The sequence below is a fragment of the Toxotes jaculatrix genome, chromosome 14 (assembly GCF_017976425.1).
Source record: "Toxotes jaculatrix isolate fToxJac2 chromosome 14, fToxJac2.pri, whole genome shotgun sequence".
Lineage (NCBI taxonomy): Eukaryota > Metazoa > Chordata > Actinopteri > Toxotidae > Toxotes > Toxotes jaculatrix.
This window is the reverse complement of record NC_054407.1, coordinates 2,664,053-2,807,800: the sequence shown is the minus strand read 5'-3', so window position 1 is coordinate 2,807,800 and position 143,748 is coordinate 2,664,053. Positions and strand designations below refer to the sequence as shown.

The window sequence follows — 143,748 nt, the reverse complement described above, 5'->3', positions numbered from 1 at the left end:
TTTACCAATTTCATCTCAGAGTGAGTGGGTTTTTTTTTTACTGTCATATTTCAATAGCAGTAGTGGACATTGGGCTATTCATAACATTTGTGCTGCTTTTTCCCTTTAAAACATGGAAACTGCATTTCTTTTCAATGCGCTTTTAAAATGCCCAACTAAATGAACAAAACAAGAAAAATATCACAGAGAAAGCCTGCCCTCGGTGTGAGCCAAACACTGAGAACCAACCTTGAAAAGGTCAGTTTTTGTTCTCACAAAGAAGAAAAAGTACAGTTTGAGGAAGTTTTACCTCTTGCACTTTGTCAAAGCATTTATATTCATATCTGAATTTAATCTAGATAAGGTTCTGCGAAAATGCAGCATTTAATGTGCAGAGTTTGATCCTTGTCCCTAACAGAACTTGTCTGCTCAGCTCACTAAGGAATGCATTGTGTTTGAATCCAGTAACCTCAGGTAAAAAAATAACATCACAGCAGCTTTTAAAACAGTGTATTCATTAAACTATAAGATATGCAAATGCATTTCATATCATATGACATGAAAAGTGATTGAAAGTCACTGTCTATTATAACACAACAAAAAGAATCTCTTCAGATGCAAATGCATTCAATTCATTTCACAGCAAAACTGTAACAAAATAAAGACAGACTAACAATAATGAGTTACAGGAGAGTGGCGATTATGACCTTTTGTTAATTATATTTGGTGACTGAAAATGATTCTGTGCCTTAATCTCCTCTCAGGGGTCTTCTTCCTTTTCATTGCTCCTCTTTCGTTGTTTTTCTTTTTTCACATTTTATTTCATATGTTTATTTTTCTGTTAATGTATTGTATTTTACTTGGTTGGGTTCAGGAGTAGATCATGGTTTGGGTTAAAGTAAATACTTCCCCAAGGTTAAAGGACCCTCGTCGTCATGGTTTCCATCCATGAAAATAGGCCTGCAAAACACAATAGGCCTGCAAGAACAGACTTCTCTCTGAGGCTACAGGCACATCTCTCACACACACACACACACACACACACACACACACACACACACACACACACACTTCTCTTGAAGGAAACCCAACAAGACACCCTGAGGGACATGGTCGTGGGCCTTCACCAAGTCTACAGAGCACATGCAGACTGGATGGACACATTTCTTTAGCATAGGTTTTCCAGGGAGCCTACCACAGTGACTTCAGGGATGGCAGTGTCAATCAGTTGGTCAGCATGCCCTGTTGGTTCAGACTGATATATTTCGTAAACTGTTGAATAGATTGCCATGAAATTTGGTGCAGATGTCTGTGGTGGTCAGAGGAGCTGACGGTCTCTCCCCCCTCCTTGTGTTTCTGGTGTTCTCCCCTCCATACTGTTTCTCGTTTGTCCCCTGTTTGTCTGTTTTCTTGTCTGTGTGTGTCTAGGCCTGGGCGTGGTCAAGACTTTTAATTTCCCGCCAGAGCTCCTGCTCACCTGTCTCCAATTACCTCATCAGCCACACCCTCAGCTTACAGTATTTATACACTTGTTCTCCAGTCCACTATTCCCCAGATTATCCTGCTGACTATTGTGATAAATGTGCAGACAACTCTTATGTGTTATTTTCCAGTGTTATCTTTCCCTCATGCTCATGCTTGTTTCTGATGTGCTCCAGGATCACCAGTGCCTGTGCTTCTGCCTTCTCACCACGCTCAGTGCTGCCTCCAGTGGACTTCTGTCTTCTTGGCTCACCAGTTTTAACCCTCCATCTTACCTGGACACAAGCCCCACCTGTTCAAGTCCACCTACAATCTAATCCAGTCTGTCCTGCTCCAGCACTCCAGAACTTTATTCACTTTATGCAGGGAAACTGCATAATGTGGATTGGCACACAATTTTGTGCACACTCATGGTTCCCAGAGGATGAATCCTAGTGACTTTGCAAATGTCCTGATTTATTTTCCAGAGCCATCGTGATCTTCATCTTGCATTTTAGGTTCCTAGTCAAATGTCTGTGTATTATATTTTCTTTTAGTGTCATCATTGGATTCAACTTTTCGAACTGTCCAATACAATTGACAGTACTTTTGAAGAATTGCATAAATAACTGCATTCCCATCAGCCTCAGCAGTATATTGCATTGGGTGCTTATCAGCAAACGTTAGCATACAAGAACCTAAGCTATAACATTGACCTTGGTAAACATTACCTGCTAAACATCAGTTTGTTCACACTGTCATTATGAGAGATTGTTAGCATAGTGACGTTTACGATAGCATTTAGCTCAGAGTACCGATGTGTACAGTACAGACTCACAGAGTATCTTAGTTGTCTTAGCTCATAGTTCTGTCCAATTTATTGATAAAATGTGGCAATAATTGCAAAAAAACCCCCCAAACTTTTATATATTTTAAGGATGTATACAAATTGTAACCATACACTTAAAGTTTGTTAATTAGCTTAGTTTTTAGGTTGTTGGATTTGGTTTCATTTCATATTTATAAATCAAAATACTTTTGACAACTTGAGATGAGGGATCAATACAGAGGCAGTGGCTCCTTACCTGCACATTTGAAATTTCATCTGAATGTAGCTTCAACCTCATTAACATTGTACTGAAGTTGCAGCAGTAGCATGGAGTCACAATCCTCTGTGTCACTGTCTGAATGATGATGGAGCTGCCAGCAGCACAGCAAAATGACTATGGATTTATATCAGCTAATAAACACAGGCAGGATAATAGTATTGATTTATGACCGGCTTAATGACACAATGGAACAGAGCCTACAGGCTTGTGGAGGATTTGGCAGTGACCTGTGTTTGTTGCTGTGTTACAATAATTTGTTGTGTTTTCATGCTGTCAGACAGGTCCTCTGCCATTAAGACACTGAGCCGAAGACAACTGATTAATGAGGACTGAAGCCGATAAAACTACCAGTGTCTCTAAGAAAAACAAGAGGTGGAGGAAGACGGGTCGCTTCAATTCTCTGAGAGCGTCTGCCTGTGTGTGTGTTGTCCAGTGTTCCCACAAAAGAAGTTCATTAACTCGTAATCCACTTTGTGTTGTGTGTCCTGTGTGTGTGTGTGTGTGTGTGTGTGAGATTATTTTTGTGTCACTCCTATTGTGGACCTGCAGGAGCTCTAAGACATCAATAGACCCAGTCAATAGACCTAACCCGTCAATAGAATGACTTAACCGGAATGGCTTAGTAAATAGTTATATAAGACTGTTTGTGTGTGCGTGTGTATTTGTGTGTACATCTTGCTCTGTGTGAATGTGTCCTTTTTTTTTTTTTTTTTCAATCAGCAAAAACTAGAGCAACTCTCCCCTCCATCCCAGATGGCAGCGGTGGGGTAGCATGTTATATAAAATCCTGCTTTCTCTGACAAAAGCAACTTTTAATAGCCTCAGAAAATCATCACATCTTCAGAAACTTCCTACTTACTAACCTTTCAACTGGAGCAGAGCAAGGCATTTGAAAGTGATGATGATATACCTTCAATTTGCAGTGTATTTGACAGTGTGAAGTCTTTAAAAACTTTGCAGAAACACTGAACTCCCTCCACCTAAATTCACAGGCAAAGAGACTGATCACATCTTTAAACTATTTGCAGAACCCTCCGAAGAAATTAAGCCTTGACTCAAAGCTTAATCAAATCTTGGTGTCCCAGCAGCTTAATAGTTAAAGCAAATACTGCACAACCGCAGCGTTCACAGTTCTACTCCTGGCTGGGGGGGGGGCCTATGTTGCTTGTCATGCCCGTTTCTCTCCCTCCACACTTCCTGTCATATTCCACTACCACTTAATATAAAATCAAATAAAGAGGAACTTCAACCCAATTCTAGACCTGAATTAACTTAATCTGGTTCTTCTTTTTTTTTTATTTTCAATTTCATTTTACGAAATTGTCACAATGTGCCAGATTTCTCATTCAGAAAGATAATTATAATAACTAAGACATTTTTAGTTGTTTAGATCAAGTAAAATTTTTCTCACCAAAGTTATTGCTGACATCTAGCTAGGATGGCAACGTTGCTACAGTAAAGAACATTGTCAATGAAACTGAAAGTGAGTGCACCTGAACTGTGGGAACTGCACAGGAAATCTATGTGCACACAGAGCAAGTCAGAGTTGAAGCAGGAAGTATCTGTAAACTGTGATGGGTGTTTGCACCTAACAGTTTGGGGACACGTGCTTTTCAAAGAAGTTTGTCTAACCTGGGGGTTTGTTTCAAACCTGTCCTGCGTGCAATGATATTATAGGACAGGATAGATACAAAGTCCAAAAACTATAAAGATAAGTTACAAAAAACACCATTAACCTTTAAAGTGATCTAAACCCAAATTCTAATATTAACCCTTTGAACCCTGAACAAATCCTTATACCAATTGCCTTAAATGTTAATCTGATTCTAAGATTAATCTTAATCTAATTTAACCTTAAGCCTCATCTTGGGTACAAAGTACATCTCCAGCATGCGTGATCACTAAAAGAAACTGTTTTCAGAAAATGTGATCACTGATTTGATGCCTCTTCCTGCCTTTGTACTAACCTGAAGATGTGCCTCATTCAGCAGCAGTCAGGCTCAGTCTCTGGGCATGCTGAGGCATGATGGTCATCAGTGATTATGAATGCTAACAAAGCAAAGTGGCTACAGTCAGTGTGACTTTGAACATCCTTTAGGCTGCATTCCAGCAAGTAACACCAAGTGGATTTCTTTTTTTTTTTTTTTTTGGATTGGATTCAGATCTGTTAAACTCATTGGCAGGTGCCCCGGCTCATATTTTAGTCTGAAGTACAACCATCATAAATCCACTCATTTACAAAATTAACTTCTGCATAACGGAGGAGATGCTGTCACTGTGGGACGAACAAGTGGTTCACTTTCAGTTCTTACCTTCATTTGACACATAGGAGTGGTTTCACTGATGCATTCCCTCTTATGTACAGAAAAATGGCAAATGTAGACATTTATCAACATCTTTTTAGGGAATGACTCGCTGCTGGCGGCTTAGCACTTCCTGCAGCTGCTTCACAATAAAAGCTTGGACAGCAGTTTCCATGCAAATCAAATGAAATCAAAATTGACTGCTGATTTTTAGAGATGTAATCCAAGCTTCTAATTGATTTCATATTTGACTCCCAAGTATGGATGCTTCGCTTAAAAAAAAAAAAAAAAAAAAAAAATCTATTTGCAGAATTTGCTTGTTTGGGGTTGTTTTGGGGTTGGCTGAGTAACTGAGAACAGAATCATCACTAATTTGTCATGGTACTCCATTCCTTGATGAAGAATGAGGGCGGTCTGAAATGTCTTCATGCTAAGGGTCTAAAGATCAAACTGGTTTTCAAAAGAAGGATGAGATCACACACATTCAGACACATATTCTCTATTGTCTGACTCCTTCTCAATCTTTTCTATCTAAGGCCCAGAGTTCATTTGTGTCTCTGAGCAGAAACGAGAGGGATTTGTAGCTGCCAGTCAGTAACAGCCATTTGCATTGTCTCTGGCTGTTAGACGAATAGAGAGAAGCTGTGGGAGTCTTAGTTTCTCCTCAGCTGCTCATCCAGCACCACTGACCTCTCTCGTCTCAACTCCTCACATTCACCCCATTCCAATTTTCACCCTTCCCAACAGACTAACACACAGGCTGTGAGCTGAATGAGCAACGGCGGTCGGGCGAGGGGAGGGGGATTAAACCTACGAGTGGGAGGACAACAGAGAAAGAAATACAAAAAAGGGGCAGCGAGGCAGGAGAACGAGACTGGATCTGTGTTTCCTGGCTTCCAGTGACTTGGCTAACAAGCCGTCTTCAAAGCCAAGCGAGCCAACAATGCTGACCGACTTCAGCTGATGCTAATTGTGCTGAACACATAAAAAGAACACATTTTCAAGTCAGCACACTTTCAGGGTGTGAAACAGCCAGATGAGAGACAAACAATTAAGTAAAAATGCCAATAAAATAGGCTAATTAATGTCTCTAGCTAGCTCTAACATTACAGTTAATATACATTTACCAGGGCCTGACAACAAGAAAAGACTAATACAAAATAAATATAATTCAAACAACATAGTATAGAAAATATAGAAAATAACATGATTTGACCTCAGCAGAAAACCAGGGAACTCAAAAAGAAACTTCAGCTGGGCTGATTAGCTTAGCTAATTTAACCAGGTGAGCACAAAGCAGTACTGAGGTGACTCAGCCGTCCTCTGGCAGATAGGCTTTTGTACAAGTTAAACAAACTGAATCTAACATATTAAGTGCCTGATTTTGTTACTTTCAAACTGTCGGTCCATTTCCAGCCTTCGTGCTAAACTAAGCTAACCAGCTACTGGCTGTAGCCTCAGATTTTGTGGACAGCTAGGACGGTGGTTTCTTATTTTTCTGCCAGAAAACAAGTACAAGCACAGTTCCTTTAATGTTGACGGACGATGGAACATGTTGTGGGTATTATTCCAAGAGGCATTTGATCCAGAGATTTGATTTGATTACTCTAAAGTGCTTATATCCATGTAGGAGTCAAGCATGGATTTCTATGAAGGGAGTTTTGCTAGTCATCAGGGAGAGAAAAAAGAGGGATTTTCTTTTAATGAATACTTAATTTTTTATTTTTATATATTTTTTGACAGGTGCCAACAAAAAAGAACACTGAATTTCACTGGACCTTTATGGATTGTTTCACCATCCTGTCACGACTAGCCCCTAAGGGGGCTGCTTTCTGAACCATTTTGTTTTGTTTTGCTATTTTCTGGACATTTGGACCTTTTTGGACACTTGTTTAGTCTGTCAAGTTTTGTTAGTAGTTCTGTCCTGTTTTATTTTAAAATCATAGCCCTTGTGTATCTTGTCTTGTACTATTTCCTGTCTTTGTCTAGTTTCCCGTCATTTGTGATTGTCTGCCCCGCCCTAATTGGTGTCACCTGTTGCCCATTGTCTTGTGTTTTTAAGTCTCGTTGTTTCCCTGTGTCCTTGTCCGTTCTTCTTTGTCAATACTTGAGTCTGCCTGTGTCTTTATCTGTATTGTTTCCTGTGCCTGTGTTCATGTGCCGTTTTCCCCTTCATGGACTTACTTTGATTGCCTTTTGATTTCTAGTAAGGACTTTTGGAATTTGCTTTGTGTTTTATGTTTCCAGCCTTTTTCCCTCCTTCATGGATGATTTTTAGTTATTTAAGTTTTGTTCTCTTGCCCTGGACTATTCTGGTGATTTTGAGTTAATTAAAAGACTTTCAATTTACTCATCGCATGTCTTGGGGTTTTTGCATTTGGGTCCTCTCTTCCCTTGTGTTCCCTGTTGCCTCGGTCGTGACTTTGCGACACATCCAAGGTTAATCAAAGACACAAATAATGCAGTTTCATGCCACAGTTACAGGGACTGGAAACTTAATTTCTTCAGCCTTTTCATGATGCTTCAGAACAGACGGACCTCATAGCACCCTCATAGCCACCCTAAATGCTGACATTACAGCTAAAACACATCACAAAACACCAGTCAAAGTGTAAACGGTCACTCGCAACCCCAAAATATCACACTTGGTTCGCTCTGCTTTGTGAGGCTCTGTCATTGTACAGAGTACGTCCTGCACTGTACAGTACAGTACAGGACGTCCTGTACTGTGCTTTTGGTGTTGTACTCCTGAAGCACTGTAATGATGTTTGTGGTGTGACAGAAGGAGAACTGGTGTGGTCAGGCACAGCTCAGGTTGGGTTTGCCTCAAATAAAAAATGATAATGTAGTGGTTCATCACCACCTGAGAAAAACTGTTGCTGTTAGAGTGGTACTAATAAAGTGTTGATACAGTGCTCTTTAGTGTACATCTAATGATTAATACACTGGGAATAATAAACCCGCTCAGGGGAAATGAAAAGGAAGTGATGAAATTAGATAGAGACAGAGAATTAGAGAGAGAAAGAGAGAGAGAGAGCAGGTGGAGGTGGAGATGGTGTTGCTATCAATCGGTACTATCAGGATATTAATACTGAGTTTTAATTACAGCTCAGTACGCGCTTCAATATATTAACAAAACAAAGAGAAGCATAGCTGCAAGTCATTGGTGTTTGCATTACAGTCACCAGATGTTGTGTTCATTAATAACAGCCTGAGTGCTTTTTTATTTAACCATTCTAAAGGAGAACTAAACTTCACTGAGCTATGTTTTGTATTGGAACACCGAGCAGCCAGAGTGACATGAGGACGGGTCAAGGGCCCGAGGAAAGAGACGAAACTTAACATGTTGTTTGCAGGTGACAAGAACTCTGAACTCTTCTGCTGCAACCTCAACACTCAGCACACACTGGGTAACACTGGCTGAGTGCCCCAGTCACAGCGCAATGACGCCGGAGGGCTGGCAACAAACAGAGAACCCCTGCTGCTAATGAACCTGCTTTGCTGTGAGAACTAGTTTAGCACATTGAGATGTAAGACCTGCTGATGAGAAGAGAAAGTGAAGGATGAGAGGCAAATAAAGTGAGAGAAAATACAGAAGATGCTATACATACATACTCACACACACACACACACACACACACACACACACACACACACACACACACACACACAGTCAGGGACAATGAGCCAATGAGTCCTGTGGTCTGGTTAATGAGAGCAGATAAGTTGGTGTGGAGGGATTCAGTAATTACAGCACGGCTCTCTGTCCCTGTCTAACCTGATAACTCACAGACATTCTGTTACCTGCAATTAAATATCAGGAAACAGCAGTGCAGTTCATTTACAGCACGTATCCACAAGACACTTCCAGTGTGTCTCAGTTTGGCTGTAGCTATACTGTATAACATGATGTGACAATAACATTTCCTGTGAACACATGAGGATCTTATGTTTTTCACATAAGATCCTCACTCTTATCATTAAAAACAGATGAGTGGAAAATTAAAGAAGTCTGGTGATATTTCTACATTTTTCTTCCTGAGTTGACCCACACCAACAGTGACCGTATCCTGCTAACACGTACTGTGTATATCTGAAGCCTGTCTAGCTAATTGTTGCTGGGGTGAGGGACTCCCAGACCACATTGCTCAGGCTGCTTAACCCGACTCCAGATAAGCAGTAGAAAATGGATGGATGGATGTTGTCCAAAAATAATTAAAAACACATCAGTGAGCCGCACTGTTGCACTGGGTGGCGTGTTCTGTCATTACAATGAGCGCGCGCAAGCACACACACATACACCAGTTTTTTTTTTTGACTCAATCCCACATACACCATCCTGCTGTCCACGTTACTCACTGGAGCACGGGTTCTCAACCTTTTCGGATGTGGGACAGAGGGAGTCTGCTTTGAAAGATCCTCTCCAGACATGTTTTAAAACGTATAAAAATAAATCAATCTTAGATTAACATTTTCTTCTTGATAAGGGTTTTTTCCACATTGTTCTCCTTCATTCAAAGATCCAGAATCTTGGAATTCACAAATGTCTTGGACACAAGATGTCTCCACAGTGAAGCTAAGAGATCACAATGAAGGGGCAGTGAAACGAGGTCTTTGGCTGGAGAAAGACTTTAGCCAAAAAAATGAAAATGCATAAAATAAAGTCAATTTATTTAGTCGCCTTTCAAAAGTATGCTGGTTCCTTTGTTAGCTCAGTGAGCAACACCAAGTGCACTGGTGAGCATGAGCAAGAGTTTGAGAGCGTACTTATATATTCAACTAATCACTGAGAGTAAATACAGTTTGAAGGAACTGTAATGTCAGTTGGGTTACGTTTTCAATTACAACCCTGTCTTCTAGAATTAATGTTTAAATGGGCAATTACTTTCCCATTCAACTAAATGGGAACAACACAACATTTAGTATTCCATATTCAATGTATAATAATATGAACATATATATGAACAAGCAGATACAGAATATCCAGGATGTGCTTTACTCTGATGTGTTTTGTTTTTTTTTCACTGCCATCCAATGTAAATATTGGAGGTAATTTTCATAATTTGGGTGGACTGACCCTTCAAGACTTTAATTAAATAGACAAGTGATGATTCTTTTTTTCTCAGACCAGCAACCACCACACTAATTACATTGCTTAATAAAGGCTGTAAAAGCTGTGGAGCAGAGCAGAGGGAAATATTTCACTGTAAATAGTAAAGGGAGAATTTGCTCGTACGATTGCGGAGAAAAGTGCTCACAATATACTTTGAACACCCCAAAGAAAGATTCACCCCAAAATGAAAAATTGGTTAATAACTATTTGCCAACACCAGCTCATTACAGTTTATATTCTATGACCTTGGACAAATTTGTGAGGCTTTCTGTGTGTTTTGTGGTTCATGTTTCAAAGACAGGAGGATTTTTGGAATTCTAAGCTGCATTTATATTTTTATATGAGCAGTGGTTAAAATCAGTAATTGTAATGCAACCTGCAGCTTTACTGTTTTGATTGACCTGGTGTCAGCAGGCTTTTTTATGTCAAAAAGCTCCGATGAACCCTGCGTGCTCTGCCTGCTCAGTACCAAACAGCAGACAGAGTTAGATGGTGAACATTAGTGGTTATATTTAGCCGCTAAATAGCCATATATTTCTCTCAGGACATGATGGAGACCAAACCAGAGCTAAAAGGAGAGTGGACATTGGACTTACTTCAACAGGTGGTCACCAACAGGACTCTGAATAATGCATGTGGTTGCACTTGTTTGTTTGCATGATTCCGACTCACACCACCCTCTCACAGCTGGTCAGTGGCGTGCAGTGACTGTGAATGTGACGGTCTTACAGTTACAGAAATGTTCAGATACAAACACCACCAATCGGACATCAGAAATGTGGAGGTGGGGACCTTTAAAATAGGGAACCATGCAGTATAATTCAGCCTAATACTTCAACAATAATTCAATAATTAGGTCCAGTTACTACAATCTTAGATGTTGGGTTCAAAAACCTCTCAGACAGTAGTAAAATGGATATTATCATTGCAAAGCTGTTGTATTGCATTGCACTGGCTTGTATAGGTGTATTCATTGAAATGTATGAGTCCTCCTTCAGTGACCTCTCCAGCTCAATATAAAAGCAAAGGTTTTCAGGGTTGAAAACCTGCTAAACCCTTATACTAACAAAAGCAGACAGCTGCTTAGTGATTCTGTTGTGAAATTCCACCTTTACCAGCTCTTTTTCTTAACATCCACGCACACTGACCTTTTCTGATATTTGAAGGGAACTTTGAGGGCATCTGACCAAACCAAGCCAAGGCTTTTACCTTTATTATGACAGGTTATCTTATTCTGTCCAAGTGGTTTTCTAATTCTGTACAACAGGAACCGAACTGTGATGTATCCAGCCATGCGAATCCCAAAAAAAAAGACTGGTTCATTTATACTTTAAAGCTGCCATATGCAGCACACAATATGTCAGTTTGTGCAAGTTACAATTAAGCAACTAAAACACTAGGTTAAGGCTGGAGAGAAATTATGGTTACAGTTTCAGAAAACCGAATCATAAACTGTTGGATTGGGATGGGACACAAACTCCAGTCTCCTGCATGAAGGTGAAGGGCCAATGCGCCAGAAGCCTGGGGGTAGGGACAAGCTAACTGCTAACACACTTGCCAGCAATTAACAGCTTAGTGGTAGTCAGTCAGAGTAGCTCTCCATCAGGCCACACAGTTTATTCTAGAGAGATACTGAATTTGCACCACTGATTCCTGTCTCATGATCTTCTATAAACCATGTAGAACATGGACATGTAAGAACGAGGAGAGGAGGTTGAATAAAAGACGATGTTTCATATAGGTGAAAATCATAAAAGGTAAGTGGTGGTATCACTGTTCAAAGGCTCTTCAGTATATGCAACAGTAAGTGGACGCATCACCATTCAGACAGCCTGGTGTTCACTGCCTACACAAGCACTGTACATAAGGTTAAGTGCTCAGTATTTATGACTGAGTTATCAGTGTTTCTGTGGCTTTTGCTGTCTTAAAATATGCTTTATCCAAGTTTATACCAGTTAATTAGTGGTGACTGACTGCATATTCTGTCAGTGACAAAGTCAAATAGAAATGTTTGACCATGTAATAACTGTGAAAACAAATCATCAGATAATTAGCTGTGAGAGCTTCCTCTGTTAGACTCAGGCTTTCTGTTACCTGAAAGTATTTTCTGTTGGTTAACAGCACAATTTTTTGGTGGTGACTTCACAAATTTTGCCATTTCAGTCCAGTACTTAAAAACTGAAATTTTGCAGTTTGCTTCCTGTATTAGCAACTGAGCAATATGAACAGAACCCAATACAATCAAGGATTAGCAACATTAAAATTATTAAATTAAATTAAACATTAATACTGGATTGGATCTTTTCTGTTACTGCACCATTTTTTGGTTTGAGATGAGCAAACAGCTGGATTTTGGCTTTATTCTGACCTCCAGGTTTTACATAGAAAGCCACAATTTCTTAAGTTTTGGAAGCTTCTTTTTATTTATTTTAATTTTAGTCCCCCAAGAAGAAGACCCTTGACTGCATCAGCAGTTTTGTCATCCACACATTTGGAGAGGCTTGGCTTTTCATGGGAGACGAGAGTTGTTTGCAAAAGATTAGGAAAATATTAATGGATTGAAAGAGCTTGGAGAAGCCGGGGGAAAAGCATATTTGCATTATTACCTTTGACTGTTTGACTGAGGCATGGAAAAGATGATTTGTGTGGCATGAATGCTCATTTGTTCAACCGCCGCTCTCTCTCCTGTTGTGCAGTAGCCTAAATCACATCTGGACTCCTTCAGCTGTATTTTCAGGCCTTTTTTTTCTGGTTATACAGTGCTTTGTGGTCATTTGAACACATGATGTAAACATTTACTAATACATAACAGATAATACCTGCTTCAAATAGAAGTGAAACCATGCTGCTATTAATTCAAGAAGCAGGGAGAGCCAGCACTGTTCAGCTCAAATAGACAAGAGTGGAAGTAAAACGGAGTCATGATTGTTCAGTGGAAGCAGAACAACAGGCTAAAATCGAACCAGTGGTTCTTGGTTCATATGTTAATCTTTGTTACCAGCACGTGTTGCACTCTGGTGTTCGTGGATGGGCACATGGCTACCTTTCCCACTTACTAATACATCCATGTAGCCTGTGATTTTAGTAATAATGTGTTACTTGGCAATTGTATCAGTTCCTGGATATTGCCTAAAGCTTCATGTGTATGGCATTTATGTGAAATGATACAATGATAAAATGATACTGTCAAATGATACAATAACTCCAGTTTATTACAATTTAGGTTTTATTTTCATAGATTTTTCTTAGTTTTGCCCTTTATTTCTATCAGTTCTGATAACACTGAGCTCACTACAGCACTTGGTAAGACTTAGTAAAACAGTTACATACAGTAAGTTTAAACAGGAAGTTGGTCTGTGAACTAAGACCACTCTTGTTTTTGGGCCATTAGACTGTTTTTTGATGATGTTCCCACAAATTTCAACAGTTGGTCCATCTTGGTGGCCTAGGTTTTTGAGGCCCCAAATACAATGTATTCACAATGGCCCTTCGCCAAGATGATCTGTCCCAACATGAAACCCCAACCAATTGCTGCTTGTGGATTTCAGGACTTGCAGAAGGAACCAGAGACTGACTTCAGGGATCACAAAAACAAAGAAAAATAAATAAATGCCTTGTAGGGCATCCTAGATTTAGATTTGATGAATAATTGATGATGAATCCTCATACGGGATAAAATGAGAAATTGTTGATCCATTCCATTGTTACCATATTTCTGGCAGAGTTTTTGTGTGCCTCAGTGGCATTGACAAACCAGTAGATGATGCAGAAGGCTAAGACACTTTCAGTAAAAGCACAGTAAAAAAAATCCAAAGCATTTTATTGTGGGCATTAAAGAGTAACAGTTTCTTTTAAAAGAACATTCTTTGTCATGTCTTAGTACGTATGAAGTCAGCCCACAGGACCCAGTTGAGCTTATGGTCAATCACCATGCCAAATACTTAGTGCATAGTCATTTTTAACAGGTTTTATGAGCTCCCCATTGAAGAAAGTAGGGTGTGAGGCTTGCAACTTTCTAAAGTCAACGAACACCTTTGGTTCAACAAGGCAGTGTCATCTGCATATTTAGTAAGTTACAGTAGTGACAAAAAAGTAGTGTTTAATCTGTTTGTACTCTCCAGATCCTCACTACCATGTGAGGCAAGCAGGGGTTTCTACCCTTTCTATCCTCTGCCCTTGTGTGGAACATTATTGATGGTTTTAATTCACTGTCATGCCTCTCTGGGATTTCCTGATAACAGAGTGGCCTGTCTTTTGTTTGTAGCTGTACTTGTCCTGTGTTTGTTTTTAATCTGTCTCTGTATATGTCTTCAACTTGTCTCATCTTGGTTCCTTCAAGCTTTTTTTCTGAATTATAAGATTTGTTAATTTGATGGACATTCAAATAGATGTCACACAGTCTACACAGATATTGATGTATTCAGACCTGATCATTACTATAAGGGCTATTAAAGACCTCTCATAATGTGCAATGGAAACGTCCTTGTCGAGTTATCATTCTGTTGTTCTGTCTTTGGTGATTCTTGTCACTCTCTAGTCGCCCCTGATGGACAGGGTGGCAATACTGTGGTCAAATGCCCCCAGTAGGTATCTTTGACAGTTCCATAACACGTCCATACTCTTCCTGAGGGGACAGTATCTAGAGATACTGGACATGTGCTTTGAATCAAGCACAGCTCTAAACTTTCTCTCATCCAGCAAAACACTTGATCTCTTGCTTTTCTTATGCTATTTCTGTTTTGTTTTTTGTGTTGTTGTTTTTGTTGCATCATCATATATATTACCATATAACCTGAATATATATGTGTCTGTGGTTTAGTGTGAGCATGTGCAAATATGAATCTGTTTGATAAAGCATTTACTTATATTAAAGAACTACACAGAAGTATTTTAAATTGTATTGTTTTAACCCTGTTAAACCGACGGGAGCGCCGGCGATCTCTTTTGCATATCAATTTTTAAATGCCGGTAAAACTGCAACCACATAAGATAGAGCAATAATTCTTTTTGCATATTAAACCGGAGGAGTAACACTTACATATCAAACTTTAAACATGTCTCAGAGAGCTGTTCTCTTCCATGAGTGGGTGTGCAGAAAACCAGTAAAAAGTCGCAAAAATCCATAAACAGCGCACACAATAAAACTAGTATAATCCAGATAGCGGGTGTTCATTTTGTTTTTGTCTTAGTTTATAATTTTGAGTGTCTCAAAAACTAGCCAATGAATACACTCAAAATCATTGTGGTTTAAAATTATTTTGTGCAACTTTTTTATATTTCTAATTTTGAGGGATACAGCTAAGACATCTCTGTATTTAGAAAAATATGTGGCACCACAGCAGGTAAAAATGTAAAATATGTTCTGGCGAGTTTGGTTCTATGGCAGGTTTAAAAGGGTTAATCCATCATTACATCTACTACTTATTTACATTACTGCTGATTTTCTTCAAAAGCATATGATGATAATGAAGAATTCCCTTCTACAGAGGGAGAATCAGCTTATTTATATAAAGGGTAACAAAGTGTGATTGGTGAAAGTACGGAGGCACTGCTGCCAACACGTGGTCTACCACATGGGATCAGCCCTTCTCTCCACCAGTCATGCCCTCAGATCGACCCAGAACCTGCCTTGCAGGTGAGAGGGGGATGGTGACGGGGCTGTGCTCTGAATGCTGGAAATGTTGAATGAGCTTAGCCACTAGTGACTGAAGAAGCTTTAAGGGGAGAACTGAACCTCGGCAACTAATATATTATTCTGCTGCCTTGGGCAGATAAACATGAACATCAGCGAACATGATCTTTAGGAAAATATCAGAAGCGTGGAAGACTCTACAGGCTGGCATCAACAGTGGATCTGTAAGATGTTGGATGTCGAATGTTGAAAGTGGACAGCAGAATGTGGAGATGAATGAGGAGAGAACATTAAACGCTGTGAAACTGCTCTACTACTAAAGCAAAAATTTCATGAATGTTAACAGGACATATCTCTTGAGATTTTTAGCCATGCTAATGGTGTGGCTCTAGAGACAGCAATGTTGGTCTGTTAGCTCATGACTGTCCACAGCACAAGAAATACAACAGCATCCAGGAGAAGGTGAGGTGACAAGTACATGGACTGGGTTTATATAGCGCTTTTCTAGTCTTTTCCACCACTCAAAGCTCTTTTACAAGTCACATTAACCCATTCACACACATTCATACAGTGCTTTTACTTAAGCATACAGAGCTTTTAACAAAACACACATACACATTCACATCAGGGGCAACTTGGGGTTGAGTATCTTACCCAAGGACACTTTGACACGCGAACCAGAGGAGCTGGGGAATTGATCCCCGGCCTTCAGAATCTTGCCTTCATCCCACAGAAAATGAATAGGGATGACTGCCACATCACATTCAGTAGGACTTCAAAGTGACAGATGAGGTGAGAAACTCAGAGTTGAGCCACTACTCTTTCACCTTGAAAGGAACCAGTTGAGGTCGTTCATGTGTCTGATAATGATGCCTCCAGAAAAACTTCCTTCAGAGGTATCAGGGCACATCCTGTGGCAGACACAGAACACCCAGGAGGGATTACACTTCACATCTGTCCTGGGAACATCTTGGGATGTCCCTGGAGGAGCTGGAGAATGTGGTTGCGAAGAGGGACGTCTGGGTCACATTGCATAGCCTGCAGTAACCATGATCTGGACCCTGAAAAGGGTGAACTCTGGCTGTGAACTCTTAGTCTAATTCAAGTGTTTGAAAATAATCAGCATCTAGTGGGCACTCTACCTTAGACCCCTAAATCACCACAAAAACCTCAAGACCTCAGAATGTGAAAACTCTCCACAAATGATAAATAAAAATAATTGGAAAGACCTTGGAGGGACCGAACCATAGAGACTGTACATAGATTGTACCATGGTGACTGAGCAGGCTGAGGTTCATGTTTTAGAATTCTTGCTTTGAAGCATTTTTGTGTGTGTGTGTGTGTGTGTGTGTGTGTGTGTGTGTGTGTGTGTGTGTGTATAAAACCCTGTTCCACTGTAAATCTGTTATCACCACAGATGGTTCCTGATGAGCAATAGGCAACACAGATTTTCCAACACAAGCCAAAATAAGTCAAGGGCATCCACACACACACACACACACACACACACACACACACACACACACACGGAAGATCTCGACAGCACACACACACACTCCTTTTATTAGTGTTAATGTGAGCATACTGTCTTTTATTAAGTAAGTAGGTGTTTTTAATTTTTACTCCACCTACAGATGATTTGAGTTCAACCACTTGCAGCCATTTTTTATAAAAGGTTTTATGAAATCACTCTATTAATGAAAAATATACAGTTTATTATTGCTTTATACATCAGCTATGAGCCATTCACATGATTAACTTCTTGGTGGCCAGGTTGTGAAAAATATTAAGTTGAACAGAGACAAGACCGATCTTAGGTTCCTGTACGCAGGTCAAAGTACAGCATGCCCACGCCAAGACCTGTCCATCATCATGGACAATTTTTGGTAAACTCTGACAGTGAGAAACCTGGAGGTGACCCTGGATGATGAAGTGCTGTTGTCATTAAAAATGGCAGCTGTAACCTGCTCCTGTAGATTCCTCTTGTGCAACGCTAGGTGAGTTCACGCCTTCCTCACTAGGGAAGAGGTCTACTGCAACACCTTACTCTACAGCTAGGATTTGCTTCCTGTTGCGGCTCAGATCCAGTCCAAAACTCTGGTGCTCCTGCACAACTGTGTTCTTCAGGTCCCTCATCCCAAAGTTCTTCTCTGTTCTGTCTACACAGTGATGGAATGAGCTCCCCACTAAAGTCAGACAGCAGAGCAGCAATCTTCCACCACCACCAGTTAAAAAAAAAACTCTAAGCATGTCCAGCAGCAATAAATATGCTCTTTGTTGTTGTTAGATGGAGATTGAGTCCTTTTAACTATATCTGTATATATTGACTATATATAGTATATTGTTGGTAAACCTTTCACACTAACATAATATCAGTATTGCTCTGGAAAAACTATCAATCCTGAGGATAAATATCAGTTCAGTCATTTACAAAGGTCCACAGATTTCTCACCCTCTAAGCAGCTGAGAGCAAAAGGTAGAATGTCATCTGCAGTTATTAATAAAAGGTCCCTGCCATAATCCAGCCAGTCCTAAGTCATAAATCTCAGCGAGACAAAGCAAATGTTGTTCTATAGGATAAAGACCAGTCAGGGATTTTATTGATGATTTATCATCCATTAATGGAGTCATTAGTTACAACCTATAAACTGCTTACCTCCTAACCCCAACATACAAAACCTTTCACTTTCTAAGAAGTTACCCTTAAGTGTTGTCAGACTGAGCAATTTACTGTGCACTTGGGTGACTTTTTGGTTTTACTTTTTATATTATTTGGTCAGTTACCCCTGATGAATGGTTATAGACTCCAACTAGAACCTAATGACGAAGACTCAAAGAAGAAGAACATGCTGACAGGACACCAAGTTGGGAAGTCTTGACTAACAATGACAGTGGCAAAGTCAGATGCAATTTCAACTCTACTACACTACAAGTGCGCTGAGATCTTTAAATAATTATTCCGTTTCTAAGTCAAAACTCTGAGAAAAGCTTTATAAAAGCTTACATCTGTCTAAATGAGTTTTTATTTAATTTAACATCATTTTTCATTATGATCACCATGGTTTTGAGTTATATTAATAAAAAGTATATGTACTTGCAACAAAGCTGTGTGTAAATTAATTTAAATCAGCTTAATTTGATTTTAGAGTGGTAGTTACAGCAGATTTCACAGCCCAACATTGACAGACAACCAGGTAGGTAGGTAGATGCAGGCAAAGTGACTGACAGGTGCTATGACAATGCCAAATCAATCAGTGCGTGATTGACAGAGGCAGTGGGTGTTGTGTTCCTCTGTGAAATGGATGGACGGATGGACAGATGGATGGATGGATGGATGGATGGATGGGGGACGGACAGTCACACGGACAGGCTGACCTAGATTGTCAGGAGAGAGAATGAGGAGGAGAAGGAGTAAAAGGGACAGAGAGGAGACAGACAGACAGAGAAACAGACAGATCACGGTTTCACCTCTGCTCTGTTGTCCCTCTGTGTGAAGGATCATTTGCTGTTGTCATCTCCTCTGATGCTCTCCGTCCTGTCAGGAGGCCGCAGCCGTCAGCAGCCGGGAAACCAGCGGCGCCTCTTGTACTGCTCCAACCCCGCTGTCTGACACAGTCATGCTGTATTGCATGAATGTCTGCCTCAGCCATGAACTTAATGAGGACTTGTGGAGCTCCCCCACAGCATCTCTCAACAGCAATCATGCTGCAGTACAACAGCACAGGTTTGTTTCCAAACAACCCCATCTCTCTTTTCTTAAAGCACAAAAACAAGACTGTTAGATCTGTATGGGGCTGATATAGTTGTTGAGGAATTGCAGGCCAAATGACACAAGCCTTAAACTAAAACCCAAACCCAGCTTTAACCTGAGTCTTAAAAATCCAACTTAACTGATCCTACTGAATTTCATCTATTACCAAACTTTATTATACTGCATGTGTTTGTAACATATGGAACCGATGGACTCCCAGTTTTGGACATGCAGGCTTAGCATGGTAAACAGACTGCATTCATACAGCACTTTTCTATTCGACCACTCAAAGCCCACTCACACACATTTATACGGTGCTTTTTTTTGTACATACAGCAAATTACAATCATACACACACTCACACACCAACAGTACATCGGGGCAATTTGGGTTTCAGTATCTTACCCAAGAATGCTTCGACTTACAGACTGGAGGAGCCAAGGGTTGAACCACCATGCTTTGGATGCACCAGTCTTTTCAACATGAAAACATAAATTAATTCAAAACTTCAGCAACTTGTGTATAATGTTTGTGATTTTGTGTTTGCTTGTTTTTTTATCTTTTATTTAAACAGGTAGTCTCACTGAGGTCATCAACATCTCAAAAGAGAGACCTGAGCACAAGAAATGAAAAACATTCATATAAGCAAAGGCCAAACTCACTGAAACACAATGATCTACATTCACAGAACAGCGGCAACATGTTCAAGTACCACAGAAAACACTCAGGTATCTGAGTTTTAAATCTAAGAGAGATTTTAGTTTCCATTCAGTGGAAATCAGCCTGCACTGTAGAAAGCACCACAGAATGCCTTTGCAGCTGGACTGATGCAACATAAAAGTAATTGGTTAGTGTGTCTAAATGTGGACAAACGCTGGTATGTGGTCCTTCATGTCGGATTTGCCCCCAACGAATTCGGGTTTGGGCCAGAGTCAAGCTGTGCAGAGTGCGTCACTGAGTGAATTAAACAGGGAGATGGGAAGAATATAATTAATCTGCTGTATTATCCAGTTGTCATGATTGAAATAGGTAATTAAAGATGGAGAGAGCTCTCCTGCTCTATTCTGAGTATTTTTTCTCCTTTGTCTCCCTATCTGCTCTCACTTCGTTTATCCTTTGTCTGTCTGTCTCTTCTCTGTGTGACATTTAAGAGTCAGGAAGGAGGAGCCGCTAATGAATCAGTGGGGATTAGCTCGTCAGATGATGGAGGGTGGAGTCGTGGCTCACAGCTACAGATACAAAACACCAGCTCTCACCTCCAGAAAGACTAATACAGCAGCAGTAGTTCCAGACCTTTTCCTCAGACATTCCCTTCACAGCCCTGTCAGGCGAGCTCAGGTACCCCCTCATCAAGTCCACATCAACTCCACCTGTCATGTTCCAAATGTGTTCTTTTTAAACTGGATGTTACAGAACACTATAAAAGTGGACACTGTTACAACTTTATTTATTTATTTTTACACAATTGAGCTGTCAGTGTTCGGGCTGGTTTGGTCAGGTTTTCATTTACACTACTGGAGGTATTCGTTCGACAGTTAGTGTCACACTTGCGGTGTTCAAGTGGCACAGCTGGATGTGGATATGTTTTTTTTTTTTTTGTTGAAATTTAGTTGAGACATTCTCAAATCTATACTGCCAAACTTGCATTTACTATCTTAAGTATCTGGGGTTCTCAAAAATATGTTGGACCGAGGATCTTATAGGTTGGTTTGGTTACAGGTTCTCTTGGTCCACTGATTCACTAGATTCTGTAAGGAGATTGCCTTTGCACCCATCCCAAACAGAACACACATGTCCACAGACTTAAGAAAACAGAAGGAAAAAAATTCTCTCTGTCTCAAAAACCCTCTCTCTCCCTCTCTGCTGATGTGGAAGGTTTAATTTTTGCTTTACACAGTCAGCTGCTACTCTTGCCTTGGAGCTGAGGTCCTCCAGCATGGCTGCCTGTGGGTGTCACATAATACTGGAGGACAGTCCTTTTTCAAGTTTGTGTTACATTAGATTTTGTTATCATTAATATTGAATAATATGAATATTAATGTATTAATATTAACTCTTTAAAATGGACTTCACAGGGCACCATAACACAAGCAATCAGAGCAGGGTTTAATCAAGTTCCCAGTTTGAACAAATGATCTAAACCAGAGATTTTTAAGTGAAAACAACTGTGAGCATTAACACTGTCATCTAATCTATCTGTGCATGGATGCAGCTTTACAATGAATGGATGATAATGATGGGCAAGGATTCTAGCAGATGTAGCTGCCTCACACAGCTTCACCCATTCTGTGCCCAATTACACTGAAAAAACTAAGAGGAAGATCAAAACAGTGGCAAAGGTCCTTCTACAAACTATTCACTCAATAGGTTGAATATTTGTTTAAATTAGACTTTTTTTTTTTTTATTTCATTTGACATAGATTTTAGCAAAAGGTTTTAAAAAATTGCACTTGATTATTAAGGCAGGTTTTGTCCAGATTATTGACAAAGAAATTTAATTTTTTTTCAATGTCAGCAGCAAAAACCTTCTGAGCAAACTACACATGGTCATGTAACAGAAGCACAAATCCCATGTTATGAGAGGCTCATTCAAAACCCCACAAATTTTCCACAGCTAATAAAGTTTTTGGGGTTTTTTTTTTGTTGTTGTTGTTTTTTTTATGTCACAGTGATGTGCTCAGTGGGAACTTTGTTGAGTTGCTTCTCAACAAAGTTCCCAGTTAAAGCCAGCAAAGTGAAGCATCTCATAACTTCAGTAAAACACTGACTATAAAATATACCAGTTTTCTTTGGGTGGGCATTCTGCTCAGCTTTGACTACAAGTCTTGTAGGAAGAAATCATTTTATTGAACAACCTCTGAAGTTGCCATGAAAGGCTCAAATTCATTAGACATGCTCTTAGTGGGAACCAAGCGTCTCACTTCTGCTGTGATCAGTAATAAATAGGAAAAACAGGCACCACCAGCTCTGAAATCTAAGACTTGATAGTTAGATGGCAGAAAACATTTCATTCAATGAGCTGTGATTTCAGGAAATCAAACCCAAGAGAGAAACAATAAGCAAACACGCTGCGAATAAAGGTGGTACGAAAGTGTGTGCCAGTTTTTCTGCTTTGTGTAAAAGATGTTTGTCAGCCTCCTCTGAAAGCTCAGGGATAAGAGTGCCCTTGAAGGCGTCAAAAGAAAGAAGCTTTTAAAATGGATTGTCTCCTTTTCAAATGTCATCAATTTTCAACAATTTGTGTTTTTTATTCCAAAACAGATAACCCACACACACAACTGCTGAACCCACAACACTGCTGTGCAGTGCTAGGAGTTAGCTTTACAATGGCTGAGTGACTGGCTACAGGGAAGGGCCTTTGCTCAACAGGGGTGAAAACTCAAGCTGCAGCAACAGGCAGTTTAATGATCCAACATGTGAATACATTCCAAGAACATTAAGATCACACACAGACTTCAGCACAGTAGCCAGTGCCTGGTAGGAGTCAGTGTGAAAACAGATACCATCCTACTCTGCTGTTTGTTCCATTCTTTTCAGGCTCGTTGATCCTCCACCAGTCTTTGCTCTGGTTGGTGGTGGATCTTCCATCTCCATTACACATTAAGGCCACTGGCAAACTAAGAAATAACTTGCTACTGTCACTGCACATTATTTTTATTGCATACTTTTGTTTTTTACATTTGAACGTCAACAGCCTTTGTTCTGCAGTCCTCCTTGGATGATGTCTCCTGCTGTTATATCTCAGTGCTACTGAAGGACCGACCTGGCAGGTCGAGTGCCACATCTCACCGTGGTGCTGGAGTATCTGCTGACAGTGCAACCGAACAAACTCATATTGTTTTAATAAAATACTCAGTCACAATAATTCCAGTCACCACAATCTGATTTTGTCAAAAGTAGTTTTCACCACAACAGCTGGTGTGTAGCCTGTGGCCTGCAGCAAAAACTCTGAAAATGATTGGTCTTTTGTAGACTTGATTGCTGTGAACGCTAACCTCAGTGATGAATGTATTACATTTCCTGTGGCACAGTAAAAGCCACCCTGTGTTTCACCAGTTGAGTGGTTTTAGGGTGAAGTAGCAGTTCTGGATTAGCATTAGCACAATCTTCAGCTCCGATCCATCATGAAAAGTGTGACAAGTAAACTAAAAACAGTATCACTGGATTACACATCTCCTTTCCTTTGGCTCCTTGGCACACAGGTAGGTAGTTCAGTCCATGGTAACAGCGGAGGACTCCTCCTCTAACAATGAAAAACAATGAGGAAGAGAATTACACAGTGTAAACACATAGAATGGCCACTGCAGAAAAAAAATAGTATCAAGAACATGATTTGACTTTCAAAATCTAAGAATTATAACTTTAAACACATCATGATAATACTTGTGTACTATCAAAGCAAGATTTTCAAAGCAAGATGTAATAAGAAAAGAATCTGAGTAGCTTTTCCACCACTGTCAACCAGCATTTCTAATAAAATTGTCCGGGAGTCCTCCAGTACCTGGTGTGATAAAGTATGTGAACTGTGAACCTGCAGTTGTGTTATTTCAGTCCTGCAGAACGGCCCAATGGAGTTACTGGCCTTTGGCAGGTGGAGGTTCACATGTCGTAACGGTGGAATCCAGGGGCACCCCACAGGTACTTTGTTTAACGTTGAACACTTTGTGACCTGAGTGCTGGTTTTTATTTTTGTTGACCTGATTTGACAAAGTTATATCTGAACTCTAAAGTGAAATAGTGCCTAAATCCACCTTTGTTTGAACTGCAATCTGATCATCACTGATGGGAAGTACATTTATTCAAGTACTGTGCTTTAATTAACAGTTTACAGAGCTTACCTGTACATTTGAGAGCTTTTATTTGATAGCTGTAGTTACTCATTAAACTTCATTTTATAAAACATGATGCATGGTGACATATTTAACTCCCAACAGTAGAAACAGTAGTGGAAACCTTTTGAAGCTCAACATCCCTGACCTCTTCCTCGCTGAAAGAAGGGAGCTACCAACTGAAGCACTGAGAGAACAAGACAGTCCACACTTGAGACAGGCCTCAAGTTAGAAGCACAACTTCCAACTAATTGGCTAATTGTACCTGAAATGCTTTGGTTCAACTTTCAAACTGATTCACTGTAACTACCATATCAGGCCATAGTTGTTTTGCTTTAAGAATTTTATATTGTATGTTCATTTGTTTGCCTCCTTCCAAGTGTTTCTTGTTTGTCCCATCTTTGTCTGTTTTCATGTCCATGTGTGTTTAAGCCTGGGTGTCACTGACCAACTTTCAGTCCGGCTCACGTGTCTGCAATTACCTCATCATTGCCTGTTCATTCTCTGTGTTGAAAAGATTTTCCATTTGTGAGGAAATTATTTTGTTCATAGTAGACAAAAACAAAATTAACCCGCTCGCAGTTGGCATCTCATGGACCACTGTCATTCTCATCCACTGAAGCTTCATGCAAGTCACTACATTTACTGTAGAACTGTAATGTGAACAGAATTCTCAGTCATTGCAGTTAAGCTAAGCTCAGTTCTGTGTCCCATCTTATGCTGCATCACTTTTCACAATGCCATCAGAAGGAAAACTCTTGTGGCCATTTTACTTACTAAAATCAGTGTGATGGCTGTGACAGAATACCGTCTGTGAGTGCTTTGTAGTTTGGCTCACAGCTACAGACAGCCAGTCTGAGGCAGTCTGTGAAGTGTCTGTCAGTAAGCCGGCTCCTGCACTTTGATTTGATTATTTTCACCTGTGACAGCTCTGTTTCACAGAGGTAACTGGATCCAAAGTAGGTATTACCTGATGCCACGAGAGGAAACTCTCCCGAAGTGTTCCCCAAAAGTCCCTGTCCTTTCATCTGGCTTTCAGCTCTGTCGTTTTGCAAAACAACCATCCCCATGTCAACTCCACTTGGCAAAGCAAATACTTGCTGGAATTTAGCTGCTACCTTTCCTATATCAATGGGCAGGAATGAGCTTGGGACAAATGTAGCAGCGTCTTGCTTGATGTCTAAGTCACCGAAAAGCTGATCGAAACTGTTGCCACTTTGTCCAGGCGAGCACAGTACTGCACTTGTCTTCAATGGCCTGTGACATTTTCTGCTAGTTGGCAAAGTGTGTCACCCTCCCGTTCTTCAGAAGTGTAGTCCACCGAGGTCAACCTTGAATGTGTTCAGTGCGCTTATCATGTCGGGCCGGTCTCTGGAGCTTGCAGTGGAGTGCATCCGGTTTTGCAGTTAGGTTGGTCAGAAACCCCAGTCATCCAAAAGTTCCCTGTTCTTCTCATTCCTCGTCGACAGAAGATTCTTTATCTCGGGCAGCAAGTCAACAAATTGCTGCAGCACTTTGCCACGATTCAACCACCAGACATCAGCATGAAGAAGAAGATCTCCATAAGTGGCATCAAGCTTATCCAATAACGCTTCGAATAAGCAGTGCTGAAGCAAGTCATTACATGAGTAAAGTTACCTACACAACCAGTGTGCACACCACACATTGCTGGGCCCCATCAGTAATAAAATGCCACCAGTTTATGAATGTGGATGTCATTTTCACTGACATATTTTTATATAACTTAATTTCTGCATGACACCTTATCCTTTGATGTAAAATCCTGACAAAGCTGACAAAGACAGCTAGCTGAGCTGTGTCCGTTCCATCCAGGCATTCATTAAACTACAGGGAAAAATATTCACAGTGACAAGTCCTATAACATTTGTCGATCTACGTCCTCTGACGGTGACTCAGTCCTTGTCGAGTCACAACCTTGTCACCATGCAGAGGCCAAGCAGTACACCACAGTTCTGGTGTTGTCTTTGTTTTTGAAGTCGAAAGAGAAGTAACAATGACCAAAACACATACATTTTTCAGTGTGTGTGTGTGTGTGTAGGGGGGTGGACTAAAGAGAACTAGAGCCAGATATTTCCCTCAGGGATGTTCTCTACGTCAGCTTGATACGCTGATAATGTGTAAAAGTTGTGTTCAAAGCTTGTTGTGCTGTGCCTAAGAGGTAAAAAAAAATAATGAATATTCTTTAAACTGTTCATATTCAAAACAAAACAACCCAAATGCTGTGAGGTTAGCATATTGCTACTTGTGTGTACTTGTGTTTTTGCCATGTGGTTCTTTTAAGGTAGGAACACACTGATCACGCTTTGTACAACAGGGTTTGTATAAACCTGTTTTAGGACATTGATGAAAATAATTAAACATAAACTTCTCATACACCTATACACGTATACATTAATAAATAAATACACTTCATTTGATCAGTGACAGTTTAAGAATGTCATTATTCAGATGAGAGGATCCACTCCTGACATGTTGACATGTCTGACACAACTATACAAAGTCGATAAGAACAGTGTTAAGGTAAATATAACACTGTCAGTTTGGAGCGTTTTCCTGGAGAAAAACATGGAAACCAGCCACAGAGAAATCTAAAAACACCTCACTGTTACTCTTTGTTTTCTCACTTCTTCTCTGTCTCCATCTCTTTCCATTGTTCCTTTTTTTCTCTTCTGCCCACCCAACACAGTCTAGCAACACGTCTTTCACATATTTTTTTTTTCTACTTATCTGTGACCTCATTCACCCATGGTCCGCCCACGCATGCAGACACAGACACACAAACACAATAAGTATGTTTGAATGAAAGTGGATTGTTCAGCTCTCCATTGTTGGGGCCAAAGTGGTAAGATAATGCAGAACTATTCTAATCAATACATTGTTAAAACAGAGAGAAACTGCATTTCTTTATTCATGTGGACATACACAGCCCTTAATGGCTGGGCACCATCATGTCTTAAAGAGCTTGTGGTATCCTATTACCTCACTAGAACTCTGCACTCCCAGAATGCAGGTTTACATGTGCTTCCTAGAGTCTCCAAAAGTACAATAGGAGGCAGATCCTTCAGTTATCAGGCTCCTCTACTGTGGATCCATCCACCAGTTTAAGTGGATGCTAAAAATCTCCATCTTTGATAAAGCTTATAGTTAGTTCTGGCTCCTTGAACCATCCCCTAGTTAAGCTGCTATAGACCTACTCTTCCAGGGGACTTCCCATGATGCACCAAGCTCCCCTCTTCTCCATGCTTTTCCATTTGTGCTTTCTAGCCCCTCTCCTTTTTTCTCCTGTTGTAGGTAGACCTGCCCGTAGAGCTGTAGAGTCTGGATTGACAAAGATTCAGTTTTGTAATTGTAACTCTTATTATTAGTCCTATTACTGGTTTATCATTTTTTTACTGACAGCTAATCTCATGCAGATATTAAAACAGCCGTATGTTACTGGGAATCTACATTAAAAGCCAGATGTGAGCAGCACATAAGCATGACTGAAGAGTTCAATCGGTTCAGTCCACTCTGACTCTGACCAGTGTTCAGCGTCTCCGTCCTTTAAAACGAGCCGTCTGTCTGACAGTAGCAGCTCCTGAGGAGCTGAAAGGACAGCAGCCAGCCAAACTGTCCTCACCAGGCTGGCTGACAGCAGGAATTCACTCTCTATATAAAGAGTTTTCAAGTAGGCTGCATGAGTTTTTATGTATTGATTCAGTGATTTTTATTTCTCTGTCAGGAGAATCTGTCTAGAGTGAAACCAGAAAGCTCACAGTGACACTGGGACCTTTGATCAGTCATTACAGATACCATTAAAAAGTTCAGAACAAATAACTACTGGGAGATTTGTGTGGTTTCAGTGCTGTTTTCAGTGCAGTCTGTGGAGATTACATTTCACTGAATGCAGCAAGGTAAAAAAAAAAAAAAAAAGAATAAATAATAGACTCAGATCAGTGTAGATTGAGGCATTTGACAAAGTGGAATCTTATCGATTCTATGAGACAGACACAAAAACGTTTCTAAAGATGTCTTCCATTTGAACTGACCAGACACAGAGAAAGCTACACAGACTGTGTCTTCAGTCTGTCTCTCAGAACTTTCTGACTTCCCTGCCCTGTCTGCAGCACAGAGTTTCAAACCCATTGGTTCCTTCTGAAGGCGTAAATCTTGATAAACAAGTCCCATAAATATACACTTTCAGTTTAGAGTCTTGCATCATGCTAGCAGATCAGTGAGGCTGTGTTTAGGTGCAGTGGTGCTTTGAGCAAGATGCTAAAATCAGCATGCTAACATGCCCACAATAATGAAGACAACATGCTGATGCTTATTAAGTATGTTTACCATACTCCTGGTCATAACCTAAAGCACTGGACAAATAAATCTTTGACGTTGGTGCACCTGATGCAGTCTGTCCAATAACGATGGACTGCATTGGACTAGACAACAACTTAGCTCTGACTAACCAAAAATGTAAACCTGCTAGTGGCAGTGTCAGGGGACACATCTTCAAATCGACTTGTTGACCTGCACAAAATTTCACTGTAATAACCGTATGTCCACCATAAGTGGTGGACATACAGACGACATAACTATCTGCTAGCATTGAGATAATGCGTTCTATCTGTAGAAGTTTAACATTAACCTTAACATTACAACTTTGACAGATTGAGAGTGAAATCTGATCAGTTTCTTTATGCATATTATATGTTATTATTTATTTATTGTTTATAGAACGATTGCTCACAAACACAATGGGTTTTTAAGCTGCTGTGGGGGGACTGGTGGGGCCTGGATAACATCCTGCTGATTGTCTGACTCCTCTTCACCTTGCTTCATGCTGCCCACAGTGATGGTACAACTCTCTCAGTTTGAGTCTGTCCATTGAATTTGCATGCAATCAGCCAAACCGAGTGTTGTTCATCTGTTCTGTCAGAACACAGGGTAAAAAGGGCATCATAAACAAGCCAATGTACAGAGGCTGAAGCAGAAAGTCCTGCCTGCTGTGTATCACGTAGGTGCAAAAAGTGTTGCTGCTTTTCAGACTGTTGCACTGGTTCCACTGATGAAACTTATCTCAACCTTTTTTTTTTCAGAGAGTCTCTTGTATTTGTTCTCTTTCTCTTTTACAGAGAAACACACACACATGGGTTTTACCAAACTAGCACATTCCTTTTGTCTTCTATGATCAAATTTGTTTTTTCATCTTAATTTTCATCATTTTTTCCAATAGTTTTTACTAAAGGTTTTGGTTCCCAAGCTTAATTGATGCTTGAGTGGAAAAATATCAGAACTGAAAGATGTTAGTTTAACTAACAATGTGAAGAAAGACTTTTAAAATCTCACCAATCTGCAGTGTACGCTGTGTTAAATTTTAAACTATTTTGTGAATGTATCCTAATTCATTTTCAAATTCCATTTCTGCCAACTCAGTTTACATTTACTATTAACTTAGTCTGCATAAAGTCAACTTCTTGTCTTCATCTTTGCCATGAAAGAACAAATACATTTTGCTACTGCTATCTCTCTTTTTTGTGAGGATTGTGCAACATTTTCTTTAAACCTGAAATAACCTACATTTAAAAATCCCTCACATTAGCCTTTAATACTGAGACAATCAGTTGTGCAATGTGTGCTCAGGAGGGATGAGTGAAAGGGTGTGGTAACAAAGACGAGCAGACAGGATGTTAGGAACAGGAAAAGGGAAATGGTCGTACTGGCTGAAGGTGACTGACGGACAGAGGCACATCCACATGGTTTGGACTGATAGGAGAGTTTCATGATTGCTGTAAATAAATGGAGTCGTCGCATGACTGACTGCGTGTTACATTAAATAACTACAACAGTAATCATCGTCATCATCACCATCATTACATGTAAATGTATCTAACAACAAATGAGATGTGTTTTGTGGCTGGTAAACACAGCATCACAGCTGCTTTTCACGGGGTCAAGTGATAATGACATGAAGTGAAGTTGGAGTGCTTTCAGTCTGAATGTCTAACTCATTGCGAAAAGTAAATTTCCTCAAATGTCTCAAACTATTCCTATGCTTAGGTCATCTTAGGACACCTACCTGCATTTCTTGATTTCTTTGGCAAAAAGACAAATAAATATCCAATATATCTGACTCCAGCCATACATTGTTGTGCACTGTGCCGACTCCTTTATTGTTTTGATGTCTTGCGCTGTTTGTCTTAATTTGAGCTTTTATATTAAAAATCTTATAAATAGAATTAATATAAAGGACTCGGCCACCTTAAGGGCTGCATTTTCCTGCGGTCACAGTGCTGTCAGTGTGGTAACTAAGTGTGGTGGCACATGTTAATTTCCTCTGTCCTGCGTACGCTGTGTAATTCTGTAGCATGCTGTGATACTGTTTGCAGGGAGGTATCAGTACAGATAGAACTGTGGACAGTACAGTGCAATAATGATCACATTAATTCAAATGTGACCAAGGCGGATGCTACATACCAATTCCATATTTAAAGTAAAGTATGGAGGTCAAGGTGGTTTGCTGTTTATTGAGCATCTTAATCAGCTCAATTCATCCAATACTTTGGTTCATGATGAATTACCTACAAAACTGACATTTCTATTCACTTAAGCTTTACTTTGAATTTAGTGCTACTTAGTAAATGTTATGTGCATGCTAACACACTAAACTCAAATGATGAATATTATACTAGAGAAGTCCATGTGTTTGGACTGTGGGAGGAAGCCTGGCTAGCATGGGGGGAACATGCAAAATCCACACTGAAAAACCCCAAACCCAGACCTTCTTGCTGTGAGGTGCCTGTGCTCACCACTGTACCACTGTGCCTTATACTGGAAGAGTGGCAAATTAAATTAAAAGCTCACCATATATAATACAAATACACCTTAACCGTCTGCAGCCATGACAGAGTGCTGTGAGGCCTTACGAGTGCAGCGTCTTGCTGAATGACGTCACACTGTGCAGGAGCAAAAAGCTGAGCCTGTTTCAACTTTTTTGCAGAAAAGCCTGCATTGTTTTGCTGGAGCCTTCAGTGTTGGAACTCCCACTGTGTCGCTGGACTGGCTCTATTCAAATGAATGAGTGGGATGCAGTTTTCATGTAGGGGTGAAGTCGGTTTGAACACTGCCTTAAGCAAGAATGAGTGCAACTCAAAACTGGCTCATGTTTAGAAAGTAGTATGGAATGGGGACAAAGCCTCAAGCCTATCAAACCCAATCTATCAAATGGGATATAGTAAAGAAATTCACAAGTGGCTGAACTGACTGGAACCAAGTGATGACGAATCACTGGACTTCCCCAGATTAGTATGAGTTCAGCATGAGCAGGGCTTTAACCTTTTCTAACCTCATCAGCATGGCTGAGAGTGTTAACACGCCTGCTGAGTTTCTCTGTTGTTAGATGTTTAAAAAAAAAGGATGTGGTAAGCATTCCTGTCTCTAAATTACTGTCTCTCTCCTGTCTGCCTAATGACACAGTGACCAAAGAATGGGGAGAAGCAAGGAAGAAGTCAGTAGGAGGGCAAGGCAACTGGGGAGAGGGACGACTGGAGGGCGTCACAGAAGGAGGGGGGGTGGGTTATGGGGGAAAGCTCTGGTGATGGAAGAGGAAAGGAAAAGAGGGCTGGAGGAAAAGAGAAGGTAGGGGGTAAATAGTGGGGTCTGAATAGGGGATTAACCCCCCTGCAGACCCCCAAACACACACACGTACTGGATTAAGGCTGCACACCTGAAAGGCTCCACATCAGACAAACTCTTCACGACGCACACCGGCCACAGTCCTGCATTCTTCTGTGGAGGAAGCATGAGAACACTATGTCTATAGAGGAAGCATGAGAAAGAAGAATTTCAGGGATCCATTCACTTTATATTACATGTCATAAATCTAATCTCCTGTGTCACGCTTGTCTGAGCGAGAGGATTTTTCCAAAGATGGACAGGGAAGACAAATTGAGAGGATTCTCCTCAGTTCCACTGTGAAAATTCCTCATCAACTTGTGAATGATATCACTTGGCAGTCATGGAAATGGTGGCAGACGGCCTCATGTTTGGTGACAACCATGATTGGATTTCCATTCTTTCTTTCTTTGTTTTTTTTTTTTGTTGAGAAATGTCCTGTGGGTGCACTGCAGTGCCAAAACCACCATCTTTTGCGTCTCTTGGAAAAAAATAAATTGTCAGAGGTAATCTGTCCTTGGCAGGGCTGAGTGCCCAAAGATTAATGGCTAAAGTCCAGATATCGGAGAGTCTCTCCAATACCAAACATACTAAATACCAGATAATTAAATTATTGGTCAAAAATGTAAGAAACTTTAATGACAATTACATGTAATGATGATGATCCTGGAGATGCACTAAAAGATTGGCAGCCATGCAGGACACTATGGGTTCTCTGAGGATGTTTTATGTCTGTCAAGTTGCTAGAACTGCATTGAATGTATAGACAGAGCACAGGCATCTCAACACACTCATAAAATATTTTATCAAAATGTATATGGTGTAGATTTCAAAATTAGATTGTCTAAATTACTGGTATTAATTAAAGTTATATTCTAGAGGTACATGTGACTGCCAAACCTACATTTGACCTCCAGGACGAGATATTTTTGAAATTAAAATGGATTCTGTTCCCACATTTTACAGTGTAGTTGCTCTTCATGACCAGTAAAACACAAAAGACCAAAACCCACCTGTCTGGATGGATGTTCACACATTATATAACTTAGCCTCATGGCTTCAGGTTGTGTAGCCAGGTCAGGAGCACACACTGTTGAGCTTGGATAAGAAAAGGCCAACATGGGGTTCTGTAACAATTATCTTAATGTTACTGTATAGTTAATGGTGAGCTGCCAATGGCACCGTGCCTAATATCAAATATAAACACTGCAGCAACAATTTCTAATGAACAGATACTCAGCGCAATGTTTGCGTGTGAAGTGAACATAGATGTACTTGGTGTCATGACTGTAAAGACTGCTGACACACACACATACACAGTTAGTGTAGCCTTTCTGTCAGCTCCAACCAGTCTGACCTCTGACCTCTCTCATCAACAAGGTGTCTCCGTCCTCAGAGCTGCTGCTTCACTGGATGGTTTTTGTTTTTGGCTCCATTCTGAGCCTCTCTGGCACTGTGGCACAAATTTCCATTTTCAATTCTGATGCCACAGATCTTGGCTGACTGAATAACTGCATGAATAAGCGGGTGTACAGATGTTCCTAATAAAGTGATCAGTGGGTGTATACTGTGTACTAATCAGAGATGTTTTAACTTCTGGTTAAAGTTTGTGTCCAAACTCCTGTCATCATTGGAAACTAATGTTTCCCAACATTAAAATTAATTTTTGGATCAAACGGGTTATAGTTTGACAAAAAATAATCTTATAAACTAAATTTAAATAATTAAAAAAAAGTACATTTAAATTAAATAAATGAATAAGTAGCAGTTTAAAAATTGATATACTTACTGTCCCTGCAATTAATTCATGCACTATTATTGACCCAACGTTTTCCTTTGATGAGTTGCAATGTTTTGGTCCCTGTGTATGTAAGTATGATCCTATTTTAAATGCAGGACTGAAGAATACCAGTGCCAGGTATTTTTCGGTGTTTTCAGCTGTAATTTTGCCATCCTACTGGCCACTCTGAAGTGGTTTACAGCTCTACTTTATGGATAAAAAGAGTAGTGTATGATCTGAGAGGAATTTAATGGCAGGGGGGTGGTAGCGTCCATCTGTGGAGTCAGAGGGGGGTCTCTAATCTCTGTCTCTGAACCCCCCGCACCACAGCAGAGATGGACAGAGGAAACGCTGTAAAATGGAAGGAAGAGAGGGGGCTATTATACTCCAGCAGAGAGCCTGTTTTGATGGCTCAGAGTTTTTTATGAGGGCTTAAGGATCAGGGTGGGGGTGTTTCTGGATGTCTGACTGGTGCATGTGCAGGGAACAGAATTCTACGGATGTTACTGTATTTGGTTTTATTTAAGGCTGGGGTTTTCTTTGTTTTTTTTTCCTTTTTTTTTTTTTGTTTGTTTAGTTAGCATCACACACAATAAAATGCGTCTCTACAGATTTGAATGTCATAACCTTATTCTCATACCTCAGACTCATTCCAGTTCTGTGATGTGCGGTATGCATGAAACATGTTGAGGTGCACTCATGATGGGAGTGTACACAATCACTCTCACTTTGCCAGCAGGGAGGAATAGTTGTATAAAGTTCTAACACTTATTATTATTTACATTCTGTTGAACATTAGGGTGGAAAAAAAATTTTATTATGCATGACATTTATGTTATGACAGTCATCATAAATTCAACTGACAACAATCACATACACTTCCAGCTGTGCACAGTGTGATCAAGCAGCCTATGAATACCAGACATGAAATTCAAGTTAATGGATGTTTTCATTTTAACACACTGTATTTGTACACAGTGAGTACCTGGTGTGCACTTGTGGTTCTATACATATCATTAGAGCTTTACAGTGAAGTGAAACTGCATCTACATTGCTGCAAAACAGCAAAACCTGAGTGAAGTGATTGTTTTATTGTTTATGTCATTAAGTCATTTTGATAATAGCAGATTATTTTTTTTTAAAAAGTGGGTGGGTCCAGGTCCACCCAGGCCCACCCACTCCCACAGAACCATGTGTTCACTCTTTGGTGTCACAGCAGTGTCAGAGCCTCATTAAACTCTGGTGAGGTGCAAGGTCACAAAGCCAGGCCATGTTGAGCCATTCAGACCAGGAGCTAGCATGGATCACTGTGGTGCAGATTCAAAGGGGTATTAACTGGATGGAGCAATGTGTGAGGTTTACCGCCATCAAAGAGAGAGACCTCTGTGTCCGTTAATGACTCTGTGTCAGTTAATCTGAGGATATATGTACATATGGAAAGAAAAGGATATATTGCAATTCAACATCTGGGCCAATAGTTATTGTGGGAAGTGAAAGCTGCAAAAACATTATTCTGCATCAAACCCCGAACTGAGAGAAGCAGTTTAAAGGGTCAGACATCAAATTAAACCTGTTGTATCATTCAGTCATCAGAGTGTAAACACTCATGTATTTAAACTGCTTTCTCTCAGGAGAAACACTGATGGAGGCTTGAAGCACAACACAAAAGGGTTTCTTTCTGCTTCCTCTCCCATGGCCTCAGGCAGCTCCCTTGGACTGTGTGTGTGTGTGTGTGTGTGTGTGTGTGTGTGTGTGTGTGTGTGTGTGTGTGTGTGTGTGTGTGTGTGTGTGTGTGTGCGTGTGTGTGTGCGTGTGTGTGTGTGCGTGTGCGTGTGCGTGTGTATGTGTGTGTGCGTTTGTTGGGAATCTCACAGGACATCACAGGGCTCCAAGATGCTCCACTCAGTGATTAGCTGTGCTCAGCAAGCTCCACAGAGAGCTGCTCAGACACACTCAGTCCCACACACACACACACAGACACACACGCACATAGTTTGTCAGGCTGACAGAGACAGGCAGACTGGCAGGCCCACTTGTCACAGGCTAAGCTGGTGAACTGACAAGTGTGTATGTGTGTGTGTATCTGTGATGTGTATGACAGAGGGTAGATGCATTTTGTGTGTGTGTATTTCTTATAAGTTTCTATGTATGTCTACAAATATTTCAGTGTGTGCATCTGAGTGCATGGATAGCATGCATACATTCATGCTTGTGTGTGTGTGTGTGTGTGTGTGTGTGTGTGTGTGTGTGTGTGTGTGTGTGTGTGTGTGTGTGTGTGTGTGTGTACATGAACAGCAGGGGTCTGAATCTTGTTTAGAGACTGGAGTTGACTAAGCCAAAGCCGGAGCAGGATCTCAGTGTGATGACTGATGCTGACAGACAGACTGAGGACATGATGAAAGTCTCAGTATCACAGTCCAACGTCTTCAACACAAATGTACTGTCACAGGACCAGCACAAGCCTTTTTGGAGTCCTAAGCAAGATTTTACTTGACTACCACCCCCCCGCCCCTCCACTCAAAAACGTATCAGTATCAGGCTTTCAGAGCGAATCCTTCCCTTGTTGCAGCAGTCATCAAAAACCTTGCTACTGTATTTTCTGTACTTTCAGCAGATGACTAACATCAAAGGAATCTGAACTGCCAGTATTCAACATGAAATCAGTCTTTATGTTGACAATGTCTTGCTCTTTTTGCAAGGCCCTCATAAATCCCTGTGCGGGGATATTAAACTTAACAACACAATCTCAGCATTTCCATGAATTAGGCCAGATCACTGACTATGCACGACTCATACACTACCTAATCCAGAGGAAGTTCTCTGTATTTAATGCATTCAGAACCCAATTATGTTCCAAAAGAAAATTGTAATGGTGAATTTCTACCCTAAAAGCACTCTTAAATCATTAGCAATAAAAAACACTGAATAAAATACTTTGTTATGTGTTTTTTTCTGTACATTCAAATGGAGAATCTGAATGGGAGAAACCACCTAATAACAAACGTCTTAAGAGACCTTTTTTCAAACATGAGTTTATTTATTTTACATGAAACGTAAACATATATCAGTGAATACAGCTGTGCCTTAGCCCAGCTGCATATACATTTAGTATTAATTCAGTAAAATCATTGACAAAAAGCAGAACTTCATGGTGCCCAGAGGATGTATGGGAAAATGCTGACTTTAAGATCAATTACAAATATTTTACTTCAACACGTTACATTAGCACATGAGATACGTCTGTTACATTCATCAGTGATAACTAAATCCAAACCCAAGAATTTCTCAACTACTTTGACTACCTGAAGCAGGTACTACAATCAGTTCTTTTCAGTGGAAGCAAAACAATTCATGCACCATGGTTAAACCTTCTGTCTGGTCACAAACCCTCACACATGTATGGTTGTTTAATTCATCTTTCCTTGATTGCATTGTTTGACCTTGTCTGTTTGATTGCTTGTTTGTCACATGCGTGGTAGGGTCACTGGGTTGTGCATGCATTTATGACATATTGTGTTCCTGTTCTTCTTTGAAATTATTTATTTCTGACAGCTACAGCATCTGAATGTCACCTGAATGAAACCCTCCCAGTGCTGGAGTTAAGTTCCCAGAAGCAGCATCTCCTGACCAACAGAGAAGGCCAAAGTGGGCATGAGACAAAGTTCATTTTAGCAATATTTTCCCAAAAATCTGCATGAATGAAGAATGAGTGCACAAGTTCAAATGCTGAGTGAATATTGCTTGAGTAGGTGGGTTTGTAAAGATACTCTGATATTCCTGTGTTATTGTTAAGGGCTTTGAGGCAGTCCCTGAACATCAAACTCTAGATGACAAGGTGACTCTATGTGTCCACTATGAAAACAAAGATGGATGACTGTGAAGTGACTCCTGACCATAAACAGCACAAACAGTGTGTGTGAAAAAAAAGTGGTAGCAGCTTATGTGTACAGAGGGCTACAAGAAAACTTTGTACAGGTACCCATTGATTAAGTAGTCTGCAATTAAATATGCCCACAATTTGAACAGAGCAGAAAATCAGCATACAATTTGCATTTGACATTTTGTGAGCGGGACAAAAATAACCTAATAAGAAAAAAACTCTCTGTCGGTCATTTGCTTGTAGAAAGCCCAGCAAGTCCCACAGAGCAGGTAACAATATTAAGCAGGATTTAAGTGCTGGTGTTGGAAATGTCAGCGCTCAGACCATGAATCCTTTTCTACCTGAATCTCGATCTCTTACCTGGACAAGGAAAAACACATTTACAACACCAAGGTTTGGTTTTATCTTTGGAAGGGATATTTTTAATAATAATAATAAAAAATAATAATAATACGCACACTTATTCTCTGTGACACATGCAGAAACAGTTATTTTACTTTTTTTAATTAATAGAAATTTTGATATGATGTATATATTTAAGTGTTAAATGTTAAAAGAAAATACATCTATAAAATCTTGAAGGTAGTGTGCTACTCTGTTTGAACCTGTGACATCAGAGCTCACCTGTCTGTCTGTGACATCAGAGCTCACCTGTGTGTGGCTTGTGCTCAGGCTGCTACTGACAGGATTTTCAGAATAAAATGCTGCTTTACATTAACAAACAGATCAGCTGGAAAAACTGTGGCTACGTTACTTGATAAATAACATTCATGTCTTAATGACCCACATGCAGTAAGAACTCTGCTCTTGATCCACTCACTGAAGGAGGGAAAGAGGCAGTAAACAGTAAATATCTCTCCAGCTAATTTCATAGAAGACACACTTGGATTGATCACAGAACATTTTTATTAGCTAAGCTCTCAGCTGTTACTTACACTTCAGCTTCAGAACATATATCAGACCTTTTCAGGGATAGAATGGTAAAGTCCTGAACTTATTTTTGTTGTTGTCCCTGATGTTTACGCATTAGCTTCTTGATAAAACATGGCCTAGTTAGCGAGGCTACAAAAACATAGCTTACAGATGGCTTTGGCTGTCAATGCACGCAACCCTTGCCTCGCACATCATACCAATCCCTCAAGAGTACCGCGCGCTGCTTCCTTTGACCTTGCTGTCTCCAATCAATTTGCATATTGAGATCTGATCACAACACAGACAAAATTAATATTGCAACAATATTTTTAATAACTTAAACAAACAGGCCTCATGGTCAGATGTCATTAAAGAGATATTATATCCAGGTAGCCAAAAGATAAGATGTAAATACAAGGTGGAAATGGGGCATAATGGAAATGAAAAGACAGTTTCTTTCATTCTCTGGACTTCACTGAGCTGTGTGTGTGTCTATGAGGCATGTCATCCTCAGCTACCTCCTTTTCCAAGTGCCCCTACACTGGATTGTTCCGACAGAGGAGAGTGTGTTCTCCGACAACCTCCCTGATTAAATAAGACGAATAAATGGATACCACCAGTAACACACTTCTCAATTTCATTTTCAAGAAAAAGATTTACTGAAATTGTCATCATGCTGTGGAAAATGTCCACCCCCATGTTTATGTAGCCACAGAAAGAGCTCAAGTGAAAAGCTAATTTTGCTGCCTCCATCCCAGCATCTTTATTCAGTCAGAGCTCCAGTTTTCCACTTTGTCTTGGCAAGGCAAAGTAAACAGCACTGCCAGAGCCAGTCAGCCAATATGGTGTAACTGATTTAAGGCGGATTAGAGATTCCTGTGCTAAGCCTGAGAGAATCCTCTCAAATATTCACAGACGGACTGAATTAGTGAAAGAAACAATAGCCATTTTCAATGCATCTTATGTAAAATGTTTGCATCCTGTGATACTTTAACGGCTTTAAGTCTCAAAAACATGTGACATGATTGGATTTTAAAGCCACTCAAAGCCTGACATTTCTTTATAGTGTTTTAACAGGAATTGAATTTTTAAATACATATTACTGTCTTTACAAAAAGAAAAATGTGGACAAAAAAGAAAATCCCTACTGTCATCTTCACAAGCCTAAAGTTGTTTTTTAGGGTTCTTCCTGGTTTCCTCCCCTACTGTGACTTTAACCAATTCTTGGAAAAGCTTTTTAGTCAGAGGAAGTGAAATTGCTCCTGGTTTTCAAGCATCAAAACAGTAGTATCTTATTCTTCTTCCCTTTTTTTTTATTTACACAGAATAAATGCTAGTCATCTCTGAAAGCAATATACAGTCGCTTATAATACAGAGAAATAAGTAAAGAAGAAATGTCCTATATTTGTACATGAATTATATCTTCAATCCAGATGAACCTTAACACATTTATTAGACCACCCATCACAAAGACGAGAAAACATAAATATTTTACAAATCTTTCAAAAACTTGTTTAAAACTAAAAGTGTTACTGTTATTTATTCAGCAAATAACAAATAAAAACAACTAAATAGTCCTTTTTCACACACAATAACCAAAAAAAAAAAAAAAAAACAATCAGCATGACATTCAACCACTAAAACTAATTTTTCTGTTCAGGAATGCAGGTAAATCACTATAATTTGACATCTTAATCAAGAAATAATAATGTGGTTTACTATTTTTCTCAGATTTTTTGTTAAACGGATACATGGATAACATGGATAATTATAATAATTATATTTTAGCATTAAAAAAATCATTTTGGTTAAAGAGCTTCTACATACTGGTGTATTAACCATTACAGAAACATAAGAAATGATTTTGTTCATTAATTTAGGGCAGCTGTGGCATAAACCTTACATTGAGTGGTGGTCTAATAATTTTGATAAGCACTGTATCTCTAATAAACCATGGTGACAGCTGAAAGGATTTCCAAGAATCTCCTTGCTTCATGTTATAGAACCAAGGCACAGAAAGACAACTGGACCCATTTACAAAAGGAGCATTTGATGAGATTTGAACTTTAAGCACATTAAGGAATGTTTCCATGAACATTTCATCAGTCATCTCTGTCTGTCCACCTGTAGGACTTCAAAAGCTCCTGTTCTGTCTTGTGGATCCCACTCATCCCACTGCTGTCAGCTGTCACCCACCTGGACAGGACATCCCAGAAGAGAACAGGTGACCTCACTGCATAATGTATTTCAGTCATAAAGGATACTTTTCTTGACATGATGGACTCTGCAGAGGAGTTAAGGCACTAGCAGAGGAAGGCATTAGGCACCCCTCTATGTCCCAGGATGAATTTTCATGTAAAACAAAGAAAATGAGACTGCAACATGTGAAAAGTAATTCTGAGTATTTAAGAACATTTTCTAATAAGTTTTCTTGTTTCCTGTTTTATTTTGAAACATTCCCCTCTCTTGATCTTTCAGTCCCTGCCCTTTGAGTTGCGAGGTGGGGCCTTCATGGATCGGACTTGTTTATCCAGCACATCCCACAGATGCTCGATTGGATTGACGTCTGGGGAATTTGGAGGCCAAGTCAACACCTCAAACTCGTTGTTGGGCTCCTCAAATCATTCCTGAACCATTTTTGCTTTGTGGCACGGTGCATTATCCTGCTGAAAGAGGCCACAGCCATCAGGGAATACCATTTCCATGAAAGGGTGTACATGGTCTGTAACAGTGCTTAGGTAGGTGGTACCTGTCAAAGTAACATCCACATGGATGGCAGGACCCAAGGTTTCCCAGCAGAACATTGCCCAAAGCATCACACTGCCTCTGCCAGCTTGTCTTCTTCCCATAGTGCATCCTGGTGCCATGTGTTCCCCAGATAAGCGACACACACGCACCCAGCCATTCACGTGATGTAAAAGAAAACGTGATTCATCAGACCAGGCCACCTTCTTCCATTGCTCTGTGGTCCAGTTCTGATGCTCACATGCCCATTGCAGGCACCCTGACTGCTCTGCGGCTATGCAGCCCCATACACAACAAACTGTGATGTACTGTGTATTCTGACACCTTTCTATCAGAACCAGCTTTAACTTCTTCAGCAGTTTGAGCAACAGTAGCTCGTCTATTGGATTGGATCACACGGGCCAGCCTTCGCTCCCCAGCTGCATCAATGACAAAATGTTCACCTGCTGCCTAATATATCTCCCCCATTAACAGGTGCCATGATGAAGAGATAATCAGTGTTATTCACTTCACCTGTCAGTGGTCATAATGTTTTGCCTGATGGTGTATATGCTGGTTTCCCTGCTCCTTTGTCAAACTGTCTTTGTTTTTCCTCGTGTAGACTTGTGTGTGACTTTGCCTTGTTTTTTTGTGATTGTTTGCCTGTTCTTGACAGTCTACCACCGTGCTTCCAAATAAAGACACTGCTTTTTGGAACTATTTTTCTGCATCTGAGACTCTGTTATATCCAGAGCTGTTACATCACATTGTGTTCATGTATGTGTAGCTAAAGTAAAACAAGAGCCGTCACGCGGCCTGTGTAGGCATCTGGATTGATTAAAATAGGAGCGTATCTGTTCAGTCAGATGTGCGTCAGATGGACAACAGAAAAGACGATGTGAGGATGCCGCAGCCCCCCCATGGGCATGATATGTGTAGCTACTCATTTTAGTTTGTTGTAACATAGAGTATTAGTTCAATTTTACACATTCATAAAGAAGTTTCAGTCTTTCTTTCAAAGTGTTCGTACTCTCACAATTTACTACTGAGTCTGTAAACTGCAGAAAGCCATACAAATCACATTTTATATAACTTTAGCCATTTAGGTACCTTTTTTTTTACTTATTTTTGTCATAGCTCCTAACTAAACATCTGGAAAGACACACAAAGAATTAGAATGTTTCACGGAATCCACCACAGAAATCAAGCATTCTTGGCAGCGATGATAGCAAAAATAATCCCAAAAATGCTGAAGGCATTTCTTTGACTCCACATTGTTTTAGTGTTTCGAGTATTTCTCAGAGTCAAAGCCGCTCATGAGGCAGAAGTAATGTCAGCAGCTGAGTCAAAGCACTTATTCACAGTGCAAGTGAGCCAACTGGCAAGCTCCAATGCAAGAAATAGAACTCTAATCAAAAATATAGATTACACACATGAATGGTTTGAGCCAGGACTGTTTTTTTTTTCTTCTGTGATTTGTTAGTTTGCTAATCAGTGCCTAACAGCATCAAAGGGAAGAGAAGGATTCTAAGTGTCAGACAGTTTTTCTGGACACTTACCATCCATTCAGACTTTAATGAGTTTGCGTTGCTCGCAAATACGAAAGCAGGAATACACGTTTGCCCTTACAAGTCATGTAGTCATGATTTTACTCAGATGTACCGTGACAGGAACATAATGGTCCTCATGAAAGCAGAAAGTAACTTAAGATATAGCATAGTGCAGTGGAAATTAACAGTGTAAAGAGAAATTCTAATATTTTTGAAAACATCTGCATATTATTTGATAATCAAAAGATACAGCTCAGTTTTATATGTACCTGAAAAACTCAAAGATCTTCTCATGAATTTCTGGAGTATTCACAGCCACATGTCACAGCGTTCATTCTGCAAACTGTAAATAAAAGCTAAAAGAAGACCAGGCGATGTGTGTGAAAGCTGTGTTTGGACCTTTGATATCATATTCTTTTGTTAGACTGTTGCCAGAGATTAAAAACAATTTCCCTTGCTCAATTTGTACAAAACATTTTCAAAAAATATTCTTACCACTGAAATTAAATTATAAAATTAATAAATACTTTCAAGGATCAATCTCCCAACACAATTTTAAGTTGTCGTGTTTTTGCCATGTTTTTGCCGTGTTTTTTTGTGAACCCCAAGAAGGATACCAAGAAAAAAATAGTAAAATAACCATACTCAACAATACGAACTTGTTACCAGTGCTGTGTTACCGAAGGATCAAAATCAGACTACATGGGTCATCTGAGGACTGATCATCTGACTGACAGACAGTTCTTGAAGAAGTGAAATGGCAGAGACCAGTTGATCCATAACTGGAGAGTTTGTCCTTTCGGGTGAGCTGTCTCAAGAGGCACTTCACAGAAAGCAGGATAACTAACCCAAAAACTGTTATGATCAGCCCCTTGTTGACTGTGTTTGAACTCCTTCTGGATTGTCTTAGACTTTAATCGAACTCATTATTAACTCTTTGGACTCTTTTTCTTTGTTGTTTTGGTTCCTTGGGTTTCCATTTAATATTTTCTGTTTTATTTTGACATCTTTCTCCTTGTTTATCTGTTCCCACTTTGTTTCCTGTCTTTGTCTGTTACCTGCCTATGTTGATTGTCTGCCCCGCCCTAATGTGGATCACCTGTTGCCAATTAGCCTCAGTGTATTTAAGTCTCATTGTTTCCCCTGTCTCTTTGTCAGTTCATTGATTGATGTCCCTGAGTGTGTACCTGTGATCCCGCCTGTGTTTGCTCCTTTTTTTCCCTGTGGAGTTTCTCTATGTTTCCTTGCCAAGCAAACTCTGTAGCTAGTGAGTTGTTATTATTAGAAGACAGTGACACAAGTCTGGCCTGGTGTGTCTACTCTCTCCTTTCCCTTGTGTCTTGTGTTCCTGGCCACAGCCCTGACAACAAAAACTGTATACATTGAGGATCAGGATATGACTGCTACAGCTATCAAACTCAAATAATGTGTCATTTTCTGTGAAGCATGTTAATCTATTCTGTGAAATGTGGTGGATTTGTTTTTTACACCATAACACGTCATCTTGACACAACATCACCAACCTGTCAAATATGTAAATGTAGCTTACAGGTCTGAGTGTTTTCGTTTTCACTGCTACAGGGCAGTTAAATTTATTTGCAGCACAAACAGTTAGAGACACTTCCAGAGGCAGGATATGTAAAAGCTGGTGTTGACTAAAGGACCTGATTAAGAGCAGTTACTGTAGCTTTGTCACAACCGAGCGTAACATTTTGTCAGATCTCCAAACATATATGATGACGGTCAGTCACCAAAAGCACGCAACCCTTAGAACGTAGCCAGTAAAGCACCTTTGAATTGGAAAATGTAAAATCTGAAGGAAATTCTGAGATGATAAAAAAAAAAACAAAAAAAAAAAACAGTTCAACATAAGTAATGTACAATATTTAATCTATAAAGGAATATGATTGATTGAATTTGCAGAAGACTTCATATTGTAATATCTCAGGAAGGTGGCACATGATGCAAACTGTTATACAGATGAAAAAATTAACACACAAATAAAAAAACAAAATTAAACTCACCAGCAGTGTCTTGTCTAAGGAGGTAACGCTTGATAAACTTTATGGTTTCACTTGGTCATTTTGTTGTTAATGTCAAGGATTAGGCTGCAGGGACATGTTGTTAATGGCTGATTCTCATGATTTAATGTTGCAGTTCAAAAAAGTATAGGAGAAAGGCTTTAAAAAGAATTGTTAAAATTGAATCAGTAAAGCCTGAGATGTCACATTTCCCATAATCAAACTGTCAGGGTATCAGTCTTTCTTCAGTTTGTCCTTCCAGTTCCTCCTCCTGTTATTCCACCTGCAAACCTGCTCCAACTCTACTCATCCAGTCTGTGTGCCAGTTTTTTGTCTCAGTATTTTCCTTGTGCTCGCCTGATCCATTCTAAGCCTGCGTATTTGCCTGTGCCTCAGGTTCACCTGCCTCATGTCCTGTTCACCTGTCACGTCCAGCTCTGTCCTCTTCAAGTGCTGCCTGTCTGGATTACAGAGCAATTACCTGCTCAGTTACAACACACCTCCACTGCCCGCCCCCGTCCATCTACCTGCCCTTCGCCTGTCTTGCTCGACCCACAGCCACATTAGCCGGCTCATCTCCCCACTCAGCTCCTCCATCAGTCCCCCACTTCCTGTTCTGCTCTTCCTGGCTAAGCCTCCTCTCCCACCGGTCAACAGGAAGTGCCCTAGTCCAGTCTAGTCGTCACTTTACCATTCGGGTTTTCAGTAAACTACCTTTTAAATGCTTTTCTGGCTCCTAGTCCGTGTTTGCATTTGGGTTTTAATTTAAATAGTTAAAACAAAAACACATCCACTTTGTAAGGATAGCTTTCTGTTACAAATCTGTGGCTTCCAACCCCAAGCTGATCATTAGGATTTTCTCAGACTAGTAAATGACCTTTATATGTAAAATGAGTGTCCCTTTAACAAGTATTGTTTTTTGTATGTCAGTGTACATTATATATATGCACATGAACACTATGGGTCGAAAGCTGTAGAAAACTACCTTTTACAAACTCACTACACCCTCTGATGCGTTATCAGGACAATACTGTCCTGCAGGAAGCAGGACTGTGTGTTACCATCAGAGTGGTGAGAAAAAGGCAGTAACAGAGGAGACAGACTGGTTGGTCAGATAATTACACAAAACATTAGAAGAACAGAACCAGACGGTGGCTTCACCTGATGAAGACCAGCTCGGTCTGCAGACTTAAACCCCGTGGAGCTGGTCTGGGATGAAATGGACGGAAGGTGAACGGTGGGAACGTCTGCAACTGTGCTGAGAAACTTTCAGGACAATGTTTCATTTAATGGTAGAAAGATTCACACAAGCGTTCAGCTGCTGGATGAGTCAGCAATTTAGGGAAAGTGGTACAAAGTGGTGTTGGATGAGTTCAGATCTGCACTCCTGGATCACTGTGTGTTCTGGTAGAAAAGCACTCCTCTTGTCAGATTCCCATGCCAGATCTTCTTGATTTTTTTCCCGTGGCTGTCTCAAGAAATCAGCATAGTAGGCCCCTGTAAAGGTGTGACCCTTTTCCAGGTAGTCCACCAGCAGCACTCCCTTTGCATCTGCAAAAAAAGAACGCAGGCTATCACCTTGCACGCACACCTCATGTTTGTATCATTCTTTCATCTCTGGTTGGAAGTGGTGGACCCACGTCTCATCCATGGTTATGCGAAATCTCTTGGGATCCATCTCAAAAAATGGCAAGATGTTGTGCCAAATTCGCCTCTCATCAGGCCCAAAAGAGTTTCAGGGACCCAGCCAGCTGACACCTTTGAAGTTTGTTTTGGTTAACTGCATGTACCGCTGTGTTATTCATTGATCTGTCCAGATCATGTCATGGATCTTGACAGTGATCTCCTGTGCAGTGACAGTGACCAGCCTTCAACTTCCAGGCTCTCTCTGCCAGCTTTGAATTCAGCAGCCCATGTTGCTGTAAGAAGGGGCACCGTCCATTAATGGTACCAGCATGTCCTCGTGGACCTCCTTGGGTGATAAGCCTTTGAGACTTGCAATTTTCAATTACCTGAAACAGAAGTACTACAAAAGTTACTAACTCTCTGCATAATTGTGTGCAATCATGAATTGCATGTGCATGTAGCAAGAGCTATATAACTCATACATACATACACACATCTATATCTATATAGATATAAGTTTGGGTTTGTGTAGCAACTCTTGAGTAACATATTCCTTAATCTGTTGTTAATTTTAAATATTGATTTGTTCTGCTTTAAGTTTGAAAATACCAACAGTGAGTTTACAGGACATCTGGAGATTAGGGGGCGCTATAATCAAGCAGTACAACGCCATATAATGACTTTGAGTACCCTGACTCTGTACCGCTTTTAGAGTGCCATCCTGCCTCCAAGACATTTCTGCAGGCTAGAAGACACCTGCAGCTGTAATCTGCCAGCTGCCATATGTTCCTGTTGCCAAAAGGTCTTCAAATAACCCAGAGTTCTCCTTTAAGAAAGCAGTCAGTGTCTGTTGGCCTGTGAAAATAAAAGGCTGATTGAAATGTGTCTGCTGGGTGGAGATGGGATGAAGATTGAGACCAGGGTGTGCGCGTTTCGTGTGCACGTGAGCGTGCGTGTGCCCCTTTAATCGCCGACGGCGCTGTAATGACCAATCAGCAGCCATTTCAACTCCTCAATTTGTTGATTTGGTGAGGGCGGGGGCGAGGGGGGGCGGAGGGGGGAGCTGTGGGACGGACGGTTGGTAAAGCGAGGTTAGGTACTGCACAAGCGAGAGAGAGGGAGAGAGAGGGAGAGAGAGAGAGAGAGAGAGACAGAGGGGGGCGGCGGCAGAGTGAGGACCGGAGAGAGGGGACAGACTCGGAGAGCAGAGTAGTCAGTCTCCGTTGGATTCACTGTTGGTTGTTCTTGTTAAAGCTCCATCCTCGGCACACGGCGGTAAGTGGCTCTGGCTCTACGCTGCTCTCACTGTCACCATAGCGGTTCACACCACATGAAACTACTGTTCGGATGTTCATTTACATTTTTTTTTTTTTTTTTAATTTTTAAACAGCCCACTACATGACTCCGACTACTGATGATAATTCAGATGCTATTTGTGTGGATGTGTTTGTTTAATTTAGTGATTAAGGTCACTTCACGGTGGAGACGGAGGGCACTGAGTTTGGTTGTTTCATGATAAAAGTGTGGGGGGAAAAAAAATCTGACATTAAGCTAGTTAGCAACTTTATTTAACACTAGGCTTCACTTGTCCGCCTTTCATACCGTTTTTGGGAACAATATCCTGTATGAATTTATGTAAACCAGTTTATTTTTCCGTAAAATGATTCCTCACTTCATCCCTTTCCTCCCTTTAGTCGTTTTAACAGCAGGGTGAAGTTAGGAGCTCGCGGTCCACAGATTGTCGTTGTTCGAGTGCAAAACAGTAACTTGCATGGAAGTTATTGTGTTTTATATTTAATCTAAAAATACTGACGTTTTTATGAATTACTTACCTGTAGTGTGCATCCTGTATCGTATTAAAAGAAACAGGCGTGGGTAGGTCCACAGGCTACATTTGTGAACTCTTATTTCAGCGGAGGGTTAAGAAAAAACCTGCTACACGTTAAAAACCCATAAACGCCGTAAAAGCAACTTTTAGCTTCAATGTCTGTATTTCTATTTTTGCCGCAGTTTTTGTCTCTTGCCAGGTTTGGTGATTTGTCTCCCGTCAGAAATGTAATATTGAGTCTTATTATCACAGCATCTGTAAAAGTAAATGTGGGGTGACTGGAGGAAATACAATGGCTTGGTGAGTGTGATATTTATGACTTTATCGCTGGAACATAAATGACATGGTGTCAGTTCCCTGCTCCAGTCACTGGGGTTTCTTCAGTAGGCTACAGAGAAAGGCAGAGAGGAGTCAGAGGGCTCAGAGAGGCTGTAGCACAGTGGAGTGATGCTGATCCGTTCCGACTGATTTTCTTGTCTTTTTCCAACTCTCTCTCTCTCCCTCTCTCCCTCCGTGACTCCATCTTGGTCTTTCCATCGTGACGTTAGTATCTAATTAGAAGTTTTTTTAAGAGATTTTTTTTTGTTATATTTTATTTTTACATCCATGTCTGCAGCATCACCACTCAGATAAAATATCACACCAGTTTTTCTTAACCCACATCATGTTTCAACGGGAAGGAGATTCAGCCATTGATTCTCTGCTTTGTCATGTGTCTGAATTATTATTTGCTTTTGTCTGTTGGCTTTGTTCAGTTGCAGTGTTTAGTGGCTGATAATGAGAGTCTGTAAAACTGGGTTAGGCCCTGCTGTTAAATATGTGTTTTCTCTCAGACTGGGCAGCTTGAACGGTCACAGTAGCAGGTTTTGGGGCAAACACCGGCAGCAAATCAGGCTGTTCAGTGTTGGATTTAACCTGCGTGGAGAGCCAGATGGGTGGGGTTTGCAGCATCTGGGCAGCTGTGGTAGCAGTGTTTGATTAGAAAATTAGTGTAATCATTTTTTCAAATCCTGTCCTCTGTAGTTATTAGAACATGATAGTTTGTAACCTAATTAGGTTAAGAGATAATTTGAAGCATGACATCAGCAGTTTTGGATTTTAGCTGGTTGAAATCTGAGTTTCCACATTTGTGTTTTAGATTAGATTCAGCTTTATTGTCACTTCACAGAGTACAAAAACTGAGACAACAAAATGCAGTTTAACATTTAACCAGAAGTGCAAAAAGCAGTAAAGTATAGAGATATGTAAGTAACAGTGATGGGCATCTGATTGCTTGATGGCCAGTTTTCATGGCAAAATGTGTGTTCACTACCCTGCCATTTTACTTTTTGTATGGTGGAACATCTTGTGAAAGCAGCCCTCTAGTCAGAGTAAAAACCTCCACTAGAAAAAAAAAAATACTGATGAAATAGTTCAGGTGCATTTGAGTCAGAAGCTTTTAAAGCAGGATAGAGCAGGTTTGGTTGCTAATTTCACAAACTGAAATACCTGAGAGTGCTCAGTCCAAACAACAGGAATGTATTTGATGGCTTGACCGACTTTTAACAAAACATCAAAATTAGCCAGATCTGACATTGATAAATTCATATCCATCCTGTAAAATAATGAATTATATTGTAGTGAAATGTAACTCTCAATTAAATCGTGGTAACCCTCAACAGACCACTTGAATTCATAGCCCTGGTTGGTAATTCCCCTTGTTGACATCCACTGATTATATACTTCATAGGAATTAGGGGTTTCCCAGCATCCACTCAAGTGTGTAACTGCCTTAGATATGCACATAGCATTGGCACCCTTCATCCATATTACTGTATGTGGCCTGAGTCAGTCCTCACATTAGACATTCCTCACTGACTCAGATGACCTCCACACAACCTAACAGCCCATCATTTAGCATTTTGCAAAGGCCAGGAGCCAAAAGTAGGCTGCTGGCTGGTCAGCACCTAATCAGTTTACTGTTACTTACTAAGCCTGACCAAAGACTCAGAAATTAAGTATGCATCCAGTCCAAGGAGCGGTGTATTTTGTTTTCAACTTGTGTTATTCTTCCACCCGAATGCTTTGCCAGGCAGCAGGTCACAGTGTGAATTTGTTCTATAAATTATAGTTAAATTTAAATGTTTTTTCTAAAGCATAGTACAGTAGTACAGTGGAGTCAACTAATCTTTTCTTATTAACTTTTTCAGACCACTTTAGACCTTACAAACATGAGTTGTTCTACTTGAGGTCTTTTAACTTGGAATGATGAGTTGAGTTAATGAACTGCTGAGAGTTCACTCAGCTCTTTAAAATAAGTTTTTAAAGAAACAAAAGTAGCATATAACAGACTTCCCAGCATGCATCTTCTCCTTTTTTTGTAGTGCGAAGGACCCGTTCATGATGAAATTTGCTGTGTGTTGTTAATCCATATTAAATTAAGTCATGGTTGTTTCGTTACGTAATAATGAAAACAGTGCTAACCGCGTATTGTAGTAGTATTGATTTCAGTTTCTTCCCCCGTACACTAATAATTGAACAAAGTCACTGAGTGTAGACTTAGATGTTGTCTTTGTACTGACTCTGGTTAAAAAGAAATAGCTTCAACAGTTGAGCTATAAATTTTTCATGTCAAATAAAGAGCAGACTTTTTAAAACCAAGAACTATAGAAAGAGAGCAAAATTGTCTGTAATGACTGTGACTAAACAGTCTGATTCAACTTAACATCTTCATAAAGTATAGTCAGCTTTTTTTTCTCAAGTTCGGTTAGCTTAACTTAGTTTTACATTGTCAAAGCTCATAAAACTCACATTTTTCAGGCAGCAGGTGAACTTACGTTTCCAACTTGAATGAAATTGAAATGATTTACAGTGTAGCAAATATGCTATATTTACTAGAAGACTCTGCCAATTTGTGAAGAGCCTCAAGTCTTAATTATTCAAGATGTGCTTGCCAAAAAGCAGGAATATTAATAGATTATTTTTCCTTCTAATTTTGTGGACATCCAGTCAGTGCAAGTGGTCTGTGTAGTCAAATAAAAGTACTTGGATGGCAGTGACACTTTGGAAAGTGGCTAAGAAAGCTTGTCCCACAGTGCCTGCCTGTACCAGGATGTATTTTTTTTTTTTTTTTCATAATGGGCAACTCTCAAAACAACAATAGGGGACTTTGTTTCCCAGAGCTTATCCTCTGAGACAGCACTGCTTTCTATGCTGGATACAAATCCCAGGGTGGTCCAGACTCCAACCATAACTGTCTATAATCCACGGTTAATCATAACGTGTTATTAGTGAACATATATGGGGACGTAAATGCTGTTGTAAACTCTCACAGCAGAATAAGCTTTAGTGCACTGACCCCAGGCTGCTTGAATGTGGAAAAATGATTAAACAGCTCCACCCAACTCCTCAAATGTGGCACATCTGCATTGGGTGTGGCCTGAGATTAACCCTTGACCAGCTTGTGCGTATTTTATTGTTTACAGCTCAACAAGATGCAAAAAATAAACAAACAGGAGAAAGAAACAGCAGAATTCATATAAAACCCAAAAGCAGAAAATATATTTTTTTGGAAAAAATATGACATAAACTAGTAAAGCAAACAGTCAAAAGGAGTAGATTCTAAAACAAACCAAAAAGTAGTGGTTCGTTTTTTTGGGGGGAGGAAAGAAGTTCACTTTTGACCCTGGATCCACTTACTTGTATTTTGCGGTGCTTTTGCCCCCATCAGGATTCCATCCAGAAGACTGTGAGAGGCAATATTTTTATTGCTTTACAAAGAGAAAAGAGCAAGACAGTGAATGCAGGATGAAGGGGAGCAGAGATAAAAATAACAAATGAAAAAAAGAGTAGGAGGACAAAATAAAGTAGCTTACAAGGTAACTCAAATAACAAAAGAGTAAACGCAAACATATAGATTACTTCAAGGTCTTAAGGAAGATAGGAAGATACCCACGCTGCCAGTCTCTGTTTTTGAGGCTGGCTGCTCTGAAGCCGCAGAGCGATGATGGCAAAAGCTCAGTCACCTTTAGTCTTTAGCCTGGACACAGTCACAGTCAGGTCAGTCATGCAGTATGTAGTCCGTTAAGCAGTCAAAAGTTCAGCGAGATAACCCCGGAGCCAGGCCAGGAAAACATTTGCACATAATCACTGCAAAAAAAAAAATCAGTGAAGCCATCAGCGAAGAGAGGGAGATATTTGGCCCTTCTCTTTGTTGTAGGTAAAAGCCTTGCTTCAGCACTCTCACCACACTGGAGGCGTTCTCTTTTTGGTTAAGGCAAACAAACAGGGCACTGCAGCAGTTAAGGCAAGAAGAGATAAAAGCACGTAATCCTCTGTATTGCTGAAACTCAGGATGGATCTAAGTATAGCAATGCTCCTGAGATGACCAGAAAAGCCTGAATGAACAAGTATTTTAGTGTGTCATTCCAAATTAGGGCTTGGAAGCAGGCCTAATGTGTTTATTAAGCTGACGGAGGGCAGCTTCACTTTGGCTGGGAACATGGATATTCCTCTTTATTTCTCTTAATTGTGCACAGAGAACAGTTTATTAAGTTGACTTGACAGGTCCACTTGGGTCTCTGCTGTCAGCTGTTATTTCTTAAAGTGGCAATAGACAAGTTTTTTGCTTAAACTTACCATTATGGAGTAAATTTTGATTGCACAGTGTAATGGCTAAAGAATAATGACATCAATGATAACCCTCGCTTTCACTTTGCAGTTCTATCTGCCTACAAAATCTTCTGGGATAATCAAGGCTCGATTTACGGCACAGAGGATGTACATCTGCCATTGTGCAACCAAAACAGGAAGATGATAGCGCTTTGGTTTCCCTGGTAGCTATTGGTAACTTTCCCCAGTTAGTGGAAATGGCCAACAGTGGAACAACTGGAGTAACTGTGAGAAGAAAAAGAGCCCTGTTGTCGGGAGGAGGCAATAAGGCTAAGGGTAAACCTCAGACGGGCGTTCTCTCAGTGGAGATGGCTCCAGGATTTGAGTGGGTTCAAAACCGACATTCAGTTGGCATTATTTCTACTAGGCCAGTAGGTAACAAAACCTTCCTACCTATTAATTTAGGTAATTTAATGATAGCAGCAGCCATGTTCCTGATGCTACTGTTAGTAACAGGAGCTACAAGGAAACCAGGAGCAGGTCTTGTATAAATGTATGCAAATTCCAACATGTGTTTACAGGATCACTCTGAAGACAGGAATTTAAAAAATCGGTTTCAATATTGAACAGTTGAACAGTTTTTTTTCCCATTATTGTTCAAATTGCTAAAGGTGAGGTAGAGGATAGAGAAGATATGTCCAGTTAATCACCTATAATTTAATATATACTGTATAAGAAGCTGAACACTGGCAGGAGGAGAAGAAAAAAAGTTGGATGTTAATATCTTTTTACTGATCTGCCCAAAGTGATCAGTATGAGGATAGGATGAGAAAGTGCAGGGATGGGAGGACCTTAGTTTTATCAGCAGTCAACTTCCCAGAAAACAGAGGCCCCAGGAGCAGAGGGTTTGCCAGTGTGACTGATAAGCGCTGAACACTGGGATTATTCTGGCTTGTTAAGAAGAGTTGAGAGGCATATTTAGGGCTTACATCTTCAATCTACATACGATATCCTAATATGTCTTTCATTAGCTGGTTATTACCAGAAGCGTTGTATTTTCAACTTTCTTTCAGCCCTTGAACACAGCGCTCTTTCATCCTTAAAGATGTTGTAATGATGGCATCTTGTTTTAAGTGAAGCAGCAGTGTCCAGGATTGAGGAGCGGTTATGGAGATAAAATGGCAGAGGTTATTGGTGGGTAGCCAAAATACAGCTACAGTTTGTTTTACACACACACACACCACTTTTGATGGTGTTACATATTAAATTAAAACAGTGTGTGGTAAAACATGAACAATGTGAGATATCACAGGGAGATACTCATGGCAACGACTGAGCATCAGGACTGGTTAATTAACTGGGTAAATTTCAAATTTACCAAATACCGATTACCGATTTTTTTTTTTTTTTTACCGTTTAAGTACATTGTCAAGTAAGACAGTCTCTGCATTATTGTGACCCCGTTTTGTGGAGGGGATCTTTATGATTTTAGTTTATACTGTGCAGTTTTTTTTTCTTGGCTTCTTATACATCGACAGGATACACAGACATTGCAGCGGAGGGCAGGAGGCTAATTTCTGCCCAGGGTCACAGAGCAGCTTCATCTAGCCATATTTAGCATATTCACTGGAAAAGTGAAGAATGACTGAAGCTGTCAGGCTTATTTACAATATTGAAGGAGCAGACTTAACATTCAACCTTTGACTGTGAGAGCGTCTTCCCACAAGCCTCCAAGTGTAAACTGTAAACAGCGAATTACAGCAAAGCTAAGTTGCTTGGAAAACTGCCAACAGCCCATGATCACTTACTGTATGCAAAGTCATTCGGGAGTTCACTCTACAGAGCTGCTGTCAGGGCAAATAACAGAGAAATGCTGTTGGTGCAAATGTTGTTATCAGATATCAGTTGTAATGGGTAGTCTTATTAAATCAATGAGTATTAAAAACACTGAGTACGTGATGTCGTCTGACAGAGGAGCCACTCACACACATTTAATTATAGAAGCTCTGGATGCTAATGAAGCCCAGAAACTGCTCTGTGTGCTAATTTACGTTGACGACCAACAACTGCCCTGACAATGGTCTTTGTGCTCTGTATGTGTGTGTGGGGTGGGGGGGGGATGGGGGGTGTGGGCATGTGTGGAAGGTGATAACACTGATTCGGTTCAGGTGCATGGTCAGGTACATTAAGTGGATTAAATAACAGAAGTGTGGCTGTAGTAAAGGCGTGTGTGTGTGTGTGTTTTGATCATCATTTTTCCATGGAAAGCACATTTTCCCAGTCAATTTGCTGATTCAAACGGCGCCTAGGTCTGTTTTTCTAACCTGCTCACCTCTCTTACCACAAGTGTGTATAATTACATGGGAAGCACAGACCGGAGAAATGTTTTAACACGGTGCGCATGGTTGTGAAATAAGACAACCATAACAGTTAGCAATCTTCTTCCTGTCCATAACGCCAGGCAACAGCGGACAGCAAATTGGTGTGCATGTGAATAGCAGTAGCTTTTAACACACTGCAGAAAGCATTCACATCAGATGAACAGTTTTCCTCTGACAGGTGTTCAGCTGCATCTGTCTGAAAGAGAGATGCTAAATTGTTGTTTGAAGACAGTGTCAGCCTTCCTCTCAACTGGCTTGACAGCTCCTCCAATTACAGCTCTCTATGCCCAGTGTGTTGTGTTTGCAAATACATAAGATCACTGTTCATCAAAGCCAGGGTCACAAAGAATGGCGAGATGCGGCAGCACGGTGAAATTCTTGAGACTGCTTCACCGTTTTGACTGAAATCGGATGAGAGGCTTGCTTTAATGCTGTCTTGCCTAAAGCAGTCTTTCTAATTAGTGTCTGATAAGTTACCTGAAGCAGCACCGAGGAGAACTCTGTTGAGCATGAAAACGGACCAGAGAAAATTAGCAGTGAAAGGGGGGGGGGGGGGGTACTGCTACATGACGAGAGCACAATATATAATCTCACTCAGGAGCTTTGCCAGGGTAGTCCCTGCTTCACGGCGCTATTTTCACACTGACACAATACACCACACTACTGAAGTGGAGACATTTTAAGCTTGGAGGGCTGCAGCCTTTATCACATGCTGCCACCAAACCTCTGAAAATAACTGGAAAACTGTCACAACTTTCTTCAAAACTGTGATTTTAAGGTCTGTTCTGTAACTGCAGTGCGGTGCACACTGTTGAAACAGTTGCTATGTTTCAGTAGCAGAGTAGCACAGCTGTTGAAGGTATTACTTAGAGCTTAAAGCTGCATTACTTTTTGTATATTCATTTATTTTAATTTATTTATTTATTTATTTATTTATTTGACCTCATGGGGAAAAAGCTGAACAAGCTGTAAACACAACGTCCGACATGTTGTAAAGTTGTTATGTGGAATGTGTTAGTACACAGTCACTTATTTACACTCACACACACAGTATATGTGGAGCAGCTGATGTTTTTGTCCTAAGTCCAACATTCACTCTTTTTTAGCTTTGCTTTGGTACCTTTTAACTCCTGAGGCAAAATATCTGGCTTTTAAGCAGTTCACCGTGTTCACCAGCTAGCTGCTAACTGCTTCTGTGTGCGGTTAGTGCTGAGTAGGTCGTGCACTGTGGGTTTACCAGAGCCTTTTCACTGAAAACAGCTACCTACGGCTTCTAGAAATGATTCTGATGGTAATGAAGTTAGAGGGATGGAAAGCCAAATAATAAAAGACTCTAAAAGGCTCCATCATGCAGAGTTGCTGATAAGTCTGTGTGGGATTTCTGTGGCCTTTCTAACATTACACAGAGCCATTTATTTCTTGTTATTATAAAAATATTGATTAGGTGAACTTTAAATGAACACGCTACCGAAAATCAATTTTTTTTCTTGCCACTTGTAGGCTTGGGAGGTGAAAGGTGAAACCTCTTCTTCAGTATATCTCTGATCAGTATGCTCAGTAGGTTCAAAACAATAGCCACTTAGTCAATAAAGCAGTAAATACACTACTCCCAGCAGAGCTTCAGAGCTATGATGAGGCAATAGCACAACACAGAGGCAGTATATTTAGAAATGGTGTGGATCGCTTGTTTGGAACATGCCTAATATATGGAAGAATAAATGCTGCTGGAGTGTCTTTTAAGTTTTCGGATCTGTTTTAACTCCAAGCTGACTACGGCTGCCATCCTTCACAAAGGGATCTTGTCTTGGTGCACTGACTTGCTACTATGCACATTCTGGAGAATTCATTGTACTACTTTGTACATTTGTACTCTGGTTTCACAAACTTAACTTATTGTTACCGCTGACTGATACTTATACTTAGCTTTATTTAGCTTTTTTACTGCAGATTTATGTAGGGCAAATCTCCTTATTTTTTGTACTTGTTACCATTGTACTATTGTGTTTATTACCTGTACACGGCTGCTATAACAGTTGAATTTCCCAGTTTGGGATCAATAAAGTATTTTTATCTTATCTTATCTTATCTTATCTTATCAAACACTCACAATCACCTTTCAGGCCATCAACTGGTTATTATTTATAACTCAAAAGATCGATTTTTTGTATTCCTTTAAAGTCTTGTTGCGTATATGTGGTAAGGCACTGTCAACACCCTCACATTTTATATTCACACTGCTCCTGTTAGAGGTCTAACAAGCATCGCAACCTGATGGAGAAACACGCAGAAAATCTGTTCTTCAGCAGAGCCTTGCATTGTCCGGGGTCAGGTTGTTGTCCCTCCTGCCTGTCCCCTGTCTCTACTTCTATCAAAATAGTTTTTACAGTATATGGAGACTGAAGACCACTCAGTTAAACTGGAGGGGTGAGAACTTTACAGAACACCCGGGATAACTTGTGGACTGTGTGAGGCTAAAAAAGACAACATACTTAACATGTAGGAGATGACTGAATGAGAACAATGTGTGGCCTCTTGACCCATGTTTGCTGACATATTGTTTCACAGGCTGTAAAAAGCACAAAAGCAAACACACTTGGAAACACTCTCCCTCTGTGTGACAGTCTTATTTGTTTGGTGTGAAGTGTTCCTCCTCATCAGGCTTTGTCTTCTTGAATTGGAGGTGAAAGGAGAGGCAAAGTGTACATGTTGGGGAAAAGTAGTTTCAAGCAGAATAGTTAATAAACTCTGTCACTGACCAATCACAGCTGCTGTTAATTGTATTTCCCAGTATCAGCCTTTAGGGGGTATGTGGAGAGCAGCTGGATGGTAAAAGAGTACAAAGACGGAGGTTAAGTTGTTCACTTTTATTCCTTTTGATTATGGTTCACTTTCATGGGATTGGATTGGATTGGACAGGACATGCTGCTGTAGTAAAACAGTATAATAAAAGAGGCTGTATTTCAAAGAGAGCTTTTATTACTGTGCTTTAGATGGACCATCAGTGTTTTTTTTTTTTTTTTTTTAATGTTTTCTGGCCCGGTTTTTATCTTCAGTGTATTCCTCTGTGTCATTCTTTAAATAGAAAATATTACACATTTTACCAGCAGTGGTAGAAGGGGAAGCATAAGTACTACGTGTATGTCAGTAATTTGTTAATTACCCCTTAGACAGATATTGTTAATAACAGTGGCCATGTTTGAATCAGACTTTGACTGTCTGGTGGTTTTGTGAGACATGCGGTCAGGCTGTGTGAATAACAAGGCTTTAATCCCTGAGGACAATAGACGACCACAGAAAGCCAAGTGCTCCACACTTGGCCGTGGCCTTGTACAAAATATATACTGTACCTCTCAGTTAGATAATATACTGTAGAGTAATGTTCTCTTTTAGCAACCACCCACTTCCAAGGCAGTGAACTGCTTCACTTCCTGATCCTCATTCCATCCATTTTCTGTAGCCGTTAGCGTGTGCAGGTTTGCAGCAGGCTACCCCACCGTGGATCAGGTGACAGGTGGGGTTCACATTGCAATTGGTAGACAGGGAGCACTTGATACGGATCCATTCTGAAATATGTGAATGACAAGAGCAGCCATGGCATGCTGTCCTAATAGAAGAAACAGTGGGAGAAAAACTGGCTGTTAGCCATTCTGAGTCCCACAGCCAGATGTTTATTGCATTTTTCCGGTGATGTTGTTTCATCCACTGCTGGATGTGTGAAAATTCATAAGGGCAACACACTGGTGTTTGGCAGGCATGACAACACACGTGCATAGGTGTCTTCAAATCAGGGTGCACCACAGCGCTAACATAATATTAACTCTCCAGAAAGACAGCAATGTTATCTCATATCACTGCCTGGAACCGCGTCTCCTGGCTACTGTACCTTGACTCGTTCATCTGTTTGTATGTCACATGACGTGAAGCTGTGCCACTCAGTCGGTGTGTGTGTCACACTTCAAGTTTGGAAATGAGTCTACAAGCTTTTATTTGTGAAACAGTTTGTCCATAATTTTTAAGCTAAAGCAGGAAATGAATACGAAGGTTTCTGGCTCATATTGTAAACACCTCTCCAAAGAAAAGAGCACCAGATGTGTAGTTGCCAGTATTAGAGAAGTGTGAACTGAAGATACGCGATACAATTGAAGTCAGTGAATACACTAGTCTCACTCAGCCCACAAACTACAGCCTGCACAATGACCATAAAGCTGAATAAGAACCTCTCAAACATCAGAACCTTCAGGATTACAGACTTCACTGCAGGACTGTTGCATGAACTAGGATTAGTTTTATTGCATATGTCAGTGATCAGTATTTACAGTTTAGTTAGTGGATAGAGACCAACACTTTCCCCCATCTTTATCAGCTGGTTCTGAGCCTGACTGGTCACCAGAGTGCTTAATGTCAGTCATTTTTGGACATGACATAGAAACGAGCGGCCTGGCTGGATATGAATATTTGATTGGGATTTTCTGGAACAAGTCGATTTTTCTCACTAGACCTCTAAACTGCTTCCACATTGGATGCATCCCTTGTTGGAGAAATTAAGATAAGAGGAAACTACACTGATCTCGGCAGTGAGAAGGACTTGATGTAGAGGAAAAAGCCTGGGATGGGACAACTGTGCGTTCCTGCTAAAGTAGGGAAATAAAAGTGGACAGTGTTCATCTCAGCTGGAGGCTTTCTTTAAAACAAGCCTTCTTTGTATGTTTTTACTTTCTTAACCATGTCTTTGCTCCTCACACACTCATGTAAACACACATATCAGTCAGCAAGGGTTGATGTTTGCTCATTTGCATAGTAATGGCCTGCTACATTCCACGGGAGAGTGACAAAGGCATTGTCTCTGTGTATGTGTGTTCCTGCTGTTTCCCAACTCGGTGGCAGCCATAAAACAGGGGTTCTCATGATAAAATGTCCTTGTGAACGATGGAACTGCAAACAGGGCACAGCTACAGACCCTCGTAAACACAAGTCACACACAAGAAGAAAATACAGTCCTTCAAAACACGGCAGATAAAGTGAGACCAAAGCCTTTTAAGCACAGAGTTGAGTTTGCCTGGAGCCACCTTGAGAAGTAATTGTTAGTTCTCTATTTGCTTTCTTTAAAGAAAACATCTTTGTTAGAATAGAATAGAATGGAATAGAATAGAATAGAATAGAATAGCCTTTATTGTCATTGAACAATGTCCAACGAAATTACAGTGGCACTTCCCTCTAAGGTGCTTGTGTGTAAAAAAAAAAAAGAAAAAAAAAATATAAAGATAAAAATATGAAGTACAAAAATCAGAGAAGGTGTATCTGAATATATACATATGTACAAGAAGAATGGCAGCATTTTTTTTATATTTTTTTAGGGTTTTTTAGGTGGTTCCTTGTGTACTTTAAAGTTTTTTTGTCATTGTGTCCTATAGTGCCCCCTCCATCTCCATCTAAACTTAACAGTGAGCTGGAAGGAAATTTTAAAAATGTATTTGCTGTCACTGTAACAAGATCAGCAAGTCTGTCTTTAATGATCCCTGCAAGAGACTCCTGCTGCAGCTATTACCACTGGTGTGGGACTAAAGCAAGGGAAACCTAAGATACAAGTAAGAATAGGGGTTATATAAACATTATGTAAACGCAACCGACAGTTGCAACAGCAGAGCATGTGAAGTGTAACTGGAAAAGACAATATGAATGGCAAGGACAAAATACTGTCCAGACTCTTAAGTATTTGGACAGTTACACATCATTTGTTCTCCAGGTTCTCTGACTCAGCACATTCAGTTTGAAATAAAGTAATGATTCTACATTAAAGTGCCAAGTCTCAGCTTTAATTTGAGTAGCTTTACATCAATATTGAAAGAACTCTGTGTGAGTTAAAGCTTTCAACACATAAAGCCCAAAGTTTGGGGGACTTAAAAGTAATTGGCTGCTGTGTTGTTTCAGTGTTAATTCATGCACCAAAGAGGCTCACACGTGGCTCAGAGTTGGTTGAGAGTTGCCATTTACACTGATGTGGAGCTGTCTGAAGAGGAAGTTGTGTAAAAAAGATGATGATGCAAGTGAAGAAGATAGCAAAAGTTATTGGTTGGCCAGAATTAACAGTTGGTACCTTCTAAAAAAGCAAGTCAAAGGCAGTGTCCAGGATGGAGACGTACATGTTTCCTTGTCTACAATCAAGAGAACACTCCATGACCAGAACCTCAGAGGATTCATCATAAGATCCAAACCACTGAAAAGCCTCAAAGACAGTTCACAAACACATACAGAGAGAAATCAGTAGAGTCCTGGAACAAAGTTCTATGGACCAATGAAGGATCATCCTCCGTCAAAATGATGGAAAGTGTGGAGAAGAAAAAGAACAGCTCATCACCCAAAACCACCACCTGGTTCTGTTATGGCTCTGACGTTAATGATTTGAGTGCTGACAGAAGCAGCAGGATGAACGCAGAGGTCCACAGGAGCATTCTGTGATCAGACTCAGCGTAATTCATCCAAACTCATTGGATGACATTTCATCATTGTTTCAACAATCCTAAACTCACTGAATGGTAAAAGCAGCCAAAGGGCTTTTCAGGGTGAAGAGGTGGAATATCTTTGACTGGCTGAGTCAGTCACCTGATCTTACTTGACTGATTTTGACTGACGGATTTTGTCTTCACTTGTATCTGTGCAGTTACAAATACGTATAGTCTGGCTAGTATGATAGTGATCAGGAGAATGCTTCTGAAAACAGCACTCCTGTATTTGTTGTTGCCTGTCAAACTCACGTCCTTCATCAAGGACAGATGAGGAGAAGAATTTGTGGTGAAATTGGAAAGAAAAAAGCACTGGTGTTGCTGCTTCTGTGTCAGAAGAGCAGGGTTCTGTTAAATTGGATGGTGCACACAGTTTATATGATATCGATCAGAAAGAAGAAACCAAAGCACGGAAATTCCATAGACGTGTATGTGATCATGAGAACAGTGACAAGATTATGTTTACGCTGTAAAGCGCCCTGTTCGGCACGTATCTTCACAAATCTGTAAGAACCACATTCAAGGGATTCTTGAATGTGTCTTAAGGTTTCTTGTATCTACAAGTGTTTACATACAAGATCTTCATTCAGATCCCCACTTGCTGCCACTATTTGAGGTCGACTTCAATCTGGTTTGTTTAGTTTAATTCTGGTGTCGGTGTGACCACTGGTCTGAGAACATGTTAGAGTAACATCCAGAGCCGGAGCTGCTGCTTCCACCTTCTTGGTTGCTCGTCTTTGTTTCACTAGACTGTTGTTTGGGTGAAGCAAGCTACCTGAAGATGCCACTCAGGACACAAAGGTCGTGTCCTCAACAAATTAAAATTTGACAATAGTATTAAAGGTTAGGGTTTTTTTTATTGATTAATGACAAAAAAAAACCAATTGATTGATTAATTAGTTGCAGCCCTAGTGAGATCCAAAAGTTCCCCTTTGATCCGTCCAGAGAAAGTGCGCTCCACCCCACCAGAGGAATATGCTGTGACGTCACCTCACAGGGTTTCAGGTCAATGATTTTGAGACTGTGCCCCCGCTGTGTTTTGGGTCTTCTGTTGGTGTGTGATAAAAGCTGCTGATGATGTGTCAGGTCTCTCATCCTCGTCAGTCCTGCTGACCCCCCCCAACCCTCTGCCGTTACGTAACACTGTAAATCCTAAAGTACCATCTGGTACCAACAACACTATCCATCACTAATTGTTGTTGATGCACATGGCAGCAGTCATCAGAGCTCTCACAAACACACACACACACACACACACACACACAGAAAAACTGATATATATCCTGCTGAAGACCTTTGCTGTGTTTACATAAAACCCAAAATATATATACTGAGACATAATGAGTCTACTTTACTCTCTGCAAAAGTGTAAAATGTGAACTGGGTCTTGGATGGATAGCAAAACTATTCAAATCTCTCTCTCTCTCACACACACACACACACACATTTCAACATCTATTATCTCCCCTTTGTTAAGATTAAAGCAGCTCAGGTTGCATGGGGGATTAGGCTGGTTGGGACTTTGTAATTGCTGGGAATGGGTCACCCAGTGAGTGCGTTTTGTATATATGTGTGTGTGTTTGGGGTCAAGCATAAGGGGCAGGGATTACATGACCCACAACGTGCGTGTCCCGTTGTGTGCTTTGTCAGTTCCTGTGAACCATTACACTCCACTAAAAGCTGACTTTAGATCAAATGTTTATGTGCCATTCACATCAAAGCTTGGATGTCATTTAGTTTGCATGCCATAAAGATCTTAATATCCATTCACCCTGTATTGTCCAAAGTACTACACTATATACCATTTATGTAGGACATTATATAGACACACACACACACACACACACACAGTTGAGAGCTTTTGCATGTACAGCCCCACCCCCACACGCCCGTCCCATGTTTGCACCCGAGGGGACAGGCAGGGAAATGGAGGGTCTGAAGGTTTTTAAGATGATGCTAATAGTGTCATGCTGTGTGCTTTGGGTAGAGCCGCTAATTACAAACAGTGCTAAATAAAACCACATTCAGACCCATCTTAATGACCATCCCAGTAGCTGCCTCGAAACGAGGTGTAAGTGACAGTTGACTGATCCAGTCACTAACCCCACTGACACACTGTGAGCAACCCTATGAACTAGTTCATTGATTTCCTAAAAACACTGAGTGACCTCAAAACGTGGGCTGAACTCACAGTGCCATGGAGACGTGGTTTTGTTGAACAGTGCCCTTTCTCTAACAGTATCTAAATGAAGGAGATGTGTGTTCAAAGCTACCATATGTCTAAAAGCTGCAGTTGAGTGACTTGAGTAATCATCTCACATATAAATGCTTGGTAATACAGCTGATTTGAAGCTTTGAAGTTAGGATCTAACAGAGTTTTAAAGCTGCATGTATTGATTTTCTTTTCTTTCTTTTTTTTTTTTTTTTTTTTTTTTGGCCACTTGGGTCATCAGCAGCGTTTTGACTGGCAGCTTGAAATACCAGGAAGAGGCAGACTTCAGAGACACATTGGGTGGATTTTTTTTTCCCTGAAAGCAATAGTAACAGATTTTTCTGGCCACATGGGGGCAGTGCAACAATCTGCGTTTGACATGGTACAGCATAGTACATATATGTTGTTATGTACCGTGTGATGATGTTAGCAAACAGTTACCTATATACAGTAGCTTCAGAAAGCATTCAGACCACTTCACGTTTTGCACTCTTTATTATGTTGTAGATTTAATTTTAATTGGATTGTCATTTTGCCCAACAATCCTAACTCAATAAGAATTTTTGCAAATTTCTTGAAATTCCAAAACTGAAATCTCTCATTTTCAGAGGCTTTGACGGCTAATGAACTCTCTGTAGACCTCTGTGATAAAACTGTGATAAGCATAGATCAGGGCAAAGGTATAAAAACCATTTCTAAAGCCCTGAGTGTCCCCTGGAGCACAATGGACTCAGTAATTGTGAAATGGAGTTTGTTTGTAAGGTCTGAAAGCATTGAAATGGATGGGCAGTTTATGCTTTGGCTGTCAGGACTTTACAAATGATTATTTTACCACTAGAAATGTGTCTAAGGTTAAGAACAGAGCCAAAGCAAATGTACTTAGAATTAAGTCCACGTTAATACCAACAATCAATGATCATACTCTGAGACTGGTTGTGGTCTGTAATAGAAAGTAAGTAGACCAGAATGCCATGCAGCCTTTACTTTTGGATTCAATAGTCTGTTCCAGGTCCTCAGCCGACACTCAGGGCTGTGCATTCATGTGCTGTGGAAGGCTTTTTACTGGGGATAACACATCTACAACATTTGCTTATGGTTTGATTTCCATCAGTTCCATCAATAGAGATTATGAGTACAATGCTGTTGGGCAGCTAAAAGCTTTGGACCATCCAAAGATTAACACCGCCACTAACACAGCCACACACACGATATTGAAGCTTGTCTTCTGTACATGGAGGTGGATCTGTGTATGACTTAGCATGCACTTAATGAGAGAAGTCAAGGCTATTTGCCTCTGAGTCAAATAGGAATGTGGTGTTAGACCATTCTGAACATTGTGCAGATTTAGACTTCAGTCTGTGCTGACAGTTCAATCTGTTCAAACTGTTTTTAGAAGTATTTCGTAAGAATCTGCGTCTGAAATAAGTTCTGACCGTGTATTTAGTAAAATGACAATGATTATAGGGCAATTTCTTTGTATGGCTGTGTTACTCTGATGTAAAATGACGCTCGTTCAGCAGCCTATCAGACCACCACCACTGAATCTAAACACGGAGTCAGAGGCAGAGAGGATTCAAATCAGCGGCAGTATTTCTACTTGCATGAAATGAAGCCATTTATTCAAATAAATGCTGTAGTGAACAGTCAGTGACGCTGGTCAAAGCAGAAGCATATCATAAAAAGTCAATGAATATAAATTACCAGTGTGCCATTTCTCAGGACTGTCTTTGGCTGCCTGTGTGCACTGATGCTTTAATGACATAATGGTCTGCGTGAACATTCAGTGCTAAAAACAATGAGGCACTTTTCTCTTTCTCTCTGTTCTCAGTAACATCAAATAGGTGAATTCACTTGTTTAATGCTCTGCTTTGTAACTTTCTAAGTGATATTTTACAGTGTCATTAAAAAAAATAGTTTTAATGTAATTTCCCCCACATATTAAACACGATTTCTTCTACATAATGGAATCAACAGTGGTCATTTCTGAGGTGCATCCAGTGATACGTCAAACCTGTGTTAGTGCTACAGACTTTAGCAGAAAATACCTTCAGGTGAAAAGCAACAGTGCAACACAAATGAGACTTCTACACCTTCTTGATATTACTTTGAAGCTGGCGATAGTGTTTTTCAGTGTGGAGCTGTTTTTCTTTGTTTGCTCTGATGTGCCAAAATTAATTAACGATGCAGTCAGCCTATGGTTTGGACGCAACTCCATATTCCTAAAGAATATAATAGGTTAAAAAGGCCGGAGGTGGATAAAGAAAATCTACTTTTTACTTTTCTAAGATAGTAACTGTATGAGCTTAAAGTATTATCATGATTTCTATGGATAAACAGTGTTTTTGCATAGATATATTGGTTAGATCTGGATGCATCCTGTTGAAGAGTTTAGTGAAGCATCTGTTCCCAGCTCTTAATCAGAGGTGGGGAAGTTAAATGTAATGTACAATCCCCAAACCAAGCACTTCGTTGTAATTCTTGAGTTCAAGTCTTTAATCTTACAAAAAAGAAATATACAGTTTGAGTTTAAATTTTTTTATATTTTATATTTTTTATATATTTCTTCACCCCAAAAACGATTGCATGACAATAGAGAGAAATAGCAATTTTAATGCTGAATAATACCCCTTTGTTTAGTCCATCTGAAACTGCTGAAGCTTCACATTAATGTGAGCTGACCTTTGGCTAAGGTTAAGGTTAGGTTCAACTTAATCAGTTGAAGGTGTTTGCTCAGTCCCGTTCAACATCTTTGGCAAAGCGTGTAAAGGAGACAAATTTGAGGCTGAAAAAAGTATTTCTGTCAGATGTGTGGACCCATCATGTTATTTTCATTTGAAACTTTTTGGTTTGGTTTTTGGTTTTTGTTCAAAAGAACAGATATGTTGATTTTGTATTCTTTGTAGTATTTTGAAGCATCAGAGACCACGAGTGATGGTAATAAGAGTCTTGATCACAGCAGGAGTGTTGAGAACAGAGTCAGGACACTATGTGATGGCCTGCGGACCACACACTGTCTACACACTAGCTGCTCTTCATACACAAAGATTACTGCTCCTGTGTGTGTGTGTTTGGGTGTATATTCAGGTGTTGGTGTTATTGATCTCTGCTTTACAACAAAAGGACTGTAAAGCCTGTCTGGGTGGGTGTTGAGGTGACTACCCGGGCACAGTGAACGCTGAATAGCTGATGTAGCTGTGGTTCTAAGAAGACAGAGGTTGGGTAGTAGATACGTGTTTACAGAAGCTATTTCCTTCACCAAGCACTTGAACTGAGCACTCTGAGGCTGACCACAGGAATAGAAATGGGTGGTTTCCCGGTAACCATCGGAAATGAATCAATCACACCTCCTCAGTATTTGTATGAAATGGACTAGTCCAGTCAATTTCTCTGAGGACACTGAAGTATGTCAACATATATGTCAACAGCATATGCAGTTGCTTTGCCCTCTCCTTCTTTTCCTGTTTTAGCTGTATACACCAGGACCATATTCCCAAAAATGCCATCAGCAGTCTTAATGAACAAAAACAGCTTGGCTGTAGATGTGTATACCAACCAATATTACCTCGATTAAATCAGTAAACATCATGTAGCATTTTGCTTTTACCTTACCTGAGCAGTGATGGCTTGCTTCTAATGGGGCTTAATATGATGTGATGTGCTGCCATATTGAAGGTCATTGGTTAAACATCAACAGCTGATAGCATTTCAACATTTTGCTGTTTCAACCAAACAACTAAAGTAAAACGTAGTGTTTTTCTGGGAAGTGATCATTTAAACACTGACAGCTCAATCACGGAAGAATATTGTATTTAGACAATAGCATCATAATTCTTGCTATACACAGGTCTGTCTGCTAATTAACACATGATTTCACACCAAAAGGTTTTATCTCAGCATTAGGCAAATGGTAAAATTTGAGAGTAGAGTTAATGAGATGTGAGTTTATCTGTTACAAAATGTGCCAAATTGCAGCAGTTATCTTTCACTTATCTTTTTTAGCTTAGCTGCTAGCTACTGTTGGGCCCCAGAGTCTTCTTAAAAGTTGGATTTCATTGGTATTGATCAAAGCTAATGCTTAAAGGATGAGGCAAGCTATGTGGTATACTTCTGTTGTTTTGTTTTTATTGCAATTATCCTTTCGTCCTTATGCTATAAATAGTGAGTAGGACACCAAATGTGTATTGATCCATGGTTAAATACGTTACTTCCTCCTGTGAAAGTAAACCTTTCTAAAATCTACAGTGTTTCATGAAATTTCTGAGTAGTTTTTAAAGATTCATGTCTTCAGTAGGAACCAGTGAGCTGAGGGCTGAGTGCCACTGAGAGGGCAGGGCAGTCAGAAGGTATTGCCAGATGGACCGACACATTGTAGGTTGTGGTCTTTTCATGTGCTGCATTTCTAGCCAGTTTATACTCACTTGGCTAAGATTTTGGAAGACATTTAAGAAAAGCTGAAATCTGAATGACTTTCTTTGAAAAATATTCTACAGTTGTTCATAACTGTTTTAAAACAACTTAGAAAACAGCGTAGGCCCAGATTGTTCTCATGCTCAAGAGCTGAAAATCTACTGCAGCTAAATCCACAGTTAGTCAGGGGGGCAGCGCAGCACACACATCAGAGACAAGTCACTTCCACCCAGTATCAGACTGACCTTAAGTGTCCACTAGTATATCACGACAAACTCTTTGAGAGAGCAAAACCCTACTGTAAGTGTAACAAAGAAATCTGTGTCCCTGTAAGAAGATGAATGGTCAGAAGATAATTGGTGAAATGCTCCTTCAGTGTTAAAGTAGCAGCTGTATTATATCAGTGTGTAGTCCAAGGCCGAGCAGAGAGCGCTGACTTTTTGTCCACGGTCCTCAGATTTGAATCACAGTGAATATCACTTAGAGAATTCAATAAGGTTGAAATTCTGCATTTTACAATGATACACAATAATATTCTGCAGCAAACATGAATAAGAAATAGCTAACAGTCTGTATACCACAACCTTTCAGTGTCTAACTCTGAACGACTTTACACAATCTTATTTTTTAGCGACAGTAATGGTGTGGCATTGTTCACTTGGTCGCTTGTTCCTTCAGGCTACCACTGTGGTCCAGAGTGAAATCTGAACAACTGTTGCATGGACTGCATTGACATTTTTATAAAGACTGTCATGGTCCCAGGAGGATGAATCCTAATTAGCTATCCCCTGACCTTTCATTTAGCACCTTGCTAGCGTGACTGTAAACTCTTATGGGATCAGAAGTGCTAGTGGGATTTTTGAGCAGTGTCTGACGCCACCTCTCCCAATACCTTCGTGGCGTTGAGCAATTTTCGTAACCCTCTGAAACCGACAATCATGCCCACTTAGCCAGGTGTGAGAGCTCTTTAAAGCTCTTTTTTTCTTCTTGATACACCTACTTCCTCACCTTTTCTTTGTACAGATAGTGTGTGTGTGTGTGTGTTTGTGTGTGTGTGTGTGTTATCCCCATCTGAAAGACTATAACATCCTGCCCCTCTGACAGTGGGCTTTTCATCTAAAGGAACTCCAAAGTAATGTTTTAACTTACATTAATCACTGAGCAAGAGTCGTTTATGGCAGCATTAGATTTTTTTTTTAATATGATTTTTGCATCAGTATGATGAAGTACTTTGATTTGTGACATATCCCAAGAATTTACTATCATGAAATACAGAATATTATTCTGTAATTAAAATTAAATATACTGTGATAGAAAATTCATCCCCATTGTCCACCCCTTGTCTCCACACAGGATAAATGTTTCTCTCAGTATTAATAATACTTGTAGTACAGGATGTAACACAGGATGCAGGAAGCAAAAGCAAGAAGATGCTTCCTTGCCAGTGTGACTTATTTTAAATGAGTTATCTGGGTTTCTCATAATCATAACCCAGTTATGATGTTTACATACACCAAGCCAAAAACTGGGTTACTGACTGACTGGGTTCTTTGTGCATGTTCCCTCACACGGAATATCTAACAAGATGACTGACTGACAGACAGACAGACAGACAGACAGACAGACAGACAGACAGACAGACCGACTGACTGCTAAGTGGATTAGGAAAACGTGCATGTATTGACTGTTCCTGGCCAACTGACCAGCTGACTGACTGAGCAGCTCAGTGACACTCTGTGTTCCTAATGTCTGGTCTGTATTAAAGAGAATGATTCATGGCGATGTCGTGTGGATCACAAAAAAAAAGTTGCAGAAAAAGTTCACTCTTTAAAAACTTGTAGTGAAGTGTCTAAAGTCAAGGTGCAGCTCCAGCACCTCGTTTATGGTTTATTCATAATGAGACTTCACACCCCCCAACTACCAGGGACTGGACTATCTGACGGCTCTGTGAGTGTGTGTTTGTCAGCGTGTGTGTGTGTGTGTGTGTGTGTGTGTGTGTGGTTCTGAGGCAGAGACAGTGTGTGAGTTAAAACTGGACAGGCGGTGTGGATGCTGTTGGCTGCCTTCAGATGGCTGGTCTATTCTGATGGAAAGGGGTGGCTGAGTTTGTACTTGTCACACACACGCGCACACACACACACACACGTACGCACAAGCTGCTCGGTGGCTGACATTCTCCTTTTTTCACCTCTAATTGGTCCTCTGGGAGTTGTCAGAGGTCTCAGTGGCTGTCTGCAAGGTGGCAACACATACACACACAAACACACATGCACAGGCACACACACTAGCACAGCCATGCATCAGGAGAAGTAAGGAGATGGAGGGAACAGAGGAGGAGAGGTGCTCTGATTGTCACCTGAAGGTCATGAACATTTATCACTGTTTGTAAAGACAAAGGAGGGAAGATTAGAGAGGAAATACCACGCTGGCCTAGGATGCTGTTCTAAACTGGGCAAAACTGTTGTGTGAATCCTATCTGCTTTAATAACAGTCTCACTATGATTTGGGGCCTATCAACTCATACATGCCTCCTATTTATAAGCCTGTATAGTTGAAAAGGCCATGGCGTTGCAGGTGTATTGTGTTGGCTACAGCCTACGGAGCCTAGCTGTGATTCAGTGATTGCTGTTCCAGATGTTCCAGCTCGCGTCTCCACGTAATTAAATAGTGGAGTTTTTTTCTTTTTTCTGTGCTGTGCCTGAGCTGGAAGTCACCATCTCATCACACTGTAGCACTGTCTTTTGTCTCATTGTGGTGGAAAGGCTCGTTAGGCCTTTGCCTTGGACACGTCATTCAAAAGAAGTTGTAGAGTTATTCTGATTTTGCTCAGATATTTCTACAAATGTTTCCAACAACAGTTTAGACCAACACGTCACTTGCTTGGTTGCCTTTGCTGGGAAAACATGGCACTTGCTCTGGAATGCTAAGATTTTTTTCCCTGAAGTATTCATGCGTGCGCTTCTGCTGTGCAGTGTAGTGCAGCAGCAGGTGATCTCTCTCACTAAACTACACACCAAAATCAGTGTCTGAGTACTTGGTTTGGTACCACCAGATATTTCATATCTCACTGGTATCTCAAAGAACACATAAGCACAATGCAGCCAACCTGCACAGCTTTAGCACAGGGCTGTTTTCAGTCTGAGCCCAGGAAGAGATGCAAAGCTCAATATGCTAACACCGATGTTCATTTGAAATCATCAAGTCTAATGCGGTGGTAGGTGCAGTATCTCCTATTGGTAACATTCTTACTCCAAACTACAATTTCTCACAGCGTTACATCTCGTCTGCTTTGTTTGCTTTCAGTTACTGCAATGGCTGCATTTGTGCCGCTAAACCCATTTTGAGCAGATGGTGCTCAAGATCAACTGCTGATAGATTTAAATAACTGTGGAGAGTTCCATTGATATTTGTGCAGCGACGCCCTGTCAACATGTTGAAAAGCTCCTCTGGATAAAAGAGGAAGCGTAGCAGATTATTTTGGAAACTTTCCAATCTCGTAACCAGTCTGATAATCGCACGCAATTAGCCTGATGGGGAACGAGCAGCGTTGCAGGACATAATCAGATCTTCTGGTGTAGCTGCTGCTCTCTAGCCCACAGACTCCACTTCTGTGAATCTCTGTTTTCCACTATGTGTAAGCATGAATAGTTTTTGAAGACATATCTGCTTTTTCATCCGCCTTGTTAAAAGAAATGATGTTTTTTAAAAAAAGTGGCAGTAACAGTGTGATGAATTATATAAGCCACTACTACTACTTACCTGATACATTTTTTCATGTCTTTCAGGAAAGACTGGTACATTCTCAAATATAAAACACTTTGGTAAAAAAAAAGTACAGTAAAGTATATGTGGTTCAGTCCTTTACAATGGCCAACTTTAGATATTTTTATTTTTCCTTTGAAGTCCAACTGCTTTGTGATGGAAAAGTATCGAGCATTTCACACAAACTGTACGTCAAGGCTTTCCTCGCAGACACTGCAGATGCATGCAACTGCTGTTTGGCTGCTGAAAAAATGTAATACGCACACAACTAAGACCGTGGAAAAAGAAAAATGTCAGAGGTGGTTGTTTATGTCATCAGTGAGTTACACTGATTACACCGATAAACAAAGAAGACTGGATTTGAAAATGAATTATCGGCAGACGTGAGAGTTAATCTGCTGTGAGGGCTTGGACTCAGGCCAGTACAGCAGCAGCTTTTAAAGAGCATTTTGGTGACACTAAAGAAAAAAAAAACAAACCGCTCTCTACAGTAACTAGGCAATGGGGGGAAAATCGCTTCAAACCGGAAAACTTAAAGGCTGCAGCCTCCTTCACGGCCCCACAATGCTGCGGTGAGGCTCGTTAAAAACGGAGTGAAGGCGTCCAGCCACAATCAATCAGTCTCCTGTGTGTTCTTCATCTGATTCAATTAAAGCCTTTTCATAAAGCGCCAGCTTAATGGGACTAATGGAGTAGAGCCACGGGCCAAGATGGAGGCAAGGAAGGCCAAGAGACAGGGAAAGAATGAGCGGCAACGCTTTGTGATTCATCCGTTTGAAGCTGAAAGAACAGCAGTGACTTGCTGCTAGTAGGTGAGCTACTGTTAGAGTGTGAGTTTAATGTCCTGGTTTAGTTCACTCCAACTTTGTCAAGATTCAATGTCTTTATAATGCAGGATACAAGAATAATTGTGGTGTTTGCTTTAATGGATAGTAATAAGGTGTTTTCATTGTAATACAGGAGCAGCACTGCTTCAGCCTTTGCCGCTGACTCACCACAGTCACCACCGTCATGTTGTGGTGAGTTGTGTTTGAAATCCACAGTTGCATATCAGGGCTGCACCCTAGTGCTGAAAATGTGAACTGATGTGCTGGATTATCCTTCAAATCAAGCACCGCGAAGCCAGTGCACAACAAGCGCAATTATTTGATTAGTCGCTCAGTCATTTTAATCAGTCCGTTCAAGATCATGTCTGTTTGGCCCTGATGAGCAGCCTCAGAGCAGAAGAACCGCCTCACCCTACAAGTCTTTCTCTCTCTCAATCCCAAAAAATGTGACACGGATCTGGTGGGGAACAAAGTGTTTCCAAGCCGTGTCAACAGAATGCAATGGGTTGTATTTGTATGGAAAGTAGCTCAGATAAAAAAGAACATTATTTTTTGCTCTGTTGCAGCAAGACACTGACAGAGCTCTGTGTGGGAAGATAAAAGCACATTTCCTTTCAGTGTTGTAATTGCTGTGTAAGCGTTTCTTCCATATCCTTCAACATGAATGTGTATGGATTTATTGATCCAGTGCTGTTTTTAAGTGCACAAAGGCAGTATTTGGATGCTGTTTTTGTTTCGTTTGTTTTCGTTTTTTTTTTTTTTTTTTTCCGATGCTGCAACCATTAATTCAGTGGTCAATCTGATTTTTGAGGGAAATGTTTATTTAAAGCCAAAACCATTTGTCTCTGTGAAATGATGCAGGCAGGAGAGACAGAGAGGAGGATATATTTACATATGCCTTTACTGCAGGTTTAAGGCCTTTCTGTCGTTCTCACAGCTACAGACACACACTTCACAACACTGTTAAGATGAAACGTTATTTCCTGTGAACAGGTTGTTCCCGGTGAAAGCTTTGTTCCTCATGACGGACGGGTGAAAGGGGAGAACGTTCTGTAAACGAGCCTAAAACCTTTCTGCCTGGTCGAACCAATAAGTCGGTAAAAATCGAGATTTAACTGCACCTGAACCTCAGTTTTTTTTTTTCAAAAAGTCCTAATTCACAATCACTTAAATGAACCAAAATCAATGAAAAAAAAAAATCATCAATACTGCTTTAAAGAAAAAAGGTATGAAACTGTAGCTAATAAGCAGAGACGGAAGGTGAAGGACAGCACAGGGAGCTTTAGTTCCTGAGACATGCCCGAGACAGAAAGGAGGTATTTAGTCCTACCTTCATCATTACATATAACATCAGTGAAAGTACATTCATGAATAATTCACTCCTCTCACTATGTAAACACACATCTTGATAAAAGGCCTTTTCAAGCCTCAACCTTCAGCAGTCACAGATAGTGAAGATTACATGCCACTTATCTTTCATATTTTTTAACCTTGTCAGTATCCTCTCGCTGGTTTCAGTAACGCTCCGCGGCGCTGCCGTTATCCCTGCCTCTCTCAGGTCCTTTCACTGGATTTCTGTCTTTGTTGCGTTAATGTGAAATGATAGTCTGACTCTTACTGCTTTTGTTAAACATCTTTCTCCGTGTGTTACTAATAATTGTACAGCCGGGCGGTGGGAGTGTGGAGTGCATTTATGGGTTGGCCCCTTTATGCCAGGGGAAAAATAAATCTCTGTTTTCAGAGAAGCGACGAAGGTAAATTGGAATATTCAACATTGTCAGAGCGAAAGAGAAGATTCAGCCATGTGAACTAAAAATGGCTGAGTTTATGAGGGGATGAGGGGCTCTTTCTACAACTGGATCCAGTTCTGGACTGGACTAGTTCCTCCAGGGTGCTTAGGCTGTTTGATTTACTGTTACTTTTTGGGGAATTGGGATCAAATTATACATTGTGATGCATATATCATTTCATTAGAAATCATATTAATTCTCCGTTCCTTAGGCTGTTCGACCACATGCAGTGAAATTCAAAGCAGTTAAATAGTGCTGGTCAGAAGTGTAAACACCAGATATTCAGCATAAATAAAATGATCCACATCACAACGCTTCTGTGTCAATCACAAACACAGGATGTTATTTCAGCCAGGCCTTTATTCCTGTTGATGCAGACTCAACGCTTCTTCTACATTCAATATGATGCACAGGTCCACAGCACTAATTCCATCAGTGGAACAAGAGTCAAGTCATGCACACCAGTCTGCCAATCATTGTTCTCTCTGTTTTCAGAAAAAAAAATAAATAAATAAATAAAAAGCTGCAGAGTAGAAGCAACTGGACCGTTAGCGGAAGAAGTATTTTAGAGTATCAAGCTGACATAACTTCCATTTTTTAATGGATTAACGTTATGTGAATTTTTATAAGTATGTCATAAAGTCATAAAGTAAGTAGTTTGTATTTTTGAACCAGGATTTTTATCTGTGGCGTATCTCCTGCTTCTGTGATGCTATTTCAGGGAACGCTTCTATGGTCACATCAGAGATCGATATGGTCTTTTAAGTTGTGTTTTTTTTTCCTATTCACCACAACTTGATTTGCATACATTTACAAATCAATAAGATGAAGACTCTGCACTCCTACATAAAGCAGTTCAGGTGCCAAGAAATCCATAGACCCTCTTCACAATGCAGTCTTATTAAATCTGGACCTCTTCTCTGTTCCTCTCTCTCTCTCTCTCTCTCTCTCTCTCTCTCTCTCTCTCTCTCTCTCTCTCTCTCTCTCTCTCTCTCTCTCTCTCTCTCTCTCTTACAGCCTCCTTCTCCAGTCAGTCAAAACGTGAAGGACTATGACTGGTAGATCCACCTCCCATTTCAAGGTGATCCAGCTGGGAAGATAGAACATTTGTGACCTGTTAGATCCTGCACTTCCTCCAGGAAAATGAGGACTATCTTACCGGGCATCATCTGTCTCTGTCTTGGCATGTCCCTGGATGCATTGTCTTTGAGTGGACGGGGGAGAGAGACAGTAGATGGAGAGGGAACTCGAGCAACGGTCAGAGGAGAGAAGCTGCTCAAAAGAGTGAGACGAGGCTGGATGTGGAACCAGTTTTTCCTGCAGGAAGAGTACACCGGCAGTGACTATCAGTACATTGGAAAGGTAAGAGCTGTGCACAGTGGCACATGTTGTCAAATATAATTCCCCTGATTAGTTGGAAAGACACTCATCAGACATGTTTGTTCTTCTTTCCTACATTACTGGCTTTATTAATATGAATTTATGCTAAGGTTAATCACTCTTTACACATTTTGCTCATGACTTTCTGTGCCTGCGAGCTTAATGAATTACCACTGCTGATGATCCTTACAAGGGGAGCATCTACCATTTAATACAGTTTTCATGTGAAGATTTACACACTAAGCTGCTGGGTTTGGGGAACCAACATGCAAATACATAAAAACAAGAAAAAAGAAAGAATATTTTGAAGCGAGATAATGTAACTTTTGAAAGAAGAAATAAGTCTCTTACACATGAAAAGGTGAACTGCGTGGTTCATTAACCTCAGCGGTTCTGGTTAAGGGCCAGGACAGGTTGCTTACTGTGGCTAATGTTAGCTAACGTTAGCAAACTTAAGACAGATATTGCTGTGTAACGGACTTTACTGAGTCAGTCGGTTTTGTGACTCTTCTTTACTTATGGTACTGGTACAGACAACGGTCAATGATTTTCAGGTTTGGCGTGAGAGATCGTTTAAAGGATGATATAATTACACAGACATTCTACATACAGCTTTAAGTCCGGCTCACCATCACAGCGTGGAGCGCACTGAGCATCATAACACACTGTACAACATTGTGTTTTAGGTGTCTCTTGATCATCGGAGGTCTGTTGATGCTGTGGAGCAGTGAGAGTGAAACACTGCTGCAGCTCTGTTTCCTCAGACTGTCACTGTTAGAGGCTTTCACAGCTCAAATAATGGAGCTCTAAAATTGTTACGGTGTGATATTTTAGCTCATCCAAACTGTAAAGATTTGTGTTGGTGTTAGCTGCCCAGCGACTGCACTTTGGGGGGAGGGGGGGGGGGGGGGGGGGGGGGTGCTGATGGGAGGAAAATGGCAGCATAGAAAGTGCAAAGTGGAGTGAATTTATCAGGAGGGTGTAGAGTTTTCTCACCTCGCCTGCAGAGAGATGTCTGTACATATGTAATGACTATTAATGCCGTCCTGTTGATATCTCTCGCCCAAGCTATATATATAAATAGATATGTAAATCTTAATGCAGGAGTTTATCAGGCCGTAACTTGTGTTTTCCACAAACAGAAAAACTTTTAAAAACGTTGAATCTTCTGTCCTACTTTCTGATTTTTTCCCACTTCATTTTACAAACCACCACGCTGAACACTGGCATAATTAAAAAGCGCAAACGAGGAAGAAGTGGAACTGATACCGTTATTGTTCGTCTCTCTAGTCGGTGTGAACACAAGCAAAAACTGTGACAGTGGCTGCACCTTATGCTCATGTTTTATTAAGTTCCTGAGGTGGAAAAGGGCTAGAAGTGAATGAGTTCATGCAGCTCCAGCATCTGTGTCTGGGGCACGTGTTCTTCACAATGACCAAAAGGGCTACAATAAATAAGAGCACAGACATAAAAAATTCAGATGCTGCCATACAGGGCAAGAGGTCTCACTTCCACAACACCTTACTGAGGTGCTTTATGTTGGGTTTTTTTATTTATTTTATTTCATTTTATTTTTATCTGCACTTCTTGCAACTCTTAAGTTGAAGAAAGTTTTTTTTTTTTTGCACATGCTGTGCATAACCTACGACCGAAGCCACTGCTTGTTCTGCGACAGTGCCACCGTGCTAATTAATGACTGTAATGTTGAATGTCTGGCATCTATCAACATACACAAACAACATACACGTACCTCATACAAACCTCTTCCAAACTGAATGAAGACAGGAGAAGAAGAAAACATATTTACAGAGTCAGTCTTGTTTAAGACCCTCAGGGCCAAGAAAGGTTTGATCCCTTCATTCGCAGCTGAGGCCCTCGGTGAAGCTGTACATTAAACAAGCTGTTTGATGATGTATCATTCCACTTGTGATGAAGTGTATAATGTTCATTTACCTTGCATGGAGATATTGGGGTCATGTGGGGATTTTTCCATCTAACTTGCTGCTGTGTTTAATATCTAGAGGAGATTCTCACTTGTAGGTCCCATTAGTGAAGTTAGAACACAGAGATGATAGTTGGTGCTGTGCTGTTTGATCAGTAGCCAGATGCCGGGAGGTATTGTGCTGCTCCGTATGAAGCCTGCTGTCTGACAGCACAAAAACAAAGTAAGCTTTGAAACAAACAAGAGTTTGCCATGATTGAGGTAAACACAGAAAGAAGCAAGACAGAGTCAGCAGACTTTTCCCGCCTGCTGGGGTGTTGCCTTCGCTGCAGGGGGTCTGCTGAGTGCTTCAGATATGTGCTTTAGTGACAACAATATGGTTTTGACACAGTTTACCGGGGACAGGGAAGTGTTTAGCAGAGGCAGCAGTATGGTTAGGCAAACATTAATAACATGTTTTTACTCCTGATACCATGGAGCGCAGACATTTAAGAATCATCTGATACAGAATGTTTATTCAATTCCTGATCCAGTTCATTAATATTCAGTTACACAGCTGCACAGCAAGCACCTTTAGATGCACTCTGCTTGACATCATCCCGATCAGACAGCAAATAACAAACAGTGCAGGCTCTAAGCTCAGTTCATCAGGCTCCAAATCCAGCTCCATGTCTGGGAGTCAGACTGGGAGAAGAAACCTAACACCAGTGGCTTTGTGCCCGTGTGTTGTGGTGTGTTCATGTGCAGAGTCAACTATGTTCTTTCAAAAAGATGGAAAGATAACTCTGATCTGTCACAGTCTGGGTTTTACTTTCACACTTTCCAGTCTGACTTCCTGCTTCAACCTTGACCTGCTGCGCTTGCCGTAGTCGTGCAATGAGGGATTGTTGACTGACCTCTGACTGGCTCAATTGTTAGAATTGTGAGTATGGTGTTATAACACTATGGTTGAACTTAGTAAGACTGAGAAACTGTAGATCTTTTAGAGTCAGCAGTGCTGTAGAAGTCTGTAGACGCATCAGCGGTTGACACATGGAATTTCTTGCCCTAAGTGAAAATCCAATCTTTGTGAATTGACCCCGACACCACTGATATTTGTGGAACCACCAAGGTTCACACTCTAGGTTAAAATCATAAGCTCCATTAGAACTCTGTCTACTGGAGTCAACAGCACTAGCTTTGATCTTTCTCTAAAAAAAAAAAAAAAAGATATCACATTTTCCCAGATAGCTCATGCGGCATCATCTGTTCTATGATTAAATTACAGTTTTTAATATTTGACTAAGTGGCACAACTTTCTTGGATATCATCCCATAATTCCAGTGCATGTCCTACAGCCCTCGGACAGAAAGATCTTTGTTCTTACTTCTTCTTTGAGGTGTTTGGATGCATGATGTATGTCTAGAAGAAGTCCATTAGCTACCATGGCAAAAAATATTTTCAATACTACACAACCTGAATCTTACCACTATGTTAAGACCCGCTGCTGCAGGGTTTTTCAATAAAGTCCCAAACAGCAAAGAACAGAAAAAGTCTTTCAGTGGTAGCTTATAAATATGGTACCACTGTCAGCATGAATATGATTTTGATAAATCATAAGAGACAGCAGTATGGTGGAGATATGGTAGCAGAGACAGTGGATGTGGGACACATAAGGACTCCAGAAAACATACTCTGCTCTGAAAATGTGCTGTGGTGAAATGTCCGCAGGCTTCGTCAGCTCGCGTTAGGTGAAAGCACGGAGGTGTTGCAGCCCTGCAGACTGACAGATCAAATCAGACTGAACACCGCTGGAGAGAAAAGGCAGCAAGGATCAAAAAAGAGAGAGGGAGGAGGCAGAAAGGGAAAGAAGGGCAGAGAGCGAGGGGGGGGGAGGAAAGGGAAAGGGGAGGGAAGCAAAGGAAATAAGGAAAGAATGGAAGAAACAGAGGAAGCACAGGTTTTGTAATGTGAAAAATATTCACCAAAAAAAAAAAAAGGTACTGTTGAAAGAAAACTTGAGAAGACGAGGACAGGTCGAACAAAAGAACAACAGGAAAGAAACAAGAGCAGTGAAAGTCAGCTATAAGAAGACAAAGAGGTGAGGGGCAGCAGGAAGAAAAAAGCAGACAGAAGCAGAGGGTGAAAAGGTGAAATACAGCAGGTGGATTTAAGCAGGAAAAGCCAACACATAAGCTGAGCTTCCACTCACAGCTAAATATCAACTCTTAGTAGTTCCCTCGCCGCTGGACACGTTTGCAGCAGAACTTTTGATACAGAAATGAGACAGTGAGTAGCGATGTTATATGATGTGTAAGTCATTCAATAATAAATGAAATGGGCTGATAGCTAAAGAGTGGTTATGTGGAATGTTGTCTAAAATCCATCAGACCAGCATAACCTTAAATCAAGGACAAGCTGCAGCGTGGGTAAATACTCAATCCTCTATTGGCATATCTTGTACTGCAATTACAGTATGGGTCGTGGTGTAATACATTTCTCAATTGAGAAGGTGGTGGATGGATGTAAATCACCTCACAGTATAAACTGTAATCCAGCACTGTAAGCTGTACAGAAAATGGATGGATGCTGTGTATCAGTGTAAATCCCGGTTTTGTAGCCGTTAGCTGACGATGATTAGAATATCTGACATGCTGTGTTTAATATGTAGAGCTCAATAAATATACATAGTTATTTATATGTAACGTGTAGTTGTCTGATACATACATATCATAGATGATATAGAAACCAAAACCATCAGTTTTGGTTTCATGTGCAGAGCTTGTGCAGAGATATGTCTCTGTGTTTTCTGGCGGCTTCCCAGTACAAAGGAAATTCAGCATGTTGTGTTCACAGCATCCCAAAAAAAAAAAAAAAAAAAAAAGACATTTAACAAACTCAGCAACAACATCTCTTTCCAAAAACTGTCCCTGTTACTTTGGATAGACCGCAGAACAGGAACACGCTGCTGTGCGCTCTAGTACCGTGGTTATGATTAGGTTTTTAGAGTGCTCAGGTGTTTTGCCCATGTAAAAAACCACATGCTGGTTTCAAACAGCTGGATGAACATGTGTTCCAGAATCTACTTGGAGTACGCTCTCCCTCGAACACTTTTCTATCAAGTAAAAGTAAGAATGTCCCCAAAAATGCTTGATGTTTGTAGTGTCGTACTGGTCCTCCATTACTGGTGATCAGGTGGAGAAGCTAAACCCAGCAGAGTGGTGAATGCAGCAGAGCCCACACAGCCAGAGACCGAACAGAGTTTATCCTCAGCTGCTGAGGTAAACAAATGACATTGATTTGAAATGACATAAGGTTTGGTGGATTTTGAGGAGACAAAGAGACACCTGCACCACCGCAGACATTCAGAAAGTATTATTAGAATCCCATATTGAAGGATCTGAATAAGCAGGTCTCTCTGTTCTATGGCAGCATCATGTCCTGAATATGACAGTCCCTTCACCTCTGTCGTATCAGGATTTCACCACAAGTCTGAGAGTTTGATGTCTTAAAAGACAGAGACTACGAGCTACGAGAATGTGCATTTTATTTATTTATTTCTTTGGCCGTTTGCTCATGTTGATGCTTTAACTTAGAACCAGTGCTTTAGAGCTAAATTTTCCAAAATATTCCCTCTCAGAGGTGGAGAGGGGGGGAAAAAAACTGCACACAACAGGAGGACCTGCCTGTGTGAAAGTATAAGGTTTTCATTGCACATCAGTGCCTCGTGAAGACACAGAGGATGATCTATAAGTTGGACTCAGTGACACAGGTTGAGACCACACAGCTACAGCCTCTGTTTTTGATGCTGCATGCCTCAGTGGCACAATTCTTCCTGTTCATGCACCAGAACCAAGCAGATGAAGTGTGACCCATCCCTCCACACTGCTGATTTGCAGTGTTGGTGTGTGTATGTGTGTGTGTGTGGTTAAGTGGGGGGTTATCAGCAGTGAGCCAGGAAGACCCGGAGGGAAAAAAAAATAGCTTTTTGCTGTCTTTGAAAAGTAGTGCAAGTGTAGGAGAGTCTAATTATCCCCTCAGTCTAATCAGAGTTGTGCAAAATTCTGTTTGGAGTGGTTTAGTTGTTCCCAGAATCATCCATCATCCACCGAAACAGCAAGTCCAGCTAACCAGAGACTAAAGTTTTATTAAAACCATTATTCTCCACCAGAGGAATCATTTTAATGCAGTTTTGTGCAGCATTCCAGTATTTGTTTCACACACGCAATTATAGAACTCCATTCACAGAGGATTTTAATTCTTTTTTTTTTTTTTTTTTTTTGGGCCATTGCTGCTAAAATCTGCTGTAATTTCTGCAATAGTGAAAAAGACTGGAGAGCAGTAGAGGTAGAGAGGGTGCTGGAACCCAAATCAGCATGGACAAGCACAACAGTTGACAAATGAAAGCGAGACTAGGCAATTTTAGCTGCTGCGTGAGCCGTGAGCGATGATTATGCAATAATGCTAAATGCTAAAGCTACTGTAACAGTAGCACAAGTGAGGAACAGTCATAAAGTATGGAAATTGACTCAGTAATGTCCAGAATAACGCAGGAATATCCACCTAAAGTGCACCTCAGCCTCCATAATTTACCGCTCATACCAGACCATAACAGCTTTACACACCAGGGAGTGTATTGGATTGAGCAAAGGTGCATTTTTTGTTGTTGTTGTTGTTGTTTTTAAATATAATGTTACATTTTAAGAGAAAACAAAATGTGTTAGATGTTGTCCAGCACTACAATCAATCATGTTGCCCGTTTGAGTCAACGTGTAAACTATGTGAGTGCTTGTTAGGAGCAGTAAATTAAAGAAATACAATGACTGTGAATGCTGGTCGCTATTTTTGCTATCGTTTTTCTGTCACCATCTCTCAGGCTCTGGCACTGGCTGATGACATCATCGTAATGGCCCCTACAAAGCTCAAGCACAACACAGGAACTATTTATATCACTGTAAAAAAAAAAACAAAAAAAAACTGGACTCACAGTTAGCTTTTCAGAGACCAGGACCCTGGCCATGTGGAATAGATGCCAAGGTGTATTGAAGCGTGTGGTGGCCCAACATCTCAGACATTCTGTTGGTTTCTCCTGTTATCTGTTTCCCATCTGCTGGGCACTTGGGCATCAACCAATTAAAATCAGTGTGAGCCTACGCAGAAGAACATGCAGAGCACCAAGGCACAAACTCAGTTAAATTCAGTGCCCAGAAAGGTGAAGGCCAACCTTCAGTACGTTTGGACGGATCATGTATTGAGTATGTGGAACAGGCAGTGCTCTCGAGAAAAGCTGAATTTAGCTGCATTTCAGAGGCTTTCTGCATTGTAATAACATCAATAGCTTAAGCAGACTTTAGACTTTTTTTGCTTCTTTTTTTTTTTTTTTTTGCTTCAGAAGCGCAGGACTTCTGTGGGGACAGAGATATTAAGTTGAAAGGAAAATCCTCTCATTGACAGGCCAGCAGAACTCCAACAGGCCAAGTCTGCAAATTTGGATTTTTTTTTTTTTTTGAGGAGGAGGGAGAAGAGGCTGTGAGTCAGCACTCTTGTTTCCCATCAAGGTTCATTGGTATGGGCAGGAAAGTGTGTTCTGTAGGCCGAAAAGCCCAGAAGCTGACCCAGTCATTGAGTTATTGGTTTTGATAACACCCCATACTGTGGGGGGGGCAGAGCAGAGCAGAGCAGAGCCTGTTCCTCTTTTTAAAAAGGCTCACAAAATGAACTTAGCATGTGAAGCTACTGAAAGAATGAAACATGAGTCCAGTGTTGTTGCTGTGTTAATCCTTTCATCCATGATAAGTGATCTATGATTCCTTTGGTGTATGACTGAACTCATCCCACATACAACCAACAGCTTTGCCAAGTCCCTATACACATACGGCACAGTGGAGCTGCAGTGTTTCATCAGCTGTATGCTGCAGAATGATATCTGTTACTGAGGTTTTATAGAACAGACAAGTCCTCAGGTCCATCTTATATCCCCTATCATCACAATCAGCCCCGTTCTGATTGTGTGAGATCGCCCATCAAACCCACAGTCAGAAAATGAATGTCATTTTCATCTCTGTGTTTTTAGGGCAAAAATAGGTTGGGACTGAGCTTATCTAGCTAGCTAACCCTCAGCCTGGAAGTCAGAGGAAGTTCATTCAATTTCAGAAGCTTCAAAAAAACTGTCTCATTTACAGCCTTGGCGTTCATCTTGCATTCATCTTGTGGTTTACTGTCCTCTTGTGGCCACAGTAGGTTATTGTCTCTGGAAGTAAGAGTGACTACCAAGCATCTGCCCTTTCTATCATTCTTGTGGGCGGGGCTGTGTCCCACCTACGAAGGCTGAGGGCTTGTCAAGTTGGGGGCGGTTTGTTCTTCAGCTTTTCTTGTCTGTCTGCAGAAGCCACCGCACACCTCGGATTTACAGTACATGCTTTATATTGTTCAGCTCTAATGGCTTTCACACAGACACACACATATAATCAAAGGCTTCAGCCCAACACCTCACTTGAAGGAGCAAAGCAGGGATGAAGGGATGAAATATGAACAGAGAGCCACTCGAGGTTGAGAGATCCAGACAAAGACAGAGAGAGAGAGAGAGACGGGTTACTGCTGCAGGTGCAAAAGCAGCAGATCTCACAGCAGATCCGATAGATGTTTACTCCTTCAGGCACAACACAAACTCTGCTTTCTGTTGCTCCCTCTTCATTTTCAGCCGTGCCTTCACAAGACTCTTGTTTAGTTTCTCAAACTGGAGCTGGCTCTCCATCTTTTTTTCTGTGTCTTTGACTTTGCTTTTTTTATGCTTCATCTTATATAAACCTGTCACCATCATCCACTGGCTTGTCCATCCTCTTTTGCCTCAGTCAATAATCCATCAGTAAGCACTTTCTATACATACAGTAAATGTAAGGAAACTAAGGCTGAAACACTGTGTGTGTTTGGTCCATCCAGTGAAAGAGAGGTAGAATTACATGGGTTTCACTGGCACAGGAAACACAGGAAAATGTCCAGAGATATTCCTAATAATTTCTCATTGATTACTTACGTTCCACTGAGGAGGTAGAATGCTATCATGACATATTGTGTTGGACAAAGCAGCCACACATTCAGCAAGTCTTCCAAACTAAATGACTACTTATCAGGTGACTTGATTCCAAACCAATTCAGAAAAGTAGAACTCTAACTCAAACATTTTCAAGAATAAATTCTGAAATTAAAAATTTTCTCCTAAAATTGCAACTTTATTTTCATTTTCCATTTCCCCTGTACTGGTCCTTTCACTCATACATAAGTGGGATTGCAAAAATCATTAACAAGTACACGTGTAGACTAACAATGAATGGACACGGCTAAATCAAAATAAATTTAGAACATTGTACTGAATCATTATACTGTAGTTTTCTGTTTCAGCTGTTACTGGCTGCATTTGAATAATCTTTAGTTCTGTTAGGACTGGAAACCTTAAAATGTGGACTCGATATCCATCCAACAATTTCTTTAAAGACTGGGGTACAACCCCACATTATCAAATGTGGGGTTGTACCCCAAATGAAGGTCACATTTTCTGAAAGAAAATAAATAACTCAAAGTCTAAGAAAATATATTGAGGGGTTTACAGACTACAGGAGTCTTTGTATCCTACAGTGACATTGAAATATAGTGTACTGAAGCTCTGAAATACTCAGGTCTGTTATGTAATGGTCACTCAGTGGATGATAAACAGGCACATAAATATATATCTCTGTGTGTGTGTGTGTGTCCCTCTGCAGCTCCAGTCAGACCAGGACCACGGCAATGGTCAAATCAAGTATGTTCTGTCTGGCGAGGGGGCTGGCACCATCTTTGTCATTGACGAGAATAACGGCGACCTGCACGCCACCCGCCGCCTGGATCGCGAGGAAAAGGCTTTTTACATCCTCAAAGCCACGGTGGTCAACAAACGGACAGGTCAAAAGCTGGAGCCAGAGACTGAGTTCACCATCAAGCTCCACGATATCAATGATAATGAGCCTCAGTTCAGCAAAGAGGTTTACACTGGCAGCGTACCCGAGAGGTCTGATATTGGTAAGGGCTCCGACGGGACTTACTATAGAATACGTTTTAAGTTGTTTTCTAGTAATTGTGAAATAATGTGAAATTTTCTAAATCATTGAACCATCATAGGGGTAACCCAGCTGTTGTGATCTGTGTTGTCAGTAACAATCATGTGAATGTTGTCTCTCAGGTACGTCAGTCATCCAGGTGACAGCTACAGATGCTGATGACGGTATGTATGGGAACAGTGCCAAACTGGTCTACAGCATCAGCCAGGGACACCCATACTTCTCTGTGGACCCAAACACAGGTATTTTTTGACAGATTCATCCTTTAAATCCTAGCCCCTGTGTTGTAGCTAATGTTTATATATCATATACTTTTTTTTAAATGCCAAGTTTCTGTACTGGGACGGGAGTGAAACAAAAAGGTTGAGGAAACCTCAAGTCAGCACTTCCTGTAGCTGCCTCAAAGTAAAAGCTTAAAATTGTTTGTGGCTCGTGGAACATTTTAATGTGAAGTAGCAGCAGGAAGTGACACTGACATTTTGGCAAATGTCAGTGTCAGTGCAGAAAAAACTGCAACAAAAGATTGAATTAAAACTCCATCCATCTATATTAAGCAGGAGTACACTCAAATGCTGTATCTTATTTACAGTTGGATTGTTGACTTGAAGTTCCACTTTCCTCTTTCTAAGTGCCACTTCTGGATCTCGCTCATTCATTTTTATCGGATTCAATTTAGCAGATCCTCCTTGGAGGATTTTTTTTTTCCCCCTAGTGTCTGTACCAACACCAGAATTTAATTTGGGGAAACAGCTTGAATCAGGTAGCGGGAATAGGAATAGGATGCTCTTCTTTGTTGCAGCTCCATATCTCATTTTAAGCCAATGCATCTGTTTTTTTTTTCTGCATAAAAAGCTGCGGAAAAAAAAACTAGTAATGAAAAGTAAATACACGCTGAGTGCACCTTCACCCTGCATATTTATGGTTGTACCACACTGAAAAAAGAAAGACAAAAGAGAAAATGGGCTTGTCTGCTCTCATGAAATAAAAACACAGCTCCTCTCAGCCCTTCGCTGATCTTATGTACTTTCTCTGTAAATAAAAAAGTCAGCCATCCATTTAGATAATCAGCACACTAATCTCCCTCGCTCTACTCATCTGTTTGTCTCTAACAAATAGAGGAGTCAGGGCCATGGTCAGATTACTGCTGGCTGTGGATTAAGCAGCAATGATAGGCCGTGTCCTCTGATGCAGTGAAAGCCAAAGTGAAGACGGAGCAAAAATATTGAATCAAACAGCAAATGACACTTAAAGGAATAGTTGAACAATTTGTGAAATAGATGTTTTGTGCTTTCTGTCTGAGAATAAGATGAGAAGACTGACACCAGTCTCATGTTTATGCATTGAAGTTGTTATCCTTGAGATTTCAGTCCTGGTTGACTGGACAACACCTGTGGTTACCCTGGTAACAGCAAGTGTGATTTAATATAACAGCATATACTTGTTGAGCAGCTGCTTTATCAGTAATCCAACGAAAGAACAAGTGGTGAAACTATTTACAGTGCAGCCAAACAAACTCATATTGTTTGAATAAAATAGCTTCAGAGGTGTTTGTAGGACAGAGCCAACTTTTAGCCGTTTCTTCATGTTTCCAGTCTCCACTCTATGCTAAGCTAAACATGTCCTAACTCTGGCTCTGTCTTTAATCCAGATATTCAACTTCACCATTTCAGTTTTCTTATTTCAAGTCATTCACGTTTTGCATCCTAAGCAGGTGATTTGGAATAGATGTAGACGTTCCTGATTTTATCTGCAGAACATGTGCAACAAGCCGTGTATTGATTGGGAAAAGATTATCTGTATAACAGATGGCAGGTTCTTCCCTCCGCCATCCACAAAAGAAACAAGAGCAAAACATACCTGTTTTTCACGGAAAAACAGGTGAAAGTCAGCTTGATCTCACCTCAAGAAATAAGTTTTAATCAGAAACAGGAAGATCTGTGAATGCGAGTTTAGCATGATGCAGGGTTCTGGTAAAAAGGAGGCTGAAGGTGCAGACAAAGTGTGTTTATTTTTGCTCAGGCGTTATCCGGACAGCCTTGGGTCCTGGCGACATGGACCGAGAGCAGAGGGAGCACTACCAGGTGGTGATCGAAGCCAAGGATATGGCCGGACAGAGAGGAGGCCTCACAGGGACCACGGTGGTTAACATCACGCTCACTGATGTCAACGACAACCCTCCCCGCTTCACTCAGAGTAAGTCAGCGGCACTGAAGGAGGACAGATTGCATCCAAATGATGAAACACTGAGTCAGACACATGCATTAATTATGGAGAAGAAGCAGAAAAAGCCATGATAACCGTACTGTTGTGTTTTCCCATAGCTTGTTAAATATGAACAATTTTCCCGGAAGAATCAAATGCATGTAATCATGTCTGGTAAAGTTTCTGTCTGAGATTGTTTCAGTTAACCTTTAACATCTGCTGTTAACTTTAAATTGAACAACACCTACTTGAGTGCAAAAAGAACAGACAGAATGTGGAAACACAAGTCACAGAATGACTGAAATGTCACAGAGTTTATATCCACGAATTCCATTTTCCCTCAGGAATCAATAAGGTGTTGCATTCAAATGGCAGCATAGGCTGCATTGTATTAAAAATGAACACTAGAGGCAAAGTCACAAAAACACCTTTAACACACACACACACACACAACGGGCCACCTCTGAAAACATTTGCTATCTTACCATTTAATGAGAAAAAATACGATTTTATAGATTTTACAGGAGCAGCACAATGTGCAGACACGAATGGGAAATCTTGCCAGTGAGTGAGGAGCAGCTGGTTTTAATCACATACAGTGCATATGTTACTTACCCACTGCTTATGTAAGTGGAGCAAACAGTGTTAAGATAATGGTGCATGAGGGAGTTTCTCTTTGCTGACTTTATTGATTCAGAACTTTTCCGATTCTGACAGCTGCACCGAGTGTTTCAAGTCATGTTAGTTCAAGTTGAAATGGAATAAGCTGCTTTTGCTGTCAATTCAGACTCCCCAAAACATAAACACAGAAACAGTCCACTGCAAACCTCAGTAGGGATGCTGAAGTTCAGGAAGGAAAGTTGCTCTTAAACATCCCACTCTCCCCAAAACAGTCCCTCATGTCTTAAGTTGTTGAGAATTGAGTAAAGTTATGCAGTGCAGGCAAGGAAAGCACAGTGCCTTCATATAGACTTGCTGGGATGAGGGGGAAGATGCTGTCAGACTGTGAGCAGATGTGAGCAGTCAGCAGCTGCAGTGGCAAGGAGAGGGAAGGCAGCAACGTATATGTTTTAGCAAAACTTTGCATATTAATCAATCAGTCATTTCTAACCCACTTCCTATATTTTAAGATGTGCATGTGGCGTGTGATGCAGAGTAACAGGTTAGAAAATATAACCCGTCTGTGTCTGAAAGCACCTTTAGGGTTTGTTTCAGGGCTCTCTAAGGCCTCCCTCACCGAAGCCCGTAAACTAGGCTGTTTGAAATAATGAGCCAAAGGCAAGGCACGGGCTGATGCATGTCACTCAAAGCTTCAGAGAAAAGAGAAATGGCAAATAAGGGAGTAACAGTCAGATCCAGAACGAGAATCCAAGATTCAAAGGTGCAGACGAGTTCCGTGATTGATGTTTGAATGAATTCGTTTGTGATGGAGATAGAAGGTGCTCTGGGCTGGGAGTAGCTGCTGAGATGAAGATGGTTAGGGTTCGGCTTTCAAGATGAATGGATGAGGTGGGTTAGGGTTAGGGATAACCGGTTGGTCGAAGGGTCCAGCGTCTTTGAGCTTCTCGAGTTAGTTTGAAAAGGCACAGAGGACAGTTTTCCTGATGTGTAGCTCCTCGTAAAGCTGATTCAAATGATGGATCACAGCGCGTCACTCAGAAGAAAAACATACAGTAAATGCGACATTCAGAATGAACTGAAAGCCTCTGCTCACAGTGACTGCTCACAGCACTGCTCTGGATCAGTAAATCACTGCGCTCAGCTCACTCGTCAGAGGCCAGAAATTGCTGCGCCGCAGACATAGCAGCAGACTTAATGAAAGTTTCTAACCAGCTCTATAACTCCTGTCCGTCACAGCAGAAGCACCATTCACTCCCTGCATGTTGATCCATTCAAAGTCCAGCCCCCCTTTCTGCTGCAGAAATGAAACACCTCTTCTCTGGGAAATGATTTCACCAGCTGTGTGTGTGTGTGTGTGTGTGTGTGTGTGTGTGTGTGTCCTTCCTTCCAGGGGAATTAGTCCAAGTAACATTCATTCTTCCTGAAAGCTTTCCTAATTAATTCAGCTTAATTAATCCTTAATCACTGGAATAGTCTCACTGTAAACATGTGGGCTTTGTAGCAAGAAGCCCAAACTCTCTTAAGACCCCTGCTGCAGTTTGTTAGTTAGAGACAGGCGCTGTCTATTAATCATGTTCTCTCCAAATCTGCCCTCAGATTAGAGTTTGGACTGCCACAGTTTAGGGCTGCAACTTTTCTCTGTATTTTCATCATTGTTTCATCTATAGATTATGGTTCAGAATAATCAGCCCATCATTTAGTCTATAACATGTCAGGAAAGAGTCAGAATCACAAAGTAATATCTTCTAATTACTTATTTTGTCTAACAATCAGTCCAGAGTCCAGAGAAAAGCAGCAAATGCTCACATCTGAGAAGCCGAAGCGAGCAAAGGTTTGGAGCTCTGCTGTTTAATGCTGCTTAAAAATAGGTTCACTCATTACACGGACTTCTTTTTTTTTTAGAGGTTGAAACATGAACAGTGGCATTTTTTTTTTTTTTATCCTTCAATGATCAAAAGACAATATGAAGCATAGCAAAGCCACACATGTCATTACACAACTATATTAGAAGGCTGAGCAGGACTCCTCATGCCTGGTACACTGAACCTGATATGGAGAAGTGTCCCTTTAACATGACATGTACAGTGTCTTGAAAATTAAAATGACGTCTTCCTCTCACCTGTGAGAGAGTGAGCCTCAGGCAGGGAAAAAATACCAAATCATTTGAATACTAATTCTGGCACCGATTCCCATGGCAACAGATCCACTGTGGTCAGAACTAGTACATAAATAAATAAATACATACATATATGGATCTGGAATAGTTTGTTAATTAAAAAGAGTGAGAGGAGATTAGCTTGTGCAATCTTATCTAATGTTCGTGATTGGAACTTAATCTATAGGCCTCACTAAGTGTGGGATTATTTGAGTTGAGCCAGTCAAACTTCATTCTATAATGTGAGCTTGTTAGATGAGTAACAACTAATCCAATAGATCAGCTGTAATGCTGCACAGGCAGAGGGACTGTCAATAGTGAGCACAGTGTTAGCAGGATTAGAAATGTTAAATAGATGTAGCCTGTCATTTTATATTTGTTAACAATGTATTTTATTTACTGTACGTCTGGCTGTTGATGGTTTTAGTTTTGGTGGGTTTGGTAACTCTGAATAATCCAGTCTGAAACATGTTTCTGCCAAACTACTGTTAGCTGAAGAACCAGTCCCTGTGAGAGCTGACAGGTTCTGTGGATTATCCACAGTAACAAGAGCACTGTCTCTGGGAAAAAAAAAAAAAAAAAGATGTTGCTGCTGAATTTTGTAAATGTCACTGTTAAGTGCTGTGTGCCAAGACAGGATCAGGGCTAAGCAGGAAGGCTGCCCCGAGGGGCCCCAGACCCCTCTGGGGCTTCAGAGTTTCAGTGTGTGTGGGAATGTTGTGTGGGAATGTGCTCCGCTGAAGCATGAATATAACCTGAAGCGACAAGGGCCCTGAGGCTCACACTGCATTTTTAACTAATGTTAAGAGTATCTTTGGTTTTAATACTTCTATTATTCAGTTTATATGCTGCATTTGAAAAAGAAATACATTATATTCCATTATTAGATTTAAGTATAACCGCACGACTCTGCTGTGCAGTTATTCTGTCAATTAAGCAGCTAATAAAAATAATCATGTTTAAACATATCACACGATCTTCATCTGCAGATGGAGTTTGTATATGACATGAAAGCTTTACAGTGCCTACTGTCTGGACACTGTGGTGAAACTGTTCTCAGCTGCTGCTTTTAAGATTAAGACTAAATGCTGGACCTCATCTGTTTGATCCAGCGTAGACGAGATGTCCTTAACTCAGAGAATCGTTCGTAGCATGTTGCATCCTCGTTGTTCTTGGTTGTGAAGACGAGATCGCTTCGCTGGCCGCTCCCATTACTCAGCAGCTCAGAAGCCACATCTGTCTGAACTGGTTTGTGTGGTGCAGCTCTGTTTAATTCAATGCTAATCTTACTTTAGCAGAAGCATGATGACAGTTGAAGTTTGAACCTAGCAACAGCTGGTGCAAATGTGACAGCTTTTCATCATGAGGCTGTTCCAACATGTGTGTGTGTGTGTTTCAGCGCCCGTAGCAGTGTAAAAGAAATGAGTAAATTGCTGCCGTGTTGGCCTCGATCACATCATTCTCTTGTCTAATCCCCATGAATTGACACGAAGGCAGAACTCACCCACCCACCCACCCCCCTCCCCACACTCTCCGCCCTCCGCCCCTTCGTTCTCCGGACCTCTGGCTTTCTGTATTCACTCGTTTTCTAATTGTTTTTCCCTCGCCCTCTCTATCTCTGCCTTGTTCAATCACACTCACTGTATCAGAGCATCAGTATCTTCCCTCCTTCTCTCCGCCCAGCGTTAGCACCCAGTCACCCGCTGCTTCCTCTTGCAGTGCAGGGTGCAAAACAAGATCACCCTGGGACCTGCTGAACAGATTGCATGTGGCATTATCATTCTGTTTAAGTCACAGCACTTAGCACACACTCACACGGACACACATATACTTGTATTTCTATCATAATGAAGAACATCCATTGATTAGTACATGTAATACTGTGTATTTACTATCTGCTAACCCAGAAACCCTGTTCTCAGTCTGAAGGTCAGGGAGTGGTTCTCACAAAGGTAGGAAGACACACACAGTCATACACACACTTTGGTCCACGCATGTCAATTCATTTCACTTCACACCATGACTCCAATCAGTGTTGTCGGTGTCGGAGCCAAGAGGCAACACAATCTCCAATCAGCCAGAAAGAAAACTGAGTGGAGATGAATTCTGCTTCTTTTCTCTTTACCTCTGGGCTCCTCAGGGTTTCACCAGGCTCCCACTTGTTTGTCTTTGTGTTTTGCGAAGACATGGGTTCATAGACAGACAACCAAAGGTACTGGAATAGTAAAGCAGAATTTCTTTTTGTGGCGGTCGTTTTTTTATTTGATCGACACCGCTAAAGAACAGTGCCACGCCGGCTGTGACCTATGGAGGCAGTAACATTTGAATCTGCTGTCGGGGTTTGTCCAGGACAATGGACACCATAACCTCAAACCAATCACATCAAAGTATAAAACAGGCTTCTGATTGGCTGTCTCTTATACCACTCTAATGTCTAAACGACATTCATCTGATATCATAATACTTTACTTTTTTAGTTATTTTGTTTATTATTTACTTATTGTTTATTTAGCTTCAATTCATAATAAATATTAATGACACATTAAATCTAATTTTAATTTGTTTATTATTTAGTATCACCATATTTTATTTGACCTACTGTTGAGCCATGGCAGTCGATAATATGTGTGTACTGTACATAAACATGAGCACATCGTTCATCTCATTCTCTCTCTTTGGCTAAACACACACACACACACACACACAGAAATATACTGAAACAGATTGAGTACTGTCTAGCTGCCAGAGTGTATGACACCTGCTGTGTCTCAGCTGCATATAATTACTCACTCAAGTAGTTTATACACACCACTAGATCTCTGAGCTGGAACGTGAACGTGCACACACACACACACACACACACACCCTGAGCAAAGGACGTATCCTGATATGAAACTGCCTCAGGTTCATATAGCACAGTGACATCTCATTTGCATTCATTCAGGTGTGTTTGTGTACTTGGACTTCACTCGGTGACTCAGAGGAGCTGAGCTTTTTAAATACAGGCCGAGGCTGTTTTGGTTTCTCAGCGAGGAGGAAAAGTCTTAGTAACGGCCTGTTTTTCAAAGCAACAAACTGATGGCAAAGAACAGCGTTAGCACTTATTCCAGAGAACAAAAGGATACATCACTCTCACAAAAAATACATTGAAATGCTTTTTTTTTTTTTTTTTTAATGATTGTCTGCAGTCTGCCAGAGAGACATTGTTCCAGCGCCTGGCTTCCATCAGCATTTACACTACTTTTTTTTTTTTTTTTTCAGACTGAGAATGCTGCTTGCGTTCTCGCTGTCTACCTGTCTAACCTTCTTTATGAAGTTCTAAGAAGACAGAAAGATGGTTCTTCGTTCAGCATTTATGCTGTCATATGATTTTCTTTTTTTCAAGGAGAGACAAACTTTCTCGATGTCTTTGTTTGAGTTTATGTGGCGTATTCATTTTCCGTCACTGGTATTCTCCACCTGAACAGTGTCAGACTGTACCTGCTCTATCACTGACTCTCACCATGTGAAACTTAATAGGGTTCTCGATCAATACCAGTCATTGTCTGTTTAATAACTCACGCGGTGGTGTTCTGGCTGTCGTGTTCAGTCAGGTTTATTTGTTCAGCTCTTCATTCCACTAACCGTATGAAAGGGGGCATCACAAGAAACACCTGCCTAAGTCGACGATAACAAAAATCCCCCCAAAAAAAACCCTAAAGTGAAAAATCAAAGAAACCTTGAGAGGGATTACACAAGACAAATCCCCTCTCCAGGGTTAAAAGGAAGCAATGTATAAATGACAAGGTAGTGGCTCATTGACACTATTAGATATTGTAATACAACACACACAATATAAAATCTTCAAAGGAAAGAACAACACAGTCAAAGGCACAAAAAGACTCCTTTGTCACATGATCAAGACTTGGACTCACATGGATTCATTCACCAGCACAAATAAGATCCCAGAATTTGTTGGGGAACATTAAAGCCACCGTCTGTTGAATTTAAAAATCCTTCACTTTAGTGCCATCTAATGATAGGCTCAAGATGGGTACCATGGTGGACAGTCCAGCCTGCTGCCAGTGATTTTTATACAGAATAATTTAAAATATTTTATAATCACATCACAAATTCTACACATAGTAACATTTAAAGCCTTGCTTCTCAAAGTCCGGCCCTCAGTCCAAGTCCATCCAGACCCAGACCCGACCCCGTGTTATGAATCCAATACATTATAAAGTGAAACATTTTCTATTTTAAAATAAATTTCCAAACAATCAAAGGATTGTTAGTGACGCTGAATATACAGAGCAGCTGGACAACTATCAGCTCAGCTCCTAAATCGCAGATACAGAATGTGTCTTGTTTTCTCTAGTAGTAGTAAAATGTCTGAGTCATAAATAAATATGGACTCACTGTTTGAGCCGTGTCTGCCTCGGGTTTGTGACGCTTGTGGTGGAATCACACATCAGAGTTCAGGAGTCACACGGGACGTGTGCCAAAACGACAACTGTCTTGAAGTTGAGCGTATGTTGCTTGAAAGTTATAAGTGAGTTGATAAAAGTGTTATTTTGCTATTGCCGGTCATTCCAGACCTCAGACCTTGAATAAAAATCTAATCGGATCTTTGAGTAATAGGTTTTAGAAGGTTTTAGCAGAGTAAGCGTTTCACTGCCCTCTCAGGTTGAAGCTTTCTGGTCTGTTGCATCACTTGGTTTTGCTGGGTTTGTGTGGTTTGATGGCAGGCAGCTGCTAGTTTTTCATCAGTCCACTGTTGCTGTACTTTTATTTTTCACTATGGACAGTCAGAGATACATATATACATGTGTTATGTAGGCTATGAAATGATACATGATCAAATAAGATAGTGGATGTTTGCAGCTGCAGTGTGTTTGCCCCTCCCCTGATAATATGTGTGTGCTGTAGATTACCCTGAGCACATCCTGCTCAGGAGCAGCTGCACTTCAGAATTTTTTTTTTTTAGAGGTTTACATGAGATACTACTCAAACGATCTGATATGGCTCAGTGGATTTTTCATTTAGATAGTGTAGATACTGCTGCTTCCTCCACCCATATACATGAAGTGTATAAGTCTGCTAACAGAATATTTGTGCACCAGCTCTGTCAATCATTAGTGGAATGATAGCTGATTCAAACTTGGTCATCTGATCCATTTAGACACTAAACAACTGAAAGAACTTTATGCTTCACCGTGCTCTTGAAAGACCTTCAAGCTTCTCAGCCCTTGAAACAATTATTGATACAATCAGTGTTCCCACATTGCACCCAGTATGTGACAGTACATTTGATGGACCTCCAACTGATTGACCGTTAAATCAGACCATACTGTAATCTGGGAGGTGGTCTGGCACAGATGGATTCCCAAACAAAGACATGGATCAATAAGTTTCTCCCTTAAACGACTGACATGTTTAAAAAAATCACGTGATTCGCTCTGATTTCATATTCCAATAAGGATGGGAATTCAGATTTCATTGATCCAGTTCTTTATTGATTCCCTTAATGATTCCTGATCAGTTTTCTGGGAAGCAGTGCCACTCATGTACAGAGTGTCAGATACATGACATTCCTGGAATAAGAAGTAGAGGTTTCAGCACATTGCTGGTGTTTCAACTCTTACCTGAAATGACCATTTTACAGACATTACAACCAGCACTGTCATCTTCTTTCTGCATAAGTCGAAGCCACTCAGTGTTGTGCCTGCAGAGACTCATGCAGTTTAGAGGGGGAGAGTGTAACCCAGGTTATTTTGTGTCTGCAATTTACAGATGTCCCCTAAACACCTCACATGCAGGCTATCTGGAGGCGCTAACTAGGTGGCTGCGCACAGATAAGCCTCTAGTCCCCCTCTCTGAAATAATGCGTTTAAATGTGTGATTTACTTAAGCTGAAACCCAGTGATTTTATCTATGCGGGCAGATATTAATCTGAAGTTTCCAGCAGCGTAGATGCATCAGTTTGACATCATAGTTTTGCAATGCACAACTCCACCATCGATAAAAGGAACTGATAAACTCAGAGGCATACTGTTTCCATGGTTCAGACATGGAACTGGATCTCCTTTCCCATTTCCACACCCTCAGTTATAATGAAGTGGTTTGCATGATCCAGCCACGATACAGCCCTGCATGTTTAATTTAACAGCAAATGTACACAGTATGGCAGATACCGTTCAGCCGACTGTTGTTTTCTGTGTTGCAGGTATTTACCAGTTCAGAGTTCCTGAGTCATCCAAGTCTGGCACTCCAGTTGGGAGGATTCGAGCCACCGACAGAGACATCGGGAAGAACGCTGAGATGTATTTCACCATCGTCAGTGGAGACGGCATGGACATGTTTGAGATCTCCACGGACAGAGACACCCAGGAGGGAGTCATCACCGTTAGTAAGGTGAGGGGGAGCAGGACTGAACTGTGGTCTCAGAGCACATTTGAGGCACTAATCTGAAAACCACATATAAACTACTTTTAGTGTAAAGCACTAAACAAGAATAATTAGGAGGAATAACAATAAAAAAAAAAAATTCTGTAAAGGTTAAACAAGCTGCATTAATATAAAGTACAATAAATAGCAGAGTCAGTTTCAGCAGCTTTACACTGAATAGCACAGAATGAAATGCACAAGTCTGCATCTGTTGTGAATAATGTGGAATCCGTTGCTTCCCTGATGCCCACGTTCAAATGAGGCCGGCTTTTAATTATCTTGATATTTTTCTCACGGCATTGGTTAAATCAAATTAATTCTGAAGCAGTGAGTCAGCAGATCCCACACTTTCGACTTATAAGGATCCTGCCCACGTAGTCTGTTTTACACATACTGTTAAATATGCAAAGCCGTGGCATGCTTGACAGATGAAAGAAACCAAATTAAACTTATTCATCTTTACCTTCACAACCCTCAGTCCTAGCCTTTGCAGCAGGCACTAATAGACTGGACTGGAGCTTTTTACGGTGCTGAATTTTAGAAATGATTCACAGCGTCCTCACAAAGACTGTGTTTACTGATGTACAATCACAATTGATATTTAGAAATTCCTTTGTTCCTCTTGCTGACACAAGCTAAGAAAGTTCGGCAGGCTCTAACAAAGAAGTAATGGTATTCTGTCAGCAGGATACGAAGATGAGAACAATATCCAGGATTTCTTCAAGGAAGCAAAGGCGGTGCGTGTAGAGCTGCTCAAGCAAATCAGAAGCTTTGTTCTTGTTTGAAACAACAACCATGCAGCATTGTCACAGCTGATGTCAAGGAACACATTTCATCAAACTTTATTTACACTTTTGAAGAACTGTTATCATTTGTCATCAGATTGAGTCTGTCGGGGGCTTTATATCGCAGTTGTATTAACGTTAGATTTTCCACTTTGGCTGCATGTGTGCTGCTCTTTTCATTCTTTAATCATTCAGACCGTCTGTAGCCCTGATACAATAACAGAGATATGTTCTTACATCCCATAAATTCTGCCTTTGACGCTCAACTTTCCAGCTATCAAATTAAATAATATATGGAAACAAAGAGTTCTCTTGCTGGATTACAAGTAAATGTGGTGTTCTACATGGTATCAAGCCTTCTATGAATATGTACAGTATGAAACTCTTCTCCAATATAATAGCAACTCAGTCTGGGTTTCATTCTAATCTGGTTCATTATTTGACAGGTTTTATCATAATACCACAAAAATTCAGTAATTGTATTGCACATCCTGTAAACCAGGTCTGAAATAACCACTAATGATAATGATAATAATGCTACTGGTATCAGAATTAGCATTTGCTCTGCTAAATCTCACTGTGGCTCATAGATATTTAAAGTCTACTAAATCAGTAATTTTATATTAGCAATGGATCAAGTGACTATGAGGAATGTGATGAGCCCACAGAGAATCATCACCAGTTCTGCAGTCTCATTAGCATGTTAGCTATGCTAACTTTGCATGGTTTTTGCCCCTATTGGCTAGTTTAGCTTTAGCTGCTAAACTAAACTAAGTGCTTATGTTTCATATTCAACCGTACCATCGACGAACCGTCCCTAATATATATACAGTAGATTGAAATTCAGCTTTGCCATGCAGTGTTAATGTGTTAATGCTTTATCTTTCCCAGGATACCATTACTGTCCCAACAGTCCTCTTAAATCTGTCCTGTGTTTCTCTTCTCCTCTGCAGCCCTTGGATTATGAGAAGAAACCATCGTACACAGTCGAGATCCAGGTCCAGAACACCCAGGTGGACCCTCGCTTCATGTCCGCTGGCTCCAAAGACATGGCCACCGTTCGGATCGGCGTGGAGGACGTGGACGAGCCACCGCTGTTCGACAAGGCTAGCTATCTGATGGAGGTGAAGGAAGACGCAGAGGTGGGCGTGGCCGTGGGCTCGGTCAGCGCCATAGACCCCGATGGAGCTCGCAGCATGGTCAAGTAAGGCCAAACCTCAGTCTAATTTGTTTTGTTTTTTAAAATACTTCTAAAATAGGTTAGCAACTGAGAAGGTAAGGAAATTAACCAGTGACAGAAAAACCTGGAATCTTTTTATGTGGCAGTGATTTTTAGTCTTCACAGCGTTCTTTAGGAAGCAGTCTCACCAGACATTATTTTTTCTAAATTCCTCTAAGTGTAGTTTCAATTCACAGTGTTTTACTACCTTGTAAACACAGCCCGTTATGATTTAAACTTCCACGAACTGCCATCATTTTTTTCGGTTACTTAGAAGTAATATTATAAATGTCATTGGCAGAGCCTGCTGACAGCAGCGTAGCCAGATGGGGACTGGTTGCATGTTTAAATTTCTTTTCCAATTCAGAATAAAACATTAGGGCTCAATAGGTCACAGCTGTGGTACCAGCTTTACCTAACCTGACCTACGGTAAACCCAAAGTGTAGAAATGTCCTGCCAGTGACATCAGGATTTAGATAAATCAAGACAAATAAGGTGAATCCATAGTGTGTTGAAGTCAGGATGGGACTTTTCTGCTGTAGCCCCATTTTCTGATCCTCATTAGTCATGAGGTTTTTTTTAATATAAATCGTTTAATTTGCTGCTTTAAAATTCCGCTGAAAAGAAATTGCATGTTTTGCTGTAATGTCACTGTTCTGTCATAGGCCGATGGTCACGTTTACTAATTTATAGCCTTAAGCCCAAAAAAGATTTGAACACCAACAGCCTCCATTAGCTTTTTAATTAATGTCTCCATCTTATAGAAATCTTGTCCTGGGCCGCAGCCTGTTGAACAAGCTACCAGGTAAAAGTTGCACAGCTGCTGTCAATTCGCAGGCTGGATAACTAATTAGCTGTAGCACACCGAACACCTTAAAAACTTATCAGCAAATGCCAGCATCAGTCAGTTTACATGCTAAATGGCTCTTTTTTTCCTTCGGTAACACTGCTAACAAAATGCAGTCTGCCTGTGGCTGGCAAGCTTCAGTTAGCACCAGCCGTTTGTATGCTTGGTCTGTCCTGCCTCTATCAGGGCTCAGACTGCTCCCTCCACTGTCAAAAAAGGAGCATTTCTGATATTTCCTCAAACCTCTTTTTTTTTTCTTCATTTCAATAACCAAAAAAAAAAAAAATATATATATATATATATATATATATATATATATATATATATATATATATATATATATATATATATATATATATATATTTACAGATCGCTTTCTGACTAACTTCAGTTAGACTTTAAAGAATTAATGGCTAATATCACTGAAAACAGGAAGCCAGCTGTCTCTGCAGTGCAGGGCTGTCATATTTGAAAGTTTGCATATCTGCACTTCCTGCTCTGCTATTTTAGAAATCTCAGCAAAACTACACTGAAGTTGGATGAAGTTTGACTTCAAATGGATCTGGATTCTCTAAAGGCTTGTGAGGAGTCCTGATAAGGGTGTGAAAAAAGGAGAAATAGAGGAGAAATATGAAGTAGGTTAAAAGATAGGTGGTATAGCGATCACGGTTAAGATTATAAACCAAGCTGTCCGTGCACTATACATCTGTGAATGAAAATTGCTGAGTACATACACAACAGAAACCTGCACCTACAGCCTATATTTAAATCACACTGCCTCACTGCAGCACTGTTCATTATTGACGCTTGGCATTAGGATAGTTTGAGCTCTGTTGCTCTCCTGTTAGTAATTGTCCATTACTCAAACGGCATCAATACATCCTGGGAATTTTCTGATGTTTACAAAATAAAATGCCTAAAGCCCTCAGTAATTTGCTCTGTTGCAGGGGGTATTGATCAAGAGTTACAAGACTGTTAAGATAAGTTGAAACTTTTCAAATCTCAGAAGGCAATTTAAGTTATTGCCAAAAAAAAAAGTAATAGGACACAGGCATAGAAATGTGAATTTAGAAAATGGTGCAGTGTAAACATAGAGAAGGATGAGCTAGGATGAAATAATTACAGCGTAGAGCAGTGCAGGGTGAGCTAAAAAGAAATAATCATGATGTATGTGTGACAGCGAAATGAGTGTGTTAAACTGACAGGAGATGAAGTGCGGCAGGCTGGACAGAGCGCTGACTGAAACTCAGTCTTTATTTCTCTACATTTAAAGCAGGCGAACTGATGAGGAACATATTCCAATTAAAACAAGCATGGGACCATGGAGTGCTCTTAAAATGCTGTGTCACTGGGGGCCCACACTCACACACAATCAGACACAATTCCAATTATTCCTGTGTTTGTGCATTTGTGTGTGTGACTCTATCGTCTATTCACACTGTGTCAGTGAACTATTATTTTACTGTTGAGTGCTTTCTAATTATGATCAAGCCTGGATGTACTGAGGCAGTGTTTTCTTTTTAGATTCATATATCTCTTTGTGGAAAACAATAATTAAGATGGATGGTACATAATTAAATGCTGATAGCGGTTTGATGTTGTATTTTTGAGTGGATTAGCCTTGATCCAGGTTACCGACGGTGTTCATATACCACACGACGTGCAGTTCCTGTTCACAGAGCAGTTTGCCTCCACTTTGACAGGCAGGTGAAAAAGACAGAAGCCAAAGCATCTCAGCTCTATTATCTATGGAGCGCTGTGAAGCTGTGAATAGCTGCATTCAGCAACTAGTTCAAAAATAGAGAATGCTCTGTGAGCAGTCCGCAGACAGTGGCAAGAGATGTTCAAGGAGCTGTGATGTTTGGAACAGTGAGATGAAAAGTGAGGGGAGGACAGAGAGCAGCATCTTCCAGTGCACCACAATTGACCCTTCGTTAAGTTCCACCCCTTGCCATGCCTGTCAAGCTTTCGCACCACATACAGGAACGTTAATACTCTTGCACAGCTCAGTAAGTCAGTATAATGTTTTATGTTAAGTTAACATTTAGTTATGACTCCCTGCAGCTTCTGTTATCTAATCGTTATCAGCAAAACTAAGCTATCCAGTTTTTCCATTTGTTTAAAGCACGCCACGATAGCTAACGGCTAACATTAGTTAGCGTTTTACCTTGGAGCAAACTTTGTCAGTTCCAGATGCATACTGGTTTATGGTCGCTAACATAGGATTGTACAGTGGTCGTTCTAGGGAGCAGCTTATGGGGATTCCAGCTGTTTGAATAACAGGGTACACACACACATTTTTTGTCCAACCTAACAGATCAGAGTTTGTACATCACTTCTTGGTTTAGAATTCACTTCAGAGTTTAAGAAGTATCATGTCTTCGTGTTCAGTAATCAACCAGAAATGTGTCTTTGTCCATATTTGACTGGCCAGTTTAGCACCTGATCACATCGTATTCGGACTTTTGCGAGGAACTCCAGTTCCTGAATGCAGTTCAGTGGAATCATTCAGTCTTTTAAGAAATTCACTTACTTGTTGTCTTTTAGAGACTGAGATGAACCTCAGGTACAAAGTAGTGCAGCTAGCATTCATGAAGAGTGAATGCAGAGAGCCTGGCTCTGATTGCAGCACAGAAATAAACAGATCAGAAAACTTTACAGCACAATATCACCCTGAAACCACAAGTTGTTGTTTCTGCATTTGCTTTTTATTTAAAGATCAAATAAATGCAACATGCGTTAACTAGTGAGGGGTTGGTGAGTGTATTTGTGAATTAGGGTTGGCTAACCACGTCCTGACTCCATCTCTGTACCAAACACACAAACGTGACCTTGATAGTAATCTTCTCAATTTTCTGCACATATTTTGTTTTCAGTGCAAAATTCTGTTTTTTTTTTTAGCAAAGGCATAGGTTAATTGAGATATTTGTGTGTTACATGTGATGTGTTGTTGCTATAGCAAACAGCAATTATTATTTCTATTTTCACTAATATGTAATTTATATTATTTATGAGTTCACAGGCCTAGTACAGGTTCATTTGAACAATTAAAAACATGTTGTCTGGTCATATTTTATACTGCGTATTTCTGGGGGAAGCAACAAAACAGCTTCATGTCACATTCAGGCCCACAGCAATGAAAGTCTGTGAGTTCACACTGTACCTTTGATCTACAGCACCTCCACCTCACACCACATCACTTTTGACTTGGCTCTATGACCCGAGGGCTCGCCTCCATCATACAGTAGATTGAGAGAAATCAATTATTCCCCTCGCTGCAGTGGCCACCTGATGGGCCTCCACACAAACAAGGCTTACTTTAGTTCATCCCACCCACTGGCTTAACTTAGCCCTTTCTCACCTTCTCGCTGTCTTGCTCCTTACAGGTACTCTATCGACCGTCGCACCGACATGGACCGCCTGTTCAACGTCCATCCTGGGAATGGGTCTGTGTTCCTGCTCAAAAGCCTGGACAGAGAAGAGACTGCCTGGCATAATATTTCAGTCATTGCCACTGAGTTCAGTAAGTCCAGCACGGGGACAGGGCTGTTTGCAGATATGATGTGATGTATTGATGTGGAGCACAAATGTATGAGGCCAGACAGAGTGTCTGGTGCCACAAGTGTATCAGTCACAGTCACTTATCTTGGAGGGAATTCAATGACAAGTGGTATATCACTGAGTACAGGGCCGACTGAGTGGGAAACAGTAAAGGAGCTGTTCATCTCAAATTACAAAATCTCATTTAGCATAAGTAGAGAGCTTCAGTCCAGGTTTTCAGAAATCCTTCTCTAAGGCCTTTTGCTGCCGTTCCAATAAAATGGGAGAAATGCAGTTTCAGGCATTTCAGAGCAACTTGTCTTCTAGAAACAAAGGCTTACTCTGGACAATCTACAGAGCTAAACATGGACGGTCCTCAATGGAACTCATTTCTCCAGAAGAAATAATTACTATTGATATGACCACAATTAATTCTGCAGATTATTTGAAAAGCAGGGGCTTTCTCTTGGAAAGGACACTTTGGACAGAATCCAGATTTTTGTCACTGCCATTTATTGTAGAGGAGAGATAAATGTCAAAGGCAAATACCTATCAGACCTAACAACATAAAAAATAAACTACATACTTGTCCAGACACCATGAGAAGGAATATTTTGGCTTTTAATCCTTAATTATTTACTGATTCTCATTCACAACAGCAGTTATCATGAATATCTGGTGGTGAAGAGAATCAAAGCTCAGATCAATCAGTTTACTGATGATTCATTCACAGATTTAAACAGTGTTTTTTTAGTGTTAATCTACTTCTTTATGAAAAAGAGAAGAAGAAAAAATCACCTCTGAGACACTTTGATTTGATGTTGATTGGTTGTGCTCATCATGCAGTTCACCGTGCTGTATATCCTGAAGAGGAACTGAATGTACAAGGCACAGGGAAATAGCTAATATCAGACTGCATACACAGCTGTCATTTTTAGCTTCTTGCTCATTATTTCTGTTCTACAGCCAATGTAAAGCAAAAAAAACCAAACATAAATCTATCTATGGATCTGTTGAAAGTGACTCAGTGCTGCTAAGCATTGAGTCACTGCTGGACACTGATGAATATCTGGTAATCAGTGACAAAACATTTGAGCCTTTTAGGAAGAAAAAAATAATAATAATTTTTAAAAAATTAGAACAGAAGTTTCAGGTTTCATTAACATCAAATAACCTCAGTCTGATTGGTTTCCTAGCTTGAACTGAGACACGCTGTGAAAATTACAGTTCTCTGTAAACCAACTGCTTGGACATGGGCTCACAAATTTAGCCTGTTTTTATGTATTCTGTCTTGTTGTGTTTTATTTTGTGTTTTCATGACTGAGAAAAGTGGATGACTAACGCTCTAACTTTGCTGACACTGACTGAAGGTGCCCTCAACGGGAGCTGCTGAGCTGCTCAGTGTGAGCTATCCGTTGGACAGTTGGGTGTAGAAGTGCGTGAAAGTAGAGCAGGGTGTTGAGTTTTCCTGTGTTTCCCTTCAGATAATCCCCGTCAGAGCAGCCACGTTCCCGTCTACATCCGCCTGCTGGACATCAACGACAACGCTCCCACCTTCGCCACCATTTATGAAACCTTTGTCTGCGAGAGAACCAAGGCTGGTCAGGTACGACAAGCTTCATCACTTCACATCCATCACTTCAAATACTGCATCAGATAGATCTACAGCAGCAGTGAAGTCACTGTGTGCTGGAGCACAATATATGTCTTCTTTCTGACTGAAACCAAACTCGATGGGGGTTAAGCAGCATCAGGATTGGTTGTCCTTTGACCAATCAAAGCCTCAGGTTAGAGCTCCAGAGTATTTTAAATCTGTTGCTGGTGGAAAGGTGGACACAGTTCCTTTTTGAGTGGTAACCTAATTATTTTTCACACCCAGCTACAACCTGAAAACGAGCTGAGGAGCTGAGGATGTAACGTGTTGATTAGATATGTATCTATGTTAAAATAACAGCTGCAGCCTACTGACTGTAGCACTTCTTATTTTTCATGATGTTCTTGCTCCAAACAAACTATGAAGTTGATGAGCTTAAATGAATAAGACGATGCATGTGAAGGTTTAACTGTAAGAGTCTCACTCCTGAAAATGGGTATGAAGCAGCAAAGTCATTTCACCAGAGAAAACTCTCCACTTTGTTGGTTTTTCTAAACTGAAAAATCACGCAGGTGGCACATCAACCAAATGTTTTTGCTTCATTAACTTACTCACAGAATTAACATTAACTAGTGATGTCTCACCTGCTATGTTTGTCATTTTTTACCAGCAAAAGCAATGGCAGAAGGTTAATTAAAATCCTCGTTAACCTCAAAGCAAAGCAAATCTATGTATTGTACCTGAAACCGCTCCAAAGTAGAAACAGAGTACTGCTGCCCTATCAGAGCCTCACTTTAGGTCCATGCCTTTTTCTTTGTGCTTCTTGTTGGCAAACAAAACAGTAATAGCAATTTATTAAACAAAAAAAAAAAACAAAAAAAAAAAGCAGTAATTTCATTACATCCTGCTTTAAACACAGGTTATTTCCTCAGCAATCAGCTAGTTAGTGTGGCTGCTGAGGATTTATGGAGAAGCTGCTAATTATTCACCTGAGCCAGCAGGGGCTCTCTGTGGGGAGAAATGACAGGCTGGGCCAGGCAGTGGAACAAGACAGGACTGCACTGTAAGGGAGAAAGTATATTAGATTTTAAAAAATTGACATAATAATCCCATCCGTGTAACACTAACATCATCTTAAAGACACTAAAAATAGTGTTATTCTAACTCTATAAACACTTAGCTGCTGTGAGTCTGGCTGTCTGGCTGGTGTTGGACATATTGATCAGGAACACACAGTTTTAAGTAGTTCAGCTTTCATATGAGAGTGTTCCTGCTATAAAAAAATAGTTCATTTAGCTCTTCCTTTATAGCAAACTCCATGCACATACAGTGACAAGGAAAAGGATGTGAACCCTCTGAAATGAACTGGTTTTCTGTAGTAATGTCAGTCATGTCAGTCTTTTTATTGATCACACCCATCAAAAATTAACAATACTGGTAGAAACAGTAAGCGAACGTTGGATTTAATAACTGGTCGAACCTCCTCGGCTCTCTGAGGTCATTCCACAGCATCTCTGTTGGGTAAAGTTCCGACTGGGTCACTAAAAATAGGTGGATTTTCTTTGATTGAAGTCATTCTGTAGTAGATTCAGTTTGATGTTTAGGGTCATTCTCCTGCTGAATCATCCAGCTCCTACAGAGCTTCAGCCTTTGAGCTTTGAATAGAGATCTTCAAATGGAACTTAAGGCCAGAGAGGCTAGTTTAGTGTGGAAAGTGGGAGGAGCATCAAGAGAAAACAGAGATGAACAGTGAAGTTGTTACCCAGACTTTCTATTTTTAGCATCCATCACAGTTTACATCTTGACTTCCTCTTTCAGCTTTGACCTCCTCTACGTGTGTGCACAGTTTTCTCGGACAGTGAGTTAAAGACATTCCAGCTGCTCTTCCTTTCAATTTATATAAAGTGCTTTAGATAATACAGACAAACTATTTGTTTACAACCTGTCCGATCATCTGACTGATTGTGTTTGTCGACCCGTCACTGTGGGTTCCCTCCAGGTCGTCCGGCTTCTTCCCACAGTTCAGAGACATACGGTTTAGGTTAACTGGTGACTCTAAATTGTCCATTGTCCATGAATGTGTGTGTGAATGCTTGTTTGTCTCTACGTGTCAGCCCTGTGATAGACTGGAGACCCTGCCTCTTGCCCAACATTGACTGGGATTGGCTTCCATGACCCTTAAGGGGATAATGAATGAATGAATGAATGAATGAGTGAGTCTGAAATGACTGGAATCAGCTTATAAAATACTCAGTATGCATAAGTTTGTATTTGCAGTATATAAACACAGATCAGGTTTCTAAGACTCTCATTAGTAGCGACCACTGATTGATAATGGGGCTCTGTGTGGAACGTTGAACTGGAATGACCTCCCATACAGAATCTGAAGCTGGTTCTACAGCCCGCCCATAGCAGGTGGTACCGCAGTTATTATGCAGTGATGGCTTTTGTGAATCACTTATGGGACATGCTGAGTCCAAGAGGCTAAAGTGAGCTGGTAATCCCCTTTTATGAACAGAAAAACACTGCATTCACATGGAATCAGCCATTGCCACCACAGTGACCCTTGTACTGGGTTTGATGAATATAGGCCAACATGTCTCCGGGTTTTATTAGAGGATTTTTCACATCAGAAGCATAAAAGTGCATCAGTGCAATCTGTGTGTTTTTTAACTTACACAAACGGCTCCATGAATCAGGAATGTTTCCTTTCTCATGGTTTTGAGGGGTTTTTTTTGTGGAGAACTAACTTTTATTCCCTGTTTTTTGGTGTTACACAGCCAATGAGCCAATTAAGGTATTGACATACAGTACATCATTTTTAATTAGCTTCCCCTCGAGCTTCCTAATCGACTGACTTTACAGTCCAAGGGGAACAGACTTTGCCTTTGTTAGACCTTTGTAACTCTGAATATTTTATCCTTCAGATATCTGAATTGCAGTGCTTTAAACAGTACTTAGTGCAACTGTGCTCTGCTGTAATACCACTTGATATGATTCATTGCATTAAAGTGCTCGAGCTTGTACATGTGCACATACTATAGACACACACAGTCCTGGCCCTGAGGGGCTGATTGCTTGTGGTCCTTGAGGATTCTTGGGTTCTTCCTTTGTGGTAGCTGATGAGCTAATCTGTCATGGACCCTGACAGGAGCTTTCACATTTCAAGTGTTGTAGATAGGGTTTTATACATACACACACACATAAACATATTATGTATCTAATATAATTTAACAATGAATAGGATAAAAACACAAATCTGTATGTGTGGACACACAAGCACAGACACACATGACAGGTTAAACACGAGACAACAAAACACCATTCGGTGCAGTTACAATGCTGATGCCACACACGCGTACACCCAACATCAGCTTGACGTTCTTCAGTATGGTGGCTTCCTGCCATTGATCTGCGCACAGCCCTGTCATCCTGCCACCCTTTCATCCTTTAATTCCTCTGCCCTTTCATCTGCCCATCACTGTTAATCATCAAGTATTTGTTCACTGGATATCCTCCACTGCTTCCCTCAGGTTCCAGATTTGTTCAGCGTGTGTGTGTGTGTGTGTGTGTGTGTGTGTGTGTGTGTGTGTGCACGTGTGTGTTATTGGCACAGATCTTTGTTAAAGCCTTTAATCTCTCAGCTAGTTTCTCCTATTCAACTAGACCCGAGTTAAAAAAGCACAAAAAAAAAAACATATGCAGTCACGAGCTGAGAAATTACAGGAACAAAAACACAACTCCCCCAACAACAGTTACCAAAAACAGCAGCAATAACAGTCAGTGCTTTGTCCAGCAGACACAAACCAACATTAGCGTTCACTGGCTAACATTAGATTATATTTTATTTAGGTAACCTTCCTTATTTAACACTAACACTACTTAAAAAATTCTCTTAAGAGATGAGTAAAGTATATCTATCTCTCTGTCTATGTATGCTGGTATATTTTGTTAAATAGAAAAAGGTGAAATATCTAAGATGTATGTATGCTATTGATAACAAAGGTGTCCTGTTGATATCCATACCCAGCCCTAAGCTGTTGTTTTTTTTTTTTTTTAAATAACACAGATAGTACATATCTGGATGCCTAGTGTTTATTTCATAACTGGAGCTCATTTTACCCATAAGCTCATTGTTTCTAAATTTGAATCCATCCAACACCCAGAAAGCCACTGAGATTACACGGAGATCTGCTGTCAACTTAAAGCGATTTCCCCACCCAGAATTTATCTTTGGAGTGTGAAGCTCTCACTCCCTGTAGACTTGAAAGGTAGCTGTAAAAAAGTTTGCAGCGTGCTCTTTCACAGAGAACAGCAGCTGTGCTCAGCTTGAATTGAGTCGGCTACAATGGATAGCAATGGTGACAAGTTTACGCTGTGGGGAAGAAGCATCAAAACACCCGAAAGAAAACTTCTGAAACCGCAACGTTAGCATAATCCACTTCTCCTCTGTCAGGGTATTTAGTCACATTTTAACTAAAGGAAATACTGAAGGATGGCAAAGAAATTATAGACTTAGTCACCAAGAAAATGGCGCTGACATGATTTCAAACTAATAATCGTGTAGAAAAGCAACACGCTGATTAGAATGACTGAAGAAACATGTTGACGAGCTGCGTCGTTACCATGTGTAAAGCAGCAGCACAGGAACTGAAAAAAACGGAAACTAGACATATATGATAAGTAAAATATGGAATTTGCCGTTTCATTGAATTGCTTCAGTAAACTAAGCAGCAATGTGCAGTTCATTATCCTGTGTCAGTGTAATATATCATTTTATGAGCTGTACTGTTGACAGAGATATTAACGGCTTATTTGGCACAGACACATGATCCTGATGATTTCCAAGCTTTTCTGCTGGCACACGCAGCGAGCGCAGCAGCTTGTACTGTCACTGTGAATGGAACCTCTAACCCTCCCAGTGTTTTTCCACTCATTGACTGCTCTTAATTCACTTAACTCCACTGGGATGTCCTTGCTAATGGATGTTGGTGTCTCTGACAGCGGATCCAGACAGTAAGTGCTGTTGATGCCGATGAGCCGTCGTCGGGACACAAGTTTTTCTTCAGCCTGGCTCCTGAGGGGACGCACCGCAGCAACTTCACTGTCCGAGACAATGGAGGTAGGTAACGCTTCACCAGACACGGGCCTTCTGATACAGTGCATTAAATTAATCCCATAAATATCATGGAACAGGCTTTGTGAACTGCTTCAATATCTTTCACAAAGGAAGAGCCTTTTTATCTTTCCCACTGATAAACAAAAACAATAAAATAAGTCATCGGAGAAAAAAAGGAGTATACACACACAACCAATGTGTCAGCTGCACCACTGTTTACAGTACCCGCTGTTATCAGCAGCATCATACATCCAGAGCCTGGCAGGTCGCTCATGAATGAAAGCAGTTCTGTTTACTCAGAATATTATAATTATTGTGATACTACACATTTAGTGATTATGATCCAGGCACTTTGTGACTAAATGCAGTTTCCTATTAGCGCATAAAGAGAGGTAAAAAAAAAAAAAAGAAGAAGATGATTGATTAGATTTGTGATTTGAAGATGTGAAAGTTGCTGATTTCCACATTAGTGAGGTGAGAAACAGCTTTGTTTCTGTAATGTGATCAGCTGTTTGGATGTTCTGAAGCAGTGTACCCTATCGACAGTTCATCTAAGCTTCTTGATTTGTTATTGTAAATTTTTTGTAGGGGGTAAGTGAATATATTGTTTTTTGATAGTTCCTTTTCCCCACGTCATAAAACGGATTTATTCCCGTGCTTTGTCTCCTCAGTGAGGTAGAAGTGAGTGACTAATGCCTTGTTGCACCCACATTTCTCTCTCCAACCTGGTAATAAATTGATTTTTATTCACACCTCTGCTGTGTGACAAAGTATCAGACGCACTGCGCACGGCAGGTGTGCCACACTGATCTCCTAACAGGAATTTTTTTTCGAACTCAGATAACACTGCCGGCATCATGACACGTCGAGCCAGCTATAGCCGCCTTCACCAGAGCGTCTACCTGGTTCCTGTGGTGATTACTGACGGCGACTACCCCATGCAGAGCAGCACCGGGACCCTCACTGTGAGGGTGTGCACCTGCGACCGTGAAGGCAACATGGAGCTGTGTAATTCCGAGGCTCTCAGCAGCTCTCCTGGCCTCAGCACTGGCGCACTCATCGCCATCCTCCTGTGTGCCATCATTCTGCTGAGTAAGTATGAGAAAAATGTGTGTGTGTGTGATGTTTGAGTACATCAGGATCCACCAGCAGTTTTCTGTTCGACCAACACAGGGTAACACCAAAAGAAAGTGATTGCACTAGAATATGAAAAAAATACATTGTATATGTATAGTAGAAGTAGTAGAAGATTTGTGTGGTAATGTGAGAAAATGAGTGAGTGTAGATCCACTTTATCTTTGGAATTAGTTTTATTTACAGTAACACAAAGCCAGAGATTGCTGTGGCACTAAAAACTGAGCTGGCAGCCCTCTGTGACTAAAGAAATGTTTTAGTAATTCAATAATAATATTGTAATACTATAATAATACATTAGGAAAAGCTCTCTAAATAATTTTATAATGACATTGGCAAAGACGTTGTAGTTAATACGGATCAGCCACATCATGGCCAATGACTGATTTGCCCTGATAAGGTCAGCGTTGGACCTGATACCAGTCCAGGTGGTGTATCCCTGTCTTCCTCAGCAGATGGAGTTTTTGCTTAGCTGTTTCAGGAAAAAAAATCATTTGATGTAGCTGTTATGTCATTTTTTTATAATATGGGTAAACCACAAAAATACATTGCATAATACAAAGTAAATACAAGTAAAACTGAATGAAAAATAAATACAAATAAATCATTATAAATAAAATGCCAAAAAGCTTCCAAAGCCAGCCTCCAGCACCAGCAGTACTTTTTCTATTGAGTCACACAAATAAGACAAACAATAGTAACTTTTTCTACTCCTAGCCCTCCTCTATACTAAAGATAAAACCCAAAAAGTTTGTTTTCAGAAAAAGAATTAAACAAAGGAACATACACGTTTGCATATAACGCACAAAAAAATTATATCATATTTTTGCATAAAAATCAAATAGAAGAACCGTTACAACACATATGACATTAAACACATCCACACAACGTGGTGGTTCCATTTGCACTGTATCATAAGCACAAGCAGCCATTGTACTCCCTCATTTGCTGTAATGGAAAACAATGTTGGTTCAGAGCTCCAGTCTGCTGCTGCTTGTCAGAATCAAACCTCGTATGGAAATGAGCACATCTCGTCTGCCACCACATCCCCACTTATCCTCTTATTCATGCAGCGGTCACAGTCCAGTGAGCTGCTGGGAAAATGAATACATATTTATGCCTCTGAAGGTGCAGTCATTGCAGACTTAGTGGAAACACACACACAGACACACACAGGAGGTAGGCAGTGCTGTAATGCAGTGTCCACACTTGCATGAGCGCAGAGAGATGAGAGCAGCCAGCCATCAACACACACACACACACACCCTGAGTTTACATACACAGTAATAACTCCTCCTAAACCTAGTTAAGGCAACGCTGTATGAAAGAAGTGGTCATGCAGATTCTTTAATCTGATTATTTTAGTCAGACAAATGTTAGAATCAGAGTGAGCCCAGTCCTGTTCAACACAGACTGACGTTTTATTACGTGTATCACAGAGAGAACAGAGCGTCTTCGTGTTGTTTAATGTTTGTGATGCAGGAGATACAGCTTCATCACCACAGTACAGTCCAGACTGTACTGACACAGAACAACACAGCACCATACAACATGGTACCACTTAAAACAACACAATGCAAAATGACAAGTTATGTTACAATACAACTTTGGATACTACTACACTGTGTGGTGCCACACAATATGACAGTGACACTGTACAATACAACACAGGGCCATACAGAATGATACAACGCAGTACAATACAAATACGACAAGGCACAATACAGTATGACCTTGAACCTATATGATATGAAACTATACAATACATCACTTTGTGATATCAAACAAGAAACAGTATGATACAAACCAATATAATACAACATGACGTGACACTACACAATACAGCATGATTTGATCCAACAGAACGACACAATACAACACAAAGATGCAATACAGTACAGTGTAATGTGATATGAGGCTGGATACAACACAATTCAACATATTATGTTACGACACAGTACAAAAAATGCAATATGGCATAAGATTATACTATACAATATAACACCATGTGATGCAGTGTGACCCAGGATGATGCAATACACTGTGATAAACCATGATAGAGTATAACACTGGCACCATGGCACACAGTTCAGTATGATAAAACACTTTAGTATGACAACATGTTGGCCCCTGAGCGTCACACGTGGCCCAGACCTGCAGGTTATCCGTAAGAACATCATTTCCACCAGTGGCCCTGAAATAGAAGGTGTGGATATGTAATAGCCAGCAGTTCCAAAAGTGAGCTGAGGGCAAACTACAGTGTGGATTGCTGCTCATATTCAGCTACAATAGTTCTTCAAGTGCTCTCCACTGGAATGAACACCAGAGAAAAGAAATTACAGCAGAGAGTGCTGACGGGGTTTGATCTGATTACTGAGTCCTGCTGTGGTGTTCTCCGTGTGCAAAAATACACGCACTAATGTTCTCACCGCACGACAACACATGTAGATCGAACTTCTCCAAACGTGTATTTATACCATGAATGTTTCACTCCGGTCTGGTTCCTTAGAGAAATGGCATTTTGTGGAATTGGAATTATATTTAACGTGTTCATCAAAACACAGCCTCAAGCTGCAGTATTTTTGTATCATCCATGTGCATATGAATGTATTCATCATCACCTCAACCGTCACATCACTGATTTCTTTTTTTTTTCTCTCCCTTCTCTGCATCTGTTCATCTGCCACCAGACATCTTCATCTCCCCCTCTCCTGTGTATGATGTACAGTAACTGCCATACTCGTTCTGTCCCACCTTTACTCTCAGTATCTGATACTCTCTCCTTCACATCGCGGCTCATGCTCTCCTCCTCCTCCTCCTTCGCAGACATTTCACGCTGTGGTTTGCGGTGCTATTGTGTATGCATTATTGGTTATTTCAGTTCCCTGACCTTAACTCCGCGTCTGCTCTTTCTTGTTGCCACTGTGCTCTTGCTCTTACTTGATTTAAATTCAAAGTAGCCTGCATGAGCTTAGCCAATCAAATGTTCTGCATGATTATTTATGGCTGAGCCCTCTCTGAAATCAAAGGCTGCTCTCCTCTCTGGCTGCCTGTAACCGGGGCCTGTGCAGCCCCCGTGTTTTTACACTCATTTTGGGATATAATGCGTCTACGCCTTGTTTAGAGCTCCACGTGTTGGCATGTATCGAGATGAGCTTTGATGCACATTTTCACACCAGACCTTACTGTTTTACTTGATCGTCTTTACGTTGTCACGTAATACAGTGCTTCCTGTTACCGTTACTAAAAAAAAATGAAACAAAGCCGGTGAACTAGTCCTGGCAGCCAACTGCAGTCTGCTGCTATTCTCCTGTAGCATTTTCTTCGCACTGCAGCATAAATCCAACGCACCCTTTTAGTGGACTTAAGCTGTCAGTTGTGTTCATGTAGCATTTCAGAAGCCCAGCGTTCACTTGTAGGCCACAAGTCCTTGTTTTACATGCGGGAAGTCATTAGCGTCGCTAAATAAATCTTCATGACTTCACTGTAGCGATGTCACCATGTCTTTCTGCTGTTGTCTCCTCAGTGATCGTGGTTCTGTTCACGGCGTTGAAACGCCACAGGAAGCAGGAACCTCTCATCATCTCCAAGGAGGATGTCAGGGACAACGTGGTGAGCTACAACGACGAAGGCGGCGGCGAAGAAGACACCCAGGCTTTTGACATCGGAGCGCTGCGGCACCCGGACGCCGCCGCCGCCTTGGAGGAATCTGCCAAACAGAGGCGTGACATCATCCCCACCGACACCCTCCTGTACCCACCACACTGCCGGCCTGCCCCAGCTGCCTCTGGCCTCATCATGCCGCCAGTCAGTCTGGCATCACGGGATAACGGGGACGTACGCGAGTTCATCAACCAGAGAGTCCTGGAGAACGACTGTAACCCGACAGCACCGCCGTACGACTCGCTGGCCACCTACGCCTACGAGGGCGCAGGCTCAGTGGCTGAGTCACTGAGCTCGCTGGGCTCAGCTTCGTCTGAGGCTGAGCAGGACTACCACTACCTGAGTGACTGGGGGCCTAGGTTCAGGAAACTAGCTGACCTGTATGGGGGCGAGGACAGTGACTTCTCCTAACAAAGATACCACGTATACACACACACACACACACACACATATACACGCACACATTTCCATGTCAAAGACAAGTTCAGTAACATTTTGAGCGGCGCAGGGCCGAGGACAGCCGGGTCCAACTACAAACTCAACCTAAGAGATTGTAAATGTTGCTGAAGAGCTTTAAGCAAACGGAAGAACTTTTAAAAACACAGACAAACACACTCCACATGAAGAACCAACAGATGTGCTGGCAGATGTTAATTCCATTTTAATGGGATGTTCGAGAACGCCACCTGATCTTTGACCTGCCTTCACTGCACACGGATCCAAAAATGGAGATTATACCACGTCTTTTTCAAAAAGGGACCAAAGGTCCAAAAATGTCTGTTTTTGGGATGTAAATCAACCAGCTCAGCGGTGGAGCCAAAGATCTTCAGTTTCACCAGTGTGAACCTCTTCAAAGACTCATTTCAGGCCTGAGGGGAGTTGAAAATCAAAACTGGACTTTCAGGTTTGGCTTTAATCTCTCCTGGGTCACCAAATAACCATTTAGCAGAGTGTTTCTTGTGGCTTTAAATGTGCCGTTCAGGGCAGACTGAATGGATCGTTTGGAGCCAGGTCAGTTAACAAAACCCCAGTGTAGTTATTTCAGAACTGGAGCAGACACACTTACCGCTGCCGATATGAAGTGGAGTGTGGGGAAGACACTATTTTTGTTGGTTGTTTTTTTTTTTTTTTTTGTTTTTAACTAAGTGCCCTTCTGCTGCCCTTCGAGCTGAACTGTGGACGCCGTGCAGGCTGGCTGAGACTGGAGGGGGCGGACAACTCTTACATGATTGCTCTTTGTCGTTTTTGCTATCTTGTACAAAATGAACATTCCAGAGGAGCTGCTCTGAAGGGTCCTCGCTTGAAAGTCGCCTTCTTCGGGACACAGAGTAAAAGACAACTCGTATGACTAAATGCACTGATTTCTTTATGTTTACGCAGGTTTTTAGATTTTTTGTTTTTTTGTTTTTTTGTGCTGCCCATTAAAAGAAATTATATGTTAAAAGCATCAGTTCTAGATTCTTAGCTTCTTGATTAAGTGTTTATTGTGTCAGAGCTGTGGTTGAGTTATATTGGAACCAAACTAAGTTCTGTAAATCTTTGATTTTACTGGAGTGGTTTTTTTTCCCCATGGAAAACAACTTCAGATCTCATACAGACACGTGTCGAACAGTGCTGAAGTATTTTCATAACATGTACATGAAGGACACCTACCTTCCTACCACAGTAGGACTGTCACTTTTTCTTTGACAATTCAGACTCTGCTGTCACAAACTCTGCAGTTCTCCTCAGCTCAGTCGAGCGTTTTAGCGTCTTTCGGCTCATTGTTTTGGTTTTCACCGCACTGTTCCGGTTCAGCCAAACATCGAGCATTATCATCATCATCAGTCTCGTTTCCAGCAGCAGGCAGCTGGTTTCAGTGTTCCACCACCTGACCAACACCGAACACCAGAAAAAATTTATGACGACCTGGTGAACATATCAAAACATTTAGCTGACAGTGAGTTTTTCTCAGGACTCAATGGAGACAAAACAAAAAAAACACAGCCAAAGGGAGAGTGACTGTTTGAATTACACTCATCAGACGGACACAAACCTAACTCCAAATGGATGTTAGTGTCACTCTCTGTAACATGTTAGCCACAACAGCAGCTTGATGCCACTCTGGTTTCTGAACCAAAGTGTAAAAACAATTTTGTGGCTGGATTCAGTAACTTCCAAACCAACTGAGAATTTTAGACTCAGCAACACAGATGGAGAAACTGAAAGATGAACGACTGCTTTACGGTAACATTACCACAACACAGCAACTAATCCAAAGTCACCTGTTAGCTTGTCAGCCGAGAGACGGCAGAGGCAAATGAATGGACCAGCGTGAGGCCGTGTGAGTTGCCTTCAAATGAATGAAGTGAACATGAATAATGAATAAATGAAGGCAGCAGACAGCTCACAGACAGCAGACCAATCAATAAATTACCTCTCCTTATTGGTTCAAAACTGATTTTTTGAAAAAGTGACAGACCTACTTCACAGCCAGCATTTACTGAATGTCCTTCATCTTCATTTTCAGCTTCATGTTATTTCCTGCACATACCTGTTTTCTCACATAGTTGGAGGGTATGATACAAATGTTGTTGTTATGTTTTTGGCACAGATCAGGATTCACTCACTGCTTTTGTTTGACGCATGAGAAAAGAAACTGTGTTCCACCTTCACTGGTATATTTGCTTAGGTTTATTCAGCCCGTGTCGTGAACAAGTGAATTCATCGTTTGCTTTGATATCACATTAAAAAAAACCCCATTACATTAAATCACAACAATCAACCTCAGTGCCATGTTAAAAAAAAAAAAACATTAGTTTCCATGTGAGGGGTGTGACGTCAGGATGAGTTCCTGATTTAGACTTTCTCTTCCTCTGATTTTATACCAGGGGTCTGTATTGTGTTTTGGCAGTTCCAGTAAAAAGCTGCGGTTTGTTCCAGTTGTGTTTTGTGACCGTGGTCTGCTCTGAAGGCTTCAAACAAAAAAAAATGTCCACATATTTTTCTTTATATTATAATTCATTCTTTTTTTTTGTACCAAATATTTATAGGACACGATGACGATGATAATGATGATGATGATGATATTCCTGGAGGGAAAAAAAATCAACCTCACCTCCAGCTTCACTGTTTTTTAATGTAATTTTGGAGGTGTGAAACTTGCTGTAGGCAGTCTACCGTCTGTATATGATGATGTATCAAGTTGTTTAATTTTATCAAAAATAAACTTTTACAGTTAAAATCCTGTGCTGTGTTTTGTTTTTTTTTTTATTTGACACTTAACAGCTACAGGAAGCGTTTCTCATACTTGTGTTGCATCTGTCTCGTCTGCTGAACTCGCTCATTAAAAGTGTCTGATCTTAAAAAAAGACTGAAAATGAATTTCCACTGAGAAACAAAGGTACAGAAAATGTCTGTGGCTTCCTGCTCTTTCTCCAGTTATTCCTTCCACGTCCACAGCAGAGACAAACATTGTCCTGAAGTTTAGTAAAATGTTTCCCATTCATCCTTTTACAGCTGTGACACAGGGACTAACATGTAAAGATGAGTCCTTATCTTAACTAACAAAAAAAACCAAAAACTGACACACACTGGATGTTTACTGCGTGTCTCGTGTAAGATATAATCCACAATTATTGCCCACACAGACACACACACACTACACAGAGAGCAAGAGAAACAGATTGTAAACAGGGGCCCAGCAGCTTATGTTTGCTCCAGGAGCCCAAAGGGATTCAGTCCACAGACCTGCATCTCTTTATCCTTTTCTCTCCAAGACATCAGAGCACGCTGTTTCTCTTACTCTCTACAGAACAGTCTGATAAACCCCAACCAGTCTGTTTTTAAAGCAGGCCACTCAACTCAGATGACCCTCGCCAGAGCAAACTCCCTCTGCTCTGTCCTCACGGACTGGCTGTCTGGCTCCGTCTTCGGCCCCTTTCCTCGTCTCCCGCTACACAATCAGTGCTGTTATACACTTGTTTGACTACTACCACTACGCCGACGACACCCAGCTATTCTTCTCAGTCACCCCATCCGACACGTAAGCTGGACGTCTCACTGCTTGTATGGAAGACATCACCTACATCTCAACCTGGACAAGACTGAGCTTCTTCTTCTTCTTCTCCTCTGTCTCTAACCCACCCTCTCAGACCATATCTCAACAACACTTGTTAACACTTATGTGTCATATCTTAAAAAAAAAAAACATCTTTCAGCTCTTGTACTTCAGCACTGAACATGCTGTTAGTCCTCTGTTTAAAAGGGACAGACCCTTTAATTTTGGATGAGATTTAGCTCTTGCTGGTTTTAATGCAGTGTAATGTAATGTAATGCAATGCAGCTCTGCCAGTCACTGCCGTCGTGATGCTTTGATATTTGATCCCTCTTGATTGTCTCTGTCTGGGTAGCGAGCTGCTGGGACATTACTGCTGTGCTGGTTTTTTTTTTTTGTTTTATGGTTTGTTTGTTTTTTTTTTTGTTTTTTTTTTGTCCCTACAAATTCCGAACGATATTATCTTTCAAAAATGGGCCAGAGTTGCCTTTATATAAATGTTTAACTCCACATGACCATGCTTTTCTCTGCAAATGAAACAGAGGAATGAATAAATAACCTACATAGTTAGATAAAACAGAATTACATAAAAGATTCACACTTTTTATTCTGGTCCGATGTCAGACAGAAAAAAGATGTGGTAAAGCTGCTGAGCGATTCATTTTTAACAGTTTTCTTTTTTGGGGGGGGGTGTCAGGGTGGGAGGTGGGTTGTTTTTATGGGAATGAGCAGATTCTAATTCTTTAACCCTGCTCTACTCTGTGCACCATCTGTCAGCAGCCGATGGACAGTAGAGTGTGAGTCACATCAGTGTGTGTGTGTGGTTGCCCAGTGGCAGCATTAGTGATGACAGCTGTAACTCCACCATGATATGAGTACACCGCGTGCCTCCATTAGTGCTTCAAATTTTTTCTCACTGTTAATCTTTGATGGGGATGTCATGTAAGGAGGGAAGAAATGACCGTCAAACTCACTGACCCCAGCCTGGTACACAGAGTACCACACACACACACACACACACACACACACACACACACACACACACACTGTACATTCAGAAATGTGTACACTCAAAAATGCATGAGCTTTCAGTCATTCTTTAAGGCATGGATTGAACGAGTTGCGGAGCTTCCACGCTGCGATGTTCTGCTGTGGGTGGCCTGCAGGTCTGGGCTTTTCCCTCCACCACAGGCAGAACACGCTCACCCAGGGAGCAGCTGGAGGAGGCTGCTACGGAGAGAGCTAGAGAACAAGAGAAGGAATCTGTTCTTTTAGCAGCTAAGCAACACTGGGAAATGTCTTTGTTGTCACAGAAACCAACAAGGATTCCTAAGCCAAAGGCCATCTTGTATGCCATTTTACTTTTTCACTGGGGACAGTAAGCCAGCTAAAAAGGAGGAGGAAGAGGAGGAGAAGATTTAGTCCAGGAGGACTGGGACACATCATGGTCAAGGGCACAGAAAGATTCTGGTCCTGGTGTAGCTGAAGGACCAGAGCTGTCTTATCCTAAATAATCAATCACATTTCATGATCGGCCCCCACAGTGACTCTGTTGTGGCTTCTTTGTGGTTCTGTTCAGTATTTCCTGTTTTATTTTGAAGTCATATTCCATGTGTATCTGTTCTGGTGTTGCTTCCTGTCTTTGTGTCTTTCCCTCCTTTGTGATTGCCTGCCTCGGCCTGATGTGTGTCACCTGTTCCTCATTACCTCCTCTGTATTTAAGTCTCTGTGTTCCCATGTCTCCTTGTTAGTTCATCTGTGTTCACCCTTATATTCCCTCCCTCTGTGTCCTTATGAAGTTTCCACCTTAGCTGCTGTTGTCCACAAAACAGTTCCTTAATTTTCCTTCAAGTTCACATTCTGAGTTATTTTTCCCTCCATGGGTGTTTTTGGTTTCTTGTTCAGTTTTGTTCTTGGACGCATGGACTCACTCTCCGCTCGTCAGCTTGTAACTTACATCTCTGTCAGACTGCGACCCATATGTGTTTGTTAGAATCCAGTCTTTTGAATATGGAAAATCCCAGAAACATGCTTCAGTTTTTCAGTATGAACCAGAGCATAAGACTGAAAATTTGACCAGATGATGGCGCTGAAAGAAAAATCAATGTATGACTAAAGTTGCGATGGTAACTAAAGTCGACCAGAGGGGAACATGAATGTCTGAGCCAAATTTCATAAGCATCCATTCAATGACTGCTGGACAAAAGTGTTGTCCCCATGTCTCCCACAGTCCAAAGACATGTAGGTTAAGCTGAGGACACAGATTTTACCCACGATTCCCACTTAGGCAAAGTCTGCACCAGTCTGCACTAGTTGGGGACAGTCAGCATGGGTAGTTAGCACAAAAATCTGTTAGAGTGTGAGGGGAACAGACCCGACCTCAGTCGCAGTCAATGAAACATGTTTGAATTTTTTTAGCTTAATATGGACATAATTAGGTAGTGTGAGCTGATTACCGACCCAACTGCAAACAGGTGTTGCCAACAGCCAATGAAAAAGAGAAGGTGGGACACAAGAAATAGCTTCAGAAGAGTGGCATTACCGCCACCAACTGGTAGTTTGTTTACCCTTTTAACTGTTTGATGTGTTCAGTTGGCTTTAGTTGGTTTGACAAATCATGTAGTCTGTGATCCTTCATCAGGTGCAGTGGTTAAGTGTGTGATCTCCAGTCTTTCAGTCATCATACAAAGATCTGCTGAAGCCAGACTGTTAGTGTGTACTCCAGTCTTTTCAAAAGACTGTGAAAGTTGTGTAGTGAATAAAAATAAACTTTCACATTTTTTTTCACACTGGGACAGTTTTTCCTTGCTGTAATGATTCTGCCTGCACTGGATGTTCAGTGAGGATGCTGTTCTTAGACTTCAGTTCAGCATTCAGTGTTCAGCATACAATCATCCCCCAGCAGCTAATACAGAAAACTCAGACACTTTGGACTCAAAACCTCTCTCTGCAACTGGGTTCTAGGCTTTTTAACAGGGAGGCCACTAACTGTACAGCAACAACACCATCACGGTGACCACAGGGGCCCCACAAGGGTGTGTGCTCAGCCCCCTGCTCTTCACCCTGCTGACCCACGACTGCTTGGCCAGCTACAGCACCAACCACATAATCAAGTTTGCAGACGACACGACTGTAGTGGGCCTCATCACCGACAATGACAAAGCCAACTACAGAAACGAGGTGAGCCAACTGGTCCAGTGGTGCAAGGACAACAATCTGTTCCTCAACACGGAGAAAACCAAAGAGATTGTTGTTAACAATCAAAAGAAAACCTCTGCAGCATCCCCCCACTGACCATCAATGGTGCTGCTGTGGAGAGGGTGAGCAGAGCTAGGTTCCTGGGGGTGCACATCTCGGAGGACCTCTCCTGGACCAACAACACCACATCACTGGCCAAGAAGGCTCAAACACACCTCTACTTCCTCCACAAACTGAAGAGAGCACGAGTCCCATCCCCCATCATGTGCTCCTTCTACTGAGGGACCATTGTTGTCTGGTATGGAGGCTGCACTGCCTCCTGCCAAAAAACCCTGCAACGCATAGTGAATACAGCCAGCAAGATCATTGGTGCCCCCCTGCCATCCATCACAGACATTTTCTACACCCGTCTCACCCGCAGAGCCATCAGTATTGCTGGTGACACCTTGCACCCCTCACACACCTTCTTCAGCCTCCTGCCATCAGGGAGAAGGTACCAGAGTCTCTGGGCTCCACAAGACTGTCAAACAGCTTCATCCACCAGGCTGTCAGGATGCTGAACTCCATCCACTACCTCCCTCCTCTTCCCCCGGCCCCTGGAACAAAATCCAACTTTTCATCTGCTGCTAAGTAACCATCTCCTGTGGACTGTTTTATTCTGCACTTTACTCACTAAATAAATTTGCACTAATGCCCACTCTGCTGCTGCCATACTTAAATACTTATCTGTACATAGGTTTTACTATTCTATTTTTTTTATCTTTATTTTAATGGCACCTCTCACTTGGTGAGGGAGAAACAGTATTTGGATTTTTCTATATGTACTGCACATATAGTGAATGGACAATAAAAATCTTTTGATCTGTTTTTAACGCTTTATCAGTGTAAGAGTTTGTTCCTTTTACACACTGACAGTGTAGAATATTCTCCATGAATCAAGATGTTAGTCAGAAGACTTTACATTTTGTTTAACCGGCTTGTTCCATTGTGAGATATTATTTAAAACATTATTAGCTTTCATTTTACTTTCCAGTCAACAACATTGGCCAAGATTTGGCACGTAACAGTCTGTAGGACCACAGAGAGTAAATGAGAAATGTAATCAAATGCAATCCAGGAGAGACGAATGGCGGGGAGGTGGAAAAGAAGCCAAAAATAAAAAGTAAAAATAAAAATCAACAGAGAAATAGAAATATAAAAACTACAAAGGCAGGCAAGTCAAAGCAGAGAGACAGAAAGTATACGAGATGAAATGAGAGACAGATGGCAGAGGGAGAGAGAGCAAATCACATCCTTAATCTTAATGTTTAATACTCAATATTTAATCAAGATATCTTCTAATTAATTACAAACTGTTTAATAATATTTCCCGATGATTAAAGGATTATCCTCTGCTTTGATTATAACCTCCAAACATACACACGATTAGATTTTTTAATTAATCTCCTCCTTCCTTCTCTGTCTTAATGGGGAGCAACACTTAAAGACACACTTTGAATGATGAAAGTCGGCCTGAGCTTTTCCAAACGTGGCTGATCCACTTAACATCCAAGTTCAAACAAAAGGGCTGTGAGTCGGGCTCCGTGAGCTTTTAAGTTCAATGAATTTAACAGAGAACCAAGATCTAACATGTTCATTTATTCATCTGTTGTGTATTCCTGCTGTTTTTGTCCCATTTTCCTTCAGTTTTTTCCCTTCATTAGCTGAGTTCTTGTTTTCATTGTCCACTTTCCGTTCAGAGACCATTTCTATGCTCCTGTTAATTCAAGGATTCAGTACCTAGACTGACCAAAAGTTATATGTCTTCATCAGCTGACAGATTATCAGGGGCAAGGACATTTGTGAGTAACATTATGTCTCATTTAGAGCCGTGTTTGTGTCAATCTGGTGAACACATTCTCCGAAAGGTGCAATATTCTTTCTCCTTTTAACTCTGTTTTTGGTCTCCACCACCTTCTGAGGGAAGGTTTCCCTGCTCTGAAACAGCTGAGCCAATCACAGGGAAATGTGACAACAGCAGCTCAACAAATAGAAGGAGGAGGCCTCTCCAGGAAACCTTCAAGAAAGGCTGCAGATTCATCAACGTGTGTCCTGCTGCCTTCAGGTGCTTAATCAGGAATTTAATGAACTGAAGGAGAAGCTTTGGACAGAATGATACTGATTTGTAGTTAAAATTATACTTTACAGACTCTCCTTCTTTAAACTCTAGAAACATTTGCTGCCGATTTCAACGCCTCCACCTGCCGAAGTGTTTTATTTGAATAGATTATTTACCAGAAATCATCAGACTGACAGACAATGAAGTGACACTGCACCAGTAACCGCAGGCACCAAAATATCAGACAGACTGGCAAAGAGAATTCCAAGGTCAGGAGCAAGAGCCGAGTTTGAAGACTTTAAAACCATAGCAGTGAAAAACCTGTGGAGCTGACAGACCTTGAGAGAGAGTGACTGTTCCCTTCGTCACTGCATCATTCCATGCATCGTCAGTGCAGCTTTAATTTACGCAGCTTACAGCTGCGTGGGTTTGCATCAGACTCTTAACTTGGGTTAACAGTTATGCAAATGAAATGGGTAAACTCAATTAATATGAGGCCGTTCTCCGCGTCCCTGCTCATTAATAATAAGGCAGCTTAATGCACGCGTAAGCAGGCAGATTATCAACCCAGTCGCAGCCCATCTGCAGGATCAAACAGCGGAGTGGAACATGGAGCTGTGACTCTGCCAGACGGCTCTCCATCCATCTCCACAGCCTCCGTCTGAGGGCTCTCCAGGAAGCAGAAGAGAAAAGAGGAGATAAAGAACAGAAGGGAGGCACAGGTGCTCATAAGAGCTTTACGGAAGATGGAGAAGTGGGGTTTTCAGGTGTGTGTGTTTGTGTGTGTGTGTTAAAAATTATTCACATATTGGGGTAAAGATGTCAAGAGCGAAGGGGTCGTGAGTTTGAAAAGTTCCTCTTTGTGTGAAATGGTGAAGTTGAGTGTGAACATCATCTGTGACCACAGAAAAACAAAGCACAGACTCAGACACTGAGCCTCCTGGTGGAAGAAGAACCTGTTCAACTGCACTGTTGATTTGATCTGTTGATGTGATTTTACAGAACCATAGTTTGGCCAGAGCAGCACGGTGGTGCAGTGTTCAGCACGGTCGCCCTGTTGTGTTGCTTGCGTGGGTTCCCTCGGGGCTTCTCCGTCTTCCTCCCACAGTCTAAAGACATGCAGGTTCATTGGAGACTGAATTTTCTTGCTTGTATTGAGTTTGTGTGTAATCATGAAAAAAAAATTGCTCTGCATTTGTTCTAAAAAAGTAAATTAAAAGTTGTTAAAAAGTAAATATAAAGAGTGTCCACATGACACTGTGTCCTTTAACTCTGTCCTCTCTCATCCCAGTAAAGATGTCCCAGGTGCCGGTTCCCATCACAGACACAGACCAGGCCTCTGCAAACCACATGAAGACAGTCAGATAACAGAGGTGGACAAATCTGCCTCCATCTAACTGGAAATGGTTCATGTCACTGATTTGGGCCAATGAGGAGACAACACTGTGAGGTTTAGGAAATGTAAAATGTGTTTTTTATTTCATTCAGGGTGTGATTCTGTGATGCTGAACCAAAAAAGTTGGAACTATTTTGTTACTGTTCAAATTAAAACTAAAACACGTCTAGTAACTTCAAACAGCCATTTATGTGTTTTAACATGTAACATAATCCTGAGCATAGTAAAGTTTCATATCTTTCTTTATTTGTTTTAAATGTATTTATTTTGGTTGTTTGTTTTCCAGTTCTGCTGAAGAACATTGAAGAGAGCACCATCCTTCCTTCCTGTTTGGACAGAGTGTGGTGGCTTCACCAGTGAGCAGCCTGGTGCCTAAACCTTTAGACACTTTGAATTCTCCACACTCTGTCAGGGCTGTGGCCTCCAGTGTAACATCAGTAAGTGCTTCTCCCTCGAGCTAATAACTCACTGACATCAGGATCGTTGTCTCATATTTATGAGTGCGTCCAATTAGCTGCCTGTTACGTACATAGACCCTGGGATCTCAGAGTGACGTGACATCTGTAAAAGGAAGTCAGAAGTCGGGGCAGGAAACACGATCAGACAGAAGATTAGATGGGTTCTAAAAAACAAAGTCTGAGGCTGTGTCTGTTAACTGTGATCAGTGCTCACCACACAAAGTTTGGGAAATAATTTCACTGTTCACCTTCTTTTTCTCTTCCACATGAGTCTGACTAACCCGGGGCTTTGTTTTTCCCACCCGTCTGATCATCTATCTGCTCGTCTCTCCTATTTTTAGACACGATGCCGCATTTAAAGATTCCAGCGAATTAACCTGGAGAGTACAGTGTCGGTGTGATTGACAGTAATTCTCTTCATAAGGAGGAATATGAAGAGAAAGGCAAAACTAAAGCCGCAGGAACGATCACGATGTGACGTCTGCTCTGCAGACAGGTGGCTGCTGAGCTGTTAACCTCACCAGCAGAGCCCATAGGCCCAGTTCGCCGAGCTGATCCACACAGTGTGAAGCAGTAACAGTTGCAGGCGATGTGATTGTTCATCATCAGCGACTATGAATCTTTGAGCTGAACAAGATTCTTTGAATTAGCACCGCGATTTGCTGCGTTCACCTCAAACTAAAACCCAACCCAGGAACGTAACGGTGTCTGCGTCTGCACTGAACAGTCACGTTGTTGAAGTTCTGGTGTCTGAAATTGGACATTTTTAATTTCAAAATTACAGTTAAAGGTGTATTTTCAATTAAACTAAATTCCCGTTCTGATGTTCACATTCGTCAGCTGATATCAGGACAGAGCGGAGCAGAACTGTGACCCTGTCGCAGACATTTGACCCCTGCCTTCATCTGAAGGAAATGAAACTCTGTAATTATGACCAGTTTTCAGATCACTTGTGAAGTTTTTAATGAAGCTGCTGTGACTTTTTTTTTTTTGAAGGCAGCAATTATATCTCATCACATCCAGCTCACATCACTCACCTCCTTCAGCTAAAACACACCTTCATGCTTCTTTTCCAGTCCCATGCCATCCACTGAGACCCACTGAATGTGTGTGGCCATCAAAGGCAGAGTGTTGCTGTGCCTAAAAATAGCTTGGTTTCTTTTTCCACTCTAACTTCATCATTACACCGCTGTCACTAAAGTTCTAGCAGAGCAGCAGCCGATTTAATTCTCCTTTCAGCAACATAATATCAAAGACCAGATGATAAATGTGATTGTTTCTGTGCCTTCTTTCTTCAGTATACAGATAAACACATGCAGTACATACAAACTGTATGTAGATTTGCCAACGATGCAAAGCAGATCAGTCGTCTTTGTCTCCTGAGCTCATGCATGAGCCCTCAATCTGACTCTGATACGGCGAAACAAGATCTGAGGTTTGTAATAGGATGAGATGATCTATTTCTGCCTAAAAGCCAGAACAACACACATGATCCTTTATTTAGAGTCACGATCTCAATGTTTCACACACTGCTGCTAAAGCAGATTTGGGATGTACTGCATTCCTGTTATTTCCTGTTATATTATATATATTATATATTATACTTGTCTTGATGCCAAGTGGGGGGAAAAAAAAAGTATGCATGGCGATGGTATGCCTCGCCGTGGTTGGGTGCCTGTTTGTAGATGTAGAGGTTATGGGTGTTTTGCAGTGATAATGGCAGTGTTTAGGAAGGTTAGTGTTGGGTGTTCACAAGCAAAACTTACACAAGATCACAGTGGCCTTGACCTTTGACCTCTGACGCACAGTTGACATTTGTGCAAAGTTTGAAAGCCATCCCTCAAACGGTTCTTACGATATCATATTACCATGCAAAACATCAATATGGTCATAATGACCTTGCTCTTTGACCTTTGACCTCCAAACTCATTTCAGATCTGCCGTAAGTCACAGTCAACATTTGTGCAAAGTTTAACAGAGAGACCTCAAAGCGTTCCTGAGATATTGCACGTAGAAGAATCTGGGACGGACAGAAGGACAACTCGAAAACATGATTTGAGGCATAAAAAAAACCTCATCAAGCTCATTTCCATCCACAGCAGGAAGCTGTTTTCAGAGAAAAGCTTCTCATGGAGATGAGCTGGTGAGTGTAATGGAGCATTTAGCTGCTGGTGGAGACCAAAACAGAGAGAAAAGACAGCGGACAGAGGACAATGAACTTACATTCATCAGGACGACACTGACATGACTCCAGATGAACACTAGTGTTGCTCTGTTTCTGCTGTGTGTGTCAAAAGCTGTAAATATCATTGCCATCTTCAGTGTTGTGTTTACAACACAAAGAAGACACAGGCAAAACAGATTATTTTTTTTATTATTTTTAATGGTGATGGACAGTTCTTGTTTTTCAATTTATTTCAAAGTTTTCTGGAATGTTCCATTGATCATATATTAGCCAGGATTTCACTCAGCCCAGGTACATGAGAAAAACCACATAATAGACCTGTGGCTCTTATTTGAGCTCATACTCAAAAAAAATTTGTATAAATATAATATAAGCTTTAAAAAAACACAACTCTCAAAGAAAAATAAGGATCTAAATTTATGTATCAGAACCTTTTGGGGCATCTATTGTGAGAAACACAGGTGTTTGATAGAAAGTTCACGAGCATGAAGTTGAAACAGAAAGACAAATCCCTGCTTCAAGTCCACCAGGTCTGGACTTTAGAGAGGACTAATGGTATCTGCTTTTAGATTCCCCACAGGAGGACACTCTGTTCTCTGTGTGTGTGAGAGAGAGAGACGGACTCTGAGGCTGGTGGCTTCCCCTCTTCCTGTACCTCTCTGAATTCTTCATACCTCCTTAAATTCCCTGTGCTACTGTTAAATAATAAATAGGAGCTGCTGCTCTGACTGTTCCCACTCTCTCTACAGCCGAGCATCAACGCAACCATTATCCATTTACTCCGGTGGAGCCCCGCCAGTTGTGTCAGGACGTGTTTTGACGTCATGTGCGAAATGTAACAGGGTGAGAACACAAAATGTGAACCACTGGAGAACTTGATGCCTGATTACGTCTAATAAAGCCTGTACCGTCCCCTCAGTGGTGTTGTGCTCTGGATCAGCTGATGCATCACTTGAGCAGCTGGTGTCCATCACCAAGTGGCCACTCTGTTTACCTCATGTGAACTCAGTGCTTTCTGTTCTCTGCACTGGTTTTCACCTTTTGAGCCTTGACTGCTTCTTTTTAAATTACGTCATTTTGTCGTGCCCCTGAGTGGAAACTTCACTAGCTGTTTGACTCCCAGCTTTCACATGATGGTGAAGGATGGAAAAACACACTACTTCACATTTTCTTTGGCAGATTCCAAATTCATTTTTATTTATTTATTTATTTATTTTTGAAATTGCATTAGATTTGGATGGAAATGTGGCCATGCCTCTCTACAGCCTCGCTGTTTGCATGGCAATAAATGGCTCTCACATCTAACACTCACACATACACACACCAACATTACAGTATAAAAACATGCCTTGGGTCCCAGTTACATCCCAAAGCACAAGCTAGCAAATGCAGAGGAGTGTTGGACATAGCATGGAGAACTGAAGCCAGCATAAACAGGACTCTCTGTTCTGTGTTTCCTTCTTTCATGATGCTTGTGAGCTAATAGCAGCTCTGGGAGAGAAAAGTTCACAGGCTCTATCTTGTTTTCATGCAACTCAAGAGGAAATTATGACCTTGAAATCCACATATTTCATCACAGCACAGAGGGAAATAACCAATTCTGAAAGGTAGCATAAAACAAAACCATTAACGGCAAAGCTTTCCATTTGACTTCTCCATTCTCCATTCAAGTAATCGATTATTTAATTTTACCGCCGTGGAGGGATGCTCTGTCTGGCGGTTTATTGTGCCCACAACAAATGAATTTAATCTCCATCTAATGCTTTTCATTTCCCCTGTCCTTTCCTCTTTTTTATTTATAACTAACGCTTCCTTTTCATCTGACCTTATTTATTTTTCCTTCAGCAACTTCCTTCAGCGATGTATGGCAGCAGAGAGCAGACACAGCAAAAACACTGATGTGTTCTCAGTTTTTTTTTTTATGTAGTGCAGAAGAATTTTATCATAAGAATGTAAAGTGTACATTACAGTAAATGGAGTCAGTCTATTTACAGTTATATGAGGTTAAGGTTTATGAAGGTTAATGAGGCCGAGCTGCAGCGGACTGAGCTTCCATCACAGGTGACTGACAGCACTGTTGTCTGCTCAGCCATGATATGCAGTGTGTTACAGTGTTGTTTAAAAGCTTAATCAGAACAAAAGCCACAGAAACTATAATAATGCTGAGTTTTTAACTGTATTAACAGCGTTTTAATGCCTGCTTTGTGCTGAACTGTAGAAAACCATTTAATATACCTGAGACTGAACTGAAGACCACATTAAGACATTGTTATTCTTCAAATTAAGAGCTTGATTCATTCAACAGCATCTGAATTACACCTGGCATTAACATGCAATGTGTATCCTGATATTGTCTCTGGAAAAAAAGAAACCGTCTTCCTGTAAAACATCGACCCGTCAAAGGTCGTCTGCACAAGCAGCTTATTACGACCCACAGCTATGTTTGATTTCTAGATGACCTCTAGTGGCCGTAGCAACAAAGTCTGCATTAACAACACACAGGACACTGCTGTTTATTTCCCATGTGAAACCAAAGCGTCAGTGTTGTTTCTTTTAACCAGGACCGTTCCTCAACCTTAACTGTTTTGTTCCTTTTTGCAACCATGGCAACAGATTCTCTAACTATAATACTTAGAGGTACTTAAACCAAACCACAATCTTTTCCTGAACCAATACAAACAGTTTTTGTACCTAAACTTAACCAAACACTGACGGTTCCGCAATGTTAACCTTGTGGTTACTATCGTTACCATGACGATTCGTCACCATGGATTCAAGTGGGGCCGCAACATATTGTCGCACCCAGTTTGTCTGAAGCATACTAAAGCCTTTAATGTCACAGTGTCATGAACAGTGATTTAATCACTTAGCTTAAAGCAGCTGTTATCATTATTTCTATATTAAGAAAGGCTCGCACAACTATTTACCATGTGGGGCAGCATGGTGGTGCAGTGGTTTAGAGCTTTTGCCTCACGCAGGAAGGTTCTGAGTTTGAATCCACTGCCTGTGACTTTTCTGTGTGGAGGTCACATGTTCTCCCCGTGTTTTGTTGGTTCTTTATATTTAATAGATTCCCAGCTTGTTTCCACTGCCCCCAAATGTCCAAATATCAAATATTGCTGCAGCATAAAATGTTTCGTGTCAGCAAAGTGATTTATACTTTCATAATAATTTCATCTCTGATAGAGATCACTGTAACATCATCATCATCATCATCATCATCACCTGTATTCAACACAAGGTGACTGAAAATATAACGTGGCCATGGGCCGACACTCGACTGACTCCCCTGTCAAACAAGACATTCTATCCATTATCTAACTCTACAAATCAGAGGACATGATGAAACAAGGGTTAACAACACTGGGTAAAGGAGCATGGACAACTGACAATTTGTTGTGGTTGTCCATTACCAAGGACAGCTGAGTAAGAAATGAAATGTCTTTGTCCCGTGTGTTTGTTTTGCGTTTGCAGGTACTGAATATGTTTTCCTCCAGTCCTCTGTCCCCTAAGATCTGTGACAGCCTGTTGTCTGGCCTGGACTGCTGCTCTCTGATCCACTGGCTAAACACGTTCACACATCCAATGTGCTGTGTTCACAGCTGCTCTGGTGTAGCCACATAGAAAATTGGCTCTGATCAGCCAGGCCTGAAAAGGTTCAGGAGCTGAGATGTGTCCAAAAAAAAAACAAAAAAGCGCAGGTCTCCTTGAGGCTGTCTGTCACTGTCCGAGCCAAGCTTTTATTGATTTGTGGTATTATCTTTCATGCTTCACTTGACATTTGTGGGGCATGGTCAAGTGTAAAACACAAAAACTCAAACTGACAGATACACATTCTGACACACACACGTCCACTAACACTTAAAGAGACCGTGAACCCTCATCCTCTCTTTTCATGCTTCTGAAAGAAGTCAGCAGACCAGACAGAGACGATGCCCTCACACATTCCCCCTCTCAAGTCAGTCACTGCCCAGTAAAAAAAATCCCTGATATTCTCATTGACATAAGAAGCACACGTGTCTACGCACCCGCATACACTCAGAAAAAGACACACCAGACATGCATATAAACACACGTGCAAGCTTGAAATATGCACACACCAACCCACCCACTCACACTTCTCAGAGGCCGCTGTGCCAGCCATGTGTGGGCAGTGCAGCCTGAAGCTGTTTCTGAATCCTCTGGCTCCTCAGTCCAGTACTCAGCTTTTCCCTCCATCTGCTGCATCCATCTAAGACACAGATAACCCAGACTGAGCCGGGGCGGCCCTGCACGCCCACTACGCAGCTTGCGTAGGGCCCCCCACAAACTATTCAAGGGCTCCGCCTCCCCTTCGTGTCAAAGGGGGTGTCAGTTTTTACAACTTTGATGAGAGGATGTAGTGAACCGTTCTCCTGCTCCCGAAAAGAGAAAAAAAAACAGTGGTGAAAAGATAACAGCAATGGAAAGCAGCTAAAGCCTGGTTGAAATGTTGCTAAATTGTGTCGTGAGCTAATTTGCGTATTTGTGACATCACTGCGTTGAGCCCAGTGCGGTTGAACAAGATTATTTTGCAGAATTCAGCCTCAGTGAGGTCAGGACCAGCTCTGAACCCAGACCTCCAACTTCCAAAACACAGCAAATGAAGGAAGATTTACAGTGACATCAAAAATGTGTCCTGAAATTTTGATGGGGATTTCTATGGCGCTTCTGCATGAGTAAGATTTTTTTTTTTTTTTCCTATTCATACAGAAGAGTTGACAAAGCATTCTGTTTCATATTCGTTCAGCGGCCCAGGACATTGAGCCCTGTTCTGTAGCCCACTGAGCAGCAGCAGCCTGGGGTTCCGTGTGTGGTTTAACAATAGTTGCTGATGTTGTTAAAGTGAATTGTTGGGGTCTTTTAAAGAGGGAGAGGAAAAGTATTTTAGGAGTTTAAGAACGCTGGGGGAAAGTACGGGAAGCTCATGCCCCGGGTCTGCGAATATGGGACCTGCCTCTCACCAGGACCAGAGCCAAACTAATTCCAGACAGGCCCATTAATGTAAGGCCCGTGGATGGACCTGTACCCATAAATGGATCTGGAGCTGGCTACAGTTTTTTTTTTTTTCCTGCACAGGAGTGTGAAAAAAACTTGAGGTGTCAGGGTACCAGAGGCACACAGCTGGCAGGAGAGATAAATAAATGATAAAAAGAAACAACAGAGAAGTGATACATGCAGATTTTGAGGGGGAATCTGTACTCCATGTTTTCAGTGGATATTGTTGTCTTGTGCTTCCATCTGCTCAGACCCACTTGTGGGTCAAAGTGCAGACTGTGACCTCTCCAAAGCCGTGCATTATTTACACCCTGCTCCCACTGCTTCATTATTATTTAAGTCTTCTGACACAACAGTTGGATTTAACAGTAGCTGATTTTCTCCTCACACTGCTTATTGTATGGTAGCCTGTTTTGATTTTTTTTACTTGAATGGTGCCTCCACCCTGCACACATCCACATTTTTTTTTTTTTTTTTGCTTGTCTGATTCTGACAGTACTTGAATCAACCAGTCAGCTTATTTGATGCACAGGTCCACATGAGATTAGTGAGATCTGTGAGCTAGCTCCACTGCTGCAGATTTTTTTTTTTTTTTTGGAGCTTTTAGTTTGTCTGATATTTCCCTCTCCAGTTTCACACCCTCTCACTACACCCAGTTCACCACAGGAGCTTCCAGTCCCTGTCATTCCCCACCTGCCCACAAGCTGCCCTCGGAGAACCCCCTCCTCTGCCGCTCACCTGCCCTCACAAGCCACAGGGTAGATTTGTCAAAGCAGATCGTGCCACCCATGTTGGTCAGCTGTTGTCCTACACTGGACTGTCCTACACTCAAAGCACGTCACACTACGAGTCACATTCACCCATTCACACTCACATTCATACAGCGCTTCTACTAACACACACGTTCATAGACCGATGAGCACAATGGGGGGCAATTTGGGGTTCCGCATCTTGCCTAAGGACTTTTGGTCAGGGGTCGAACTCTCGACCTTCTGATTGGTGGACGAAGGTCTCTGCTGCTTAAAAACTCAGCTGAAAAACTCTGGGTGTGGACAGACCCAGTCAACACTCATCACTGAGACAAAAAATGAAAGCAAAGCAGTGATCAGTGTCAGACTGAGAGCGCTCTGCAAGTTTGACGGCAAACTTAAAACATAATTATACACTACACCTGCATGAATGAGGTAGATCATAATAATACTCCACCGTAATGAAAAAAAAATAAATTAAATAAATACCCTGTTGGGGTGTGTTTGAGTTCAGGGAGATTGGGACTGAGCAGATGGAGCTCAGGTCAGCGAATCTTTTTAATGAACTGATTCTACTGATTCAGGACACTGAGAGAACTGCTGAGAGAACATCACTATCATCCAGGACTGGCTCTCATACTGTGGGTGTGTCTGAACAAGACTTTATGTGATATAACTTGCAATGCCATGATGAAAGATCCAAACTAAAGGGCACGAATCAGTGAAAATTACTTATTTTCAAACTGATGAGCTCCTCAGGACCTGGACCAGGCAGTGATCAGACTCGGTGTACAGTTAGCATAAACTGCTCTTGTGAGACCATCCTTTGTTTGTTGTGTCCATGGGAATCAGGATCCTTTGTAAACAAATGATTTGTATATCAGTAAACTGTACAATAGTAGTACTCTGATAGTAATACTCTGTGTCATATTTGAGAAGTGTGACACACACACGCTGAACCAGATCCTATTTTTCTTTGAAAAACATCATATCCTGGTATCTCCGTCTAACCAGAGGTGACAGCACAAACATTGCTCTGGCACACAAAGAGTGAATCAGCCAAGGACTCCATTGAAATCATTCCCTTTGAACTCTGATGCCTGATGGTATTTTGCGAGGGGAGGAAAAAAAAAATGATTCAGGAATTTCCAAATCTATGTTGCTCTATTCACTTCCAATCTAATGCAATCAGCAAAGCCAAGCATATCCCTGCTTTCATCCTTTTGATCAGAAGGAAAAACAATTTACACTTTTTTTTTTCATTTCGGAGACAGTGTGAAATGAAAGCAGAATAAAAGGAGAGTCGCTGGAAAGGGCGAAAGACAGAGAGAGATTGGAAACAGTGGGGTGTTAGCGAAAGGATGAAAAGCGCTGAGCAAATTTCATTAAAGTGATCCATCATAAACGTGCCTGGCACACACCATATGCACACACACACACACACACACAATCACTCACATACACAGAATTACATGCCTCAAAGAGCCACTCCACACGCAACTAGCTCCTGGAAGCTGATAACAGTTTTCCTGTAGCATACAATTGAGTTTTGTCCACAGATTAAACACAAGCTTCAGACCTAAAAAGGACATATAGATATTGCCATAGCTCCCTTGTACACTCATGAATTACTACCATAACTATACAACCGCCCCTTGAGTATCAGCAAAGTGGTGCCTTATAGTATTAGTATTAAAATCAATCTGTAGATTTTTTGAAATTAGATTTAAACCATAGTACCTGTTACCCTGAACAGCTTCTCTTGAAAAGCAAAAATTGTAACTTACAGCTCTGAAGAAGGGGAGTTGGAGCTGGATTCTGTCGTGAGCTTCCCACAGTAAAAACCTACACGACTGTTAGAGAATCTAATCTGCCAGATTGTCTCTGTCTTTACTCTGTTAACCTGTGAAGTAGTTTGCCTGTTGGGGTCTGCAAACCTGATCCTCTATCAAGTAAACTGGCTGACCAGTCCGGTCCATTCAGTCTGCAGGTGGGTTCTCCTTCTAGTTCCCTGGACTGTAACAGCCCACGATCCCGTGGAGGTGTCACTTTAACAGCAAAGTATCACCAATACTAAAATACCAGGCATCAGATATAAAAGTAATTTGTAAAAGAATCTCACTGGAAGCAATGGCTTCATTTTCAAATACAGTATAATTTGAGGAGTGTTCCCTGTAGAACTTGTGTAGAAAATGGAAAGTAAATGGATTTCAGTAAAGTGTTGAGCAACATTATCAGCTTATCTTGAACAGGAACTTTTTTTGTTAAAAAATTATTCAAGGAAGGAAAAAAAAAAACTCCCAAGTGTCCGGAGCTGATTACGAGGATAGCAGTGGGGTACATCTGATTAAAAGCAGATTGAGGAATTCATTAATGTGAAAAGGAACTGATTGTTATGAAAAAGAAAAAAAAAATCTTAAGGATGGAAAAATAAATTATTTGGAACCTATGAAGGAAAAAAGTATTTAATAATTCTCATTATTTCAAGGAGCATGTGCACTCTATGAACTTTGCAAAGAGATGTGAATCATCATACAGTGTTGCCCAGACGAGATAAGATGATTCCCTCGCCCTGAGGTGAGGCTGACTTTGTGCCTGGTGCTAAAACTGATGGTCGTCTTTCAACATGTAAATCACTTCCTCTCTGTTCCTAAGTCGTGACTCGCATCAGCCTCATAAAGAATTTGATGGTCCTCTAAAGGGACATTTCACCTACAATAGTTCAACTAAAGAAGCCTCCAGAAGCACCTGGAAAGGAAGAGCCCACTCTTTACCACCCTGAACCCTGAAGAAATGTGGTGACTGCCTCAAAACACCATAGACAGACTGTTGGCTGAGGACACTCAGTGACCCACCTCAAACATTTCTGGCTATTAGGCACCTTTTCCTCAGGATCTGCAAGGTGTGTGTTCCTAATATTACACTTCATTTTCTCACTTTCTGTTTAACTGTGAGAAGGGTCCAGAAACATTTTAGAAAACAAAAAAACTAAAGTATTGAATCTTTGGGAAAACATTTTTGGTTCCTCCTTCACTGTTGCCAAGGTCACAGTTTGATTGCTGTTAGTTGGTTCAATACTTGTATTATTTCCTGCTCATAAAAAAACAAAAAAGAAACTACTAGAGACAAAAAAAGACAAGTGCAGACCAATGCAAATTCAGCAGAATCATTACAAGGGGGGAATGAGTTTGCAAAAAGCCCTAATGTCAGATACTAAAAATCTGTCATGATGTTATGATTATTTTATGGCATTTCTGAGGCGGTGGTGGTCGATATTATACAGATTTACACCAAATCTGTACCACAACTCTTTCAGAGATTCTTTTAAGCCCCTACATTATGAATTCTTTGGAACTACTCTCTGCTGAACAGATAGTCCCTGTAAAACTGTTGACAGTGAGTTTTGAGGATTTTTTTTTTTTTTTTTTTTTTCAGAAAAAGTGGGACATTGTTTTGTGAATGAGTTGTTGCTGTTGATTTTGTGGCGTTTTTCAGTGCACTGAGCACCATGAATTACATTACATTCACCTCCACTGAATCAGGGTAAAGGCAGAACACTCAACACAAAATCTGGGCAAGTAAAACTGAAACTGTCTCACAGGACAGAACCACGGGACATAGAAGACACAGACTGAGGCTTTGTGTGTGTGTGTGTGTGTGTGTGTGTGTGTGTGTGTGTGTGTGTGTGTGTGTGTGATGCCAAATAACCTAGGCATATAATTAGCATCACCTCTACCCTGAGCAGAAGTCCCTTTTTCTTATATTCTTCATCTTTTCTATTTGCTGCCGTTACTTTCATTCTTTCATCTGCAGCAAATCTGCTGCTGTGTTTTTGTTCATCTTCCTTTGTCTTCTCACTCTCTCTTCCAACCCCCTACCTACAGCGAGTACGCTGCTACACTTTTAATCTTGTGCTTTTCTCTTTCTTCCTTCCTCGCTCCACTCATCCCTCTTCTGTCTGTGTTGCTACCTCCACTCATGGTCCTGCTGTCATCTCCTATGGGCTGCGGTCCAAACCGAAAGGATAGGATGGGAGAGATCAAAGCCTCCCATTGCTCTCAGAGGCCACCAAGATCAAAGGGTGGATATATAAGAAGACTCTCTCTCTCTCTCTCTCTCTCTCTCTCTCTCTCTCTCTCTCTCTCTCTCTCTCTCTCACACACACACACACACACACACACACACACATATACTCACACACTGAATAAATCCCATCACACATTTATACAAGAACACGAGTCCAACTGATAGAGTTGGTCTAAGATGAGATGCTAAAGAGGGAAAAGTTAAATTTGTGTTTGAGTGTATGTGTGTGGCAGTTGTGTTATTGACCACACAAGGTCACTGGAAACTTTTTTTAAAATATATTTTATATATTGATATTTTATCATTTTTTTATATTTTTCTCTACATTTTCTCAGTGATTGTCATTATCACTGTCAGCTCCCCTGTGTTTAATTTCACGACATATTAAGTAATATATTATAATATAAAAACAGTTAATAATAATAGTAGTGGGTTGTAATAAGGATTCAGAATGTGTCTGGTACGGTTTAGTTACTTTACAGTGAGTTTATATATTTTAAATGATTTTTAATTAATAATACTGTTGCTGTATTTTTAAATATCCACACTGTGATGTGTTATATTTTATACCATCCACTACTGTATTTATTTTTAATTCATCATATCATATATTCATATTTTCTGTTGCAAATCAGCTGTGAGTTAATGAGTTTCTTTGTCGTACGGTATCAGTGCAAGATAATAGAGACTTTTGAGAGACTGCTGCTTCTGATATGCACAGCTCTGCTTGGTAATGGTCTACCCTGAACAAGACTCATGACGGAGAGGAAGAATTTCACAACAGTATGTCACATTTATATAAATGTATCTGCATCCCCTGCATATTCTCTTGGTGCTGTCTGTATACACTGGTCAGTGCATCACCTGTAAGTAAACACAAATATAAATCAGCCACAATCATACCAGTGCCAAAAAAGTCTCCCATCACCAGCCTTAACGACTACCGTCCTGTGGCCCTCACTCCAGTAATCATGAAGTGCTTCGAGAGACTGGTTCTACAACACATCAGGAACTATCTCCCCCCAGACTTCGACCCCTACCAGTTTGCATATCGTGGTAACAGATCCACAGAGGATGCTATCGCCGTAGCTCTCCACTCTGTGCTGAGCCATCTGGAGCAGCAGCAGAGCTACGTTCGGATGCTCTTTGTGGATTACAGTTCCGCCTTCAATACAATCATTCCCGACATTCTCATCACCAAACTGGACACTCTCGGCCTCCCCCCTCTCACATGTGCCTGGATAAAGGACTTCCTAACTAACCGACCCCAGACTGTGAGACTCGGCCCCCACCTCTCCTCCATTCGCACGCTGAGCACCGGCTCTCCACAGGGCTGTGTGCTGAGCCCCCTCCTGTACTGCCTCTACACCCATGACTGCAGTCCGGCCCACAACAGCAACCTCATCGTTAAGTTTGCTGACGACACTACAGTGGTCGGACTCATCTCAAAGGGAGATGAAGCAGCCTACAGAGAAGAGGTCCTGTTGGCATCCTGGTGTTCAGAGAACAACCTGGCTCTGAACACCAAGAAAACCAAGGAGATCATTGTCGACTTCAGGAGGCACAGCACCAACTTAGCCCCCCTCTACATCAACGGCGAGTGCGTGGAGAGAGTCCACACTTTTCGGTTTCTTGGGATCCTCATCTCCGCTGACATCTCCTGGACAGAGAACATCACAGCGGTCATTAAGAAGGCTCAGCAGCGGCTACACTTCCTGAGGGTACTCAGGAAGCACAACCTGGACTCCATCCTGCTGCTGACCTTCTACCGCTCGTCCATTGAGAGCCTGCTGACGTACTGCATCACAGTATGGTACGGCAGCTGCACCATGGCAGACAGGGAGAGGCTTCAGAGGGTAGTTAAGGCGGCACAGAAGATCATCGGCTGCCCCCTCCCCTCCCTGATGGACATTTACACCTCCCGCTGCCTCAGCAGAGCAAAGAACATCACCAAGGACAGCTCCCACCCTGGCTTTGCTCTGTTTGACCTGTTGCCCTCAGGAAGGCGCTACAGGCACATCAGAAAAAAGACTAACAGACTCAGAGACAGTTTTTTCCCAAAAGCCATAACCATACTGAACTCACACATGCACTGAACCCCACAGTCTATTCCCCTGAACCCCCGGACTTCCTTCCCTCTATCCACTCACCGTGCAATATCCGTATACTGTGCAATATTCATTAATGTGCAATAACCCATACTTGAACTGTGCACCTTACCCCCCCCTGTATTTTGCTTTTTTCTCTTCATATTGTTGTATAGCATTCCTTTTAAATTTTTGACTTTTGACTTGCACTAAACTTACTTAACTTAATCTTATTTTATTTTTATTCTATTCTATGTTGTATATTCATACATGTTGCACTGGAGAAGGAGATGCTTTCCATCTCGTTGTACATGTAAAAGATGTCCAATGACAATAAAAGGCATTCATTCATTCAAATGTTCCCAATAACAAAAAGGACACAGTAAATTATAAGACATTATCGAAATTGGTCTTTTATTATGTATTAAATTCTGTGATTGTTAAATATTATTGTATCTGTCAAACTAAATGTTGCGTTGAGGCGTTGTTTGCCATTGCCAACCAATCAGGTGCCTCTATTACCTCCAAAGATGGCAGTACAAAAAAAAGAACAGTTACAGCAAATAATTGTTATAAGCAATTATAATTCAATAATACTATAGATTTTTTTTATTTTATTTTAGAGAACACAGGAATATTGACTGAATGTACAAACAAAGGAAGTCAATATCTTTTTCCTTCTCATTAGCCTCCAAAACATAAATTGTTTTTATCCTGAAATTTGACTGTTTGGCCAGTTTTCCATCTTATTTAATGTTAAACATTCCTAGAAAATATTCTGCTGTACACCAGTAATTGAAGGGAAAGCCTGTTTCTTCTTTTAATTCAGAAAAACTGAGAAGACAGTATTTTAAGGTCACGTGATTTTGCCACAGGCTTTTTGGTCAACTCTGACGCGAGGGCTACTGTACGTACATGTCCAAGATGGCGGACTCGCTCGCGCATGTACGTTGCACAACGCTCGTCGCGCTCGGCTCAACTTGGACGTATCTTTGGTTAAATATCTGGAATTAGACGCCTAACCAGTAGTCTAACAGTTACATCAAGTAACACAATTACCACAGAAGCGCAGGTAACTACACGATAATTCAAACAACACGCAACTAAGCGGTTTCAGTCGATGGTAGCGTCCACAACAACCATCATAGCAGCCTCAGACAACTTTGTATTCCTTAAGTTTTCTGTCCAGACCTGAAAAAATGTTCTTCGTAATAATAAGAGTATTATTTATTATACGAAACACTCACTGAGGAAAGATTAGGAACATAATATGCACATTTTCCCCGAGAAATGTTCTCAGGTCGCATGTTAATGCCGAAACTAGCTTAAAATTTGGACTTTTCTGGTTTTGTTTTCGCACAGTAACGTGCAGGCCAAAGTGTTTATTGATTATCACCAACTGTAACTTCTGCTGCTAAGTATTAATATCTGATGTATATACAGTCAATGAACGAACAGTTTGTCAATAAACAGTAAATAAAAACTAATGACAGTGCTTCCTGTGCAGTATCAACAGGTCTATGCGCCCTTTGCTGAAACCTGAAACACTGAAATCGATCTGTTGTCATTTATGTAGGATAATTTGTTAACTATGTAAAATGATACATTCAGTTACTGACCAGTTATGTTAATATAGGTTTTTCATTTAGTTTTTTTTTTTACCTCATTGAAAACTGAGAAAACTAATTGTTTTTTGTGTTTATTTTATTATTATAGATGTGCCAATTTAGGGTGGGAGGAAACCAGAGTACCTGGAGAAAACCCACGCAGACACGGGGAGAACATGCAAGCTCCATACAGAGAGGAGCCGAGCTCAGAGTCAACATCAGCCCTCTCTCTGCGAGGCCACAGTGCTAATGTAATGGGGAGTCTATAAACCAGGTCTGGACCCAAAAGCAGACAGGTGAAGCGGCAAACACTTTCAACTATTTATTCACAGAGTCCAATAAGAAAGAAAGAAATGACAGGATGGAGGAGGGATTCCTCAGTCAGTTCTTATCCTCACTGACACTGCTGCACCAGCAGAACCTCCTCTTCATCCAGGAACATAAGCGCTCAAAGCCATTCTTCCTTTCCTTCTCCTTCTCCTTCTTCTCCTCCTCCTCCTTGGGCTCTGTGTCACCTGAACATCCAAAAGACATTAAAGACTCTATCCGTCCTCAGTATCATTAACAGCAATGTGAAAGACAAGTCAAGAGGACACGAGTGGAGGTGAGCATTTCCTACCAGGTGTTCTGCCGGTGAGATCTTTATCTTTCTGCTCTCGGTTACAGCTCTCAGGGCACTTATCAGAAGTGTCCTTGGGCCTATCCGATGGGCTAAACATAGATAGAAACACACATACACACACTTAATATCAGAGTCCTGATGCATCATGATGTACGCATGCTCCCTGATGACTGACATGTCCAGAGGAAATCATCTCACCAAGCTTCCCTCTGCTTCCTGCTGTCCTTATCAAACACCAGGAAGCGTTCAGGTGGTGAAGGCCGCACCATAAAAACTGGAAATGATGGTGTTGAACGTGTTCTACATCCACTGGTGCTGTGGAATTAGAACACATTGAGTTAATCATTAATCTTATTGTGTAAAAACCAACAATTTTTCTCTTCAAGTGTTGAAAGTTTAAAACTGATGAGTCAAAACCAACTATGTATTAGTCTTGGTCTTCTTCTTTTTCTCATCAGCCTGGCTGCTTCTTGGTTCTGCTGCCTGGGTGGTCCCTGCTTCCACTGTCTTGCTGGGTCCTGGTTCAGTTCGGAGGCTGGAGCCAAAGGTATAAGTCACACTGTTATATTCATGACTAGAAAACACAAGTATGCAACTATTTGTTTCTAAGTTTTATGTGACTGTCCCTGACTTCATTTTATCAAACTACAAATGCATTTTGACAATAATAACAAGAAAATTAATAGCTAGAATAATAATATGACCACTCAGAATAATAAGTGAAGACATCTTCAACTACAATCTGACTAGTCAAAACAATACTTCGAGATAATTCATGTCTTGACTACAAAGAAAATAAATTGCAGATGATGTGATCCTATCAGTCTAATAGATGATTAATGGTTTGCCATGTGCCTCTGGTATCTGATAATCTT

At 41.0% G+C, this 143,748-nt stretch overlaps 1 protein-coding gene across 1 annotated transcript; it reads left to right on the top strand.

Moving 5' to 3' along the window:
• Positions 1–47,561: 47,561 nt before the first annotated feature.
• Positions 47,562–118,538, top strand: LOC121193154 (cadherin-6-like). The gene is made up of 12 exons (XM_041055336.1): positions 47,562–47,616; positions 75,656–76,000; positions 85,697–85,991; positions 86,152–86,271; positions 88,049–88,222; positions 97,213–97,400; positions 99,172–99,422; positions 103,672–103,808; positions 105,310–105,431; positions 110,424–110,541; positions 111,379–111,630; positions 115,199–118,538. The coding sequence occupies exons 2-12, from the start codon at positions 75,782–75,784 to the stop codon at positions 115,744–115,746; spliced, it is 2,424 nt and encodes an 807-aa protein (XP_040911270.1). The 5' UTR covers positions 47,562–47,616; positions 75,656–75,781; the 3' UTR covers positions 115,747–118,538.
• Positions 118,539–143,748: the final 25,210 nt, after the last annotated feature.

Excerpts from the sequence above, each read along its gene's own strand:
- LOC121193154 (XM_041055336.1), top strand. The coding sequence starts at position 75,782 with ATGAGGACTATCTTACCGGGCATCATCTGTCTCTGTCTTGGCATGTCC. Across the intron at positions 76,001-85,696 it reads ACTATCAGTACATTGGAAAG|CTCCAGTCAGACCAGGACCA; the intron begins GTAAGAGCTGTG and ends GTCCCTCTGCAG. Across the intron at positions 97,401-99,171 it reads GAGTCATCACCGTTAGTAAG|CCCTTGGATTATGAGAAGAA; the intron begins GTGAGGGGGAGC and ends TCTCCTCTGCAG.